Genomic DNA, 144,179 nt, shown 5'->3' on the forward strand with positions numbered 1-144,179 from the left:
GATTACACAATCCCATTCGACAAGTCATGTCTCCAAATTTATGCTTTCTATACCCAAAAAAAAAAAAAATACACACACATGGTATCAATCAAGCATAACTTCAATAATTAAAAAAAAATAAAAATAAAAATTATCATATATGCCTTTTGAAATTTGAATCCATTTAAATATTTGCCTTGTGCTACTATTGAATCCAACAAAATCTCTATACCTACTAAAAGGTATTTGATAACTTGAAACAAAGTGGAAATTAAAGACTAGGAAAAAAAAAGAAAAAGAAACACAGAGAAAATGAAAAGCTAGGGCAAAAGTAGTTTGTCTATTTCTCCATGCTCCTCTTCTTAACCAGTCTCCATTTCCTGATCTAATCCAACAACAAAAAGAAGAGAAGCCAAAAGTGGAGGTGTGGTGGTGACGATCTCAACCCAAAATGTCTCTTTTCTTTTCTTTTCTTTTTTTTCTTTTTTTTCATCTTTGACCATTTGTGCTAGAATTCGGCCTCCTAACAAAGCGCCCCTGCAAAGCCCCAAAACAACATAGATGAGACATTGTTTGACTGCATGAGATGTCCACTTTTCCTAAGAAAATTAGGAAAATATGGAAAACAAAAAGTATAAAAGATTTGATATAATATAAATGGATATAAATTTAATACAAACTGGGTCGTATAAATTTTTCTAACTCGGTCTTTAAAAGTGTCGTGTGTTTTTTGATCTTGTAAAAAGCGCAAACTATTTGAAAAAGCATGTACTTCTTACATGCTAAAAAACATAAGCGTATCAATTTCTTTTTTGGCATGATAGAACCACTAGAGTAAAATGTGTACAAGTTTGTAACATGGTAATTCAAGATTTAGCTTCAATGTTGTAAAAAAAAACAAGACAACATATATATTGTAGTTTTTTCTATAGTTTAAATTTAATTTTATTCTCTTTTTTATGAAAAACTTAGAATTATATCTGACCCATTGAAAAACTACGACAAATGTGCGGTAATTTTTTTATTTATTTTTTAACAACCCCTAAGCCAAATCACTTCATAAAATTTCATAAATGTATCAAACTAACAAATTATCACAGCATATGCCAATCAAAATTGGATTTTAATATTCATGCCCCTAAAATATATAGATTCTTAGGTCCAATCTCATTTGTTTCTTATTTTTGCAGCAACAAAAGTCAGTAAAAGATTTAAACACAAGATTCCTCTCACCTAATCACCACCATGCTTATGCTCAAATTATTTTATAAACCTAAATTATACTGTCGCTGGATTTAACAGCCTTGGGATTGTTTGGACCAGCCCCTATTTACTGATTGGCCACCAAGATTATGCATTGGCAGAGTGACAATTTTAAATTTGGATTGTGGTGACTCGGAAAAATCTATTAAAAAGGAAATTTTACAGCTCAAAACACATAATAAAACAGTTCGAATCGGCTGTAGACCACGCCTAATGAAGCGGAGGTCACTAGTTCGAATCCTCTCCTCTTCTCTTGGGTGGACATGTCAAAAAAAATAAAAAATAAATAAAATAATAATAAATAAAACAGTTTTTTGATGGGTCCATTTAGAATAATCATAAATTAAGTTGTTAAAATATATATGTTGAGAGGCATTTTGTGAGTTGTGTAGTTATGGGAAGCAAAATTGACAGTTTCTTGTTTTACATGTTTCATTATATTGTCATTAAATGTTTCGCTATCCCGGATAGAAAAATCCGTGACGGCTACCGTTCGTTTGTGGAAAAGGATCCTCTCCATTTCAAAATCCCTCCATTTCCTCCATTTAGTGCATTTTGAAGGGTATTGCATTTAATGCACTATCATCATGAAAATTTTTGGACAACATTACCCTTCAAAATGCACTAAATGGAGGAAATTGAGTGATTTTGAAATGGAGAGGATCCGTTTCCTTCGTTTGTATGAATTATAAGCGAATTTTTAATCCCTAATTCTAAGCGGTAAGGGGTGTGTCGGTTACCATTGGGTTTAAGCAGATTTTAACCCATAATTCTAAGTGGTATCCACCATCCACACATATGCAAGCAAAACGTGGAATATGGGTAGGCGAACCTACCCAAATAGTTGTCTTTACAAAAATATGTCATTTCGGGATTTAATCCCAAAAATTGGATTAAACTCATAAAAAGCTTTAATAAAAAAAAACACAGCATGGCCATGTAAACTGCAAAGCGGATGTCACAAGCGATTAGTACAAAACCCGCCTGCCCGCCTGCGATTTTGGGCAAATTCCACTCTCCTTGGCAAGCAGGCAATTACCAAAATGCGCCTTCTATAAAGTGCGGAAGTGGAATAAGGATATTATCCGCCTATATAGTGTAGTCTAAACTCCCAATATCTTATTATTTCTTATTTTACATGTTTCACAAAATTAGTGTGGCTGTCATATATATTTAGCGGCCACGCCACCGCACAACCACCTAAAAAATTGTACATGGACAATCTAAACCCTTAAAAAAATTAATATTAAGATAGTTTTTAAAAACACAAAAAATATTTTGTGTTTTTTTTTTGGAAAGCATTTTGGGTTTTTGAGAAAGAGTTTATAGTTTGTATTAAAAGTGTGTTAGCGGTTTGAGTCTCATCGAAAAATCCATTTCACTAACTATTATATTAAAAAAAAAATTTCTCATTATATATATATATATATATATATACATATCACTATCTGATTAGCTATAATGGCAATTGTCAAGCATAGTTGGCACCAAAAGGTACAGTAATTAATACATAATTAAAGGGACCCACAATTATTAGCCAAGATTCTAGTCAGATTATTATATAAACGTCAGTTTTATTTTTTATTTTTTCTAAAAAAAGAAGATATCATCATTCATTAACATTCTATCAACAATGAGGATTTCGTACCTTCATTCTGGGCCGTCTATCTGCGTTGACTTTTCGAACCTGGTACCTGATCTTCTTAGAGAAGAGACGCGTACGCCGCTTTTCCTTGTAGCGAAGCACGCTAGCTTCTCTCACTCCGTCCGAAAATAAGTCTATTTGCGCGAGCCTGGCCTGCCCCAATGAAAGTTAAGAGGAAATGATTCAGTGCTCTGCATCACAATAAGCCATCATAAAATCACGAATCAAGGACAGTTCCGTCATTTTCATATACATTCTAGTCAATGCCAGCACAGCAATATGGGACTCAGAAAGAGACCAATTTTTTTTTTTTTTTTTTTTAATTTCTTTTTTCTTTTCTTTTTTTCCTTTAACAAAAAAGTTAGATTATTATTATTACTTAAGGCTATAGAATCTGGGCATAATTGGACTACAAAATCCCTTTTGGGTCTATTGGTTGGTATAACCAATAATTACTAAAAATAATTTAAGGTTTGAAACTAAAGAGAAAAAAAGAAAAATAATTTAAGTTTTTATTGCCCATGGAAAAGGAGATTGACAAGTGAAAAACAAAAGAAAGAAAACAAAAACAAGATTGAAAAAAACAAAAAAACAAAAAACAAAAAAGAGTGAGGACTACAGAAGAACAGGTTTGTTTCCAGGTTTCAACAATGTTGCAAGTTCTTGGATTTGTGTTTCCTGGCGGGAGATAAGAAACGTACAGAGACATCATTTCCCGGCAATTCGAAGCCCGGAAAATCGTCGGAAAATGGAGACCCCCGGTCGGACCAAGCGTTCAAAACCTCATCAAAATTCAGTTTCAACAGCAACCCGGAATTGGGTTTGGGAGTTGAATTTTCTTTGGGCAATTCCTTGTTCTTCAACTCCATGGCCGGCGGCTTTTCGACCTTCTTTTTCTTCTTCTCTGCGGAACCTGATGAATGCCTGTGGAATTTGGGAGAGATTTGGCGGACATCCACCACCGGAAAACTCCACCAGTTACCCTCATCAACATGTCTCAGAGCTCTCACTCCTCCACCCCTTCTCATCCCAAAACCCATTTCGAATTTCCCGCCAAAACCCAATCCCATTGGAATTGGATTCCCGTACCAGGAATTCTTTTGGCCACCGCTACAAGAATCATCTACCGCATCGGTACCCACACTCAGATTCCCCATAATACTATCGATTCCCTCCTCGATTTCCTCATCGAGAATCGATTCCGCATCGAAATCCTCCTCGTACCCATCACACAACTCCAAAGAATTCGCCTGGAAATCGACTTCCCCTGGGCTCTGGCATGGCTTTTCGCAGAAATTCGCAACCTTGGATTGGATTTGGAAACTGGGTTTTTCTTGGATTGGTTGGTGGAGCAGGAAACCGGAGCTGTCGATGACCCGAAAGGGCAGAAGCAACTCGGACGACTCGGCCAAGAAAGACTCATGTTGTACGGTGAATTTGCGAGGCTTTGTGAGGTGTTTGGGGGAGAAGATGTTGGGATAGGCCGTGGAGAGGAGCGCTGCGGCTTCGTTGTAGGTCTGGTTGGGCCGCTTTCGAGAGGTTCGGGGTTTTCGGGTGGAGATTGCGAGCGGGTAATTGCTCGATTCCGACAGAGTCGAAGAAGGGGAAGAAGAGTGCGAGGTTCTGGTCGATGTCGACGGGGATTTCACGATGTCGAGGTCGAGAGCATAGGTTCTCCCGCTGCCTCCGCTTAGACACGAAGACATTTGTGGAGAATTTTCCGACAAGAAAGTTGAAATTCAGCTGAAATTGGAGGTCTAAGACCCAAATTCAGATTCAGGATTTGAAGAAATTTCAGTGAGAATTTCGAGGTCTCAAGACAATTCGATAGCTAAAACAGAGCAAACCTGTAAAAAAAACTGAACGAAGAAATCCCATTTCAGGAACAAGCTGAAGTCTGCAGAATCAGATTGTAATTCAGAGCCCCAGTTGAATTTTCTTACACCAGTTTCAAGAAAAGCTCGAAACTTGCTACACTCTTTGCTGAGAACTGGTAAAGCCAAAAAAAAAAAAAAAAAAAAAGGGAAAAAGTACAAAACCCTAAACCCTGGAAGTACAGCCAACAAAAGTTGTTGGCTTAAAAATAGTATGAAGAAAAAGCCAAGAAAAAGAAGATATATATTTATTAGAGGAACAGACTAGAACCCTATTAAAAAAATAAAATCTTGATATATATATATATATATATATATATATATATTTTTTTTTTTTTTAAAAAAAGTATCAAAATCTTCAGCAAAGTCTATGAAAATAAAATAACCAAAACAAAAACAAAAAATAAAAAACTCAATCTTCAGAAACCAAAGGTCTTAAAACTCAATTGTTCCCTGAAAAAAGCAGAGGAAGTTGCATCCTCTGAAAAAACAGGGCATCCCAAAATCCAAGAGAAGATGAAGAAACCGAAACAGTGATGAGAGTGGGTATTGGTCAAAAACGAAAGAGAAATATCTGAGAAGGGAAAGTTACCCAATAAGGCAACCAGATACTCTGAGTATACACAGAAATGGAAGCATGAAAACTGGGATACAGAGAGAGAGAGAGAGAAGGATAGGAAGAATTAAGAGATGATGGTAGGTCACGAGGAGGAGCAGATAAAAGGAAAAGTTCCGTTAGGAGCTCTGAACTTATAAACACGCAGAGGCTCTCTTTGTGGACCGATGGATTGCAGGGTTTTGTGTTGGAGTGACAGAGATGAGACCAGAGGAAGAGACAATGCTCTGTTTCAGCAGTTCTCGCTGTGGGACCACTTTGTGTTTTCCTCCCTTTCTTTTTACCTCTTCAATTATTTTATCTTTCTCATTTTACTATATTGACCTTCCTTTCTGTTTTTCTTTTCTTCTTACTAATTATTTTGCCCCTCTCTCTCTCTCTCTCTCTCTCTCTCTTTTCCCTTTTATGGGTGAATTAAAATCGACCCATTTTGATAAAAGTCTTATTATGTATATTTAATTAATATTATTGCAAAAATCCGGTCGAGTACATTCTTTCTTTTTTTTTTTTCTTATTTAAAACAAATATACATAGCTACTTTATGTAAGCATTATAATTTATGTATTCTTTTTTTAATTTTTTTTTCTCTCTTCCCTCTTGGTAGTTTAAGAAAATAATATAAAAATATTGGAAAAATAAATATTTAAAGAAAATATAAAATCTGTTGAAATTTGTATTAAAAAATTAGTAGATAAATTAGAAAATTATGCTCTTTAATTAACTTATGCCCCCTAGAAGAAAATATTTAAAATATATTGGGTGGATGGGTGGGTGGGGGAAGGCAACCTACTATTTTATTAATTGGTTAAAAATATGCTAAATACTATTTTGGAGTTATTATTAATTAATTTTAGTTTCAGCATACAAATGTATTACGTGTTTTTTTTTTCTTTTTTCGTAAATATAAAATGTATTTTATGTTATATCTTATTCTGTCAAGAGGAATTGCATAAAAATCTATTTGGAATTGCGTTTGAAAAATAGAGTTCTTAAGTCAAAAAGAACTTTTGGACAAAAGCTTCATTTTTAAGTTTTTGTCAAAAGTGCTTTTTTTTTAAAAACCATTTTTAAGCTTTTTAGATCATTAAAAACGCTTTTAATTTTTTTATCAAACAAATACTTTTTTCTTTAAGCTAGCTTTTTTGTGTTAAAAATATTTTTAGATCCCTCAAACGCAATCTCAAACAGACTATAAGGATATTTCAATGCATATTTATCAATTTTTTTTTTAAAACCTCTTCTTTGAAGGAATTCATTTGTCTAAATGTGTTTGTAATAATAAATAAGATTATGCCCTCGTGCTTGTCCGGTGCAAAAAAAATTTGGCTAAATACAAAACCCCGGCTTGATTACCACTTAAAACTTTTTATTTTTTCAAATTGTAATGACGTGGAAAATAAGTTTTATTGGTTAATAAATATACAATATTTTTTTCAGCCGTTCGATTTTAATTTAATTTAATTTTATCTCCTTTTTTTTTATGTAAAACTTAAAATTAAATATGATTGCCTAATATGATGTCATCCATTAGCAATTAACCTTAGCCGACATAATTTATTATTATTTTTTTTAAAGAAAAAGGGGAAATAGTGAAATTTTAGGAAGATGGGTATTTTGGTAATCCTGGTGACGTAATCCTAATCATGGGCAAGCAGGAATGTCCCCGGTAGGATTTGCAAGTATGCCACCCATACCTCCTGCAAGAATTCTCCAGATCTTATTATGGAAAGGGTTTCTTATCTGGTGACATGTCAAGCAGGAATTGGATAGTTGAGATTTTTAGGGCTTCGTAGGATAGTTAAGGGGGGGTTGGCGAGGTTTCACGTGTATCAAGGACGGAGGTGGGCTTTTGGATCCTCTCAAAAGAGCAATGATTTGAACCTTTTTGGTGTCTTTTGCATTCTTATTTGTGGCAGTTGGCACTCATACGTTCGGCTTATTGGGATCAATGGCTTCTCATTACATAATTAATATTTAAAAAATAATAATAATTTAAAAAATAATTTACATCAATATTTATTTTTATAAATTTAATAAATCAATTATTAAATTTAAAGACTCATTAAGATTCCATACAAATTTATTAGGATTACACCCGCTAATGCGGTACGAAATATTTTAAACGTATAATTAGAATTTTCTTATATATATATATATATATGTTATGTTGTAAGTCTGAATCATTAATAGTAAAATATAGCCGTATTTTTGTGGATGCAAACATATTGTTGAACCACGTAAATCTGTGTGTCAATTCTATCTTAATCTCTTTATTTTCAATTTCATATTATTTATCATTGTTGTGTACAGTATCAACTTTTCCTAACGATCATTTTTTTTTAAAAAAAAAATTTCTAACAAAAGATGAAACATAGTAAATTTTAGTAATTCATGAAGTTTACCATAAGAGTAAATGAATAAAGAGAAAAGAGACAAAGGTGTGAAAGTTCCCATTTTTTATAAAAATCAAGACACTAGTTGAATTTATTTAAAAAGTAATAATGAATTCGTTAAAAAAAAAGAAAAAAAAAATTGATTGGGACTAATCGGAGATTAAATTAAAATTTTGCGGGGGAGAATTCAACACGGTAGCAACTACCATGCGTTGTACTCACGGGCCTGGCACAGGTGCACCCACGTAAATAAATAAAATAATATAATATAATATAATATAAAACGACAAACTCCATGAATAAATGTGGTTTCTACCTTCTCCTTGTCTTAGGTTCTTTTTCTAAGATATTTTCCCCACATATCTTCATATTTCACTGCTAAATCTCCAATTGTAGATACTTACTTCTCCTGTAAAAAAAATAAAAATTAAAGATATTATTATTATTATTAACATTATTATTATTATTAATATCTCAAACTATCATTTAGGCTTTGACCCCAAATAAAAATCTTGAAGCTTTTTTTTCCTTTTTTCTATATAAAAACTTTGATTAATTGGTGGGCTATAAAATTTAATTTAATTTAGGAGTACATCAAGCGAAAACTCCCCTTCACAACCACCAGATTAGAGCTGAAAACAACATTCAAATTTTGGAGTTGTGCAAAGCGCACGTTTCATATAGATTAGATAAGACTCCGATTTTGCCAACGGGTGTAACCCTAAGAAAATATTTGCGTCAAAGGGAATAAAAACCTTAGAAGTTATGGAAATGTCACAAAACGCATTTACCACTTAAGCTAATCCCTTGAGTTTATTTTGCTTACCATTTGTCTTCTATAAAATCAGTTTTAGACAACAAATCAAATAAACAGCCAATTATATTATGACAGAAATTTCCTTAGGGTTCTCTACTCAAATTTCATGAAATTCGAGAAGAAAATAAGAAAGGGTCGAGGGGCCTAGGTATCCCGGGCAACCCGGGGTGCGGGGCCCACTTTCTCAGAGCACTCGGGGCCCTCCAAGTCTCCAACCCTCTAGTCTTATTTTTTGCTCGAATTTCATAAAATTTGGACGGATTAGAAGATATTCGAAAGTTAGAGAAGTGAGGGTATAATGGTCATTTCATTATTATGGTTGCTTTTAAGGCACAAAGTTTGAAATTTAAAGTGGGAATTTGACAAGGGCATATCCTTTTCGTTTGGCCAGAGAAGCACATCCCCTGATTGTATTGAATGAATACTTTTTGCCAAATACCTTATCTTTACAAGGGGTGAGTTGGAAATACTACAGCCTCTGAAATGGGATAAACACAAGCATATGAGTTTCTAGGACTGGAAATTTCATGATACACGTCACCCATTCTTTTGAACACCAATTAGCCCTCTTCTTATGTTATCACATTTATCTTCAACATCACATGATAAATATTGCAATAGAAAGAATGGGGTGCTAAATCTTTGCACCTCTCTTTTAGTCTTCATTCTCCTTATCATATCATACAAAAACCCAATTACTTTAAGACATTTGGCTCTCTAAGTATCATTCCACCCTACCTAATATGAAAAATAAAATAAAAAGAAAACAAATTGACTATTAATTGGATTTCAGGCTCTTTTGGTTACCATACACGGGGGCGAAAAGTAAGATACGGTGTTAGAATATTTTCATTTTAAGTCAAAGAGGTGACAATTCGTGCTTATGTGTCAATGTATAGGTATAAAATTATATAAATCAACCATAATCTGACCAATTTAATTAAACATTTAATTCAAACCCACTAATTTCATGTTGGGTTCATATTAGATTCGTAAATCGTGTAAAAAATTGTCAGCTCTTACGTCGTGTGTTGGAGCCGGGTCATGTCAAGGCAATGGTGTAAGACTACATAAGTCAACTTTAACTCGACCCATTTAATTAAATGAGTTATACCCCTCAATCTTAATTTTCTAATTTCGTATTGGGTTCGTATAAAAAATTATTAGCCCTATTAAGCTCTAAACTTTCTTGAATTCCTGTCATCAATTCCCTACCTTCTCTTGTCTACTTCACCTACCACAATCTCCCTATAAATTGATCATGTTACTCAATCATGATATACAATTCAATACAATAAAAATGTAGCCTTTAGCATCTTTAGTAGCCTCACTAAAATAGCTTTTTTAGCCAATTTGCTGAAAATGTAGAAAACGTGTCCAGCAACATAGCTAAAAAGGTGAAGAAGGTTTGGTGAGTGAACAATACTCACAAACAATAATGAGCACTATTAAATCTTCAAAATAATAAACAATAATTTCTCTCTTATGCCTTTACTTTTTTATTTTCTTTCTGTCACAAACACTTCTATCCTTTTTTTTTTTTTTTTTTTTTTTCAACACACTAGAAGAGCACTAGAAGGCGGAAGATCACGCCCGGCACCATGACTTGCTCCAATTGATGTTGATGGCATGGAAAAAAATCTAGTTGCTCCAAAAGCAAGGTTTAGACATCTCGGAGCCTTAGGTCCCGTTTGCCAACAGCGCGGAACGGCATTGTAGCTGGAACGGTATTGTTCCAGCTACAGAGCCATCTCATATGTGCAGGCTGTGTAGTCAAAAATTGCACACAGTTTTCAATAACAAAACTTAAATTATTCATATTTCCCACACCCCAACCAACAAGTAACCGGATAATGACAACTTAAATTATATATATATATTTTAAGTTTTTTAATATTTTTCATTTTCATTTATATATATATATAAAAATGAAAATGAAAAATATTAAAAAACTTAAAAAAAAAAATAAAAAAAAAAAAAAAAAAAAACCCTGGAGAAACAAATCGGGGTGGCTCCTTGGCCAAAATGGGGTGGTCGAACCACCCCATTTTTGGCCAAGGGGGTGGCTAGAGTATGGGGGTGGTTCGACCACCCCCATGGCCAAAGGGGTGGTCCGGCAACCCCCAAAAGACCAAAAAAAAAAAAAAAAAACCGGGAAGGGGGGAGATCAAGTGCATTTGGGGGTGGCCGGACCACCCCCAAGAGGCTGGGGTGGTTTCGGCCACCCCACACCGGCCGAAGGGGTGGCAAGACCACCCCCCTTGGCCATGGGGGTGGTTCTATCTCCACTCGGAAGATCTATCTATCTCCTTCGAGGCCCTATCCATCTCCTTGGAGACCCTATCTCTTTTGAGGCTTAAATTCCCTCAAGTAACACTGCCAACCCCTTTTCCACCACAGATCACTCGGTTCCAGCCTCCATCAACTGCTCTCATCCTTGGATCCGCCCCATTTTTTAAGTTTTTGGTTTTTAATTTTTTTTAATCAGATCTAGAATTTTCAATAAGTTCTACCTTCACATGTGCCATCCCACTGTGATCTTAGGTCTCTCCTCTTCCTTTCGCCACCAACCGTGCCTCCATCTACTCTCCACTCACCGACGCGTGGCTAGCTTTTTGCAGCACGTGCTGCCTGTCACGGCCTTCTACTGCTGTCGTCGGTCTACTGCGGTGGACCCCTGCCATACCCCAGTACTCATTGCTGGCACTTGGTCTTCACGCGCCAACAAGTGGCTTACAAACGTCGGGCCACACTGCCTTCCTCCGCCATGCTCACCACCGGGGTTATTGTGCCGTGTTTGCTTTTTTAATTTTTCTTGTATTTTTATATTCTTGGTATTTCTTTTTTTGCCTAGTTTTTTTTGTACTGGCTTTGTTTTCTCTCTTCGACAGAGTTTTCAATCTTTCTACCGACTACTAATGGTCGTGTTTGGTTGTCTCAACCGATTACTAATGGTCGTGCTCCCGGCTTATATTCCTTGTATGGAATTTTGCATTTAACTGCCCTAGTTGGCAGTATCAGTTATTTTGAAGGGCCGGATTATTTATTTGATCAATTCCCATCTGTTCTCATGAAGGCTCTGACGCCTTTGTTTTTTATTTTCTTGTAATTTTCCTTTTCTCTTCCCTGCATTGAATCGGGCTTATGTGTTGCATGTGAGTCCAAATTTAATAAGTTTCATTATTACTTTAAAAAAGGGAAATGAGTAATTTCTAAACAATGATCAAAAGGAGAATGAGGCAGTGGCAAAAACTGACTATTTTGTGGGGCTGACATAGAAAAAAACATGACAAATAAGAATAGATATACATTCAAAAATACAGATGTTTAAAAAAAAATAATTAAAAAATAATATTTAAATGAAATAGTAAAAGTAAATAATTAAAATGGTAAAGCGGGAACTAAAATAGAGAAAAGTAAGTTTTGACTATTTTAGTTAGTAAAATTTGGTGAGATTACTAAAGATGCTATAAGAATAATAATTAACGATGAATGTAAGTCTCTAAAGCTAAACCACCCAAAATCTATTTGTATTCTCTTCTTTTCTTAGCTTCTGCTTTTATTCTCCTATTTTCTATTTTCCATAATTTCTACAATAAGTTTATACAATAGAGCACATCCAAACCTACAAGCGAAGACTCAAGAATTCAGGCAAATGCCTTGATTGCAACTAGTTGTGGAATTTTCTCCTTAATTACAACTTTATCAAGCAATCATGAGATTCCAAACCATTTTTTGTAATAGTCTACGTATGTTTGTGACTCTCTCTCTCTCAATATATATATTTTTTTATTATTTAGAAGTGGTAATTTGTGTTCGCGTATCGGGTTGGTCGTGTCAAGCAATAGCGGGGCCAGCATTTAGCTTCATGAGGTCAAGATTAAAAAAATAAAATAGAACAAAAATGATTACATAATATAATTAAGAAAATGGTTAAACACCTTTGACCTCCTGTGGTTTAACAACTTTATTTTTTGTCCTCTCAGTTTTGTTTTGTATCATAACTGGTACCTCGATTATGGATAAATACGAAAGTTGTACCTCCATCAAAAAATTAACGAAAATCCATGTCAGCTTCCCTAAAAACTTGACACGTGTCTATATACCTAGTTAAAAATATTTTTTTAAAATTAAAAACAAAAAAAAAAATTAAATTAAATTAATTTTTTATCAAAAAAAATAAAATATATATATATATATATATATATATTTTTTTTGGAAAAGGGGCCGGAAGCCACCCCATTTTGCCTTAAAGGGTGGCCGGCCGCCCTTGTGGGTGGTTCAGCCACCCCCAAGTTGCAAAATGGGGGTGGCTGCCAACCTTTTTTTTTTTTTCATTGGCCTTTTGTGGTGGTTCGGCCACCCTAGATCAGCCGGTCTGGGTGGCCGAAACCAACCCAAGCCAAACGGGGCCACCCCTAATAGCCTTGGGGGGTGGTCGAAACCACCCCCATTTTGCTGAATGGGGTGGCTTTCGCCCACCCCTTTTCCATTTTTTTTTTAAATTTAAATTTAATTAAATTTTTTTAAAGTTTTTAATTAAATTTTTTTAATTAGGTATATGGACACGTGTCGAGTTTTTAGGGGCGCTGACGTGGATTTTCGTCAATTTTTGAACAGAAGTTTGATGGAGGTATCATTTCCGTCTTACCCATAATAGAGGTACCAGCTCTGATACAAAACAAAACCGAAGGGGCAAAGAATAAAGTTGTTAAACTACATAGAGCAAAAAAGTATTTAACCCTTAAGGAAATAAATAAAAAATTCAAAACTATTTAATTATTATTTAAAACATAGAAATATATCTTTTAATTTATTTTGTCATGCTTAACGTTAATTCATTCAATTGGTCTTGACGAATTTTTATATTTTGAAATCGTTGCATGATTTTTATCTATATTTATAAACATATAATTTAAAAGAGTAATCTAAATATAAAATTTTACCTAGACATTTTTATTATTTTAAAAATAAATGATAGTAAAAATGTAATTATATACCTGAAAGTTTTTAAGAATGAAAAATTGTCAAAAAAAAACAAAAAAAAAATTAAAAAGCTATAGAACAATTTCGTTTTGTATTTTTTGCCTCCTCCGCCGTAGGGCTGTATGTATTATTTATAATGATAAATAGATTGTTTTGTTTACAAGATCAATTATTGATAGAAACCAAATTCTATACAAAATTGTTTAGAGAGGTAGTTCACTTCAATTCTTGTTCTTGCAAGAATTTTTGTTTGATCAAAGGTAGGACTTTGTCATTGTCTTTAACACAATCTGTTGTATGTGATTTATCTGATCCAATACGCCCCCTCAAACTCGACGTGGCCATGCTAATGTTGAGGTTGGATTTGAGCAGCATGAACTTCTGTGAAACTAGAGGTTTTGTAAAGATTTCAGCTACTTGGTCTTTCCTTGAGATGAACTGAATATCAAGTTCCTTGCCAGCCACTAAATCACGAACAAAGTGATAGTCGATGGCAATGTGCTTTGTTCGTGCATGGTACATGGGATTTTAGGAGAGAAACGTGGCTCTGATATTGTCACAATGTAAGACAGAAGGACGGTGTATATGGAAACCAAGTTCACATAGAAGAGCTTGAATCCATACCAATTCGGCTGAAGCATTTGCTAAAGCTTTATACTCAGATTCTGTGCTAGATCTTGACACCGTGGGCTACTTTTTTGAACTCCATAAGAGTAGATTTTTGTCGAGGAAGGCTTGAATCCATACCAATTCGGCTGAGGCATTTGCTAAAGCTTTATACTCAGATTCGGTGCTAGATCTTGACACCGTGGGCTACTTTTTCGAACTCCATAAGAGTAGACTTCTATCAAGGAATGTACAATATCTAGATGTTGAGCGTCGGTCATCGGGGCATCCCGCCCAGTCAGAGTCTGAATATGTTGTCAGATAATGCGAGGATGAGTGATATATTGAGAATGTGTAATCACTTATGAACTTTAAATAACGTAGGATGCGTTTGACTGCTATCCAATGGGTGTCATAGGGTTCTTGCATGAATTGTGATACTTTGTTTACTGCAAATGAAAAATATGTCTATGTGATAGATAGATATTGAAGGGATCCCACTGTGCTGTGATTTAATGAAGGATCGGTGATTGTGGAGCTATCAAACTTGCTTAAAGGAGAAGAAGCTAACATTGAAGATGATCTTGGCTTGCCAAATATCATGTTTGTTTTTGTTAGCAGATCATGTATGTACCGTTGTTGAAAGAGATGAAGAGCATCTTTTGTCCAAGCAACGCCTAAGAAGAAGTGCAATGCCCCAAGGTCTTTGATTGCAAAGGAGAGTTGCAGATTAGCAATAAGTCTTGGAATAGCCTCTTGGTGGGAGCTTGTGATGATGATATCATCGACATATATTAAAACAAAGATAGTAACACCATTGCATTTGTAAATAAATAGAGAGGAGTCAGATTTAGAACCTTTGAACTTTTGTTCCTAAAGTCATGAACTCAAGCGATCAAACCAGGCCCTTAGTGCCTGTTTTAAGCAATATAAGGCTTTGTGCAGTTTGCAAACTGCATTGGGGAAGCTAGGATGAGTAAATCCTGGTGGTTGGAGCATATAGACATTTTCCTTAATGACACCGTGTAGGAATGCATTGCTAACATCAATTTGATGAATACCTCAATTTTGAGTGACGACAATAGTAAGGACAATGCGTATAGTGATAGGTAGGGCTGAAATTTAAAACCGCCTAACCGCAACCACTATAATTGCTAACCGCTAGCCGCCTAACCACTTTGAAAGCGGTTAGTAACAACCGCTAACCGCCTAAGCGGTTGCGGTTAGCGGTTAGTGGGTTTTGGAAGCCCGCTAACCACTTTTTTTAAAATATAATATATATTTATATTATATATATAGTTCATATAATAAATTACAATATGTTGTTGTAGCATAGTGGTACATGCGCCAGTTTTTCAACAAGACTTCCGGGGTTTGATTCCCCCTAACCTCAGTTTTATTATTTTTAATTTTTTATTATATAGAAGTGCAAAACAACGTCGTTTTTCACTTCTATATATTCCTCTCTTTTCTAACGCTAAACCTAAATCCGAAGCTCCTTGCATCTACGGCTCTACCTCTCAACTCTCAAGCCTACCTCACTCTCACACACTATGCAGCATCACTGCATTAGAAAAATCCAGATTTCTCTCTCTCTTCCTCCATATTGACACCATCTCTCGTCGCTCCCTCTCTCAACTCGCCGTCTCTCGTCGCCAAGCATGGTAAGTTTAGTAATTTGATTTTGATTTTTACACCATTTACACAAGAAAATGTTTATTGTTTGCAACAACTTAGAAATCGAACAATAAAAATTTGTAAATAAATAATATGATGTCCTCTATTTTATTTTCGTAGTTCACTTGGTTTACAATTCCTTCAAAATTTGTAAGTCCAAATATTTATTTTTTGCTAAATAATAATATGATGTCCTCTATTTTATTTTCGTAGTTCACTTGGTTTGGCTTATTTTTTGACTGGGACTTTGTTATGCAAACGAAATCAGAAGAAAATCAAAATGAAATAGAAAGAGGGAGAGATTTGAGCACTTCTAGGGGTCGTCCTTCACAAATTGCAGAAAGCAATTAACTGAATTATTTCTCGGTGAGTAGCCATATGGCATCTACATTGATTTTATATAGGAAAATCTAGGGTTTCCTGGAGTAATAAGGAATCCTAACGTATTATATTCTGAATATATTCTAACATATAGGAATCCTAACATAGTAAGGAAAGGAAAGTGCTAGTACAAATTATTAAGGAAAATAAATTTGGGTTCCTAATATTATGATTAGGATAACTGATCTTAATGAATCTGGTGGCTATCACCTTTTCTAAGTTGTTGGAATCTCCATCATTTTGCCAAATTTATGATCAACTGGATTCTACAAGAGAACTACTATACCTTTATTTGTGATGCTTGGATTGAAATTTTGGCCTTTATTATTATTATTTTTTTTTTGGGAGGGGGGGGGGGGCAAATATTTATTAGCAAGAACGAGTTTTTAGTTCCATATGGTGTACGCTGTCAAGTGTGGTTTATTCCCTAGATTTTTTTACTTGAAGCTACTATGCCGTGTAAAGTGTGATTTTGATTTTGGTATGCTTACACCATTTACACAATTACCATGTATTAAGCAAATGTTATTGTTGCTCATTATTATCTATATAATAACAGATGGATGATACTTTGAGTGATGTAAGTAAGGCCACGGACACAAGTACCCCTCATCTTCAGATAGATTCTACTGAAAATGTTGAAACCCAATCATCTTCTTCCCTCAACCTTGAACAACAACAAAGAAAAAGACTACCTATAAATCAGTCTATTGTGTGGGAACATTTTAAGAAAGTGGAACCTATTAATAAGGAGAACCCTAAAGCTAGTTGCAATTACTGCCAAGGTTAATAGGGTGTCACTATAGGAGAAATGGAACGTCATCCATGATGACCCATCTTACCTCCGGTTGTCAAAACTTTCCACTTAAAAAATCTAAAGTGACCAAAGGCCAAACTCTATTGCAAATGTCACTTATGAAATAAGCGGAAGGCACTATTAGCAATCAAGTTGGATTCATGAAGTTTGATCAAGAAAGATGTAGGACTTTGTTGACTGAGTATTTCATTGAAAGTGAGAGGCCTTTTAGGCATGTTGAAAGTCCTTCATTTAGAAAGTTGATGAATGAAATTGAACCTAGGTTCAAATTACCATGCCGTATTACTCTACAAAAAGATTGCTTGAAAATGTATGAAAAAGAAAAGCTTGTGTTGAAGGGTTTTTTGAGTGGTAAAAAGGTTTGCTTAACTACCGACACATGGACATCTATTCAAAATTTGAGCTACATATGTGTTACCGCTCACTTGATAGATAGTGATTGGAAAATGCATAAAAAAATAATCAAGTTTTGCCAAATTTCCGATCATAAGGGTGAATCTATTGGAAGAAAGTTGGAGGCTACATTGTTAGAGTGGGGGATTGAGAGTGTTTTCACTATTACAGTTGATAATGCCTCGGCCAATAAGTGGGGGATTGATCATATAAAGGGTAGGATGCAAAAAAAGCCTAAAACTGTTTTAGGAGGCGAATTCATTCACCTGCTATGTGCTGCTCATATTTTAAATATTGTTGTAAGGGAAGGCATAGATGACTTGAAAGATTGTGTTGGTATTATAAGGAATGCGGTGAAATATGTGAGGTCTTCACTGTCAAGGTTCGCCAACTTTAAAAGTTGTATAGTGCTGGAAAATATTAAATGTGGGAAGATGGTGTGCCTTGATGTTGCAACTAGATGGAATTCTACGGTTGAGAAGGCTCTGCTATAAACGGTAGAGTGCTTCGAGATGCAATAAATAGGAGAAACAGATTGATAGTACCTCACAATAAGGAAAATACATTTGCCAATTTCATTATTTTAATAATCATTTGTTATACTAAAGCCATTTTTTTTTTTTTTAAAAAAAAAAACTACTATCTTGTTGCTAATATATAGGTTACTACTATCTTGTTGTTGGCTAGACAAATTGCAAGGGTTTTTTGGTACCATATAGAGGGCAACGATACCACCTAAATGACTAAAGAGTTGGACATCAACCAACTACAACAGAAGAATTCTTTAACATGAAACATTCGTCGGCTATGAATACTATTGAGAGATGTTTTGGGTTGCTTAAATTACGTTGTGCTATTTTAAGGAGTCCATCGTTTTATCCAATTATGATACATAATCAGATTATTACAGCATGTTGTCTTCTGCATAACTACATATGAAGGGTGATGCCTGTGGATCCATTAGAGGAAGAATTGGACCAATAAGAGCACTCATATACCGGAAATAATAATGATCCAATAACACATATCGAGGCTTCAGATGAATGGAGTGCATTGAGAACAACTATGGCAAATGAAATGTTTAATGCGTGAAGGGGAATAAGGTGAGGCAATTGATATGTAATAATTATTTAAATATGTTATGTGTGGATGGCAATTGACCATGTTAAGATGTGCTATGTTATGGGTCAATCTTTTTCTTAATATATTGAAACATTTCTTTGCATGTTGGCAATTGGTCTCTATTATTGATGTTAGCCATATTTGTATGCATATTTTCCTTGATAATTATAGTTTTATTACTTTATGTATCATTGTTCTTCATATTTTTTTTTATATATGAATTCATCCACATTGGATTCTCAAGATTCTATTAAAAGGAAATGGGCTCCTGAAGAAGATATCAAACTTGTTCAAGCTTTGGTTGAGCACTACAATGAAGGAAATGATAGACAAGAGACTATGCTTCAACTATTAACTTGGATGATACTAGTGAAAATATTGTAATATTTTGTGATTGAATTTGAATTAATAGTAATATTTATGATTGAACTTTTATCGGTAGTTTAAATGTATTGTTGAATGTTATTTATGACCCTCTTAAATTGAAATTGTATGATTATTGGTAGTTAATTTGTATATTTTAATTAAATATAATTTTTAGTTTGATTTTTTAAATGATTGTATATTAGTATTTTTATGTTGTGAATAAAAATTACATTTTATAGGTTAATATAATTAAATGAAAAGAATGACTTCTATATGGAGGTGTGCCCACTACTCAGCAAGTAACGCCTCAACATTTTAGAATAAACCTAAGTTTAAAGAAAAAACAATACTACACTAGATTATACCCAATATGCAAAAAAATAAAATAAAATAATAATAATAATAATAATAATAATAAAAATTTAAAAAAGAATTAATTTTTTTTTTTTAAAAAAAAGAAAAACAAACAAAAATTGAAGGGTGGCTGGCTAGCCACCCCATCCCCACTTGGGGTGGCACCCCAGATGGGAGGAGGTGGCCGCCCGGCCACCCCCAGTCCCTTTGGGATGGCTGGAGAGCCACCAAGATTTGCCTAGAGTGGCTGCGCGACCACCCCGGGCAGATTTGGGGTGGCTTCATGTGTTAGGAGTGGTGGCGAGCCACCCTCAGCCCTCCTGCACATTCTTTAAAAAAAAAAAAAACAAAAACAAAATTGAAGAAACTTGATATAATTAGGTGTTCTGGGCTTATATTCCTAATATGCTCTATTTTGAGGTGTCAAATCCTCATTGGTGGGCACATAGAGGTGGCTTTGTGCCACCTCTGTATAGAAGTTATGCTCAATGAAATATATATATATATATATATATATATATATATATATATATATATATTTGTGATTTTCCGATCATGCGCCAAATACCGGAAAATGTTTTTATCATAAAACATTTTCCTGTAAAATGACTTCCATGAAAATATTTGACAATTAAAAAATATTTTACGCTGAAACAAACGGAAGTTTACAATGTAAAAAAGGAAATACCCCATTTTGGACTCAAATAAAAATATTAAAAAATCAAATCCCTTCTAGATCAAAATCTAAAATCCAGTTTTAGTACAAAATACGATTTCCGGCAGTTTTTGAAAAATGTTTCATCAATTTATACTTTATAATAAAATCTCATAAAATCATTTTTGACTATACAATATATAAGAAACAAAAGGCGGTAAAAATTATCTTGAAAATATAAATAAATGAAAAACTCATTTTTCATACTTAGACGAATTTAGAGTGAATAGCTTTATGTGGTCACTTCTATTTGGCCTTCGATATAATATTCATATAATCACATAAATTCTTCAATAATTAATATATGTTGCATTTTCTTTATGTTACTTCGAAAGTTGTTGCGAGCGTTGTTTCTATCTACTATTATCTAAAAATAATGAAGTTATTAATGATTGGACAAAACCAATAAATAACCCCTTACGTGCGAAATTATAGAAGATTCCCTTTAAGTTTAAGATTAAACAATTCCATTGAATTAAGTATGATTGTATGTGTGATAGCATCCACTATACTAGGAATATCAATGAACCTAATTATTGAAATTGCTCAGGATACCCTTTTTTAGCTTCTATAATCTATTTCTTAGTTCAAGATCCCTCTTACTTAACTAAAATTAAAGAATTAGTAGACTTGTTCCGCCCAAAATGGGAATAGTCTAGGGTTATGAACTTATAATCTCTAATCTGATGATCGAGTTGATTCCATGATTATAAGTTCATTCCATACCGGGACAGACCATAATATAGTTAGGTTATATATATTCTAATTATGAGAAGGAATTATTTGAGCGTATCTAATTAATATCATGCCTAATATGAATATTAAAATAATCCTATTAAATAAAGGTTTTAAAATCTTGGACGCTACTGTGTTGATCCATTTTTCTTTTCCAACGTTGATGCTATAAATATTTTATTAAGAATACTCTCCCAACATGGCTCAGCTAAGTTGATAGGGGATGTGGAGCGCATTTTTCAAAGATTCTCGGAGTTGATCATTAAGGCGAACAAGAAAAGTGATCTTGAGTTATTTGTGGTGCGGGTCACACAGTGTGTTTGGCAAAGAGCTTGAAAAAGGTAGTGAACCGGAACTGTAGCAGATTTAATTGATGTGAGAGAAAAAAGTAAGAATGTTATGTATAAAAAAGTGAAAATTTTATTTTGTAGTTGAATAATAATAAAAAGTGATTGATGTGATGTAAAAACTAGGGCTGAAATTTAAAACTGCCTAACCACAACCGCTAACCCCTAGCCGCCTAACCGCTAACCGCCTAGGGGGTTGCGGTTAGCGGTTAGTGGGTTTTGGAAACCCGCTAACCGCTAACCGCTGTTTTTAAATATAATATATATTTATATTATATATATATTTCATATAATAAATTGCAATGAGGCGTTGCAGTGTAGTGGTACATGTGCGAGTTTGTCAACAAATGTACCGGGGTTCGATTCCCCGTAACATCAGTTTTAATGTTTATTGTTATGAATTTTTTATTATATAGAAGTTCCCTCTTTTCTAACCCTAAAATTCGAAGCTCCTTCTCCCTCCCTGCATCTGCGATCGGCTCTGCCTCAGTGCCTCTCATCTCAAGCCTGCCTCACTCTCACAACTTCGTCTCCGTCTCTCGTCGCTCTCTCTCTCTCTCTCAACTCACTATCTCCGACTCTCTGTCGCTCCCTCTCTTAACTCGCTGTCTCCGTCGCTCCGTCTCTCAACTCGCCGTCTCCGTCGCTCCGTCTCTCAACTCCCCGTCTCTCGTCGCCAAGCAAGGTAAGTTATTAACTTGATTTTGATTTTTACACCATTTACACAAGATTATTAAAGGCTTGGGCCCAAGTAGCCAGGGTTTCGGCCAAACATTGTATTTTATTTTTTATTTATTTTTTATTTTTCTGTTAATCGAAAGTTTGTTTATTACAATGTGCAAGCAACATTAGATGTATCAGAATTTTGGGATTATGAGAGTTTCAAGTGTGTGAGCTGAGATCGATCAAGAGTTTAGGTTGAATATACTTATATACCAAAAGATTTGGTTTGGGTTGTGAGAGTTTTATGAGTGTAGTTTTTAAAACCATTCATAATTCATTAATAAGTACTGATTGGGAAAATGCTAGGGCACTTGTGAAATTTTTGAAGGTTTTTTATGATGCCACGTTGAAGTTTTCAGGTAAATGTTGATAAATTAGTTATTTGCAAATTCAAATTACATTACATTATTTATTAATTCATTTTAGTTATTTATTACTTTTTAGGTTCAACTCATGTCACCTCCAACTCATATTTCATACAACTTTGTATCATTCAGCATACATTGAATGTTGGGTGTCTTAGTCTTGATCCTATATTGAGTGGTGTGAGTATGAATATGAAACTTAAGTACGAAAAGTATTGAGAGAATATGGATAACATCAACTTCATGATCTATGTTGCTTTTATTCTTGACCCCCGTTCTAAGATGATGGCATTGGAGTTTTGGTTGGAAAGATGCAATGGGTCTGAGTGGGCTGGAAAGGTAAAGAGAATTGTGAAAGATCTTCTAAAACGTTTGATGGACCAATACAATAAATTTCAAATGGGGTCGTCGTTTGTTGATGTGAATATCACATGTTCAAATGATGGTTATGATAATGTTGCTTGTGATAACTTGGAAGATAGTTAGGTGCAATTTAGAAAGATGTTCTCCCAACATGTTGAGAAAGTGAATGATTTGCAGCGTAGGTCTGAGTTGGATCGGTATTTACATGATGGGCCTGTAGTAGAAACAAAAGAGTTTGATATTTTGGCTTGGTGGAAGATTCATGCATCCAACTACCCTATCCTTGCTGAGATAGCTCGTGATGTATTGGCCATTCCTATTTCCTCTGTTGCATCTGAGTCCGCATTTAGCACCAGTGAACGTGTATTGGATTCCTTTAGGAGTTCATTGTCTCCAATTACTGTTGAGGCCTTGATTTGCACACATAACTGGTTATTGGATCGCATAAGCCATGATGAGTTTGAGGATTTTTTGAAAAGTTGTGATGATATAGGTAAATGTTTTTAAATTAGTGATTTGCAAATTTATTTACTTTTAATTACTTATTAATTCATTTAACTTATTCTATTGTAGATGAGCCTCAAGCTTCAAGTTCAACGACCGAATCATCCTTTGATTGAATAAATATTTAATTGAATTGTTATGGTAATTAAGGTTATTATTTCATTACTTATTAATTTATTTATGCTAGATGCTACTTGCTAATGTTTTCCAATTTCTGCACAGGTGGGGATTGGCATGAATTTTTTTGAAAATGTTGGTTGAAATGGGCTGTCTTGGTTAATTAAATTTTGATGAATTTTTTTTGGTTGATTGAAATGAACCTCAAGCTTAAGTTCAATCATCTTGGTGTTTTTTTTGCTTGTAAGTTTATGAACTTGTTTGTATTTTATTTTAATTCTATGTTGTGTATAAGACTACAAATGAAGTAATGATTTTGTTGTAATTTTATCATTATATTGTATGATGTGTAGATTTGTAGAAGGTGGCCAACAAGATTTTGGTACATAGCAATTTTTAATGCTAAAATGGCCATGAAAAGGGGAAAAAAAAAACAAAAACAAAAAAAAAGGTTCAAAATGATCAAAAAAAATGATTAAAGTGAGCCCAAAATCGGGCCAAAATTGGCACAAAACAGGTCCAAAATTGGCACAAAACCGATCCAAAACCGGTCCCAAAAAAGCCTAAAAAAGCGGTTATCACAAAGCGGTTAACCGCTAACCGGGCGGTTAACCGCTATTCGGTTAGCGGAGGCGGTTAGTAATTTTTACTATCCGCCTAGGCGGTTGCAGTTAGTGGTTTTAGCCACTAACCGCTAACCGCAACCGCTATTTCAGCCCTAGTAAAAAGTAAGAATATTATGATTGATTTTGAGAGAAGTTTTTTGGATTTTTGAGTCCGGTCCGGCTCACTCCTTTGCCAAACACAGCCACAACAATCGACCTAAACCTGGACTTGGCCAAGAGCGTCAAGCAGGCTAAATTGGCCTTTGCTGGACTCAAGACTCAACTGATGAGGAGTAGAGTATGCACTTAAGTATCAATCACAAAGGTCAATTTATACTGATGGCTCAAACTAGCATTGGAGCTTCCATCACCATAGAGGTTGAACCTCCATGATTATAAAACATTATCGCCTTGGTTTGGTCAAGAGAGGAGAGATAAATTAGGAGACTTTAATTAAACATATTATATGATAATTAACGAGAGTGTAAATATTTTCATTTTTTCGTGAGTACGTAAGAAATACATTTTTTTATAATAATTCTATTAAGATAAATTATACATATTACATTTTTATCTGCGAGGGCTTCAACTAATTTTTAGATTTTTTTTTTTTTAAAGTAAAAATTAATTGAGACCGTTATATTAATTTTGTGAGATAATTATAATTTTTTATGAAAAAAAAAAGTTTCTCACGTTATAATTAAAAAAATTATGTGATTTTTCGCATGATAGTTTATAGACGGAATTTGGGAGGAAATTTCGGTCATTTGACTAAAATATCAATAATGGTTTTACTTAGGGAAAAAAACAAAAAAAAAAACCACTGTTGTTAAATATAATTTTCCAAAACGTCAATAAAACCCTCTCCCTCTCCTCCCCTCGCGCGCTCTCTCCCTCTCTCCTTCTCTAAAAGACTAAAACCTAAAATCTAACTCTGTAGAACATTTAACTCCCGCTCTCGCTTTCTCTCTCTCTCTCTCTCTCTCTCTCATGGCGATTCCCGAAGCCGGCGAGAATGGGTCCGGCAACGCCCCGGAATCCGACCCGCAAACTCTCCCATCCGAAGACCCAACCACTACCACAGCAGCCGAACCCTCTTCCACAAGCACCGAAACCCCGGCCACTGCCCCGACAGAGCCCGACCCAACAGCTCATAACCTCGAGTCCGAGTCAGCTCCCGCGTCAGAGCCTCCGGCTTCAGCTTCCCCCGCGGAGAAAAGGTGGCCGGGATGGCCCGGGGACTGCGTGTTCCGGCTCATCGTGCCGGTCCTCAAGGTCGGTAGCATCATCGGTCGTAGGGGAGATCTCATCAAAAAGATGTGCGAGGAGACCCGTGCCCGCATTCGCGTCCTCGACGGCGCCGTCGGCACTCCAGATCGCGTTGTGAGTTCCTATACTCTCTTTCTTTCTCGCTCTAGGGTTTTCTTCAATTCCGTGTTTGGTTGCTCAGAAAATCTACTAAAAGCAGAAATAATTGATTTTTTTACTTGTTTACGTAGTGGAGTAGAGAGAGTGAAAATGAAAAGGATCCAATGGACAAGAAATCCAAAACAACTAAAAATCCTATGAATAGAAGCTTGCTTTTTTATTTTTATTTTTATTTTTTGTATTATTTAAGAAAAGAGTAATATCAACGAGTTCGGCGGAATCGCACCTCGTGAAGGGAGGTCCCTAGTTCAACCCTCCCCTTCGGCCAATTACTTATATATATAAAAAAGGAAATCGCTTACCTCTTCTTGTTATTATCTGAAACTTATGTTATTGCTTGTTCTGGTTTAATAAAAGTGAAATATGAAATAACAAAGCGGGTTGTTGTATCTGGCTCGAATGAGCAAAAATTTACTTTATTTGAGGTAAGTTTATGTTTTCTTGGGTCCTCTTGAAATATAAAAATGATCAGATTTGAGAGTCTATTGTTTCCCTTTACACATTGGTCAATTAGAAGATGTGTAACAAATTATCATGCAGTAAGTGAGATTATATGTGTGCACTGGCATGTCTCGGTTGCAGTAAGTGAGAATATCTAACTGTGCCGTTCTTTCATACAATTCCTTTTGATTTGATTGTTCTTAGGTGCTGATATCGGGAAAGGAAGAACCAGAGGCAGCTCTTTCCCCTGCAATGGATGCTGTCATACGAATTTTCAAACGGATCTCTGGATTATCTGAGAGTGAGGGCGATTCTAAAGCATCTGGAGCTGCTGGTGTTCCATTTGCTTCAATCCGGTTACTGGTGGCATCCACACAAGCTATTAATTTAATTGGTAAACAAGGCTCGTTAATTAAATCTATACAGGAGAGCACTGGCGCTTCTGTCAGAGTATTGTCAGGAGGTAAGCTTTGATGTTCCAAGTGTTTTTTCCTTAACATCGACATTGTGCTTTTGCACAGATTACTAGCTCTTAGTAACCAAATTTCTTCTGTTCGTGCTTTCTTTTCCCTTCCACATGAACTGCCCTATAGTCTGCAAGTCTGGATTTCTGCAATTTATTCAACTAGAATTAAGCTGAGTGGACGTTGGTTATAAATTAGTACAAGATTGAGGTATGGTGATTAGGACATGTGACATCCCACATTGCCTGGGATAAGAGAATGTGTTTATATGGAATATGCTCTCTCTAAATGGTATGAGGCCTTTTGGGGTAAACCCAATAATGAAACCGTGTGGGCTTAGCTTGAAGCGGACAATATCATATCATTTAGGGCGGGGTGTTACAGGACAACCCTTTGATATGGAATTTAGGAGCTTAAAATGAATAATACAGGTAATTGAAGGGATTTGATTTTATTGTTTTTAAATTAATGAGGTTAGTGAGAAAAATGGAATGTTGGGTTTGAAATAGGGTAAGAAAAAATAGGATCATGTGGTGGTGTTCTTGTTTGTGAAAAATACATGGTGTTTTTTAGGTTTTGGAAGCTAATTATTGGTGGGTTTTGGTGGAATAAGGTCCCAATGAGAACAACTTTTTTTGCTTGGTCGGATGCCTTAGGGAAGATCTTCACCATGGATAACCCAACGAAGCTGCATGTTATTGTGGTTGATTGGTGCTGCATGTGCAAGAGGTGTGGGAAGTCTGTGGATCATATTTTCTCCACTTTGAGATTGCTATTGTTTTATGAAGTGCTATTTTTCTGTTGTTGGGCTAACTTGGGTTAATGCCTAGACGAGTGGTAGCCATTTTCTCTTGTTGGAGAGGGTTGAATGGCAGTGCTCAAAGTGCAGTATTGTGGAAGATGGTAGTCATGTCTTTTGTGGTACCTTTGGAGGGAAAGAAATGATAGGAGTTTTGAAGACCGCAAGAGGGCGGTAGTGAAACTAAGGTCTTTCTTCTTCAATACTCTTTACTATTGGGCAACTGCTTTAAACTATCCTAATTTGCTTGGTTTTCATGATTTTCTTAACCTTCTTCCTCTTTCTAGCTAGGTGTATTTATTGTGTACTCGGGTTGCACTTTATGTGTTTTTTAATGATATTTCGATTACTTATAAAAAACAATTATTGGTGAGTTTGTTAAGAGTGATTCCAACTAGGATCAAGCAAGAATAAAATAAGCTAGATAATGATTAAGAACTTCTGGCTTCAGCACCAAAGACCTAAATCTGTAGACTTGGTACCAAATTGCCCTGGATGTAGAATTCCCATATTTTCTTCCTTTTATTTAAAAGAAAAATAAAAAAGAATAGGTAGATATAGAATTTTTTATAAGTAATCAAAATTTTATTAAAAATGAAAGGGCGCAACCCGAGCACACATGAAATATGCAAGAGAAACACCTAATTAGAAAAAAAGAAAAAGATCAAGAAAATCATGTTAACTAGAAATATGAAGACAAACATAGGTGGTTGTCTACTTGTAAAGTGTTTTGAAGAAGAGGCCTTTAAATCCACTATTGATCTCTTGCAATCCTTAAAGCTACGATCATTAATTTCTCTGTAGATACACCTCATCCACTTCAAGCAAGACGAGATCATCTCTCACACGGCTAAAGTAGGTGGATATAGAATTCTCCTCCAATACGTAGGATCTATGTGGAAATCCATCATTGAACTGTGCATTGGCCTTGACAATTTCATGAATTCCAACTCTATTAATGTCCTTATGAAGGTTTGGACTTATGTTGTGATTTGTTCTATCAAATGTTTTTATCTATTAAATACCGATATGGCATACATATACAATATAATATAGACATGTCGACACATGAATTTTGGAAAATCTAAGATACTTCACAACAAGGATATGTTAATTAATTAATTTATACAAAATATTTGTAATTATGCTAGGTTAAAAGATAAATAACAAACACCAAACATCAAAAGGCATGAAATTTACATCAACGATTAAACCATTTTAGAAGCTAGGAATGACAAAAGAACATAGGATTCATGATCCATATTTGATTTTTGTAAAAAACTTAGAACTTTGGAACCTTGTAACTTTTGGAAGACATCTATCTCGTATTTACATTCAAACCCCTTTTTTATTGGAGGCATATCATGCCGTAACCAAGCTGTATCTATGAAAAAAATTGTTTTTTTTGGTTACGGATATGTATCTGTTATGTCTCCTGTTGTATCTCGGCATCTCCATATAGGATATCATCAAATATCATGGAAGCTATTTTGGAAATATCATTGCTTCCTACATTGTATTCGCATTTTTAGATATGATAAAGGATAATGTGCATGTCACATTCTGAGAGCGACTCTAGGGACTGTAATGATCAATCTTTCAAGTTGAATGATTGGTGTAGATACAGAAATCTTTTGGAGAAATATTTTGGTGACTAATAAGATGGCGTAAGGAAAATACTTCTATGTGATATCAAAAGGAATGAACCATATCTATACATCTATGAGCTGGAAACTACCGGATGTGTGTGTCAAACGCTGGAAAACAAGCATTAATCATCATCCAGTCTCTTGACAATCTAGGAGTTCTACTATCTTCCGTAGACATTCCTAGAGTTTATTTGTAACCAGATGCAATTAATGTCTCTAAATTATTTTCTGTTATTTGTTTCTAATTTCTTTATGGCAATAATTATTCTTTCATCTCTAAACAAGGCACATTATACTTTGGCAGATGAGGTGCCACTCTATGTTGCTGCAGATGAGAGGATTGTGGAATTGCAGGGAGAAACTTTAAAGGTTCTCAATGGTCTAGAAGCTGTAGTGGGTCACCTGAGGAAGTTTTTGGTTGATCATAGTGTTCTTCCTCTTTTTGAAAAGAGTGTAAGCTTGTTTCTTATAAAATGTGTAACAATTTATGGTTCTTTGCACTTTGGCATCTGAATTACATTGCTATGTTCATTTTCAGTATGCTGCTCCTGTCTCACAAGATCGCATAGTAGATACCTGGCCTGACAAGTCATCACAGCATACTGCTTCTCAAACTCCAGTTGCTACTGATTATCCTCACTCAGTCTCCACAATGAGGGATTCTCTATACCTTGACCGTGATACTCATTTGGAGTCTCAACTCCTGCCTTCGGGAATTTCACTCTATGGACACGATCCTATGATGTCTGGAATACGTTCATCAGGACTTGGTCGTGCTGGTGCTCCTATTGTTACTCAGGTTGATATGTTAAATATTTACTTATATTATTTGAGTTGAGATTTCATTCTTTGTGATAAGACAGCTCCTTTATGTCCAAACGACTGCTTGGTGTGAACATAATTTTGCTCCCACTTGAAAAAGACAAATCTCACCAGGCCATATCATATTTACATTTATGTTCCGACCAGAATGCCAGACCATTTCACCTTCTTTTTATTTATTTTAGGAGCTGTAGATCGATTAGATCCTGTACCCTTTGAGAATTTATGGTTTACTAATTCTGCTAACATTATTTTGTTGATTGCTTCCTATAATCAGATTACACAAACAATGCAAATCCCACTGTCTTACGCCGACGCTATCCTAGGGCCTAAAGGGTCTAATATTGCACTCATTCGGCGTAGTAGTGGAGCAACGTTAAGTGTGCAAGAGAGCAGGGGACTACCGGATGAAATCACTGTGGAAATTAAAGGGACCTCATCACAGGTTCAGACAGCTCAACATATGATTCAGGTAGGAACTTTTCTTTACATTTCAAGCTTAAAAAAGAATTTATTGCCTGAATTATTAAACCGTGGACGTGGGGAAAGGCTAATTTCAAACACTTGATGCAATTTGTATGTTTGCAGGAAGCAATAAATTCTCACAATGAACCAGTTACAAGCAGCTATGGTGGGATAGATACTGGTTTAAGGTATTCATACTCTCAGTTGGGCAGCACATCTTACCCATCATCGGCGTTTTCATCGCAATCATATGGTGGGTATGGATCTTCCAGTTTAGGAGGCTACAGTACTTTCAGGCTTTGAAGGGGCAAATATCTACATGTGGACTGATTTCTTTGGAATTAATTCTAATTAGAGAAGACTTCATTCCAAATGTAATATGTGTAAAGTCACCAAAAGTTGTTTATGCTTTGAATTATTTGAAATAGTCAGTCATGATCTGGCTAGTAATTTCCTGGTGGCTAAGCTTGGAAAGAGCAAATGTAATGAGATAGTAGTAATTTTCTTTATATTCCTGAGATTGATTTTTGTTTTTGTTTTTTTTTTCTTGTTTTTGCATTCTTTATAAAATAAAAAATAAAAAATAAAATAACAAACACTACAAGCAGAGGTACTCGTAGAGAGAGAGAGAGAGGGAGAGACTGTCTAGGCCAGGTTCAATTTCCTGTTGTTCTAGGGGACCAATCTGCGCTGCCATATGGTAATAACTTAAGCTTGATTAACTAAGATAGCGGATGATAAAATACTGGCAGATTTCGGGTTTTGTTGAAATTCATTGTAGTAAATTTCATAATCAAATCAATCATTTTGTATAAATTTGGTCTATGTTTTTTCTTAAGAAAATTAGAATTCTACTCCATAAAACACTGCGGGCCTAAATTCAAATTCAAGGGTAATTAGGTATAAGACATTGATTTGAGCTTATAAGATCATATTGGGGTGGTGGAACCACCTACTAATTATATTTTCAGCCACCCTCACAACTTTGTGGGAGTGATTCGGCGACCTCTTGTTCTATTTGTTCCATTTTTAAGGATGGTCGAACCACTCTGAAGGCTGTGGGGATTGGTTCAATTACTACCTAAACCATTTTTTTGGGTGGACGGATCACACCTATATCCTATGGGTGGTTATCCCTTACCATTTTTAGGGGTTTTCAATGAGTGGACGAATCACCTCCACATGCTAAGAGACGGTTCAATCATTTTATTTTTTATTTTTTTTTCAATTGTATTTTTCTTTAATAACTTTTAGGAGCAATTTGAACGGTTCAAATAAAAAATTCACGTGCACATTATATGTGATATTTTTCTATCCATTTTAACGCCACATGTTAATAGATGGTATATAACTTGTAACAATGTAATTGTTAAATAAAATTATAAAAAACAAAATGGGGGGTTTGTTAAACACCCTCCCACTCACAAATACTATTCACCTAATTTTTTTCAAAAAAATCAACATCAAAATATTCTTACTTTTTATACCATTTCATTTACTTTTTACTACTATTCAAATAAAAAAAAATAACTACAAAACAAAATTTTTCACTTTTTTATACCAATTATTACTCTTATTTTTTTTACCAACTCATGAACAGTATTTGGACGTAATGTGTTATTTACCACACGCAAAAGTGCAAATTTTTAGAGTTATTAGTCTAAATGCCAAATGAGAACTAATTTGAGGGCCAAGACTATTTTCTCCTTCAAAACCACAATCACTCGGATCAAAACCACATTAATATAAACAAACATGAAGAGAGTCACATAGGTCTAGAATTTCCTTTCTTTTCCCTTCTGAAAAACAGAAAAGAAAAAAAGGAGCCGTTATCTACCTCCTCAGGAAGCCCACGAACATACGATACGTGCGAGCCGTTATCTACAAATCCCTCATTCGAAGCCACCCATACAAATAACATAGCTCAGACTCAGTAGAAAGAAAAAATAAAAATGCCAACCTTGAATCTGTTCACGAACTTTCCAGTGGATGCAGTGGTGGCCTCCGACATTCTCAAGGATGCCACCAAAGCTGTCTCCAAAATCATTGGCAAACCCGAATCTGTTAAGTCTCCTTCTCTCTTCCTATATGTGTGTATTTCTGCTTGTTTAGCCATGGTTGTGTTGGTATTTCTCTAGTTGTTGCATTGACCATGTGTTGTTTGACAAAATTACTCTGTGAACGCTAAGATTCTTCTGTACTAGATATCTTGTTGAGCTATAGTTGACAATTTGACACAGCTTCTCACTTTGTTAGCACTTCTTCCATTATCTGATTTTTTAGAGTTTTTAGTTGTTTATTATGGTATCTTTCTTCTTTTGTGTCGTGTAGAGTGCAGTGGGTGGCATTTGCTTATTTCTTTAATTTGCTCTTCTTTGTTGGTTCTCATAGGGCTAGCATAGGCGTCGTCTTTGGATTTATTTTTTTAGGCTAATGGTGGTAAGTGGGGAACAACTAGGCAATATCATCATGGGATGCCCAGGAGAGACAGCAAGAGGTGTCTTATTGGGAACCTAAACATTTGCTCATATTTTTTGTGGGCTTCTTGCTTGTAAGTACTCCTGCTGGCATTTGACTAATTTGTTAAATTATCATTCATCCTAAAAGCTTCAACGGATAAGAAGTGGTGAATTTAGTCATTTATTTAATATTCTAATACTCCCATTCATGTGTGGGGATAAACTCCTCTTCAATAAATGAGGCTTAACGCGTTGAATATTTAATTGAAATGTAAAGTGAATTATGGAGACAAGGTTCGAACTCATGACCTATGGTTCTGGCTCTGATATCATGATAAATCACCTCTCATTCTAAAAGCTTAAGCTGATAAAAATTGGTGAATTTAATCATTTAATTAATATTATAACATCATTTAAAGTGGTGCTGCCAACAACTAGGTAAATATAATTTAGACTAATGACAATTAACAAATTTGGACGCTGTTAGAATTTTATTTGTTCTGTTCTCATGCTTTTCTTCTAGTGCTAGAGGACATGGAGATCATATGTAAAAATATAATTATATAAAAACTAGAATACATTATTCGACATAGAAACCCTTTTGCACTGACACTTGATTGCTTTTCTTGTACAATTGCCATGATGATTGCTTATTTATTTATCTTTGCTATATTTATCACTCTTCAATACATTTTCTTCTATATCATTCTCTTCAATGTTTGAGTTGTAGACACTCATTTAATATGGTTACATGATACCTTCCATCTTCATGCCTTTTTTTTTTTTTTTTTTTTTGCCCTTTATTCTTCAGTATGTGATGATTTTGTTGAATGGGGGAGTGCCCATCGCATTTGCGGGCACAGAAGAGCCAGCCGCATATGGAGAATTAATCTCTATTGGTGGCCTTGGACCAAGTGTTAATGGAAAATTGAGTTCAACCATTGCAGAGATTCTTCAAACTAAGCTATCTATAGACAGCTCCCGCTTTTATATCAAATTTTATGATGTTGAGGTAAACTTTTTGACTTATTCCATTTCACTTGTTTGGACATTATTTGTTTCTACTTTGTTGTGGAAGCTTTTTGCTGGAAAGAAAGGTTTGATGTGAGAGTACTTTATAATTTGCAGTTATTTCTATAACTGTGTTTCTGTTTACATGGAAAAAAATGGTTTTCTGTTGAACAAGTTGTAGGCAATGAGGAAAATCCTCCAACCAGTGTTTGGCCAAAGTGTTATCCTACGTATACCACTACTGTCATGCTCCAAACTCACAACGGGCATGCTATTGTTTATATTTATAATTATTCCATAAGTACCTGCTGAGAAAATTTCCTCAAGATAACAAGGGCGACTATATTCCTTAATATGTTCCCCAAATCATTAATGCAAGGAAAGGAATATTAGTTCTTCATTGTAAGCCGGTTTAACTCTCTGTAGTCAATACACAATCTTATCGACTCATTCTTTTTCTTTACATAGAACACCGGGTCTCCGCAAGGAAACCCACTAAGCCGAATAAACCCTTTATCCAATAGTTTTTGCAATTGTTCTTTAAGTTCCTTCAACTTAACTGGAACCATCCTGTAAGGTTCCTTATAAATAGGTGTTGTCTCCAGAAGGAGATCGATAGAAAATTCAATTTCTCAATCTTGAGGTAATCTTGGGGTAAAGAGTCTTAAAATTAGGTGACTAAAATCGGTTTATCTTTGGCTTTTATCAATACACCCCCCCACCCCACCAAAAAAGAAAAATAAAAAAATGGTACATGCTTGCAATTCTGTATGCATGCATGTAAGATGGGAGATTTCTTTCTTGGTATGTCTCTTTCTTTTTCCTGCATAATTCCTTTAAATGTTCTTAAGATTGGTGAGATATAATCTTTGTGTGCTTGACTGTGCTTTAGAATTTTCACAACTCAGAAAAGTCATTTTCGTTAAACATGAAAACTGATTGATGATGTCAATGGACATTGGAATCATGATTTAGGTTCTGTTTCTTCATACTTACTTTCTTATTTGTCTTATGTATTTCTTTCCAAAAATAAAAAGAATAACAAAAAAACACACACAAATAAGAGATTACATTGGTGCATATTAGAAAAGAAGATGCTGGTTCAATGAGTTTCTATTGGGAATAATATCCTGCTGAAACAAAAATATGTTACTAATTGTTAGAGTGCTAAAGTGGAACACTTTGAAATATATTCTTCCATGGTATATATACTTGTGAAAATCAACACTTTTGTTGTAATACATTCATTGTTTACTAACTCCTATTATGTGTCCTTCCTTTTCTTGGTCCAGCGATCATTCTTTGGATTTAATGGCTCAACATTTTGAGTAATAGATCCATGGAGATCTCAAAGCTTCAATGCATGGGCCAACGCTTGCTGATAGACTATTCTGTTTCAGCTGTAATCTTTCTGTAGAGAAGAGAAAACCCCATGTATTTGATCATAAATGAAGTAGTAATAATAAATACTCTTGTTATTTAAGCTGGAAAGTGAAATTCTGACCTCCTCTTTCAATCCTGGATGTTTTCAAGTCCCTGGCTTTTTACTGCTACAGGCTAGCAGCTGCGCAGCCATTTTTGTTTAAGGTGGTATCTGCATATGAAGGAAAATATTAGCAAGGCCATGTTTTCATTTGGCTTCCTTTTTATTTTAAGGGAAAACTTTACTTATTCCCCAACGCTTCATCGTTTTTACAATTATTTTCTTAGGTAAAGTCCACATACTCCCCTCAAACTACCACCGAATTGATAATGTCTCCTCCAAACTTTTAATTGTGACAATGTCCCCTCCAAACTATCAAAACATTGTCAATGTCCCCCTAAAGCTAGGAATAAGACAAAAATGCCCTTATAGATTTCTCAATAAGACAAAAATATCCCTATAAATTAATTTTTTTTTTTTTGATTTTTTAAAAAAACGAAAATTTTTAATTTAAAAAAAAAACAAATTTTTTAAACAATTTTTTTTTTTTTTAAAAAAAGGAATTAAAAAAAAAAAACTTTTTTTTATTTAGTTTTAAAAAACAAAAAATTTCATTTTACTCGGCGAAAATTTTATTTTTTTAAACGTAAATTTTTATTTAAATAAAATTATAAAACAAAAATAAAATAAAAAAACGAAAATTTTCAATTTTTATAAAAAAAAAAAATCGAAATTTTTAAAATTTTTTTCTTATAAAATTTATTTTAAAAAAGAAAAAATTGGCCAAGTTTGGATTATTTATTTATTTATTTCGCTAGTTTTAGGCTTTTTCTAGAAGTTTTAGTATTTTTGTTTATATTTTACTAAAGGTAATTTCGTCATTGGGGGGAACATTGACAATTTTTGGTAGTTTGGGGGGGGGGGGACATTGTCATAATTGAAAGTTTAGGGAGGACATTGTCAATTGAGTGATAGTTTGAGGGGGTTATGTGGACTTTTCTCTACTTTCTTTAACTTTAAAACTCTTAATTTTGAGTATTTAAGTTTAAAAAGTTTGTAATGTCACCTCTACCACTAAGGTTTGAGGTTAAATTAAACAATAATGGGGTGAAATGTCTTTTATACTCTTGTAAAAGTTTTACAATTACAAAATTATCCTAATTAAATGATTTTTTATTTATTTTTAATTATTTTTTATTTTTAAATATGGGTATTTTGGGAATTCTTACGTCCTCCACTAGGATTTTTTTTTGTTAAATATTAACGGATGGGTGGCATTACAAATTTTTTAAAATTTGGGTACCAGACATTGAAGGTTCTTGATTTAATTAGCTTAAAATCTGTGTTCATATTGTTAGGTAAGAAGAAATTTTGAATTGCTTGATGATGCTGAATGGGTTGGATTTTAATGGAAAGATTTATTTGTTGCAACCCAAAAATGCAAAAGATAAAATTATTCAAGTAAAAAATGTGAGTATGAAATTCACAGTCATGTTAGAGTAATTCTATAAGTCCCTTTTGTGTCCTTCTAAAAATAAGGTGATTTTTACAATTTAATCAAATCCAATAATAATCAATCACAAACTTAATAATAATTTTTAAAACTATATTATTTTTAGAGGGACACATAAATAACATTAGAGTAACTTGTAACATTACTCATCATGTTAAGGTGTAGAGGTAATATTTGTAAAAATTCTCTAAAATAAAAACAGTACCCTTCTGAAAGTTTTCTCCCTTTTACTCAAAAAAAAAAAAAAAAAAAAAAAATCTGTAAACATGTATATTAAGTTGGAAAAAGAAACAATAGAATACAACAATTAGATGAAACAATATGGTATATATATATATATATATATATATATATATATATATATATATATTTTCCGTTTCCTTTTTTAATTTTGAAAGCGGCAAAGGCACGCATGACTTGACAGACTCTCTCCTTCCTTGGTAAGCTTCCATAGTGCGGTTTCTCCTTCTGCCTGAAAGCACTGGAGAAGTGAAAATGACGGAGACGAAGTTCAGCGTGCTCTGCAGCCTCTTCACGTGGATGCAGCGGAGCAAGTCGTCCGCCAAGAAGAGCTCCAAGTTCCGCAAGTTCCTCGACACCTTTTGCCATTCCGGCCACTATTTCAGCGCCATCCGACTGCTCCTCCCCAGCCTCGATCGCGAGCGCGGCACCTACGGCCTCAAGGAGTCGGTGCTCGCCACCTGCCTCATCGACGCCCTCGGCATGTCCCGCGACTCCCACGACGCCCTCCGCCTCGTCAATTGGCGCAAAGGCGGCGCCCAAACCGGCGCCAATGCCGGAAACTTCTCCCTCGTCGCCGCCGAGGTCTTTTGGGATTTCGTTTCATTTCGTTTCGTTTGGTGCATTTGGTACCGGGTGTTTGAAAATTGTTGTCCGTGAAACAGGTATTGCAGCGCAGGCAAGGGATGGCTTCTGGTGGATTAACAATCAAGGACGTGAACGACTTGCTCGATCGCTTGGCTTCTGCTGAAAACAGGTGTACCATTTGATTCTGTTTCTTCTTTACTAGCTATTCTACAAGTATTCTCAGGAACTTAGAAGAATTTGCAAAAAGAAATAACCTTAGTGAAAAAGTCATCTTGTCAAAGCTAAGTTTGGATTGACGCTTAGAAAGAAAATGTGCGTTTATCATATAGTAAACAAGCTATAGATATATGATTGATGAGATAGGTAAAACGTGCTTTCCTTGATCTTCATAAGGCAAATGCATTCTAAATTTGTTTATGAAGATTAGAGTTGGTCAGAAGAATATTCAATACCTAAAAGATGTGAAGTCCTTGATCTGTATGAGGAAAAATATGTATATATCAGGTGTACAGTGTACTATGTATTCGTCTTTATCTAAAAATGTTTGTGAAAATTCGAGTGATAAGAATATTATTACCTTAACAAATTTCATAAATATAAACAGAAAGAAAAAAATATTTCCCCGCAAGGAATAATATAAATTTTACTGCGAGTACCTGACCCGAGCATGAGAGTGAGATTCTGATCAATAAGTAGCTATGGAATAATTAAGGAAAGAGGAAACTTATTAACAACTGAATTTGGACGTCACAAGGACTAATGCGTAGTTTTCTTGTTGGAAGCCCAACTGAAGTGCTCATTAAGCCAGTACTCACCATTCTCCCAAATCTTGATCTTTTCCTTTCTTGCATCCCAAATGTCTATGTTTACCCTCTACTAATTGCTCACAAAACAAAACTTATATTGGGAAACTAACTGGCTGTAAAATTATGATTGATGTTTTTGACTGGTGAATGCAACTCATGAACCCATATGGGATTGAATGTGGGACACTACCTAGGGGAGGGGGAGTTTCCATGTGGTCCAAAGACCATTCGCATTAATGGGGTTGGCAATATCACCATTAGAGATTCTCCCAAACTAGATTAGAAAGTGCTCACCTTGGCTGTGGATATTATTTACACTGCTATTTTGTTTTTGTTTTTTTTTTTTTTTTTTCATCCTCACTTTTACCTCTTCTATTAGGTCTATAGTTGTAGTTGATCACCTTGTTTTATCTATGTACATTTGGTGTGCATATCATGATATAAGTTCAGAAATATATAAAGAGTGATCTGTATGTTTCCTTTATTTTTATTTCATGTTTATTTAAGCTTAAACTTTTATTTTATTTGTCACTGTACATTATTTGCCTCTAAGCTTCTGCTTGATTATTATGTATTCTTTTTTCTTACATGATATGATAGTGGTCGTTTTGTTTTCATTTTGATATCTACATGGCACAACCGTGGGAACAGGGCAGAGAAGACATCAGTTCTTTCTACTCTGATAAACAAGACAAATGCACAGGAAATGAAGTGGATTATCATGATTATTCTAAAAGGTTTTGTATTGACATCCATAGTTTATGTAATTCTTTTCTTCATCACTGTAGGCTAAACTATGATTGTTATCTTTATTTATTCATTCATTTATTATTTATTTAATTTTTTTTATGCAGATCTTAAGCTGGGAATTAGTGAAAAGAGCATTTTTCATGAATTCCATCCTGATGCTGAAGACCTGTTTAATGTGACTTGTGATCTAAAATTGGTTTGTGAAAAGCTGAGGGATCGAAGTCAACGGCATAAGCGCCAGGTCTAGTACGAATTTTTCAATCAAGTCTTTAAACTTATTTTTCACATTTGATTGTATAGCAACATTAATCCTGTTTAGTTTTGCAAGAGCTTTTTAGGGTATGTTATTTAAGACACTGATTTATACCACATTGTTGAGATGAAAAAAGTTATCAAATGATTCCAGTATTTGCGATTCAACTTTAAGTGCTTAAAAAGACTCTTTTAAGGAGCTCTCTTTACATTTTTGTTCATGTATTCTTGCAGGACATTGAAGTTGGAAAAGCTGTGCGCCCTCAACTAGCTATGAGAGTCGCCAATGCTGCAGGTGCATGGAAAAAGGTGTGGTTTGCAAAGACTTAACTCTCCTGATCACATATGTTTCAAGTGCACTCTACCATCTTCATCCAGAAGGACTGTGATGCTTTAAAATAGTTATTGAGTTATAGTATACCCATTGTAAATATTATTTAGAATTTTATTTCCCAACCCCAAAGGATTTCACATCTCGTTTTCTTCATTAATTCGACGTCTTGCCCTTACACTATAGTTTGACATCCTTTTCTCATCTGTTTAGCTTCATGGGAAGGAAGTGGTTGTTGAATGCAAATTTGATGGTGATCGCATCCAAATTCATAAGAATGGAACTGAGATACACTTCTTCTCAAGGTCTGCGCACAAATATCCCTTATCACAAATTTTTATTAGTTGATTAAATTCATGCTTTTAATCTTTATATTAGGGATTTAATACTTATGTTAATTTTATTTGAACTTCTAAATGTGATTATAGTTGTTTTTTTATCTAAGTTTTAGATTTAGTGAATTGACTGCACAACTAGGATTTTTGGGCTTGTGATTATGTGAGCTTGGGCCATTGTTATCCAAGTGGTTCCATAATTATTAAGTTTCTGAAAGATCCTAAACTATATTTATTAAAGTATTGATTAAATTTATTCCTTCCTATTAGTTTAAGCTTTTAGGATAAGTGGTGATTTAACTTGATATCAGAACTAGAGGTCCTGAGTTTGAACCTTGACTCAGTCAATTCACCCCTATTTAAATATTATTTCACGTGTTGACCTCACCTATTAAAATAAAGTTTGAGCCCACATGTGAGAGGGAGTATTAAAGTATTGATTAAATTTATCTCTTCCTATTAGCTTAAGTTTTTAGGACGAGTGGTGTTTTAACATGGTATCAGAGCCAAATGTCATGAGTTCGAATCTTGTCTTAGTTATTTATCCCCCATTTCAATTAAATATTTCATGTGTTGGACCTCACCTATTAAAAGAGAGTTTGAGCCTACCCGTGAAGGGGAGTATTAGAATATTGGTTAAATAATTAAATTCATTTCTTCCTATTAGTTTAAGCTTTTTGGATAAGTGGTGATTTAACAATATGTTCTTTGGGATGGTATGATTCACAAGTAGTTTTTGTTCTGCAGGAACTTTCTTGATCACTCTGAGTATGGGCATGGGATGTCGGACATTATCATACAAAATGTTCTGGCTGATAGGTATGTATTCATGTGAAGTTGTTATTTTAATCTTCGTGTTATTTTGGGTTGATTTTTCTTGCATTTTCTTGTATTTGCCATCTAAGTCTTACTTAAACTACACTTGTGTGAAGTAGTTAAGTTATTGTGTCGCTTCACTAGTTATGTATGTACTTCAAAAGAGGCACTATCTGTCCAACAGATGGGATAGAGTCTTAACAAAGGCTAACCACCTTGAGAGAAGGAGCAGAGCTGCTTTGTACCTCTAAACTTGTTTGATTTGTGAATGAACCACTTGTAGGGAAATGAAAGAGCCATTCTAAGTATCATGCCTGCTTTGGCCCTTCTCTGGTCATACCTTAATCCGAATGGCCACAGGGCTTCTTGGGTTGAAACATGATGAATTATCACCAGCTTTCATGAAGATTACTCAATGAATGAATTTTGAGAAGACCAACCTTCGTCCACTTAGAAAAAGAAACTTTTCCATGACATGTGTGGTTTCCAATTGTCCAATTAGTAGTATGATTGTATGGAAAATGACTGTAGGTCCTTGTATTTGTCCATTCATATTATTTATTATCCTTATAAATAACACAACAATACGACCAAAGTAATCCAGTTTATATGGTTACCAGGGAGACTTGCAAAGTCTGTGCAAATGTTTCCTAATGACTTGTTGAAGCCCCATATATGTAAATGCTTTTTTTTATCCTCTTGGAAAATTCTCAATAGATGAAGCAAAATGACAATGACCAGAGGTCATTTTAGTTGGTGAGTTCCTATTGTGGTCTCAGAGATGACGCGGTAATCACTTAGTGGCTCCAACAGGCCTAGTATCTTCCTGCCTAGGAGAGAGGGGAGGCTTAATTGATGATTACCAGAAATCATTTTAGTTGGTGTGTTCCCATTGATGTCTGGGAGATAATGCTGTAATCATTTAGTAGCTCTAGCAAGCCGTATAGTATCTTGTTGAACACATGAAAGAGGAGGGAGGGAAGCATAAGTGACGATATTCAGTTTTGATTAATGGAGAACCCTCAGGCTTTTTTAGTAGCTCCTGGGGTATAACACAAGGGGATCCATTATCTCCTTTTCTGTTTGTTATTGTGATGGAGGTGCTAAGTAGAATGATGGAGGCTATTGAAGCTAGTGGTCTTGTGGCTGGTTTTTCAATGGGATCAAGGAACAATCCTGGTCTCAGTGTCTCACATTTGCTGTTTGCTGATGACACATTGATTCTTTGTGGGGCCAATGAGGAACATCTCAGATATCTGCTGTGTCTTTTTCTATGTTTTGAAGCGGTCTCGGGGCTGAAAATTAACTTGTCAAAGTCAGAGATTGTTCCAATTGGTGAGGTAGAGGATATTGATAGGCTGGCAAACATTTTTGGGTGTAGGGTGGCAAGATTACCTATGAAATATTTGGGTCTTCCTCTGGGGGCGCCTCACTGGTCTACCACCATTTGGAATGATATTATCGAGAAGATGGGAAGGAAATTGGCAGGTTGGAAGAAAATGTATCTATCAAAGGGTGGGAGGCTTACACTTATCAAAAGTACTTTGTCCTATCTCCCTACGTATTTCTTGTCTTTATTTCCTATTCCTATGAGTGTGGCGAATAGATTGGAGAAGCTACAAAGAGATTTCCTGTGGGGTGGTCTAAATGAGGAGTCCAAGTTCCATCTAGTGAAATGGGCTCAAATTTGTTTTCCCATGCAAGATGGTGGTTTAGGAATTCAAAACTTGCGCACTTTCAATCTCGCTTTATTGGGTAAATGGTTATGGTGATATGCAACGGAAAGGGAAGCGTATTGGAGGTTGGCAGTAGAAGTTAAGTATGGGTGTATGAACGGTGGATGGTGTACCAAGGTGGTGGAGGGCCCTTATGGAGTTGGGGTGTGGAAACATATTCGGAGAGGGTGGGAAGTTTTCTCAAAATTTATTACCTTTGGAGTAGGAGATGGCTCCCACATTAGATTTTGACACGATATTTGGTGCGGGGATCAGTCCTTAAAGGAAGCATTTCCTGCATTATTTTGAATTGCGAGTAATAAGGAGGAATGGGTTAGGGATCATATGCATCTAGTCAATGGTGGAATGTTCTTTTTTCACGGGCAGTACAGGATTGGGAGGTAGAGGTGGTGATGGCTTTTTTTGGGAAGTTATATGCTTTCCGTAATCACATGGGGGTGTCGGATTGTATGTGGTGGACTCCTTCTAAACGACATATCTTTGAGGTCAGGTCTTTTTTTCGTAAGCTTTCTTCCTTGGGGACATCCTCTTTCCCGTGGAGTATATGGAAAGTTAAAGTTCCATTGAGAGTTGGTTTCTTTGTGTGGACGACGACTCTTGGAAAGATTTTGACCTTGGATAATTTGTGTAAAAGAGGTATTATTGTGGTGGGATGGTGTTATATGTGCAAGCACAGTGGTGAGTCTGTAAACCATCTTCTCCTTCACTGTGAAGTGGCCTGAGCTTTATGGAGTATGGTTTTCTCTCTTTTTGCTGTTACTTGGGTCATGCCTAGAGGAGTGGTAGATTTGTTAGCCTGTTGGCGCGGTTAGCGATGCAATATTTTAGCTAAGGAGGTATGGCGAATTGCACCACTGTGCGTCATGTGGATTATTTGGCGAGAGCGGAATGGAAGATGTTTTGAAGATCAAGAAAGGTCAATGGAAGAGCTCAAAAAGGTGTTGATTCAAACTCTGTTCCATTTGGCCGACGCTTTTAGTGTGCCTCAATTTTCTACTGTGTCTCAATTTTTATCTTTATGTTTTTCTTTCTGCCTTTAGTGGGGCCTTTCTTTTTATACTTCCTGTGTACTAGGGTTGCGCCCCTCTGCGCTTTTCAATGAATTACTTATTTATAAAAAAAAAATGTCTTCAGATGATGCTGTAAGCAACTTAGTAGCTCCTGCTAGCCTAGAGTGTTGAAGATGGAAACTTCCTATTATAATTTGAAGTCGTGTTTAATGTGGGTTTGTTCTAGCGTGCTTTCCACATTGTTCTGTGCCAGTAGCACCCTGTTCCAGTCAAATGGGTCATTGGTGTCTCTGTGAGGATCAACTACCATCCTTCCCAGTGTGGGTGGACATAGCTGATTGTATGAGGGTGCGAAGGCTTGACGGTGATCTAAGGTTTTTTCTAGCAAAATCACGGTGTTTCGATGCAACGACGAAGTCTTACGCAGGCAATGTGCATTGATGGTGGAGGAGAGACTGAATGACATGTTGTTCAATATGAAGACTCATCTTATAGCCATGAACAAAATGACATGTACTACAGAATGGACCTAAACGACAAGTTGTTTAGCTAGAGGAAAAATGGAAGGTAACCTTCATTAAACGACAAGTCGTTTAGAGCAGTTAAAAAAAAAAAAAAAAAAAAAAAGATAAAAAGGGGAATTTGCCTTTGTTTTTTGATGGTTGAATTCTAGTGTTTCATTTTGCTATTCTTTAACCTCTCTTGAACTCAAGATGTCAGAAACGAACCAGACCTCAAAAACTCACAAAAAGGGCATAGAGAGTCAGGTGACCTCCCATAGTGAAAATCCAATTCTCCAAATCACAATGTGAAGTTGGGTGGGCTCAATTACCTTTCTTGGTCATAGTCCGTTATGTTATATATTAAGAGTCGAGGAAAGATGGGATACCTGAATGGGAAAATATATGAACCTAAGTTAGATGATCCTTCTTATGACAAGTGGGAGGCCGAGAATTTGATGATTATGCCATGGTTATTATACTATGCTATCGGAGATTAGTCAGGGATATTTGTTTCTCCTCACATCAAAGAGGTTTGAGATGCAGCAACTTAAACATACTAAAAATGGGGGATGGAACACATAGTTATTAATTGAAGCGACGGATACATGGAACATATGTAACAATCCAAGGTGATTGGTTTGTAGCTAATTACTTTTATGAACTTTGTGGTTTGTGGTAGGAGTTGGATCATTATTAGACCTTGCAGATCGAGTGTGCTGTAGATGCAGTCCAGATTAAGAAGATGAAAATGGGGAACATATTTTATGAGTTCTTAGCTTGTATGAACTCTGAGTACGATCCAATTTGTGTTTAGATTTTAGGCAAGGGTTGGCTGGTATTCTAGGTTGTAGGGTCTCCTCTTTGTTTGTGAAGTATCTTGGCCTACATTTGGGGGCCTCCTACAAGGCTAAACACATTTAGGATGGTGTTATTGAAAAGATAGTGTGATGGTTGGCTAGTTGGAAGAGGATGTACTTGTCTAAGGGTGGTAGGGTTACCTTTATTCAGAGCACACTTTTCAATTTGCCTTCGTATTTGATGTCCCTCTTTCCTCTCCCTACAAGTGTTACAAATCGGATTGAGAAGCTCCAACGTGAGCTAGACAAAGAGTTCAAATATCACCTGGTTAGCTGGTCCAAGGTTTGTTAGCCGCTCTCAAAGGGAGGGTTGGGAATTCGGAACTTGCGGACGTTCAATCATGCTCTCCTAGGTAAATGGCTTTGGCGCTTTGTGTGTGAGAGAAAGGCTTGGTAGAAAGTGGTGACATACTCTAAGTTACTCTTTCAATGATGATATCTCACCCAAGCTAATAGTAGTAAATCAACTGCCACCAACATAAATAATGGGAGATGTGGTTTTGTTACCATGAAATTTCAAGAAAAGACTATCAGCAACTCAATATTGACTTTGTCCTTTCATAGTGAAGGGCCCATCTAACATTTCTTAGTGAAGAGCCCATTTTCAATGAGGTGGTCAGGCTGGCATGAATGAGTCTACCTTTCTTCCTATGTAATGGAGCATGAGTGAGACCCAAAATTACAGAACATATGCATTCTTCAGTCTTATTGATATTAAGTATCCATTTGATGCTTTTATTTGATAAATCCTCAGAGTATATAGTATGTTCTCGGTGTGATAAACAAATGGAGTAGGTTTGTTAGCTTTGAAACTTCTTGTATCTCTTATAATTTCTATTTCCCCCCCTTGTATTTTTTTAGGTGTATACTTGATGGTGAAATGTTGGTCTGGGATACATCTTTGAACCGCTTTGCTGAGTTTGGTTCAAATCAGGAAATAGGTTTTTGTACCTTTTTGACTCAATAGCTTCTTTTTACTGTCTTCATGCCTAGTAGCATATGCATTTTTAAATGATGTTTTCTTGTTAACAGCCAAGGCAGCAAAGGATGGACTAGACAGTGATCGACAGGTTTTCTTTTCGATTTTTTTCCCTGTTTCTATATTGGATCTTTACATGTGGACACTCATTTATTTTTTGTTAAAAACTCTGATGCAGTTGTGTTGTATCCTTTCTGTGCCGGACTTCAAGGTCCAGGTCCAGCCTTTAATTTAGGCACCTTGATTTGATTTTGATGGCAGAAAAAGATTTAGACGAGTGTCCCTGCAAATTGGAAAATGAAACTTGCAAGTAATTAGTTATCATTGCTTGTTGTATCTTGACATGAGATTTGTTAGATATTGCATTTGATATTCTTTATGTTGGGGATACCAGTGTAATTCACCAAAGCTTGAAGGAGCGCCATGAGCTTTTGCGGAAAGTTTTGAAGCCTTTGAAGGGTCGTTTGGAAATCTTAGTACCTAATGGTGACCTTGGTCTAAATAGTCACTGCCCTTCTGGTAAAAATTGATACTTGAGATTATGTATTAATTAAATCTTATGTAGTAGAAACTTTTCTCATGCATGAATATTTATCATCATTGATAATAGTCAGTGGATGCATTCGGGATTTTCTCATACTAACATTTTGAAGCTCTATGCACTTTTATAAGAATTACATCTCTCTCTCTCTCTCTAGGCGGCGCCTGCAGGCGCGTCATGCCATTTCTCGTTACTAGTGTGCTGGTTCTTTCCTTTTTTTGGCTTCATTGGACAGTGGGTGGTTTCATGGTTATATATATATGCTTTATATAAAATCATATATATGCTTTATATAAAATCATCTTTTTTTAGATCTCTCTTCGATTGGGTTGATGTTCATAGAATATTTTAGGGTCAGTTTGGTAAATTTTTGAGAAGTGTTTTGGATTTTGAAAAAGTAAAAGTTGATAATTGATTTGGTTGGGCCACAATTGAAAAAAGTGTTGTATGTGGGGTCCACTAATGAAAATTTGTTTGGTAAGATTTAAGAAGTGTTTTTGAAAATTAAAAAATTGAGGAGTGTTCTCCAAAAAAAAAAAAAAAGAAAAAGAAAAATTATTGCAGTTTACACTCCACAGTGGTGGTCGCCTAGTGGCTGTCACCGCTGAGTCTCTGCTTGACAGACTTGGCGGCCATCGTGAGGTTGCCGAAAGTTCATGGCGGCCACCATGGTGTCATCGGTAGTTCATGACGGCCATTGGAGCTACCATAGGGTCATTGGAAATTCTTGGTGGCCACCACTTGGTTGCCAGAAGCTCCTCGCTGTAGAGCCTTAGGTTGTTCTTGGCGGCCATTGTAGGGCAGCTGGACGTTCATGGTGACCTGCACGGGTTCGCCAGAAGTTCATCCCAGCCACCGTAGGGCCATTAGAAGTTAATGGTAATTATCATGGTGGCCGTCGGAAGTTAATTGTAACTATTTTTTGAAAAGTATTATGTGTTTTAGTTGTTGAAAAATGTTCTGTTTTGAGAAGAGTTTTGTGGTATGTTTTGGAAAGTATATTATTGGTGGGTGCTGCATCTGCAAATTCGTTTGGTTAATTGATGTTTGAGAAGAATTTTCAGCATTTGACAAATGAATAAAGTTTTACAAAACTCTACAGAACATGCCCTTATATAATGTTAACCTTTTAGATTCCAGACATCTTTAGGGTGGTTGTTTTTCTTGTATACTTTTCGTGTACGAGGGCTTTGCCTTCTATTTTTAATGAATTGTTATTCATCAAAAAAATTTGTTGCATTTGGGATTAACCTGCATCAACTGTGGACTGTGACTACTCTGGTCTCTTGATTTCCCAAATTATAATGTGGTGATTTTCTTTCTTGGTTCTTGATGTGGTGATTATCTCAAAGGGTAAGCCTGTCCTCCGCTTCTTGCCAAAGCACTCCATTGAATCTTTATCTTGACATTTCTCTGAATATTTATGGGTTGATTTGCTGTCTTATTTGTGCTGATGCAGGGGAACCTTGTTGGTCACATATTGCTCATAATGTGGATGATGTTGAAAGGTTCTTCAAAGAAACCGTTGAGAATAGGTCAGCTATATCTTTCATGTATTTAGGGGCAAAAGTATATCTTTGGTCATTATTTAGCTACAGGTCCAAATAAGCCTAAGTAGCTAGTTATTAAGCATGGAATATGCTCTGTTTTGCATTTCATATTTGGGCATTATAGGACTCTCGAAGTAGAATTGGCATATCGTCTTCCCTCCCACCCCCTTTGCAAAACCCAACAAGTTTTTTTCCTAATTTTCTTCATGGGCATTTTTAGATTTTCTATTGGGCATAGGGGACTCCAATCTTTCTATTATTGACTTTCAACTTAGGTTTGTATATATTTTTTTTTGATAAGAAATAAGAAGTTTTATTAAAAAGCGTAAAGGCGCCCCAAGGTACACTGGGAGTATACAATAGGATCACCTAACTAGAAGGAGAAAAATGAAAAAGAAAATCATCGTAACTAATTGAAACTGGAAAAACATGCGCAACGGTCCAAAGATACAAAATTTGATAGCAAGAGGCTAGAATGTCTTCCCAAGTCCCCTCCAAATCCTCAAAGCACCTATTATTCCTTTCCCTCTATAGACACCAAAAAAAGCACGTAGGCACCCTTTTCCATACCGCGGCACTCCCCCTCCTCCTCGAAGACCACCAACAAGCGAGCAAATCCTAAACCCTATTCGGCATCACCCAAGACAACCCAAACCGACTGAAAAAGGTGCTCCACAAAGCATAAGCTACCTCGCAATGAAGGAGAAGATGGTTCACCTTCTCCTCGGTCTTCTTGCACATACAACACCTGTTTGTCACAATCACTCGTCGCTTTCTGAGATTGACCAGGGTCAAAATTTTACCCAAAGCCGCCGACCTCACAAAAAAACTCGCCCTCGGAGGAGCTTGGGTACGCCACACACTCTTCCACGGAAATCCTCCCCCAACAGGACTCGCCAAGGCAGCGTAAAGGAGCTTGACCTTGAATCGGCCTCTTTTGGAAGAATTCCACCACAACCTATCTTTATACCCTCGCCTCACTTGAGCAGCATGTAACACCTGGAAAAAAGAAGCCAACACCTCCACCTCCCAATCATGAGCTTCTCTAGAAAAGCTCACATTCCACTGGTTAGAGCCATCCAGCACCTCCAAATGCTCTGCCATTGAAGAGTCCTTAGCGCAGACAATGCTAAATAAACCTGGAAAAGCATGCTTGAGAGCCAAATCACCACGCCACAGATCGTGCCAAAAGCGCACCTTAGACCCCTCCCCTACCTCAAATCGAGTAAACCTTTGGAAAGTGGCCAACCCCTTCCTGATGTTCTTCCACAACCCCACCCCCATAGGACCACCCGGCTCCAAGAAATACCACCCTCCCCAAAGACTACCAAATTTCGCCTCCACCACAGCCCTCCACCAAGAATCTCTCTCTAACCCATAGCGCCACAACCACTTCCTTAGGAGGGCGCGACTGAAAACCCTAAGGTTCCTGATACCCAAACCTCCCTCCTTAATCGGGGTGCAAACCTTCGCCCACTCCACCAGGTGGAACTTGAACTCATTGCCTAGACCTACCCATAAAAAATCCCGTTGCAACTTCTCAATCCTCTTTGCAACACTACCCGGAATGGGGAAGAGCAACAAATAGTACGTCGGCAAGTTGACAAGAGTACTCTTAATAAGCGTGACTCTCCCCTCCTTTGACAGATAAGATCTTTTCCACCCGGCCAACCGACGTTCTATCTTCTCAATAACTCCATCCCAAATATGTTTAGCCTTGCAAGAGGCCCCCAGCGGCAAACCAAGGTACCTAATCGGCAAGGAAGCAACCCCACACCCCAGAATACCAGCTAACCTGGCCACTTGCACCACATCCTCCACTGGAATTATCTTCGACTTGGCCAAATTAACTTTCAACCCGGAAACGGCTTCAAACAACAGAAACACACTCCGCAAATACCGAAGCTGGGTGGGCATAGCATTACAAAAAATCAAAGTATCGTCCGCAAACAAAAGATGGGAAGTAGTAATATTACCGACCTGAAACCCCTCAATAAAACCCCCGTTCACTGCCGCTGAAATCATTCTGCTTAGAGCTTCCATCACAAAAACGAACAACAGAGGAGATAAAGGGTCCCTTTGTCTTAAGCCCTTGGAGCTGTTGAAGAATCCATTAGGCGAACCATTGATCAGAATCGAGAACCGCACCGATGAAATACAATGTTCAATCTAAGAACACCAAATCCCACCAAAACCACTTATCCTAAGCATGTATAACAAGAAACCCCAATTCACATGGTCATAGGCTTTTTCTAGATCCATTTTGCATACAACCCCTGGCTCCCCAGAACGCAGCCGACTGTCTATGCATTCATTAGAAATCAAGACAGGATCGAGAATCTGCCTACCTTTAATAAAGGCACTGTGGGACTGAGAAATGATCTTATCCAGCACAGCCTTCAATCGATTAGCTAATACCTTTGCAATAATCTTGTAGATACCTCCCACAAGGCTAATAGGCCGAAAGTCTCTGAGATTAGTAGCTCCGGGAACCTTCGGAATTAGCGAAATGAAGGAGGCATTAAGGCTCTTCTCAAACCTCTCCCCAGCATGAAAAGCACTGAACACCTTCATGACATCCTCCCTCACCACCTCCCAACAAACTTGGAAGAAAGCCATAAAAAACCCATCAGGACCTGACGCCTTATTGCCATTCATTTTAAACACTACCTTTCTTACCTCTTCCTCTTCGAAGTCTCTCTCCAACTATCTAGCCTCCTCCTCCGAAATGGAATCAAAGGAGATACCATCTACCATAGGCCTCCAGTGACATTGCTCCGAGAAAAGTCTTTGATAGAACTCAACCACATACTTGCTAATCTCGGTCGGATTTGAAGAGATGCTGTCCCCAATCATGAGAGAATCCATAGAATTGTGTCTTCTATTAGAATTAGCTATGGAGTGAAAAAATTTAGTACATTTGTCTCCTTCCTTCAACCACATCACCCTGGACTTCTACCTCCAACTCACCTCCTCCAATAGCGTGCAATTCTCTAGCTCTCGAACCACTTCCGCCTTCCTCCTAACCTCCTCTTCCTCCAAAGCCTTACTTTCTTCATTCGTATCCAACAACCGAAGCTCTTCAAGAAGCGTCCTCTTATTCCTATCAAGGTTACCAAAAACCTCTTCATTCCAAATCTTCAAATTCAGCTTTAAGGCCTTTAACTTCCAAGCAAACACAAAACTTGGCGAACCATGAAACACATAGGAATCCCATCATTGTTTCACTTGGGCCACAAAACCATCTGCTTTAAGCCACATGTTCTCAAACTTAAACGCCTTTTCCCTCTTGACACCTCCCCCATCTCAAGTAAGATTGGGAAATGATCCGAGCACAGGCGGGAGAGCCTCTTTTGCTTAACCCCTGGACACCGGGCCTCCAACTCCGGGGAAATAAGAAACCGATCAATCCTTGACCATAGGGGGGGCTCATTTGAAATTGACCATGTATACAAACTCCCAATCAGGGGAAGGTCCATGAGCCCCTGATCCGAAATGAAATCCGAAAATTCCATCATGGACGAGTCTAAATGAGCATCACCCGATCTTTCGCTGGGAAAGCGAGTGACATTGAAATCACCCCCAATACACCAAGGCATGTCCCACCAACTAATAACACCGGCTAACTCCTCCCAAAGAAGCCCCCTGTCCCTATAGAGATTCGGACCATAAACCCCAGCAAAAGCCCAAACAGAATGGTCTCCACTGTTTCTAAAAGATATTGCCGAAGTGTAAGACCCCACGCAAACATCGACCTTCTCCACCACCCTATTATCCCACATAATTAAAATACCACCCGAAGCCCCGCTAGAATCCAAACAACACCAATCCACATGACTCCTCCCCCATAAGCTACGGACTATACTGTGAGACATCTCCTGAATCTTGGTTTCTTGAAGATAGACAATATCAGCCTTCCAATCCCTGAGCATATTACTCACCCTCAGACGTTTATCCTTCCTATTCAGCCCTCTCACATTCCAAGAAAGTATATTTAACTTCATAATGCCACCACCTGCCCCCTCCCCTTCCTATTGCCGCGACTTGAACTCGCCCCTTTAGTGTCATAGTTCACAGAACACTTCAAATTCCTGATCTCCCTCTTACCCTTAACCCGACTGCTTGTATTCAAGATCATCTCATTATTCCTACGTTCCTCTTCCAAGAAGGTCAAAAGTGCAAGCAATTGTAACTTGTGACCCGTATAAGAGATCCCCATAATCGGATAAATCTCATTAGCACACTGGATTACCCAATCCGAGTAACCCTTCACACCCCCAGCATTAGGCCCGTACGACTTCAAGGGAGAAGGCATACTGACCTCACAAGAATCTGTGCTTGCATCTCGAGCCTTAACCTCCCTGCCCATCTTCCCAGCAGAATAATCAGCTATGTCTCTAGTGTTCTGCAACAAGCCCAGCCCCTCACAAGCCTCCAAACCTACCTGAAACTCATCTCCCTGCGACCACGGCACCAACTCATTAGCCTCGATCGGTGCAGGAACCAGAACTTCCCCCCCACTGACCTGCGACAACAACTCCGGCTGAATAGGAGACTCACTAGGCAGAACACGTATCCCCACACTGCCAGAACCCACTCTCGGCGCTGCCCCCACTGCCTCTACGATTTGCACCATCGGCGAAGACTTCTCTTTCACAAACTGGGCCGGGTGTGCCGAACCTTGGACCAACATACCCATCAACGGCGCACTCTGGGGAGCACTGGCATGCTCTGAAGACTTCTCCCCGTTAGAGTGGACTCCAGCGCGCTCCACGAGATTATCCAAGACTTCGATAGGGCCACTCTGGGCTATCGGCGATAGCCCTGGCGATAGCATAGGAACACTGGCAAAGGCTCGCGTCCCCGCCTCTCCAAAACCCAGAATCGACACTGACCCCACTATCCCAGCAAAGGGTATCCCTGGCGAAACCTTTACCTCTGAAGATTGGGACGAACCTGCCGGACCCAGGGCCAACAGAGACTTTGCCGGTGTACTTTGCATCTCTTCGGTGGTACCCAACACAACCTCCTTGTCGGAATGTTCACAGTGAACCTCCTCCCGGCTACTAGTGTCCTCGTCCGGACCAACCACGGCTACCGGCGACCTCGCCACCAAAGACTCCGATGACGACGCCTCCGGATCTCCGGCATGACCTCCCTTCCGGACCATCGACGACCCACTCGTGGACACCGTGTGGACAGCAAGCTTCTTTTTCTCCTTAAGAGTTCGCTTCCCCTCGGCTATACTGACCCATGCCTGAATCCACACGCATTTTAGACTTAACCGCATAGACCTTCTTATTAGACTTAAAGAGTCTCATGGGCCGTGAGCCTACTTTAACATCCCAGCCCTTCCCCATACCTAAACTACCCGATGGAACCAAAGGAGGGCCACTCTCAAGCCTTGGGCCATTCCCCACCAGCTCCTCCCTCTGCCTGACCTCAAGGACCGGAACTCCATTATTCTCTTCCATCTGTCTTGGCCCACTTGCCTCTGCTCTTAAGAGAGCCATCTCCAGACGTTGCAAACCCACGTGAACTTCTTTTTTCAGCCATTCCAACGTCTCCCTGCAGTTACGGAGCTCAAGGCTTACACCGGTATGGGACTAATTCTGACACTCAACCACTCCTCGTCCCGTCAGCGCTTGCACAGTACGGTTCTTCGTCACAGGCGACCTCTCCCGCGCTTGAATTCCACTCGCCGGTGCCTTGACTGCTGGCTCTTCTATCTCCTTACTGTTCTTCTTGTCCAGCTGACTTCTACCTTTGCTTTGGTACCTCGACGGCTTCTGAGACCTCTCCGGCAACTGAGCTCTCTTTGTCGCAGGCGACTTTGGTCGCATACCTGGTTTCCTCGAGCCTAAAACAAGCTTTTCCTTTGCTAATGAGGAATCCTTCAACCAACTGGGCACTCTCGCCACCGGCTCTGGAAAAGAACCAAAGCACTCCTCCTCCATGTTACCTGACAGCCCTAGGACCTCAGCGTAGCTCCTCCTTTCCTTCCCCTCATGAACTTTCTTTTCTTCCTTGGTATCACAAAGGGACGATCTTGCTATATAAAGCTCCGAAATAAAACGTTCCCATCCTTGCCCATAACGCCCTTCTGGAATGAGGACCAAACCGCTTCTTCGCCTCCCTTCAAATTTCTCCAACGTCAGAAAGTTCCCATGCCTGTTTGATCTACGTTGCGCAATGAACCGTGGATAACCTGCTCTGGACTGATCCTAGAGCACCTCTGAAGTGTCCACAGTCACCAGCACCTCCACGTTTCTGATCAACCACTCTAACTCGTCTGACTTAATGAAGATTGACCTTTGTTTCCCTTTGCTCCTCTCGAAAAGCCTTACCCCTGAAGCCCTTCTCTTCACCAACAGTTCAAACTCCTTCGCCTCCACTGACCACAATCTCCCTCCCGCCATAATGCCACCACTCCAGCCTTTCGCTAGAACTTAGGTTTGTATATGAAGTCATATTTGTAAGTTTGTGGACAAAACATATGCTAGAATAGAATATAATCGGCTGTTTTACTAAGGTTAGCTCGAGGGAGTTTCTTTATTTTAATTTCTTTGCCATTCATTTCTCTCTCTCCCCCCCCAACCCTTTGTAATAGTAAAATTGTGGGCAAAATATCTGATTGCTGCCTACCGACCACCACTGAACTGCTACCGACCGTCTACTGACATCCGGTGGTCGGAATAAAAAAACTGTTTGGACGATTTGGTTTGGTAGGTGGTAGAATTTTTATTTCGTCCGTTAATCGACTTAACCGACCTTGGCCCTCAAAATTATTTTGCATCCATTTAGCCCAAAAAATGTCCAATAAACACTTGGTTAGCCCCAAAAAAACCATTTGTGCCCAAAAACAATCCTGTTTTGCCTTTAAAAATAGGCTTGGCCCAATATAAAAAGCTCATGACTAACCGACTTAGGGTCTGTTTGGGATTGCGGTTTCAGTAAGTGCGATTTTAAAAATTGCGTTTTTGAAATCGCAAAGATGTTTGGTAAACCATGTTAAAAAGTACTTTTTTTTTATCAAATACTTGTTATTCTAAATCGTGATTTTGGTTTAAATTCGTACTTTTTCAAATAAGCACCCCCTAGCTTACTTATTGAAATCGCAAATTTTTTTTCCTATTTTAGATTAAATGCTTTTTAAATCGCAATGTCAAATGTCTTACGTTTTGTGATATATTTTAAAAATGCAGATTATTGTTGCGAAATCGCAATCCCAAATGCAGTCTTAAGTGACCGACATTTAACGAACTTCGACTTAACAGATATAGTCGAAATTTGTTCTTGTCTGTACGAAGTTCGTTAATTAACCGACTTAACCGACTTTTTGGTTTGTTAGGCAAAAATACCTATACCGACACCGATTTGACCGATACCATTCCTAAGTAGAAATGTATTTGACTTGGTAGTAATGGAATCTATCAGGCATTTCTGGAGGAATTTATAACAATTTGTTGCCTTACTAGACTGATAGAGGATCTGCATCATTTATCTGGTTGATTATACATTATCTTTGTTTACATGCACCTGCTACTTTTGGCATGTTTGGAATAGAAGTTGACAAAAGTTTTGTTTGTATCAATAAAAGATAAATTATACTTCATGAATATCTAGAATCAGATCTAAAAATAGCTTAGACCCTGTTAAAGTATAAATTAAATGTTCAAATAAACCTTTTCCTACCGGCTTAAACTTTTGAGACAAGTGGTGATTTAACATGGTATCAGAGTAAAGGTCCTGAGCTCGAACACCGACTTCATCAAATTACCTCCCATTTAAATTAAATATTCCACGCGTTGGGCCCACCTATTAAAAGGGAGTTTGAGCCCACATGTGAGGGAGAGTGTTAAAGTATAAATTAAATGTTCAAATATACCTCTTCCTATCAGCTTAAGCTTTTGAGACAAGTGGTGATTTAACAGAACCCACGCATTGTTTTTGTCTTTAATTTCATAAAAATGTAAGGTAGTTTTGGAATTTTGGTAATGGGCTATATTTCTCTATTTAAAGATGACATGGGCATATTCTTGTATATTCTTTCCAACTTTTAGAAGGTTTAGCTAGCTCATAATGAATTCTAAGCCCTATTTAATTAGATTGAAAGCTTTATCCTTTGTTTAAGGGGTATTCTGCATGGGAAAGTTGCATTAGAGGATTTCACTTCAGACCTCCTATTCCTAGAAGGCTTGTCTGATTCATCCTTTCCTTTGGCTACAAGTGATATGGTTAGTAATTGAGGCTGTTAAGATGTGAACAAGGAAAAAGGAGGGTCCACAAAACTTTATTTGATTTAATCATCAAAATTTGTGAAACAATATTTTGTTGATCTATCAAGTAGGAGATGCCAAGAACTTGCTTAGGTAGCTTGTCGTTGTTCAGTTTCTTCTGATAAGCGAAGAGCATATAGACAAAAAAATTGCTTGAAAAAGAGCCATGCCTTGATAAAATATTACTTGTTTTCAAAGCTTCCTGATATTGTCCTTTATATGAAGGATTTTAGATGGATGCAAGCTCAAGCTAGGTTTATTCATCAAGTCCTGCACAAAATATTAGAATGAGATTCTTGGGGAAACACTCGGTTCCAAGGTTTTGAATTGATAACCAAGACTGCCAAATGGTCTACTTCGTTATTACCTTCCCTTGCTTTATGCCTTGTCCTGTTTTTCATTATACTTACCCATTAAGATGATTTTACAATCAAAATGTCCCAAGCATCTTTATGCCAATTAAAAGGTTTTATTGACGGCAAAAGGATTTCCTTTCATTCTTTATATATGTGTGTGTGTGTGTGTATAAAAAAGATGTTATTGAAAATGCTCAGGCATATTTTGCTAGCTTAGTTTAATTTCCCCTAAAAGAAGTTCATTTGCCGAAAAGGAGCCCAATTGTTAATGTTATTTCATATTTTCTTAATGGGTTCTAAAAGTTCTTTGATGTCTCCTTACTGTAGAGGTAAATTCATCTCATCACATTGATGGGACCAATGACTTTTCCAGGTACCATCTCAAATTCACATCCAAAAGGTATGGCGAAGAGTCCTAACACAATATCAAATAACAAACGATCACACACATGCGGCTTTTTGTGTGTCTGTGCTTGTGTGTGCAGGTTTGAAGATTGCAATGCTTTATCTGCAAGTTGTTCTTTAATGCTATGTGAACTTGGGTTAGGTTAGTTTGGTACTCGAGTGGAGAAGTCTGGATATTGATCAATTGTTGGAGTAAATCAATTTTAACTTTGTTGCTTCCTAGTGTGATGGTGTAGACTTCTCTCAATTTTGGTACAAGCCAAAAGCAACTGGACTCGAGGGCCACCTTTGAGACTGAGACATTGTGTTGTGTCTATGTACCTGATGCTTTGAAATATTCCATTTGCTTCCAGTAAGTGCGGTTTTTTCAAATTTTTATTACTTTACACTAGCAAGGGGAACAACCCTTGAAACCCAAGCATTCCATAATGACTGATAGCATACAAGTACTATAAGGGAAAGGTGAAAACAACCGTATTTAGGGAGTGCAATAGATAACTTGAAATTTGATTCAAACATTTAGTATTCCACTACATTCTGATGCAAGTTACATTCTTATCAGTGTGTGGATGATACTATGATTACTAGGATTTGATTAAGAAAATTTTTGCAGCACCGGTTTCATACCAATGACTAGGGTAAACTAAGATACTTTGTTTATATTGCTAGGAATAGGGTTTTAGTTTATTGTAGAGGTATGTTTTTGATCTATTAGAAGAAGCTAGTTTGTTGGGTTCTCGACCAATTGATTCATATAGATTCAAATCAAAAACTCTCGAAGGATGAAGGAGAATTATTTGGGGATCCTGACAGATGTCTTCAACTAGTTGGAAGCTGAAATTATCTTATCATCCTTAGACTGGATATTCGCTATCTAAAGTGAGTCCTTGGTCTTCAAATATTGTATAGGGCGAATGGGCAAATTAGAGTAAAAGGCTTTATCGAAACTGATTGGATAGATTCTTCCATAGATTTGAAGATCTACTACATGGTACTGTATCTTTTTAGAAGATAATTTGGTATAACAGTAAGAAAGAGACATTGTTAGTATGATCAAATGCAAAAGCTGAGATAGGGCAATGAGTCACACTTCTAGTGAGTTAATTTGTGATAATCAAGCTGTTGTTCATATTTACTCTAATACTATATTTTATGGAAGGAGCAAGCATATTAAGGCTGAATGTTTCTTTATTTGAGATAGAATAATGCTATACACCACACTTTTATCCAACTTTGTTGATGTGGCACTGCTAATCAATCCTTGAATTATTTTTGTTTAATTTAATTTAATTTAATTTAATTTTTTTTTTAACAATGGCTGATTGAGAGTGCTGCATCAACAAAGTAAGATAAAAGTGTAGTTTCTAGCATTTCTAGGCAAGGTATTGAGTGAAGGTATTTCTACACCGCTTGTAAAGTGTTAGAAGAGTTAGGGTTTGAGTCATTAGGGTTTTGGGGGTAGTTTGGTCTATATGGTATTTCCCTAATTCTATATAATAAGATGCTTGTATTAGATTAAAGAGAAGTTGAATAATATAATAGTCTTCGCCTTTTGTGTCTAAACCGTTCATACAAACTTTAACATGGTATCAAAGCCTTAGGGTTTTAAATCCTTGGTTCTTTTGTTTTGTTTGTAGTTTTTTTTTTTTCCGCTCTTTTTGTTTTGGTTGAATCTTGTTCTGTTGTTGGTGAGTGTTTTGCTATTGGCAGCACCGCCCATGTGGGCGTAGTGCCCACACGGGCAGTGCCCTAATAGTTCATTGTTACGAAAAAAAAAAAAAAAATAGTCTTTGTTAGTGACGTCTTCTTGGTGTGTTGGCAACTGACGGCTTCTGGGTTTGTTGGTCGGCATGTTCTGTGGTGGCCGGCGTAGTTTGTAGTGTTTGGTGTAAGGTGGCTAGTGTGGTGCAGTGGACATCAGGAAAAAAAAAAAAAAAAAGGTTGCTGGTGTGGGTGTTTGTGTTGTTGAAACATTGGTCTGTGGTCATCGTTTGATTCTATTGTTGCTGTTTTTGGAGTGGCCGGAATATTTTGTCTTCTCAGCAATTTTTCGACTTGGTTTTTTGTGTCTCTGGCGTGTTTTGCCTCTCTCTGGCATGTTTTGTCTATCTCTAGCGAGTTTCGGCGATTTCCAGCCTGTGTCCGGCAAAGCTCTGACGAAGTTTTTTATTTTATTTTATTTTATTTTTCAGTAGTTGTTTTCTGGCGAAACTCGTTGGTTGATCATGGAATGTGATTGTTGTTGTTAGTGATTGATGTATCCGACTGGCCTTGATATTTTGCGGTGAGACCCGATCACATCTGTTGTCAGTGATCGTTGTATTCGACCGGCCTTGGGGTTTTGCGGCGAGATCCGATCAAATCTTGGTTGTTGGTGATCGATGTTTTTGACCGGCCATGGTGTTTTGCGGCGAGACCCTATCACATCTGTTGTTAGTGATCCATGTATCCGAACGGCCATGGTGTTTTGCGGCGAGACCCAATCACATCTGTTGTTAGTGATTGTTGTATCTGATTGGCCTTGATGTTTTGCGGCGAGATCCGATCAAATCTTAGTTGTTGGTGATCGATGTATCTGATCGGCCATGGTGTTTTGCGGCGAGACCCGATCACATCTGTTGTTAGTGATTGTTGTATCCAACTGACCTTGGTGTTTTGTGGCGAGATCCGATCAAATCTTGGTTGTTGCAGTTTTCGACGAGTTTTCGACCGGCGTTGAAGTTTTATTAAATTATCTTGTTATTTGTATGAGTCTTTGTATTGTGTGCTTCAAGCTGTTCCAGCTTGAGGGGGAGTGTTGGAGTATGTTTTTTTAGTTATTTTCATTTGCTTGTATCTTCCAAGCTGGATTCATATGATGTATATGCTTTGGCTTAAGGGGGAGTGTTAGAAGAGTTAGGGTTTGAGTCATTAGGGTTTTGGGAGTAGTTTGGTCTATATGGTATTTCCCTAATCCTATATAATAGGATGCTTATATTAGATTAAAGAGAAGTTGAATAATATAATAGCCTCCGCCTTTTGTGTCTAAATTGTTCATACAAACTTTAACATAAAGTTTGAAGATAAACTTGCAGAAATTTTTATCAAGTCTTTGGGCCACAATGGGTTGGAGTTTATTTGTGATTAGTTTTTAATATGATATATTAGCTCCAAATTGAGGCAGGGTGTAGAGCTGCATTGGAGTGTATCATAGTAATAAGTATATTACAAAAGGGTTGTGCATATATATATATATATAGTTAGAGGTGGGGTAGATTATTCTCTTCACCAATAATTGTTTCCCAACGTCTTTTTCTCCCTCTTCTTAATAAACCCTAATTTAACAAACGTCATTGTTTCTCGTATTTTGGGAGTATTTAACCTACTGGAAAATAAATTAAGAGAAACATTATCATTTATATCCATTTGTCTTTGGCCATATAGATAGATTTATTGTGCATTGTGTCAAGTTAAAACTTGAGTGACCCAGAGTTATATGTTTGATTTATTCCAATCATTAATTAGTTTTAATTCTTTAGAGATGAAGGGATTGTGTTAAAGGACCTTGGTTCCAAATGGGAACCTAGTGATCGGAGTGGAAAGTGGTTGAAGTTGAAGCCTGACTATATTCGTGCTGGTTCTGATCTGGATGTTCTTATCATAGGTCTGTATTTTAATTTTTTTTCTTCCTCTTTTCATATTTGTTTACTCCAAAGCAATATTGTAGCTACCTTTGCTTGCATGCATTTTTATAGGGGGATACTATGGCTCTGGTCGTCGTGGTGGTGAGGTCAGTTTTCCATCTTTTGTAATGTATAAGAATCCTGTTTTTGCACATAATATGTGTTTCATTAGAAAATCTACGTACCGATGTACTTATTATTGCAGGTAGCTCAATTCCTGGTCGGCCTTGCAGAGCGTCCAGCCCCAAATACATACCCTAGGCGGTAAGAATTTCTCATTAATTAGCTTGGCTCACTATATTTAGTAGCTTTGTACAAGTAAAATGCCACCGAAACAACTTATAATTGTGGTATGATCTTCTATATGTTTCATACTAATTTTTTCATACAGTTCCCTTATCTTCAGGAGCAAATAGCAATCTTCCTGAATAATGCTTCTTTAACACTGCCAATTGTTCATGTTATCTTTGTGTCAAGCACATAATCTATACATCTACCGCCACACTGTTCTCTGGCGGTGCGCTTGATCGCACACTGGCGATCGATCCTGGTGTTGGGCGCTCGAGCCTAGGTTTCCTGTGCTCGATCGCAGTTTTAGCCAATTTACACTTAAGTCCAAAATATCCAAGAATGTCTCATTTTCGTCCATGACCTATAAAAACACAGAAAACACAAAAAAGGGAGTAAAATTGCACAAAGTAACACAACTAAAGAATTAACAAATATAAATTAAGGGGTTAAAATATAGATATTTTAGCACTTAACAATATATACAATATTACTTATCAAAAAAAAAAAAAAAAAAAAAAGCAAACAAAAAACACATAGAAAAACATACTCTAACATGTGACTGAACTTGAATGAACAGTCTCAAACAATATTGTAAAGCATGGTTCGATCAATTCAGTTAGGTAGTAACTACATGTGGTTTGGAAAGAGCAATGATAGGATCAATTCAGTTAGGTAGTAACTACATGTGGTTTGGAAAGAGCAATGATAGGATATTAAGTTTTTATTAGACTAAGCCCTATTGGATATTGTGGTTACTGGCATTGATGTAGATGCTGTTAAGGTCTTCAAGGCTCATTTGAGTATGGCATTTTTACATGAATGATTGGGTGAGTGGCAATACTTTCTTGACATTAAGGTTGCAAGATCAGAGCAGGGTTTTTCCTCTTTTACAAAGGAAGTATGTGCCTGATATTCTTGTGGAGAAAGGCGTGTTGGCTGCCAAACTTGTGGACAACCTGATGGATCCCAATACTAAGTAAGGATAAGGATAAAGACATTTGAGGATCTTGTAAGGTATAAAAGATGCAGGGAAATTGATTTACTTGATTGTGACTCTACCTGCCATCACTTTTTACTGTTGGAATAGTTAGTCAGTTCAGGCAATCACCAAGGCAACATAATTGGAATGCTGTTTGTTGTATCTTGTGGTATCTGAAGGGTGCTTCTGGCAAAGGTTTAGGGTTGAAACCTTGGACAATCTAGATATTGTTGCCTTTTCAGATGCAGATTAGATTGGGTGATCCTCTTGATAAGAGGTCCATGTCTGGGGTTTGCAGTTTCGTAGAAGGTAATCTTGTTACTTGACGAGTAAGGATCAGAATATGGTGGCAGATCTAGTGCAACAGTAGACTATGACGCATCTAGCATGTGAGATGTCGTGGGTGAGAAATCTTTTGGAGGAGATGGACTTTCCTAATAAAGGGTCTTCATGATGTTTTCTGATAACAAAGCTGCAATGTATAAAGCCATTAACCCTTTGCACAGGATAGGTTATGAAATTGCAAATTGTGACATCCTATGTTAGGTCATGTACTAGTTGGAAGATTTTTTACTAAAACATTTAGCAATAATCATTTTTGCACACTTTGTAGCAAGTTGGGCATGATAGACACCTATGCTCCAACTTGGGTGAGTTGTAAGATACTAAGATAACTTTGTTGATTATATCTTTCATATAGTGTACTCTCATACTTCACTAGATGAAGGGGCTGATGGGTTGAGGTAGAGGATAAACAGTAGTGTAGAAGTTCGTTCTCTTTATGAGTTATTAAGAGGTTCAAATGGATTGACGCCTTAGAAGGCTGTTTTGTGCAGCAAGGTTCCATTTTTTTTTTTTTTTGGTTTTTTGGTGGACAATAGCTTTAGGGAAGATTCTAAAAGTTGGTAATCTCATTAAATGAAATATTATTCTAGTGAATTGATATTTTATGTGCAAGTGTAATAGTGAAACTGTGGATCGTTTGTTGATTTGTTGTGTAGTGGCAAGCGAGTTGCCTTTTGTCCTCTCTGTTTGAACTCTTAACTGGTGATGCCTCAGGAGGTGATTGATGTGCACTTTGAGTGGAAAGGTTGGTTTGGAAAGCACAGGATTTCCCTCATTTGGAATGCTGCTCCCGTTTGCTTAATTTGGACAATTTGGAGAGAAAAATAATCATACATTTAGTTCTGTGGAGTTGTCTATTGTTGAGTTGAAATCAGTGTTCTGGAGAGCGTTAATTGAGTGGTCTTGTGTGCTTGGCACCACTTCCATGACTTCTTTTATAGATTTGATTGATTCCCTTCCTTTTCATTGTAATTATTTGCTTAGACATCCTGTATAAATGAGGTTTCCCCCCTTTTGTCTAATAAAATCATATCCATAGAAAAAATATTATGTAAAATAGCTCCAGGAATGATTCTAGTGAAGTTCTGTCTTGCAGATTTCTTTCCTTCTGCAGAGTGGGTACTGGGCTTTCAGATGAAGAGCTGGATGCTGTTGCAACCAAATTGAAGCCTTTTTTTAGGTACTTCTTAGATAACTTGATTAGAGAAATGTGAGTGTTTCACTGTTTCATCATTTAAAATGTACGATGAGCTAGTGGCAAAACAACCAGAATACCCATGGCTGTGAGGTATGCCTTTCTCACCTCTCAGCTTGTGGTCGTTGACCTAAAATTAATCTCATTGGTAATTTGAGTTTGGTTTTGGTTTGGGCAAGATTAGGTCCAATACCTGATTCGTTATTTGATAAATGAGAAAAGTGCCATTGAGTTTGTATTTTATTCTGATATTCAAGGATGTTGTTTAGAGTGGACGCCAGAAGTGGGCAAGATATGCTTGCTTATGTGGGCCCATCAACAAACTACTAGGCATCAAGAATCTTTTAGGTGTCTTAATATACTATCCTCAGGCTATATTTCGTTTTATTGACTGCTTTTTCAGGAAATATGAATACCCAAGGAAGCCACCACCAAGTTTTTATCAAGTAACGAATAACTCGAAAGAAAGACCAGATGTTTGGGTTGACAGCCCTGAGAAGTTAGTAATTTTTTATTTCCTTATTCAAAATTTTTTCATTTTTAACATCAATATTGTCAGTTACCCCCTTTTTATTCTTCCTTGTTGCAGATCAATAATTCTGTCTATTACCAGTGATATCCGAACCATAAGATCTGAGGTGTGTCCCCAAAACTATGAAATATTTCCATTCTATTAACTGAAAAAATTATGACAAATCTGTGCTTGGTAGATTGTCTGCTGTTACTAATGTTATTTGCTTAATGCCTTATTTATGACCTGTCACTATACACAATTGATCTATTCATTCTTGCAGGTATTTGCTGCACCGTATAGCCTGAGATTTCCACGTATTGACCGAGTGAGATATGACAAGCCTTGGCATGAATGCCTCGATGTGCAATGTAAGTGGGTTAATATGTTATGAGGCTTCTGTAGGTTTTCAACTTCACTGAAGGTCACTACTATATCTCTGTTTCGGTTTCCTTCTATATTCTCTTATTTTAGTTTTTGACAGAAGTTAGACATAATGTGTTTTTAAAATTTATTGTTTGATTGCAGCTTTTGTAGAACTTGTACATTCAAGCAATGGTACTACACAAAGGGGCACAGATTATGGTGGCCTTCAGGAAAGTAGACCAAAACGCATGAAATTCTCTAAGGGAGAGAGAAAGAACCTCTCTGTCGTTCCTTCTCATTTAATTCAGACTGATATTTCTGACGTTATGGGGGGCTCCTCAATATTTTCAAATATGATGTTTTGTATCCTATTGAAAGTTCTTCTGAATTACCACTTTCTAACAATCCCTCAAGTGATTGACAGAGCATCTGATCTTTCAAACTGTTTTCTGCATTGAATGCACTATAGTTTGTCGTATGATGTGTAAATGTCGAATTACAACCATTTGTTAGGGGGAAAAGTTGTGTTGGTGGTGGGGGGGGATGCCATATCAAGCATGGGTGGTAAGCAGACCTGTTCTGAAAAAGTTGAGGCATTTTGAATTCCTCGTTAGTAAGCCCCTCTGGATAGTTTTATCATTTGACTTGTTTCCTTAAGCCAAATGATTTATCTGCTGGTGATGTAGTTGAGGCATTTTGAATTCCTCACATGTATTGGTGATATCACGCTCTTTGTTGCATTTTAATCCTACTGTCCATCAAAGTGGAAATACATTTCATTGTCCCAGGAAAAAGGAGAAAGGAAAGAAATGTAGTACTTTTAGGTGATGTGTTGCTTGTCTGGTTATGTCTTATTTTTCTTTAGTTTTTTAATAATGTTTAATTGCGTTTAAAATGAAATGTTCTGTTAATGGTTCTTGGTATCTTACCAGTTGCCAAATCCTTTTGGTGCTGTGCTGAATCTTCCTTGACATCTAGACTTCGTTAATTTTCCACCAACCCTGTCTCTTGATTCCTTGCACAAAATGGTTGCTGAGAATGGAGGGACTTTCTCAATGAATTTGAATAACTCAGTTACTCATTGTGTTGCAGCTGATAGCAAGGGTTTCCTCTCTCCCTCTCTCTGAAATTTTCATGCACACACCACTCACACACAGGCACGCATATGCATACACAAACACACATCTATATCTGGCTGGAATGTATAAAGAAAAATAACGTTTGGCAGGGATCAAGTATCAGGCTGCAAAACTTCATGGAGATATTATTCATTACTCTTGGGTATTGGATTGTTGCTCACAAAAGAAGCTCCTCCATTTACAGCCAAAGTTAGTCATGATTTTTAGTCTATAACTTATTTCTGGAAGCCCTTGTAATATTTCCAATGTTTTAGAGAAGTACAGTTCTTTTGACTGTTTTCTCTTAAAGGTACTTCCTCTTCCTTTCTGGCTCATCAAAGAAGAAGTTACAAGAAGAAATTGATGAATTTTCTGACTCATACTACCAGGATCTTGATCTTGCAGGCATCAAACAGGTATATCTGAATAGGAATTTAAGTTGCTTTCTACCTTAAATTTGTACTATTTTGTGCACAAAATGGCTACACTATGTATAGAAAAAAATGAAAGAAGAATTAAGGTAAAGAGGAGAAGCATTGGTAAAACTTTCAGTACATCCATTTGTTTTTTAAATATGTAGTATTGCTATTAATGAAGAAACATAAAGCAAGCTTTTGACAAAAATGACATGATTTACATAGTTTCATTCTTTCCAGCTCTTAAGTAATGTGGACAGATATGAGGCGACGAAAACTATCGACTATTATAAGAAAAAGTACTGTCCAAAGAAGAAATGGTCCCACTTTTATGGCTGCTGCATTTATTTCCGCCCTTCAATACCATCTTTGTAAGTTTTGTTGACTATACAATTTTACATTTATGGCTTGTCTATCTATCTTAGATTATATGAATTTACTTGGTCTTCTAAATACTTTGTTTTCCCAAATGGTTGTTCAATTGTTTGTAACTTTGTTTGAAGGAAACCAGATTGGGAAGTTTTGTTGGGACTTGCATTGAGGAGGTTGAAGCTTGAAGTTTCCATGGCTGGTGGAAAAGTCAGCCACAGTATTGCTCTTGCTACCCATTTGGTAGTTTTGTCAGTACCAGGTTTTGACGTAGACTTTGAAACTCTATTGAAAAGGTAAGTACATTCAAGATTTTCCGTGTCGATCAGGGATATTTGGTCCATGTTATAGTAGGGTTTGCATGGAAAGAAAAGAGGAGGCTTATGTTCATCTACGGTAGCCTACCTCACACATCTTATTATATAGGTTTTAAAAAATATTACAACTACCAAGATACCCCCAAACCCTAACAAACTCTTCTAGCACTTCCCCTCAAGTTCGAGCATATATATCATATAAACCTAGCTTGGAACAAGTAAACTCTAACCGGTTACAAAATCTTGTAAACATATCAGCTAACTGGTCCCCAAACTTCACGAATGTTGTAAATATACCTCCATTGATTATTTTGTCTCGAATAAAATGATAATCAACCTCAATATGTTTGGTCCTTCCTTGAAATACTCGGTTAGATGCTATATATAAAGCAGCTTGGTTATCACAAAATAATGGGATAGGAGTGGGAGCTGAAAACCCAATCTCCTGAAGAAAATGTTGTAGCCATGTCAACTCACTAGTAGTCTAGTAGTATGAACCATTGCCTTGTACTCTGCTTCAGCACTAGAGTGCGCTATTGCTATCTGTTTCTTACTCTTCCAGCTTACAAGATTACTACTTAAGAGTGTACAATATCCTGTAATAGACCGTCTATTTGAAGGAGAACGTGCCCATTTTGCATTCGTAAAACCTTCTACCTTAAGATGTCCATTCTGTCTATATAGTATCCCAAGATCAGGGGCTCTCTTCATACACCAAATAATGTGAGTAACAGTTTCCCAATGTGAAACCTGAGGAGCCTTCAAGAATTGACTAACAACACTAACTGCATATGAAATATTTAGCTCGGTGATAGTAAGATAGTTCAACTTTCCAACTAGATGATGATAAATGCTAGGATCTTCAAATAATTCCCCTTCATCCTTCTTTATTTATTGATTCCAATCCATTGGAACCTTAACAGGACGAGCACCCAAAAGACTTGTCTCTTCTAACAAATCAAGTACATACTTTTCTTGAGATAAGTTGATACCCGTTCGAGATCTAGCAACTTCAATACCTAGAAACTATTAAAGTTTGCCCAAATCCTTTGAATGAAACCGCTACTGCAAAAATTGTTTCAATCATGCAATGCATCCTAAATCATCTCCGGTAATGACGATGTTATCTACATATACTACAAGGAGAATATTGCCTGCTCTAGTATGTGAGAGAAATACTAAATGATCCGTCTGACATCTTTGGAGACCAAACTCCAATACTGCTTCAGAGAATTTTCCAACCATGCCCTCGGTGATTACTTGAGACCATATAATGTTTTTTTTTAACTTACAGACATGGCTCTGATACTCCCCTTGAGTAACAAACCCAAGTGGTTGCTTCGTATAAACTTCTTCATGTCATTCCCATGTAAAAGGCATTTTTTTTTTTACATCCAATTGAAACAAGGACCAATCGAGATTAGTAGCCAAATAAATAAGAACGCGAACAAATGAAATTTTGGCAACTAGAGAAAAAGTTTCATAGTAGTCAATATTGTACGTCTGTGTATAATCCTTAGCAATCAAACGAGCTTTTAACTGTTCAACCGAACCATCAATATTAAACTTAACAATGTAAACCCATTTGCAGCCAATAGGCTGTTTACCGAGCGGTAACAGATCCAGCTCCCACGTCCTATTTTGATGCAAGGCCTTCATATCCAATTCCATAGCTTGCCTCCAACCAGATTCAAATAACACATCATGCTGTCTTTGAGATGGAAATGGTTGTCTTTTTCTCTATTTTCTGCCTCAATTTTATTCTTATGTTATTGTTATGGAATTATGCTAACTTTTGACACAAGACATGCCTCAACCACCACCCCCACCCACAATACTACCAGTGTGCCATGTGAACCAACGCTCAAGGGGCTTTCTTTTTTTCATTGCAACTGCTGTCTGCATGTGTAAATTAGAGTTTATGATGTATGCCCTTGTTTTCTCCCCTTTTTTTTGACAGTTTCACTTCATCAGAGAAGCATCTTTTATGGAACAAGGGGTTGCATGTTGTGAAATCTCAATGGTTGGAAGACTGCTTGGAGAGGGACCAAAGATTGCAAGAAGGACCATATAGCTTGAAGACCATTGGGGTGCAAGATTTGGAAATTGTAGAGTGGTCAGTTCCAATAAGCTTTTACATTTTTAGAGTTATGCTTGAGCCAGCATATTTTAGATATGGCATCCTGGGAATTGATTTGCCATAGTATTTTCTGACTTCGGAAGATTGATAACTAGTGGAATTGTGAATCTAATCGTCAATGTTCAAGAAATTTTTAAAGTAATAATGGTTGGAAATTTTTGTAATCCTTAATTATGTAAAATGTCTTAAACAACTATGGTTACAAATTTGATTGCACAAATCATCCGTTACAAGTAAGATAGATTTGGTGGAAATATTATGCAGTCTTGTTAAGTGGCATTTATCATAGTATATTGATTTGTACATGAAACAGAAACATTCATTGGTATATATATCATCTGTGTGCGTGCCTGTGCGCATGTGCTATATTCCTTTTCGTCTTCTTTTGTGCGTGTTTTTTTGGGCGGGTGGGCAAGGAGGTTGTGTTACTGATTGTGGTTTTAGGTTACCTTATGTTGTTTTAATATCTGTTCAAAATAAGCCAAAAAGTTGAGATCAGTGAAGTTAAGACTTGTGCAAAATTCCCTCCTAGTCATGATTTATTGCATATTTATAAGCCCTGTTAGCAAATGTTTTCAACATGTAAGATTTTGCTTGAAATTGGAAATCGGGGATCACAAACAGCACCATTGACTTTCACGTTACGTTTGGTTGGAGGAATATAAGAGTTGATTTATGCTCAATAATGTAAAAGTGGAAGGAGAAAACCTAAATTGGGGTTCTCTTTCCACTGATGTATTATTTAATGCTAATTTAGGAATGATACAGTTACAGAAGTGCCCTCCAGCATGATAGAGTCTAATACTAAGGATAAAAAATATACAATCCCTCACCACTCCCCCTCAAGGTGTGGTAAAGATATCATGCATGCCCAGCTCACTTTAGGTTGTGTGAAGAACTTTACAAGACTATTAAAGCTACTGAACAAAAATTCAATAGGTTTCTTTGGAATGGGAAAGGGGAAGGGGCAGCAAAGGCTAAGGTTTCTTGGTGTGATCTTTGTTTTCCTAAGAAGGAGGGAGGTTTGGGGTTGAAGAGGCTAGAAGTTTGGAACCAGACCTCTATGCTTAGGCATATTTGGAGCTTTTTTGGGTAGCGTGGGTGAAAGAGAACCTCTTGAAAAGAAAGAGTTTTTGGAGTGTAGGCATTCCTCAGAATTGTTCTTGGAGTTGGAGAAAATTTTTGAAGCTAAGGGATATTGCCAAAAGATTCTTGAGGTTTGAGGTTGGGAATGGGGAAAGCATCCATCTGTGGTTGGATTGTTGGCATCCTTCAGGGATTTTGATTGAGCAATATGGTTTTAGGACTGTTTATGATGCTCATAGTAATATTGAAGCAAAACTTTCCTCTGTCATATGTAATGGGGATTGGTTTTGGAGTCCAGCCAGGCCAGAAGCTTTAGTTGAGATACAAGCTAGACTTCCTAAAGTTAGCTTGGGTAAACCGGTTTGGACTGCTTCTAAGAAGGGTATCTATGTTAGTTCAGAAACTTGGGAAGCATTTAGAGAGAAGAATGAAGAGTCTATTTGGTGGAAGATGGTCTGGTTTCCTCTTGCTATGAAGGATAGGCTTCTTACAGGGGAGAGGTTACTCAAATGGGGCTATAAGGGTGAAGTTCAGTGCAGTTTCTGCCATAGCCAATTGGAAACTCGTGATCATCTTTTTTTTGAATGCAGTTTTAGCTCCAGAATCTGGATTTTCTGCATGTCTTGTTGCAGAATTGAGCAGCCTCCTGTGATTTGGGATGATCTTGTGCAGCTAGGCTGTAACAATTGGGGGGAAAAATCTCTTCACAGCTTCTTGTGTCGTCAGGTTCTTGGGTCTGTTGTGTACAATCTTTGGCACACCAGAAACAAGCTTCGACATACTGGTACTCTGAGCACTGAAGAGCAGATTTTGAAAAAAAGTCTATGGGAAGTCAGAACTAGACTTGTTGGGAAAGGAAGGTTTCCTAGAACTAGGGAGAATCTTTTGTGCTCTTTGTGGAATTTACCTGCTGATATGCTTTTGTAATGTTGGCTTGTAGGTTTTGTTTTCCCTGTTTTGGTTGGTTTTCTCAGCCTTTGTAAGGGCTTGTAACTGTGTTTGAGGAATTGCTCTTTTTTTGAGCCTAGTTGTTAATGAAATCTCTTATTCATCGGAGGAAAAAAAAAGAAGAAAACTTTACATGACCTGGCCGTTGACAATGGACAGTTTGACCCACAGTATCATCTGAATTTGAAAACAACAGTCCAATTAGATTATGGTCCTATACTCTTACATGTTAGTTCTTTTTGAGTTTGCAGCAGCATTGAATTTTGTTCTGGTTGAAGAAGAAATTGTTCTATGTTTCTATTTCTGAAATACAGGGTTATACCGAAGAAGATTGAAAGTATCTAATTTATTTTTATTTTTTTCTATATATATTTTTAGAATATTAAAAGTTGTCCCATTCAAATTGAATTTTTAAAATGTTGGTCAAAATGTAAAGCGTTACTTACTATTTGCATAATATGAATGCTGTGTGTGATATTTTTCTTTTTGGCTAGATGTTCTGATTGATATAGCTGTTTTGCTGTGTCACGATTTTTCAGCAATCATGATAAACATGACCAGGATCTAGGAGCCCCCGCTGGATTGGACAATGAAGAAAAACAGAATATGTCCCCTTCTCTTGATTTAAGGGAACAGATAACAGACAAAACTGCTTTAGGAAAACCTAAAACTTTGGCCTCATACGAGGGGATCGGGAAAAGGAAAAGAGGAAGACCTGCTGGCACAAGCATGAACAAAGGAAAAACAACTATGACCCAAGCTCGAAGAACACGGGGACGTATTGGACAGAGGCCTGCTAAAATATGTGATAATGAATCAGATGAAAGCTTATCTCATGACGAGAAGACACACAGAGAAGAGAACAACATAAGAGAAGGAAATCATGAAACGGTAGGTACGGGAAGCTCAGAAATCCAAGGGACTGAAATAATAGAAGATTCTGAATCATCAGCTAGAGGCAAGGCAGCGGAGGAGGTTGAAAAAGATATTGGATATGAAGAGTGGCACGATAAAGTTCCAAATGTTGAAATGACTAAAATGCATATTAATAGCAAAGACGGCGAGAGGTTGGAGGAGTTGGAAGTTTTGGCTGATCCGGTTCAAGCCATGTTGTTGGATATGATTCCGAGCCTTGGAGCGAAGGAAGTTGGGACAAGAGAGAGAATTCTCAATGATGAGAAACCACCCTTGGATCCCAATGCAGGGCCTACAAAGAAAAAGAAAGTGAGCTACAAGGATGTTGCTGGTGAGCTGCTAAAGGATTGGTAAAATATGATATGTTTGTTGGTTGTAGGTTTTGTATGAGAATGTGAATGAGGGAAACGAAATGATTTCTCAGTAATACGAGTTTTGTATTATTAGCATAATGCTGGGTCTAGATTGTGATGTGAGCATCTTCAGTAAAAACTGTGAGCTCTCTTCATTGTCTTGTAATATACCAAAGAGATACTATATGCACTATGTTATTGTACTTTTCATATAGACCAAACACTATTGTCATTATATAAATATTGTGATTTTGCCTGAGCATAAACCAGATTGTGATCGACTGATGTGACCAGTTTATTTTTGAGATATCAGGGTGTGCCATGAAACATGAAGTTCGAACGATTGAGGTGGATTGAGGTCTCCTGTAATCTTTTGAAAAAGCAAAGCAGTGAAATCGATATTCACTGAAAATGAACGGCTTAAATTAAATCACGTAAGTATTAAAAAAGTAAGAAAACCAAACACAGTGAAATGGATGATCAGACCAGACCATCCTCTCAGAGTGAGGTGGTCATCACACCAACCACCCCTTGAGGTGACCGGCCATTTCTTTAGAGAATGAAGGGGTGGTTGGAGCATCCCAATTATCATGGATGAGAAGAGGTTGTTTGAGCATTGCCGCCAGTGGCGAAGCCAAGATTTTAGTTGAGGGGGTCAAGGTTATAAAAATAAAATAAAATAATTTAAAAATATAACAAATACAATAAATAAATAATTCAATAAAATTTATTATTGTTCAAAACATATATGTAACTTACAAATTATTGTGTCCTAAGGGGAGTAGCTAAATCGGCTGGGAATCATGTCTCATGAAGCGGAGGTCATTAGTTTGAATCTCCCTCCACCTTTTATGCGGACAAGTCAAAAAAAAAAAAAAAAAACTCACAAATTATTGTTAACAATATAAAAAACATGCAACATCTTTTGAAATGTTGTTTTCCAACCGACCAACATATTTTTTGAACCATGCTCAATTAAAATGAAGCCATGTTTTTTCAAATTATGTTTATGAAAATTTATGATTAACTGATTGACAATATCCTTTTTGTAAATATGTTCTTTGGATTTGGCCTCTATCATTAGGATGGTAAGGATCTCCTGACATAAAAGTTTAATTATGTTCCTGATTTTTTTCAAGTAAAAGTATGAAGAAATAGAAACACACGTTTAAACTTAATCAATTGTTTTTTTAGAAACACCAATAATAGGTTTCTGTTCAAGTGCCGTTGATTTCAAAACAGACTCATCAAATAATTTTGAAGTGGCGCTGATTTCAAGAAAATGAGTTTCAACTTTCAATTTAAAGGGTGTGCGGATGCTTGGGATCAAAAAAGCTCGGCTCGTACTCGACTCGATTGTTAAATGAGTCGTTCGTGGATACGAAACTATACTCGATTATTAAACGATACATACTCGTATAAAACCCGACTCGTTCGTCTAAAGTTCGTGAACATACTAGTATAGGGGCTCGACTTGCTTATTAGCGCAACTCGTATATATATAGTGTAGTTATAGTGTATAACTATTTATAGTTAACTAGTGTATTGTGTGTATTAATCTGAGTTAACTAATTAAAGAGAGCTAATTGGTTAATATATATATAAATTTTTTTTAAAAAAAGTTAGATAATTTGTATATATAATAAACGGTTTTTTTTTTTTTTTTTTTTTTTTTTTTTTTATCAAAGTCAATTTCATATATTAGTAATATTAACCATGTATATTAAACATTTTTTTGCTACTATTAAGTGTTAAGAGTAAACTCCTTTTTGTTTGCTTACAAGTGTCACACACCAATAAAATAAAATCAAGCACTCATCTCTCACAATAATAGTTAGCTTGTCTGTCCCACATGAAAAAAGCAAAAAAACTTTTTCACTTAAGTAATATATAAAAATGATGTAAGCCTCTCTTACTGAGCCAAGGCTGTAGTTGTCCCACATGGATTGGCTCAAAAGGAGAGGCTTGGATTACAAAGTTGCTTTCAATTTGTTGGTTGGGAAGTAAAACATTTTTACTAATATATTATTATTAAATTTAATTTAATTTAATTTGTTTCATTGGTATGATGAGTCATTTAAGTTATTTTTTTTATTTTTTATTTTTTTATTTTAAAAAGTTTGCATTAGCCAAGCCGAGCCGGCTCGGCTCGCCTGCTTGACTCGCCTACTAGACGAGCTCGAGCTCAGCTCGCACAAGGAATTTTCCTTGGTGAGCCGAGCCAAGCTTAAATTTTGGAGCACAACATGAGCTTGGCTCGAGCTCGTGAAATTTTTAAATGAGCCGAGCTTGGACAGCCCTGGCTCGCCCAAGCTCGGCTCATTTACAACCCTATGTGCAGCTAAGCGTTCGTTTGGGATTGCGATTTCAATAAATGCGATTTTAAAAATTGCGTTTTTGAAATCGCTACATTTTAAAATCGCAAAGGCGTTTTAGTAAAATATGTTAAAAAGTACATTTTTATCAAATATTTGTTATGCGAAATCGTGATTTTAGTTTATATTCGCGTTTTTTCAAATAAATACCCATTAACCTGTTTATAGAAATCGCAAATTTTTTTTCCTATTTTAAATTAAGTGTTTTTTAAATTGCAATGGCAAACGTCTTATATTTTACGATATCTTTTAAAAACACAAATTATTCTTGCGAAATCGCAATCCCAAACGCACCCGTTAAACTTCAATGAGCTTTTCATTCCTTAGTTAAACTGTGCGTTTTGAGGGAGAAAAAAAAAAAAAGAAGAAAAAGTAATGATAAATGGCATTTCTCATGTACTGTTGGTCCATTCATCGAGATCAACGTCCTATTAGAATGTTGTTTTATACTGGTTGAACATTCCATCTCCTTTTACATCTGCAACACTTTTATACAATAAAAGATTGACAACTTTTTCTTCAGTTTTTTTTTTTTTCTGAGCCAACGAGCTAGGGTTAAGTGATTTTTCTTTTTTTTTTTTTTTTTTAAAAAAAAAAATTAAAAAAAAAAATTGAAAGAAGTCAAACTACACTACCAACCAAGAAAGAGATGATCAAGCCTTTTCCTAAAAAATGAAATGGGATTTTTCCATACATTCGATAAAAAGTGATTCAAATTTATTTATTTATTTTTTTTTTTCATTTATACGACTATCATTAAAAACATAAAAGAACTTCGTCTGATTCCATTAACAAGGATGAACCAATCCTTAATAGCAGTTACCGTATTTTCTGCTTGTGGGTGTATTTGATTTCTATACCACCTTGTGTTGTTTTAATTTTCCAAACGAAGATAGCCCCCAGAAACAACATACATATAATATTAAATATTCCCATCAAATTAATTAAAACACGAGGTGCTGAAAATCTCTCCCCTCCCAAACATTATAACATATATAGGATCATCAAACGGTGTGGAAAAGATTATAATATATGGCAATGAATAATACACTTGTCAAGAAACAAGGCACAGTAAAAGTACATATCTGGTGTTGTGAAGTAGAGAGTGTGATAAAATACATAGACAAAGACAAAGACATCATCACCATCCATACTTGGCTTGAGTTTCAGCTTTTGTGAGGAACCCTTTTGCACGCCGCTCTGAAAGTTCCATCTCTTTCTGCCTCATATCAAAGTATAAAGAACCAATCTGATGCTTCCTCTTGTGCAGCTTTGAAGGCTTCCCTTTTGTTGAAACGGCCTACACCAGAAATGTATACATATATAATAAATACACCCAATGAAATATAGAATATACTTTTAATACACAAAATGATCCTGTAAGGGAAAAAAAAATTCAATAATCTAATATTGATCAATTTTCAACAAACCTCCTCCATGTCATAACTCAGCAACAAGACATTTTTAAAGAACCAAAAAAAAAAAAAAAAGAAAAAAAAAAAGAAAAAGAAAAAAGATCAGCTCCATAGAATACGTATTTAGAAAAAGCTTCATTTTTAAGCTTTTCTAAAAGTGCGTTTTAAACCCATTCAGGCTCTTAAAATAGGCAAATTGCCACAATTATTCATCAAAGCAAGCATTACTCAACATTTTGTACCTATGTACATTGAAAAGTAGAACAAGATGTAGAGTATAAAAAAATAAAACATAATTAGCTCATTTCGCAGAGATGATGTATCTATTGTCAAGATCTTGTTCAACACAGACCAAAATGGGTAATACTTTCAAAAGGAATCAAGAATTTCCAAGGTAATCTAACTTAGGAAGGGGTCTCCCACATGATTCAACAATGAAGTTAAAAGAGACTCAACAGTGAACATGGCAGAGATGTCTCGACCCCTTCTTTTCTGATTCCCATCCAAAGGCCCCAAGTCTTGTACACCACAAGGTTAGAGCATCATATCTACATTATAGCTGCCTCCCAAACTAGAAGATTTCTGTAAAAGCAGCATGCTCCTCCCAAATGATATTGTCCGGAGATAATTCTTTGGTCCAAGCTTTCTTGTTCATGGTTAAACCAAAGAGATCCGGAAATTAAACATGAAGCAGACTTAAACCATCAAGCATGAATCTGAAAAATTCGTCACACACACCACTGGAATCCTTTCATGAAAGAAGAACCAACTTTAACATTTTCCTTCCCAAGTTCATAACCATATGACCAACCTCCAGCACACAAATTGCAGAATAGACCTTATTTCCTATCCTCTCTAGTATTATGCTTTAGAAACATATGCCTACTTTCCTCACGTACATACCAGGAAACTTTGAAGCACTTGACATTTACACTAGACATTGTTCATTCAATATCGGGCCTCAAAACTTGGAAAGTAAAAGAAAAAGAGCTTATCACATGTTGATACGGTGAAACAGATGCCTAAATAGGCAAATAATATGGTGAGTATTATAAATCAATACTTGCAACGAAAAATTGTCAATGGTACGAACTCCACTATGTCATGTGGGGCCTGCCACGCAAAAATAGGAATCCTTCCCCTAATAAATTGAATTATGGGTAAAAAATCCATTTATAACTATTGACAATCGGGTTCCATCCCTAAATAGTGGTTTCTAAATATTTTATAAAGATGGCATGATTTCCTTATAGTATCATAACATCACAAAATACCATGTATAAAATTGTACAAAAACCTAGAACTCCTAAAAGTTTGAAGCACTCACATCTCCACATGAATGGCTGAAATGTTATAGTTTCAGAACGACTTTACTTCAAGCTCACTCATGGCTAAGCCCCTCCAAGGCTGCTCTAAATCTACTTCAGAAAGTGTGATTCATGAAGCAACTAGGACAAGCACGAAGCTTTATTATTCAGCATTTTTTAGTTTAGCAAGTAAGTAGGGCTGTAAACAAACTGAGCTATTCATGAACAACTTAAGCTTGACTTATATAACTTGACTCGAATTCGATTCATTTACTAAACGAACTAAGGTTGAATGGAAATTTATGCTCATTTATTAAACGTGTCAAACTCATATAAACTCATCAACCTTCATTTTAATTTTTATATTATTGTTTTTCATTTGTAAAAAAAGATTAAGAATTTAAAATATCAAAGACAATTCTCTTCCTAATGTAATGTACTAGACATGACTTAAATCTTTGTGATGAAGAATCTTGATATAGAAATGTGTATACGTATGTGTATGTATATCAATGTATGTATTATATATATTATATAACATATACTAGTATACACTTAAGTTTGTAGATACAGTTATAATAAAATATAAACAGTCCATTTCACGTTAAAAAGTTATACTCGATTTATTATATATACAAGTTAGGTTAATTTTTTTTTGCTAAGTAATATTATATATCAAAAAAAGTGCAAAGCGCCTCTAAATACACAAGAAAGTATACATAGGTAGTCCAATTTAAACCCAAAGACAAAACCAAAGAAGACCCAACCCAAAAAACCCAACTAATAACCACAGCCAAACGGCAAACCAAAGGAAGAACCCAAAGACTAAAGCCCACAATAGCCCACCACCAGCCCTAAAAAACCCAAATCCCCTAATGCATCTCTAGAGGAAAGGAAAATGCATTTTTGGTCCCTACACAACCCCGTTGGCGATGACACCTCTCCGGAGAAGGTCTCCCTCTAGCCTTATAATTGATGGAGCATTCTAAATTCTTGAGTTCTCTCTTCCTTTTTACCTTTGAGGTATAGGGCTCCCGCTCCTCTTCAATATTCGAAAAGAGATTCAAAAGACTTTTCTCGTCACCTCCTTCACCATTAGATTAGGTTAATTTTTATAAGGTCATAACTAAAATTAATTTACCTAATTAACTCAAATGATATTGTCTTAACAATAATTAAGTAATTAATGACTACTAATGATTTATGAAAAGTTATAAACAATGACAATATCTACTTTAAACTTTTCATAAACAATGACAATATCAACTTTAAATAAGGATAAATAAGTTAATGAAAAAATACACTTTGGCCCCCAGAACTACTTCCACTTTTTCACTTGCACCATCAAACTTAAAAAAGTGACATCTGGGTGCCTCAAATTATCACTCCGTTACAAAAAGACCACACTGTTAGCAAGAATCGTCAAAATGAACGGAAAAGTAGTCACGTGCGGTTGCACCACAGGAACAACACCTTTGAACTTGAATTTTCCCCTTTGGTTCGTATTCAAACTAAATCCCATTCCTTGCACTAATTGAAAACCTCAATTCCTAATATTTTCTAGCCTTTTTTTTAATACAAACCCCACAAAATCCTACTTTCCCACTAAAATTCTAGCCATAGATTGTCCTAAACCCTAAAACAAGTTGCTGTCCAGATTCTTCTACATCAAATTTGGCATCAAAACTTTTATCCCACATCAACCATGTTACAAGAAACATTACCACCTATCTCCAAACCTAAATGTTTCACATGATTGCTAGGCACTCCTCCTCAGCAGCAGTTAGCATGTTTAGTAGCTGCTGAAATATCTCCATGTACTGGCTTCCAAGACTCGTCTGAGCATTTTAAATACAGACTGCCTTATTAAATCTTAAAATGCACAGGGGTATGAAGGTCTGCCTTTGGTTAATGAACTTATTTCCAAGAACTAATACTTCAGGCATTTTGATCCAGGATCATACAAATTTGAACATCCGACATGTATTCAAGCCTAACAAAAATTCGAACCCGCATTTAAGTCAAGATAAATCTTCTTAAAGGTTAACCCCCAAGGGGTTGGATCAAGTGGTAAGGGGCCTTGGTCTGGATGGCATTCCATCATGTTTAAGGTTCGAATCCCTTTGGGTGCAAACAATTCCTTGGGACCAGCCCACCAGGGAAGCCAGAGTATTACTCGATCCGTGTAGAGAAAGCGCTTCACACGGGTTTGAGGTTAAAAAGTGGCCCTGCCTTGGAGGGATTCCTCGTCATCAAAAAAAAATCTTAAAGGTTTAAGAATGAAACTTAACATTCTTTTTCAAAATTATCATCTTTTACCGGTGGATTATAAACAAGTCTCATCTTAGGGCTAGAGATCAAGTCCAAACCTGAACCCTTGAAGCTAGTTGACGACTAGTGCTTCATTGGTACCCAATATTGCCAAATGAAAAGAGGAAACTACTAGTTTTACTGCTAGGATGTATCCAATTTTTCTTTATTTTTTTAATAAATCTGGCATGACAACTAAAAGGATTTTGTATAATTTAACATAAACTATCACACACGACGGCAGCAATTAATTTTTTTTTTTTTCTTGTTTTGAAAAGTAAATCATTCTCAACAAAAAGCACAAGGGAATGCAACCTAAATACACTGAAAGTGTACAAGAGAGAACCCCGATTTGGGAGAGGAACAACATAAATACAAAAATTCTAAAAAATTATAGAAGCAAGAACTATCATAAGTCACCATCCAAACATATAAAGATTTGAACATAATAACTTTTTTTTTTATAAGTAAGATCCCATCTTATTAAAAACGTAAGGCGCGATTTGAACTAATAACTTTTAACTCTAAAACCATTCTCTCACAATTTTCGATGTTTTGAGCATTTTGCTCCCTCCAGATGCACCACATTATGCACAAAAAAACCAACCTCCAGCTTTTGATCTACATCGGCTTCCCAACTTACCTCTACAGCACACCGACAACTCAACCACCCTTTGAGCATAACCCACTTGAAACCAAAAAGACGGAAGATCAAAACCCATAAATTTCTAGCCACCTCGTAGTGGAGAAGATCTATCGTCTCTCTGCTCTTCTTGCACATGCTACACCAATCCCTTATTATGATGTGCCTCTCTCTTAGGTTTTTCAAAGTTAAAATCTTTCCTAACGTTGCGGTCCACACAAAAAACGCCACTATCGAATGAGTCTTAATATCCTGTTGTCTTGGTTAGCCCAAAGAATATATTGATTGGAGAAAAGACCCTAAACAATCTATAGACTCAATTGTTTCACTAATATCTAAATAAAAATAAAGATGCAAAAGAGTTATGATGTTAAGCAAAAGAAGTTCTGCAAGGAATATATTGAGTTTTTGCATTTACCACAGCAATGCATGATAATGCCTTTGATATTATCAATGAACAAGCACATGTGCAGAAGAAATATCAGACTTATCAATTACAATGAAGAGCTAAAGCTAAATGACCACACCAAAAAATCAAAGAATACCCAAAAAACAGTAAAGCTACTAATGAAATTACCTGGTAAGCAGGCCCAAACGCTATTCCGGTTAACTTGGCCTGGTCCTCCCTCGGCCGATTCTTCATCAACTCATCCTGCTTCACCTCAACTACTTCCAGGGGAACCTCATTTCTACCTCTCTTCCCAGGCAGTCTAACCCCAGTTGCACCCGTCCCCGACATCTCCTGCACCGACCCAGCAGCCCAATTATTCCCATTCTGCCCATAACTACCATAACTCAAATAATCTCCATGGTTCAAACTATCTCCACCACTCGTAACATATTGTGATTGACCGTCCACATTCACATTTTGATCAACACCCGATTGATAATTCGCATAAGTATCATAATTCACATCATCATTCACTACGTTCTGATCGATGCCCGAATCATAATTCCCATAACTATCATAACTATAGTTCCCTAAATTTGGATCAGTACCCGAATCTTCCTCCGCTCTAATGCCGCCGGAACTGGACGTGAGTGCATCCGTTTCCACAATGGCTCTTCGCCCGGTACCGGAGCTCGGAAGAGCGCCCAATGTGGCAGATTTCTTGGCAGCCGGAAGAATGCTCGACAAGAACGCCTTCACTGACGGGGTTTGCGCCGGCACGGACTCCGATTCTTTTCGCCGGCTTCGTTCTTTTTCTTCGTCTTCATAATCATCGTCGTTGAGGACGGTGGATTTTATCGAAGACGGAGCTATAGGAGGCTTGAATAGGACGACCCTTTTGGTCTTGGGGCCTGAGGATGAGGGATTTGAAATGGGTTGGTGTGGATCTTGCGATTTGGGGCGAGAAAGAGGGATGGGGAGCGATGGGGTTTCTTTGGATTTGGGTTGGGGGAGGGATTGGAAGAGAGAGGAAGATTTGGGTTGGGGAAGAGAGGAGAAAAGAAACGGGGAGGTTGGTTTGGAGGGCAAGGCTGTAGATTTTGGCTCTTGTTGTTGTCGTTGATCTTCTCCTTCTTCGTCTGAAGAGGCGTAGTTGGCTAGCAAAGAGTCCATACCAGCGCCAGAAAGAACAACTCAAAACCCAGTTGAAATTTTGGAGGTCGGATTTTCATTTCAACACCGAGGGAAAGAAAACCGGGTTTTGTCAGTAACGGGTTAGGCAATCGACCGACTACGACATTGGTTGTTCTTTTTTCCTGTTGTTTAAAATAATTAGGGCTAATGCCGTGCGGATTCGGGTAGACTCACTTGAGGCTTCAACCTGTTAAGAGTAAACCCTAACACAATCCGTTTATCTAAATTGTCGTATCTTGAAATCTTAATACAACTTATAAGCGGATGGAACAATACAACTTGATTAAAAAATGGGTCATGTTGGGTTGACTGAATACAAATCGACTTGACCCGCATAATCTATTTAATAAATAAATTATGTTAGGTTGACCCAAACATAACCCATTTAAATTGTTTGACCAATTTATCAATTAGGTAGGGGTGTCAATACGGGTGGCCCACTAACCATTAACCGCTGTAACCACATAGCGGTTATTAGGTTTACTAACCGTAACTGCTAACCGTCTTTCTATATAATATATTTTTATAATTATAATTATAATAATATTTATACATATAACATAATCAATTGATCATTGAATCACAAATTTTTTTTGAGATAATTAAATCACAATTTGAGTATTAATATATTATCACTATAATATATATGATTATATCACATGATCAATTAAATAATTCCTACATATAGCATGAGTATTTTTCTCCTCCCAAAAGAGATTTGTAAGGAGATAAACAAGATGATGCAAAGGTTTTGGTGGGGACATAAGGAGAATGAGAGGAAAATCCACTGGATGAGCTGGGAAAAAATGGGGCTAGCTAAATCAAGAGGAGGAATGGGGTTTAGAGATCTCACTTGTTTCAATAAAGCCCTCCTTGCAAAACAGTGTTGGGGACTGTTGAAAAATCCGGACAGTTTGGCTGCCAGTATCATTAAGGATAAATACTATCACCGGGGGTCATTTTTGGAAGCTAAACTAGGTGGTAGGCCATCTTATGCTTGGAGGAGTCTTCTGTCAGCAAAGGATCTGTTACAAGCTGGTTTACTATGGAGAATTGGTGATGGGAAGGAGGTGTCTGTATGGAGGGATAAGTGGATCCCATGCCCAAGTTCGTTCAAAGTCCAATCCCAATGCCGTATATTACCAGAAGATGCTAAGGTAAGAATTTTAATAGATTCTAACTCAGGTACATGGGACTTGAGACTTATTAATAGAGTATTTGAGAAGGAGGAAGCAGCAATTATCAGTGGTCTACCTCTTAGTCATTATCAAAGACAAGACAAATTAATTTGGCAAGCAACAACAACAGGGGAATTTACTGTGAAGTCTGCTTACCACTTGGAGAAGGGGAGACAACTTTCAGTGAAGGGGGAGAGTTCGAATATGTCTGGTTGTGGTTCTGTTTGGAAGATAATCTGGAGTTTAGGGATACCAAACAATGCAAAAGTTTTCTTGTGGCGGGCATGTAATGAGATTCTTCCTACAAAGGCAAATCTAAAAAAACGAGGTGTCCTTTTGGAAGATGTGTGCGAGTTCTGCAAACAAGAGGTAGAAACTGTGACTCATGCTTTATGGGACTGCCCAGCTGCGCAGGATGTATGGGGTGCTGGGGACAGGAAAATACAAAAGAGCCAATGTGTGGGCGAAAATTTTATGGCTGTGATGGAATACTTAATGGAACGGTGTGAAGAAGAGAATCTGGAGGTGTTTGCTTTAATAGCAAAGGGTATATGGCAAAGGAGGAATGATGTGCTATATGGGAAGGAGTTTTCACACCCAAATAAAATTGTTTATGCAGCTGGAGATTTACTCCAACAATATCAACTGGCAAATAAGAAGTCCCAATCTGATGAGGTGATATGTGAAGTATCTAGGCAATGGTGGAGACCACCAATGTTGGGAGCTTACAAGGTGAATTGGGATGCAGGGATTAATCCTAGACTACCATGTATGGGAGTTGGTGTGGTTATCAGGGATCATTTAGGACAGGTGTGTGCAGCGCAAAGCAAAAGTATTAAAGGGGCCTTTGAACCTACTACAGCAGAAGCTATTGCGGCCTGTCATGCAGTGGACTTATGTAAAGATCTTGGGCTACCTTCAGTAGAGTTGGAGGGTGACTCAATGATAATTGTTAAGGCCATTACAAGTATGGAGTTGAATGGAGCGAGTTATGGGCATATAGTGGAAGATATAAAAGAAGTTCTGAGAACTTTGAGGAGTTGGACTATCCACCATGTTCCAAGAGAAGCAAACCGTGCAGCTCATGGGCTTGCAAAAGCTGCTACCAAAAAGAAGGAAGATAAAATCTGGTTTGAGGAAGTCCCAGATAGTATTTCTAATGTAATTACTTTAGAGCTTAGTGCTCTATGTTTGTAGAGCTTCGGCTCTGTCAATTTATTGACATGTTCCATTTGAATGAAGATGAATTTGTTGGTTCAAAAAAAAAAAAAATTGATTATTAAATCATTTGATTATATAATAACAAATTATACATATATAATATGACATAAATCATAAGTATACAAATTCATGCTAATATAACAATTAAGTACTTAGATACTTAGTTCCAATGTATGTTATAAACTTATAAGTCTATATATGTTATAAATTATAATTATACATATATGCATATAAATAATATAAATGTATAAGATCAATACTTAATCATATGATTCAATGACAATTCAAATACTTTATTCAAGTTAATCATATTAAATTTTAATAGGTTATGATTTATATTTTAGGATTTTTTTTTTAAAGTGCAAGTAAATGTAAATTTGGGGTCAAATATTTTTGGATTTTTCAATATGAGCTCTTTTTATAGCAATTTGGCCCAAGAAGACACTAAAAATGCAAAAAACAAATGAGGTAAAAATGCTACTGTGATCCAAAAAAAAGAAAAGCCCAAAATTGAAAATTGGTTATATATTTATCTTAAGAAAGCTCAAAAAGCCCAAAAAAACCGAAAAAAAACCCCCCAAAAAAAGCTTAAAACGCCTAATTTTGAAAAAGCGGTTATAGCGAGAGGTTACATGTTTTACTAACTGTTAACCGGCGGTTAGTAGCTAACCGCTAACCACTAGGCGGTTACTATTGCGGTTAGTGAAATTTAACAACCGCTAAGGCGGTTACGGTTAGCGATTTTTGACAATAACCTCTAACCGTGACTGCATTGACACCCCTACAATTAGGTCACCTATGGGTTAAATGGGTTGACTCGAGATTGACCATTTTATTAAATGAGTTAGACGGGCCAGCTTGGTAGTGACCTAAACCCAATTATCCAAGCTCTAACTCATTGATTTTGTGTCGGTTTTATGGGTCGTGACAAAAATTGTCAATTTAAAAAAAAAAAAAAGTCACTATTGTTTTTTATTTCACTTATTTCTTCTCATCGGCCAACTCTAAAAACTCTCTCTCTCTCTCTCTCTGTATATATATAACCAAACTCTAACCCAATAGTTTTGTCATTCCCTTGGGTTACCCTACCATTTTCTCAATATTTGTTCTCTTCCCAAGATCTCTCCAGGACTCCTGGACAGTTAGCCTTCAATTATTTCCCTGCTCATTTTCATTGGATTCCTGAGCATCCTTTGAAGGATTTATCTTTTTTCACTGATATTCTTATCAAAACCAAATCTATCAAATTTAGGAATATTCCCAAGAAAGATAACCCTTTAACGGCTATCGGGACTGTTGCCTATATTGTCAAATTCATCTCTGTAGAAGAGTGGGGTTCTCACCCATCTCAGCTACTCCCATCTTCTAATTCTCCAGTTTGCTTTTCATATTATGACTATGTCAATGCCTGGTTTCGCTTTATGCTTTACCAGAATTCCGAATCCAAACACTTTTGGTTCATAACTTTCATTGAAGATTTCAATTGCCAGCTTCCCTCTTGGTTCAAACATTGGTGGGATTATTTTGGCCTAACAATTGATGTTCTTCTTGGTCCTCTGGTTTATGCTTTTCATCTTTTCTCCTCCCATGTTGGCTGTAAAGGCTTTATTGCCCATTACAACCCTATTTTTTCTCCCATGCTTTATTTTGCCAGAGAATTCAGAATCCCTTGGTTTCTCAAATGGAAATATACCAGAAATCAAGAGAAGATTGAAAGGCGATGGTTTATGTGCAAAACTTGGACAATGTCTCCAAAAATTGGTCCCATTGTTAAAAAAGTTGAGCTTATGACAAGCAGATATGATGCCATTGTGCCATACTCTGCACCTACTCCTCCTGTCCCCAAATATTGTTCTAAAAAGAAGCAATGGATTCAAAGATATCTTGATTCTGTTGGCCCTCTTGACAATGAAGAATAATTCGGGGTTGAAGACATGTGAAGAATTGGGCCCCTAACGGTCCTCAATGTTCAGCATCATCTAGCCCCACAAACGGCTAGTTTTCTCAGGTTTTCCCAAAGACTGGCTCCATGACGGCCAGTATAATTCAGTTCGACAGAACTAACCCGGACGGCTGGTTTCGGATTATTTGGTTCTCCTTGATCTCAGACGGATCACTGTTCATTTATACTTGGAGTTACTGTGCAAAATCACTGTTCACTTTTACTGTTCATGTCCGGACGACACGCGCAGGATTACTGTTCAGATGCACTGTTCACTCACTGTTCAAGATTTGTCCGCCGACACTACAGTGCCGACAATCTACTGTTCCAAATTAGTGCTTTCACCTTAGTATTGTTTTGTTCCTCTTGATTGGTTAGAACAGAACAGGTACTAATACAATTGTAGTTGATTCTATTAAGAAGAGCAAACCCAAAATCTTTCGTAGGATTGATAGATCCGTTCCAGATCTTTTGGAGGTTTAATTCCGTTTCAATCTTACAAAAGTTTTGTTCAAGAATTCTGATGTTAGAATCAGTTGGTTCTTGAGGGAGTTTTTCAAAATTGGTGCTAATGCCTTGTTCATAGGAACTAGCATTATTTTCTGAAAATTCATCAAGAAATTTGTCAATCTTCTCAAGGTCAGTTTGAGAAGTCTTTTGATATGAAAGTTTTGACAAATCAGAGAGAGATTGGGAAGCAAAATTGTTTTGCTCAATGATTCTCCTATCGTTCGTGATAGGGTCCTTATCATGAGTTTTGAAAGGGGAGCACTTGATAACCATGTTGTCGACATTAAGAAGAGTGGTCTCAGTGGGAGGATGGGAAGATCTGATTTCAGATTTATCCTCTCTGACAAACTTCTTTTTGACAACGTTCAAATCATTTTCGTCCGGAAAATGTTTTTGGAGAAAGTCAAAAAACAAAATGTGAGTCTGGGACTCGATCATAGCTTCGGCCCATTGGACCTTGATACGATCTCGTTCCTTTTGGGAAAACTTGGCACGGTAAGAATGCCGCAACTCACGATTTTCTTTTGAAGAAAAATCTTTGTTCAAAGCTTTCCAATCAATAACAGAGAAGAAATCTTTGATATGGGCAGTGATAACATTACACTGATGGGGAAAATCAGAAGGAATAGGAGCAACAAAATCAGAAGCAGAGGGAGAAAGAGATCCGCGATCGTCATCCGTCAGTGGATGATTTTTCGTGGAATAAAAAGCAGATGAAACTTGGGAATCAGTGGAAATTCCTTTGAGTTTCAAACCAGGACTAACTGTGGGATGAAGATGAGGAGAATCGTTAAGGGATTCGTCGACATCTTTATCTCTACGACGGAGTCCTTCTGAGGTCGTTGAACCAGCAAAAGAGTTCCTTCGTTCGTTAATCAACAGGGGACGTTCAATTCTGTTTGAATATCCCAAATCAGCAAAATTGATTTTAACAGATCCATCCATGTATTGTTGGATGTAATCAAGATTAGAGGCATCGTTAACTACTCGAGAAGGTTTTGCAACATTCTCCAAAAGCCACTCGTTGGGGAGTTCAATCTCCGACCACCGAATCATTTTTGGAGTTTTAATATGAGCATTCTGAGTAGAGCTCTGAATCAACAGAGTCGATTCGCCAGTATTCTTAATCACAGCACGTGGATCAAGATTTGTTTTCATCAACTTGTAATAAATACGGTAGATGATAGCAACAGGATGGCTACCTTCTTCCATATTATAACCAGATGTGAGAATATTCAGCGTCAGTGCTTTCAGAATATAAACATCGGTTAAACTCAAAGTCATGTTGGGGAAAACATCAAAGTGGACAGGGCCACCAAATAATGAAGACTGAATTAAACCAATAATGCTTGTTTTAAAATCAAGAAAACGAGCATCACGCAAACAAAGCAAGACAGATGCATTAATACCGAGTCGAGTCAAGGATTTGACAGCAACTTGGACAGAACCAATATGCAAAAATGTAAACTTTTTAGCAAGAGCATTGTTAACAAAACGCTTGCTGAACAAGGTAATAGTCTGATTATTACCAGTGACCGGAAAGGTCTGTTCAACAGTTTTGACAGAATACTGAATCTTAAAAGAAGATTGAAACCAAGTAGTATTGTAGACATCCCTAGCGTCCAGCTTGGGAATGTTCCACTTACTGAAATCATTATCACCATCAACCAAAATATTTTCATAGTTAACCACGTCCGGTGGCAAACTTGAACCAGAACTAACAGAAGATGTAGATCTCCACATTATGACACACAAACTAGACTCATAATCACTCACTGGGTGAAGTCTTCAAGGATCTCATCCTAGGTACTCACTCACTGTGTAACCAGTCTCTATGTGTAGGCTTCTTCCTAAGACACCAGACTATCTGCACATACCCTTGGCCTAGCCCTCTGGTGAAACTATCCACACATACCCTTGGCCTAGCCCTAAGCTGAAACCAGAACTATTCGCACATACCCTTGGCCTAACCCACAGCTCTTCTTCATGCCCTGACACCAACTCCAGGCTTAAGCGGGACTTACAGATACCTCAACACTGTAGTGACGGGGTGGCGAACTACCGTTCCTTACAACAGAGGTGACGGGGTGGTGGACTACCGTTCCAACAAAAGTGACGGGGTGGCAGACTACCGTCTAACAACCTAGGATCTCAACACAGAGAAAGGTTAACAGGGGGTAAATAAAGAGGAGGAGGCAAAGACTGGGTATGTAAAAACCTTTGCTAAAGTAAGCGTTCGAACTTACTGAAGTAAGGACAATAAGAAGGAGAAGAAGAAGAAGAATGGCTGGAGGATAGAGTGTCTCAAGGAACCGCTCAAAAACCTCTGCCTTACAATGGGGGAGGGGAGCCCGTTATATAGGCTTGAGAAAAGTAAAAACAGAAAATTACAATCATGAGCCGCGTCCATGCGGTCAAAAGCAAATAGTAAAAGTAAACAGTCATGGCACGTCTGGCACCAGTCTGAACAGTGAAAGCATCAATCTGGAACAGTAGATTGTCGGCACTGTAGTGTCGGCGGACAAATCTTGAACAGTGAGTGAACAGTGCATCTGAACAGTAATCCTGCGCGTGTCGTCCGGACATGAACAGTAAAAGTGAACAGTGATTTTGCACAGTAACTCCAAGTATAAATGAACAGAGATCCGTCTGAGATCAAGGAGAACCAAATAAACCGAAACCAGCCGTCCGGGCTAGTTCTGTCGAACTGAACAATACTGGCCGTTATGGAGCCAGCCTTTGGGAAAACCTGGGAAAACTAGCCGTTTGAGGGGCTAGATAAGACTGAACTTTGAGGGCCGTTAGGGGCCCAATTTCTTCACATGTCTTCAGCCCCTGGGTAGGGGTAGTAGTCTTGTGAGTCTTCAAAATATGGTGGAACCTGGATGGTCTTCTCAGCAGATGGTTTGGACGTCTCGTCTTCGTCATCTTCTAAAGTATCCAGGGCAGCAAGCAAGGCTTCAATCATTTCTTTCTTCTTGGAAGAATTCTTCTTTGAAGAGCTTGAAGAAGCCGAATGGGGGGAAGCAGGGAAACTTTCTTTCTCTCGTTTTGGAGATGAGAAAGCACTGGGAGGAATCAACAAATTAGACAGGGCAGACGCTTTTGGGGCAGGAAGGGCCTTGGGAGCGCGAGCCATGTTTTTAACTTCAAGGACAATGGAATCATTTTGTGAGTATTTATCCCACCATTTGATATACCAATGCCTTTGGATTTTGTCTTCCGAGAGGTGGTATTGCCATCTCAGAATCCAAGGAATCTTGAATTTTTTAACAAAATGAAGCACAGTTGGAAACTTTGCTCCATAGGAATCAACCTTGTAATGGCCTTTGAAAATTTGAAAGGCATCAACAAGTTGGAGGGGGAGAATATCAGGGAGACAACCAAATTGGTTCCACCACCTGGAGAACCAGAGAGGGAGAATACCAGAAAATTCTTTATCAAAACTGACAAACCAAGAATGTTCAAATTTCGAGGTTTGATGAAGCAGGAATTTGAAAAAGGCATCCACGTAATCATAATAATTACAGGGGATGTTAAACCCGTTAAGGGACTTGGAATCAGAAGGGTGATTACCCCATTCTTTTTCCGAAATAATTCTCTTGAAATAAACACTGTGGTAAATTGTTTTCTGGAGGTTAATCTTATCAGGGATGACCTTGAAGAAAACAGAACCTGTTTGTTTCAGGATAGCAGAATAATAAGCCAAGTTTTTCGAAGGATGTTCAGGAATCCAATGAAAATTTGGAGGAAAATAGGAGACGGCAATATCTCCGGGGGTAAGGGAAGGGGAAACCCGATTTAACTCAACAAAAAATAAATTTTGGGAGTAGGGGAGGGTCATGTATTTTGACGACGTCCGGTCGTACTTGACTGAAGGTTTTTGGGAAGGATCCGCAAAGGGATCAAAGGGGGCAGCAAGAGTGCTGGAATAAGAAACCTGGGAACCAGGACAAAAGGGGGTGAATCTGTTGGTTAGGGCAACAGATGAAAACGGCAAAGGGGAAGCATTGGGAACAATGGAAGACTCTGACTTGATGGTCAGAGCCTTGGAAGTAACTTTCTCTTTTTCTTTTTTGCCTGCCATGGTGGCACTGCAAAATTTCAAAAGGAAAGAAATCAGAAATAAAGATGTAAAAATCTTTAAAATATCACAAAATAATTTTAAAATTATTTTGATGCAAAGTAAAACAGTTATAATAATATGCGCCATGTGATGGGTGCAGGTATGATCAGTAGGTAAAACACGACCGTCAGGGGGAGTGTTTAAACAAGATAAAGTCCTAATGGGAGTAGGGTACTCATCAGACTCTAGTCCTGAAAACCTATTAATCAACCTATTAATATCAATCTCAAATTTGGAAACGAACTCAAACTGAATTTTAGTACCAAATTTGACAGCAGAAACACCAATCTCATCAACAGAAAATGGATAAAGCAAAGAAAGAAAAGGCATGCCAAGAATAACTTTTTCTTTCATGTTTTTGACAAGAACAGCAGAAGTATGAAAGCGAACATTCTTTTGACAAACATGAATGTTACCGAGCTCATACTTGATATGCAATTTGTTTCCACTAGCAGAATTTAATCTTTGAGTGGAAGGTTCAAAGTATTTTTTGGGAACAAAATCTTCTTGAATGCAATTCAAGTCAGAACCAGAATCAATTAAAGCAATAGCATCAAAAGCATATTCATCAGAAATACGGATATGAATTTTTGAATACCATTTGGGAGGAACAACTTTAGAAATCATACTGACAACCTTAACCTCATCAGAAAGAGGTTTATGGGTGGATTCAGCCTCATCCTCATGCTCAGAAATTTTTGTGTCTTCGTTACTGGAAGCACTTTCTGGAAAACATTTGTTAAGATTTAACAGTAGGAGCTGTTGTTGCAAATCTTTGTTTTCCGTTTTCACAGCTTGCAGGTCAGCCTGCAATTTCACAATATCTTTCTTGATGTTACTGATCTCATGCTGCAATTCTGAGACAGTAAGCACTTTGTTTTTCGGGTTTGAAAAACGTTTCAAAGTGTCTTCAAGAGAGATCTTGGAAGTAGCTGGTTTTTCAAAATCTTTTAACATGAGTTTCTTAAGTTTTTTAAGATACTCTTCTTTTAACTCAGGATTATCAATTTTTGAAATCAAAGTTAAAAGCAAATCTTCTTGTTCTTCTGACTTAGACATCATTGAACAAGTTTTTGTGTTGCAGCAAGAACCGGCACAGTTCTCAAATTTGTAACAATTTTCATAAACAGAAGAATCAGAATGATAATCAGAATCCGAAGAGGATGGAAGATCATCATTAGAAGAATAATCAGAAAACCCATTGTTTTGGAAAATTCTGAAAATCTTTTGCTTTTCATCGTCCTTGATGTTTAAAGCATTGATCTCTTGTTTAATCTTTTTGGGAGGCTTAGGGCACTTGTCAGCATAGTGTCCAATTTCTCCACAGTTGAAACATTTATCTTTTGAAAAATATTTTTCAAATTTAGAATTCTTGCTCCTTTTGGGAGACTTAGACTTTGAAAATTTAGTTTTGTTAAATTTTCTTGTCTTTGATCTGTTGTAATATGGAGGGGAGGATTTCACGAAATCTTTTCTGGTTTTCTTCTTATGCTTCTTTGAAGGAGCAATAGGAGGCAAACCGAATTGTCATTCCCTTGGGTTACCCTACCATTTTCTCAATATTTGTTCTCTTCCCAAGATCTCTCCAGGACTCCTGGACAGTTAGCCTTCAATTATTTTCCTGCTCATTTTCATTGGATTCCTGAGCATCCTTTGAAGGATTTATCTTTTTTCACTGATATTCTTATCAAAACCAAATCCATCAAATTTAGGAATATTCCCAAGAAAGATAACCCTTTAACGGCTATCGGGACTGTTGCCTATATTGTCAAATTCATCTCTGTAGAAGAGTGGGGTTCTCACCCATCTCAGCTACTCCCATCTTCTAATTCTCCAGTTTGCTTTTCATATTATGACTATGTCAATGCCTGGTTTCGCTTTATGCTTTACCAGAATTCCGAATCCAAACACTTTTGGTTCATAACTTTCATTGAAGATTTCAATTGCCAGCTTCCCTCTTGGTTCAAACATTGGTGGGATTATTTTGGCCTAACAATTGATGTTCTTCCTGGTCCTCTGGTTTATGCTTTTCATCTTTTCTCCTCCCATGTTGGCTGTAAAGGCTTTATTGCCCATTACAACCCTATTTTTTCTCCCATGCTTTATTTTGCCAGAGAATTCAGAATCCCTTGGTTTCTCAAATGGAAATATACCAGAAATCAAGAGAAGATTGAAAGGCGATGGTTTCTGTGCAAAACTTGGACAATGTCTCCAAAAATTGGTCCCATTGTTAAAAAAGTTGAGCTTATGACAAGCAGATATGATGCCATTGTGCCATACTCTGCACCTACTCCTCCTGTCCCCAAATATTGTTCTAAAAAGAAGCAATGGATTCAAAGATATCTTGATTCTGTTGGCCCTCTTGACAATGAAGAATAATTCGGGGTTGAAGACATGTGAAGAATTGGGCCCCTAACGGTCCTCAATGTTCAGCATCATCTAGCCCCACAAACGGCTAGTTTTCTCAGGTTTTCCCAAAGACTGGCTCCATGACGGCCAGTATAATTCAGTTCGACAGAACTAGCCCGAACGGCTGGTTTCGGATTATTTGGTTCTCCTTGATCTCAGACGGATCACTGTTCATTTATACTTGGAGTTACTGTGCAAAATCACTGTTCACTTTTACTGTTCATGTCCGGACGACACGCGCAGGATTACTGTTCAGATGCACTGTTCACTCACTGTTCAAGATTTGTCCGCCGACACTACAGTGCCGACAATCTACTGTTCCAAATTAGTGCTTTCACTGTTCAGACTGGCGCCAGACGTGCCATGACTGTTTACTTTTTACTGTTTGCTTTTGACCGCATGGACGCGGCTCATGATTGTAATTTACTGTTTTTACTTTTCTCAAGCCTATATAACGGGCTCCCCTCCCCCATTGTAAGGCAGAGGTTTTTTGAGCGGTTCCTTGAGACACTCTATCCTCCAGCCATTCTTCTTCTTCTTCTCCTTCTTATTGTCCTTACTTCAGTAAGTTCGAACGCTTACTTTAGCAAAGGTTTTTATCTGTATAATCTATAACGATTATCTGTTTTATCAACTGTTTTAATTTTCAGTTGTTTATTTTGATTATCAATTGTCATACCGCCATACTGGTCGGTTCTATTGCTTTGATTTTCAAACTGCTTATGTTCTGCATCTATTATCACCTCCCCCTCATCCCCTGCATCTCTATGCATACTGCGCTTCCACCCCTCCCCCTCCCCATCCTGTTGCATCAGGAATTGAATTGTTGGAGCCTTTGATGTATTCAATATCGAAATCAAAAACACTCAAAATAGCTTGCCATCTGGCAAAAATCTGTTTTGATGCAATATTTTCAACATCTTTTTTCAAAATATACTTGGCAGATTTACAATCGATTCGCAAAAGAAATTTTTGGTTGAGCAAATCAGACTGAAATTTGGTAATGCACAAAACAACAGAAAGTATTTCTTTCTTAATAGTACTATAATTAATCTGCGCAGAATTCCAGGATCCAGAATGGAATCGAACAATTTGTTCAGAGGTTTCTGGGTTGGATTCTGATAAGACAACCTGTTTAAGGATACCTCCAAAGCCAATATCGGAGGCGTCAATATCAACAATCTTGAAAGAATTATCAGAAGGGATGCCAAGGCAAGGGAGAGTCTTGACATGGAGTTTGATTTCTTTGACAAGAGAAGTATGGATATCAGTCCAAGGGGGAGGATTGCCTTGCAACCTTTCAAATAAAGGTTTACAATGTTTTCGCAAATCCTTGTAGAAATCAGCAATATAATTCAGAGAACCAAGAAATCTTTGAAGCTGTGATATATATATATATATATATATATGATTGATAATTTTTAACAGAATTTTGAAACTTGATACAAACATGATATAAAATTAGTGAGCTAGGGTTTAGTGTAATAAGATTCGGGTCAAACCGGGTCAACCCAGTTAGATACGATTAATAAACAGGTCAATCTTGGGTCAACCTACAAAAAAATGCAATATTAGTAACGTATGTTCATTATTTTTTGTCATGTCACCATTTAGTAACGTGTTACTTTACCCACGTCACTATTTGGTAACGTGTCAAATTTGATACGTTACCAATTGGTAATATGTCAAACTGGCACGTTACTAAATGATAATGTGTCAAATTTGACACGTTACTAAATGGTGACATGTCAAATTTGACACGTCACCATTTTGAAAACTGAAAAAAAAAAAAAAAAAAAAAAAAAATCAAAATCAAAAACTTTAGTAATGTGTCAAAGTTGACATGTTACTAAATAGTAACGTGTCAAAGTTGACACGTTACTAAATGGTAACGTGTCAAATTTGACACGTTACTAAATGGGAAAAAATATAAAATTAAAAAATAAAATGTCGAAAATTTTAGTAACGTGTCAACTAAATGGTAACGTGTCAAATTTGACACATTACTAAATGGTAATGTGTCAAATTTGATACGTTACTATTTCAAAAACTGAAAAAAAAAAAAATAAAAAAATAAAAAAAAATAAAAAAAATAAAAATAAAAATAAAAAATTCGAACATTTTAGTAACGTGTCAAAGTTGACACGTTACTAAATGGTGACGTGTCAACTTTGACACGTTACTAAATGGTGACATGTCAACTTTGACACGTTGCCAATGGGCATTGGAAACATGCGCTAGCTGCTTCCCTCTTTTTCTCTTTTTCTTTCTTCTTCCCTCATTTTTCTTCCTCCCAGCCGCGCTTTTTCTTTCTTCTTTCTTCTTCTCTTTTTCTCTCTTTTGCTCTCACGCCCAGTATACCCCAGTGGCAGCTCCCTCTTCTCTCAAATGGGAAGAAGAAAAAGAAAAGGAGAAGAGAAAAAGAAGAGAAGATAAGAAGAAAGTGAAAAAGAAAAGAGAAATTTTGCTGTTGGGTTTGGGTTTGGGTGTTTTAAATTTTTCTGCTGGGTTTGGGTGTTTGAAATTTTTCTTGGTCTGATTTTCTGGTTGGTTTGGTTTGATTTTCCAGGTTGAATCCACTTGGGGAACGAACATCGTATACTCTAATGGGTAATTTTTTTGATTTTTCTAGTTAATTTTTCTGATTTTTCTAGTTGAATTTTATGATCTTTTTATCTCTTTCAAATTAATTAATTATTTGCAACTTGTTTAGTTTCTTGTCTTAATTACATGAGTACTGTGGACCCAAGACACTATAGAGGAGTAAGGCAGAGACTGTGGGGGAAATGGGCAGCCGAGATTCGAGACCCACAGAAAGCAGCAAGAGTTTGGCTTGGGACTTGCTTACGATGAAGCAGCTCTGAGGTTCAAGGGAAGCAAAGCTAAGCTTAACTTCCCTGAAAGAATTCAAGGGAGAAACGAAATAGGTTACCTCACTACTAGTCGAAATTCCGGAAATAAATTTGAAAAAAAGAATTATTATTTTTTATTAATTTTTTAAACTTTAGTAACGTGTCAAAATGATGGCACGTTACTAAATATTTAGTAACGTCTCAATTTCTGACACGTTACTAGTTAGAATTTAGTAACATCCAAATTAGTAACACGCCGCACACGTTACTAACCACACGTTACTAACCTTTAGTAATGTGTCAAGCTTATTGACACGTTACTAATGTGTCGTTACTAATTAGAAGGTATTTTGTAGTGATATAGCTCGTATAAAGTTAAAATTACATTTCAACTGCATCTACTTCCCATTCTTTTAATAATTATCGTTGATGCTTAGTGAGGAGGCTATCATGGTATTTGTTGTAAAGTAATTTTATTTTCTTTATTTCTATGTGTTTATTTATGTAGATGAACTTTATTGGACTGTAATATTATTTTAATTGGATATTAGATAAGAAGTTAGGCTATGTTAATTATAGTTAAAGATAATTGGATATAAATTAATAAATTGATTGTCATGAATCTAGTTGTGAATATGTATAATTTATATAATTTATGCTTATAAGGTAGGAAATTGTGTTGATCAGGTCATATCAAGTATTTGACTCAATTTAACCCATTTATATTAAATAGGTATAAAATGGCTAAAATAGGTCATGTTCGGTTAACCCAACATGATCTATTTATTAAATAGGGTTATGCGGGTCATGTTGTGTCACCTATTTATTTAAGAGTAATGGTAGAGACCATCTTTTTATCTTCTTAAAGCTGGTGGTGTGGCTTTCAAAATCACAATTAGATTAAAATTCAAGTATGATTCATCTAAAATTTAATGGTGCTTTTGAAAGCCACATCAACTTTAGGAGGATAAAAAGAAGATAAAAAGATGGTCCCTATCATTACTCTTTATTTAAATGGGCCATGTCAAAGTTGAGCAATTTGACCCGCTAACTAAAGAGGTTAAGTTAAGGTTGATCTATATAGTCGTGTACCTATCTTTCTTTCGAACTTTCACAGTTTGGAGCCTAAAGTTCAACTAAAATCCTAGGTTGGAATGCTAGATTGTAACCCTAGACCCAAGCGTTCAACATCATATCGCCGAACGTTCGCTTAAGACCCTAGCTTTGAACGTTTGACATAGTACAACCGAACATTCACTTAAGACCCTAAGACCATTGGTCCGATAGTACACCGAACATTCAATAGTACACCCTAAATGTTCAACAGCTGGCAATACTGATAAAATAACACCTCATCCTTATCCACCCCTTCAACCCATTCTGCTCCTTCCAATCAGATTGCTTCTAGAGTGAGTGTGACAGAGTGTCTGCTCCTTCCAATCAAATTGCTTCTAGAGTGAGTGTGACAAAGTGCCTTGGAGAAGGAGAAGCATTCTTGGTCTTTTGTGATTCAAAGGAGGTAACTTTCCTAACCTAAATTTTTCTTTAGCTGTTGTTTTACTGTTTGGTTTCTTTTTCATAGCATAGATTGTAGGTTCGAGCTTCTAGATGTTTTACGTGTTTTATTCTGCATGAGTGCATTATTGTGGTTTAAGACTTTATTAAGGATCATGTTAAGACATTAGGACATGCCTAAAGGAGATTTTGTGTATGATGTAGAAGCATGACGCCCCAATAGATTTGCCATGAAACCCATAACCAAAACCAAAACCTTATACCACTCCTCTCATGTCCTAATGTCCTAAAGGAGACATTAGGACATTAGGACATGCCTCTCTCTCTCTCTCTCTCTCCCCCCGTCTTATTTCTCTCTCAAACCACATCTCTCTCCCTGACTTACTCACTTTCACTTTTCTCATCCTATTTCTCCCTCTAATAAAACTTCTTTATTTCTTAGTTTTTTTTGGGTATGATGTAGAAGCATGATGCCCCAATAGATTTGCCACGAAACCCTTAACCGTAACCAAAACCTTATACCACTCCTCTCATTCCTCACAGTGGAATTTAACACCACTAACCCCAATAGCGCTACAATTCTCAACAAGTTCAAGCAAGGGTTGAACCCAGAACTCCTCAAATAGCTAGAGAATGATGGTGACACGTGTGGGTCTAAGTGGTGGCCATATGTGTTTTGCTTTGCCAAAATGTGATTTATTGCAATACATTGGTGTTCTTTGTTTGATTTGTGTTCTAATGTGTTCTAATTTCATTTCAATTTCAGAATGAGAACCTCTTAATCATATTGGGCAAGCGCTAAAAGAATGGATATTTAGTTCGGCTAACCCTAATACTTGGAAACTTTCTTGGGAACGCTTTCCTCTCTGTCAAACTTGAAACTTTTTGGGAACAATTTTATTGGAAGAGACCATATAATCAGAATTTGGAGAAGAATGCTTAGATTACTTCAACGAAGGGGAAGGGGAGTTTCCTTCAATGAAAAAAAAAAAAATGGAGGAGGGACAAGCTTGCGTGCATAGAGACGGGTGAGAGGAGAGAGAGAGAGAGAGAGAGAGAGAGAGAGAGTTTTTTTCTTTTTTTTAAAATTTTTTTTTTTTTTATGGTTATAATAAGTAGTGGGAATGCTATAGTGCAGCGATCCTAAGGTTTAGGAAAAATATAGGAGATATGCTGTGGGTGACTTTTTGTGACTTTTTTAAAAATTTTCCTTAATATAGGAAAGACAACCATTTATAGGGAATCTGCTCGGAATGCTCAAAGGGTAAGCCCTATAGTCAAAAGAGATTACTTTTATGTTTGGCTATCCAATGGTTGTTTTGTAACTGACACAACCATGTTTGATTGATGGGACACTATAGACAAACGTTATTAGTGGAGTGGGCCACCCAAGATAAACTCAGTTGGGCTGCTAGTGATGGACAATATGCATCGGTATTGTACTACAGGTCTCTTGGGACAACGCCAATCCTATTGGGAGGAGAGTGTTAAACTATGACATGTTTCTCTTAATTATCATGTATTATATATATATATATATATTCTCTTGTAGTATAGGGTTTCTTTCCATTACTGGCTTCAGACTAGAAACTGAAGATCTAGTAAAGTGCGAGTCCGCCGAGTTGGGTTCTAATAATTCATGAAAGAGATTATCATATTCCCACAATTCAATTAGATGCGAAATCTAGAAAGCCCCTTTTCATGGTTGTAGAAAAGGAATTATTATCGCTTAGTGCTTGTGCTAAGGTATTTTTGTCCGAATCCTTTCATTTTAAGGAATTATATATATATATATATATTGGCACATCATATGATCTTTAAATTGGATAATCTTAACTTACATTACTGCATGTGATTTATAAATAACTGAGTTTCCTATATAATAACTTGTACACTATGTGTACTATTACTCACTAAAAGTCGTGGACTTACACTTGTATCTTTTCCACATATGAAACATGTGTTGTTTTATAGTTGGACTACCTTTAGATGTTGGATTTAACATAGACCTTGAGGCAGACGCGACCGTTTGGCATAATAACATCGATCCTGTTGACACTTGAGGACTTATTGCGAGATTAATTTGGATGCTTATAGTAATTAGTACTTTTGTGTGATGTTGTAGACATAGAGTTTTGATGCATGCTTGTATAAAGGTTGATTTTGTATCTTTTGTAATGATGATGTATGACCTAGAGTCATATATCCTCCTAGGAAATTATCCTCTCACAGGTTTGTCCCTACTTGTCATCATTGTGAAAAAGTTGGTCATATTCGACCTAACTGTTTTGAATTGAAACCTCATGTGCATAGAAGTGAAAAGTCTTTTTTTAAGGAAGATTGCGAAGGGCTGTTCATGATGATGATGAAGGAAGGGCAATCTAGGTTAGATAAGTTTGACAAGAGTCATAAGCCTGAACCTAAGATCACTCACTCAAGTATGAGTTAGAGCATTCCCAGCAGTTACCCTAAATGGGGTTCCCTTCCCTAAGTTTAGAAAAAATGTCAAAAAAATTGCAAAAAAAAAAAAAAAAACTCACAGCAGACTCTTTAAATGAGCCTTAAACATGAGGATTGCTACAATGGAACCCAAAGTATTATGTCTGTAGCAATCTTTGTGATTATTAAAATAGAAAAAAAAAAAAAAACGATTCTCTCTCTCCTCTCATGTCTCATGTCTTAGGTCTCTCTCTCACCTCTCTTTCTCTCTCTTGCACCTCACCAAATGAACAGCAAAAATACTCACCACTAACATTCATTGCCTTTTTTAATGATATAGGGAAGCAAAAGAAGGAAACAAAGAGTGAGAGAGGGAGATGTGACCAAGATGAGGAAAATGAGAGTGAAGAAGTCAGGGAGAGAAGGAAGACAGAGGTGAGAGAGAGATGGAAAGAATAGAAAAATGTTTTTAGAATAAAGAAAAAATATTATTTTAATGATATAGGGAAAGATTAAGGGAATCTATTGTGGTGTATATTTGTATAGGGAAACAAAAAGTAGTTTGGATCTTTAAACTTATGAATAATACTTGGGTAGCTGCTGGGAATGCTCTTAGGAAGGATGTAACCATGCACCCATTGAGCGGGAGTGGTAGTGATCTCACCTTAAGATAGGCGAGTCAATAACATGCCTAGGACTGGTTGCCTTGCATACTTTTGCATATCCTAGAGCATGTTATTTCTCTTTTGCTTTGTAGTGATTTTGTTTTTGTTCATGCATTGCCTTTTTTTTTTGTGCATTTTTGTTTTTTTTTAAAAAAAAATTCAAAAAGACAAATATTTTGAACTGTTTCCTCCTTCATACTTTTGTCTTATGCACCTTGATAGTCTATTAATTTCTCATTGTAATACCCCGATAAAAACGATTGTTTTTATTAAAAGATTTTCTACAAAGAATGGTTAAAGGATTTATGAAAAACCCAGTTTTATAACAACAAACCTAAGCCCATACTTATAGCCTAAAAAGATCCTAAAACGTTTGAAGCATAAACCCAAGCTTAACCTTTTCTGTCTAGACGTATGCTAGGGTTGCCACACGTACGCTCTTGTCTGTAGTAGAGGGGACTACCATACGTAGGCCTGTAATAGTACACGAATGTACGTTGGGGACCACCGTATGTACGCCTGCAATAGTACACAGACGTACGTTGGGGACCACACGGACGTACGCTACTTTTGGAATATCTCTAGGATAATACCTGGATGTATGCTACAACCTTTGAACCGCTGTGTAAATAGTACCGGATGTACGCCCCCTATAGTACCGGACGTACGCTGCTTTTCAGAGGAGTTGGTGGTTCTCTCAACTTTTCTGGCCTATAAATACCACCCCCTCACCATCCTTTGAAGCCAACATATCCGCCCCAGGCTCTCTGTAACCACCCTATATGAGTGCTTTGTGAGTTGCGAGGTTTGAGAGAGAAAAGAAGGAAGCTTGTGTTCTTGCCATTTTTCCCAAGGTAAGCCTGCCCACTTCTATGTTTTTAATGTTGTTCTTGCTATATTATGAGTTTCAAAGGCACTGTGTTAAGCTCTTGCATTCATTTCCTTACAAAACCAAAAAACGTTTTCAAAAGAGCTTAAATCTACTATATTCCTTATGTCACATGATCGATGTGTTTTTCCTTACATTGTATATGTCTATTTTACAACCTAGAAGGAGTTATGATAGCCTATAGAATTTATAGAGGCCTTAAAACCCCGCTAGGAGCTTCTGGCTGAAATGCCTACCCACTGACCTGACTTACGCTCTTGGGCACGGATGTACGGTTAGGAGGTCAGACATCTGCCTTAGCTCCATTTGTGAAACTTAGGCCCTAGCAACCCTTTTATATTAGGTTAACCCAGTATTTTACTCGTAAGGGCCCTCTAGTACTATGTATAACGGTATGTTATATTCCATTATAGCAGGATTTAGTGATGTCGGAGGATTCAAGCGAGCATGCGAGGTAAGTAAACACTTACGAACATTTTTCCTTAAAAACGTGGGATATGTCAGTTGACTGACCATGAGTATGATATGAACATGTCTACATTTTGTAATTACTTGGTAACTGCATTATAAACTAATTAATAAGATGCGTCGTATGACATGGTGCACCGGTATGTGCAGTATAATGGCCATGGGCTTACTATATAGACATCATCCCATGGTCAAATGTTTGTGTTATATGAGCCTTGTATCCAATGGTTGTTTCGTGTCCGTATGGGCGGGACGGACATTATTAGCGGTGTGAGCCACCCGAGGTTGGACTCGGTCGTGCTGCTAGTGTTATGTACGGTAGCGTACAATGGTCGGGGCTCCGGCATTGTATTATAGGTCTATCGGTATAGCGCCAACCCTATTGAGAAAGGGTAATATCTCGGGTAGATCACACATGAGAGTTATGACCTATAAAAGCATTATTCTTTCTGCATTAAAATACTTAGGCGATTGCCGTTGGTAGTACACAACACTTTGAAAACAAAAATACTATTTTATGGTGTATTAACGAAGACAACACCTCTTTTTGAATGGTTATTAAAACTGCACATTTATTTATGCTTAATTGGACTCATATCATGCCTAATTGTGATGTTTACTTACTAAGTCGTTAGACTTACACTGCTATTACCCTTTTAGGAAGTTTGTCACTAGAACCCAGGAGTGGCACAGTTGCTACTATGGACCTTGCTTTAGAATCTTCATGTTGCCATTAGGTTTGTTTTACATTATTATTAGTTGCTCCATGTCGTTAACTTCGAGAAATATACTTGTCCATTTGATGATCTAATAGTTTCTCAGATTTATTTCACATTGCTATGCATGAACTTTGATAATGCTTAGAGGGGCAATTCCTCATTTAGCCACAAGTTGGTTAAACTTGTGGTGATTGCCAATAACCCTGTTAGGTTAGCCAAGGCTAATTTTGGGGGCGTTACAGTATGGTATCAGAGCATACGGTCTTGTCGACCGGAGTTGTTAATATGAGAATAGGTCGTATCACCTTAGGAATGATTTTAAAATACTTGAGCATAGGATAGATTTAGTTTCCTTATTTGTTTTCTGTTTGATGGTGCGGGCTATGGTAACGGCCTTCTTGATTATTTAGTTTGGAGTTGAATGGGATCCGCTGGCTCGCGTTACAGGCACTTGATCTTGCTTCACACTTAGATCCGCGATGGGTGTCGATGCTGGGCGACTGTTCGGGAATGGCCAACTGAGTTTAGGCCTTATGCGCCTGGATACAAGCCTCTCCTTGGTAAGCGCAGGGTTTCGACCTGGCCCTTTTAGAGACCGAAACCCCTACCATCCCCTGAATCGATCCAAGAAGAGAAAGCGCCAGTAGATTCCAAGAAGGACCAAGCAACTATGAAGTGCAAGCATCGCAACATCTCAACAGTATGAGATTTCCCACCTATTCCCGAGAGGTTTAACCTCTACCTTCACATAGAGAAGAGGCGAGATCTGCACACTCAACTAACTCAGATTACGGACGAGTATGCCCAGATAGAACAGGAAGAGATCCGACTACTAAAGGCGGGAGCTTTGCTAGAAGGATCCGACCGACAGAGAACCGCTTTTCTTTCTAGTATCGATAAGGATTACGAGGTACTAGTTAAGGACAAAGAAGACCCGTTTGAAGAATCGATCGGGGAGTGCTAGGCCTTGGGGTAGCATTTTGATAGATAATACAGTTGTGAAAAAATCTACCTAAATTAATAGGTAAATAATTGTACGTTTTACCTGCAAGTGCACAAGGTCAACATGGTAGTATAGGGTGCAAGTACAGGATCATTCCCACGAGGATTGCTGAATTTATGTTTAAAAATAGATTCCTTAAGCAAAAGCAAAATAAAGATTGATTGTTGAAGTGATGATAACAAAGGGTAGGGCTTTGATATCCACCACTAATTATATTAAGCTAATATATCAATATGCCAATGCTTTGATCAAGTTATGCATATTTAATGTTTGCCAACCTAAGGGCATGGGTGTATACTCCTTAAGCTATTGATTTCCCTAAGCAACGAGTTAGGCATGAGTGTATACTCCCGGTTCCCCATGTTGATTAACCCAAGAATCGCGGTGTGGATTCTTTTGTTACTTAAGTTAAACCCAGGACTTGGTCATCCAAATTGATCTAACTAACAAGTCCATACCATATGCACATATTGATCAGGCATACACATATGAGGAATTCATGCAAGCAGGTATTAATCAAGTTAAATAGCGCAACATGATCATCACAAGGCGCCAATATTGAAATATTAATTTAACATAACTAGGGCTTCAATCTAGCCCTACTAAGTAAATTAGCTACACATAGAGTTGATGTTAAACATCTTCATAAAATAAAAGAAATGAAAGGAAAGAGTAAACCCGAGACTTGACTTGAGAGCTCCTATTCTTCTCCCTTCTCCAAGCCTGTCTATTCTAAAGGCTTAGGATTCTATTTATAGGCTTTAGAAGTCCATCGAAAAGTAGTAAACCCTAGGGATTTCGTAGGGTTTCAATCCTATTACAATTTGGAGTTTGAAAAACCCTAATATGGAAATAGGGACATTCTAGCCGCCACTTAAGATGCCTCCTGCGCACGGGTGCGATCGATCGCAACTCGTGTGCTCTCGATCGCAGGTCTGCGATTGATCCTTCTTTTGGCCTGCGCTCGATCGCTCCTGGCCTGGTTCATGTAGTGTCTTCTCTGGAATTGTGCTCGATCGCAGTATCAGGGAGCTCCAATTTTTCCCATTTTCTCTTTTTGAGCCCAAATCACCCAGTTTTACTTCACTTTCTTCCAAAAGCATGTAAAAACATCAAAAATACAAAAATGAATTAAAATAGCCTAATTAACTACAACCAAAGGATTAAAACATGTAAGATAAGGGCTGAAAATATGAATATTTTAGCACTTATCAAATACGTTGAGTAACTGGCTTTCGTGTTGTAGTACATTTTGTACTTAGGTATCTCCAAATGAATTTCGAAGCAAAAAGGAATTTTCACTCATACCTCGAGTTTTGTGAAAGCAGTTTACACACCGAAACCTACTTAGCCCTTTTGTCTCTTTGTTGATTAAAAAAAAAAAAATTATTTTAAGCAGACGTACGCCCCGTGATTGGACGTACGCTCTGAAACCCAGCGCCTCCTCTTTAAAAACGGTCGAACGTACTCTAACCCTATTCTTCTCCATTTTCTCACAAACCAAACACCCTCAAACCCATTTTCAACCAAGTCTCCCAAGGAATTTGAAGATTTTCACCCCTCTGCCTGAGAAAACGAGGTATGAAGATTTTTCAAGGTTTTAAAATTTTTTGGAACTTTAGGGTTTTGATTTAAATCTTCGAATTTCTTGCATTTCTTGACATCTAGCTAGTTGGTTGTGAACTAGGATCATGTAATAAGGTAGTTATGATTGCATTTTTGCATCATTTTCTTTTAAAACATTACCCATTCGGATTTGGGGGTTTTTGCCCTAAATCCGAATCCTTGTTATTTATTGACCCCACCGTGTAGTTGATGCATAGGTTGTGACCCAAATGCCTCTATGATAACCTAGGAACAAGACCCACTTGCCCCTTTGACCAATTGTAATCAATCCAAACCCTAGTCTTTGAATTTAGGGTTTTTTGCCTAAATTCGAATTTCATTGATTTTATGACCTCCATTGTGTCGTATGGACCAATTGAAACCAAAAGCCTATGATTGGGGACCCGATCTATATTTTGACCAATTGGATTTGGAAGTTTTCACCCAAATCCAAAAATTACAAAAATACCCCTACCTTTGAAATCTGGCATTTTCACCTAACTTGAAAAGCGACTCAATTTTATTAAAAGGGTTGGACCTACCCATTGAACCTTTTTGATTGGAAACTTAACCCACAGACCTAACTATTTGATTTTGATATTTTGTCTAGACCACCAAAATTACCAAAATACCTTAGCCCCGGAATTCTTACCTTGGTAACCTCGCATTTTGAGGTCACCACTATGAGGTTTTGACCTTACTGCAGTACCAAACATCTTGAGCTATGCACCTTAGTCCGATTAGACCTCAGTGTCTTATATGAATTCGACCATTTACCCACGAATACCCTTGAATCCAAGCATCCCATTTCTTCCGGCATTACCAACTCTCGATTCTAGCTTGGTCATAACGTCGGAGTTCTCCAATAGACACTCTTTCATGCCTTGCTTTATCTCCTGCATTTTCATTAAAGAACTTCGTTTTAGGAATAGGACGCTTGCACTTAGTGGGGGGTAGGATGTTGCATGGGTATATGTGAGCATAGCATTAATAGCAACTCTTGGTGCAGGACGTTGGAGCGGACAAAATCCAGCGCAACGGTTTCTTCCTCTACACGGCGATCCAACCGGATTCAAACCTTGATGCAGGATGCTTAGAGCCCTGAGTCTGAGCCTAAGATCGAGATGGAGGACATCATGTTCGAGGACTCCCTAGTCAGCAGTCCGAACCCTGAAGGGCTGATCAGGGAGATCAGCAGTTACATTGATCGCAGCGATGACGACCATGTTTACGACCGTACCCGTTTCAAAGTTGACAAGGTTCGGCGCTGGTATCAGGCCTACTACCATAACCGCACGATCAAAGTAAAGAGGGGTGTAGACATGGCAGATTTTGACGAGTGTGCCCTGAGGACACGGGTAGTGCTGGATGCCTAGGGGTGGACGGATATGGTGGAGGACCATCGTCCCACGGTCTTGGAGTTGGTCCGCGAGTTTTACGCCAATCTGCACTAGGGGTAGTTATCGGTCCGGTTTTTGGGGTTTTCGGTTACCGACCGATAAGCTATCGGTTAATTGGTAATCGGTTAAACCGGTTTTCGTAATATATATATATAATAGAGAAGTCTAGCTAATGCAATTACAAACTTATTTCCATTAGTTCTTTGCAATAATCAATGTGAGTAGTATTTCAATTGATATTTCAAGCAATCAATCTGAAAGTAAAACTCCATCCAGCCACACATTAACCTGAAACATACTAAAGAATGTCAATAAAATTGTATCCCAAAAAATAAAACTAAGAATCCCAAGAGATTAATTGTCACAAAAGCATCTAAATGGCATACATTTGAATGATGCTGACGAAAATTCAAGAACCAGATTTTAGTAAGCAGAAGATGAAGTTGAAAGAAGTAGAAAAAAACAACCTAGGCTTACACCTATGTCTTCCTAATGCAATCACACTTAGGAAGTAAAAGGCGATCAAGCCCTCAAAGCTTTGATAAAAGCTGCTGGAATTTTAATGAGTTACCTACGAGGCCACGAGTCTGCGACGCTGCGACTCTGCAAGAGAGGGAGAGAGAGGGGTGTGTGAGAGAGTGAGAGAGGAGACTTGAGAGAGCAGGGGCGGCAAACTTGCGATAGATTTAGGTTAGGGTTTGGGGAAAGAGGTATATTGAAACCAAAACAACGTCGTTTTGGTTTCAATAGGCAAAACCCTTATCGGTTAATTATCGGTCATATCGGTTTTCGATAAAAAAAAATTAACCAATCGATAATTATCGGTTGCGGTTAATATCGGTTCTGTTAAATTCGGTAATCGGTAATCGGTTAATCTACCTTCCCCTAATCTGCACAATAGGTGCGGCAACTCCTTCTAGACCTAGCTTAGAGGATGGGAGATTGTTGTGACTCCCACTCTCATCGGCACATCACGAGAGCATTGCGAGTGCGCAAACCAGGGTACCCTTACCTAGTTGACAGCCTTCCCACTCGCGCGCAGTTGGTCAAGCTCTTCGCCAATGGACGACCCCATCGGATGGAAATGGAGGGAGAAGAAAGTTTCCAGCTAAGCGACCTCAACAACAAAGTCCGATGCATCTACCGCATTCTGATCAGTCAGGTACTTCTAGTAGTGAGCCTCACGATCATCACCATGGAGAGAGCTCACTGTCTTTAAGCCCTTCTGATCGAGACCCCCATTGACTATAGCTCCTTGGTCACATCGACGATGATGGCGGTATGACGTGCAGAACTAAACACCGCCTTGGCTTATGGAGCTTTGATCACCCGAATTGCTGAGTACGCCGAGGTGTCCACTAGAGGTTTGATGGAGGTGCCGCCAGCCAAGGGACCCATCAACTCGCATTTCCTTAATGCAAGTGACGCTCATCTACGGGAGGCAGAGTAGGAATGGAGACCCCGACAACCACCAAGGGCGGCTAGAGTGGATGGAGCATCCTCGTCTACTAGTCAAGGCGAGCATATGGGGCCGTATGGAGACTATACTTTGAGAGGTGCATTAGTCCCTTCAGGAGTTGCACACGGCATGAGCGGAGGACCACGCTATTCTTGTATAGCTGCGGAACCACTTGATGGGATCACTTGATGTTAGGGATTACGGCATTCACCGCCCAAGCATCAACCAGGGGAGAGGGAGCCCGAGTACGAGAGGCACACCTGGCTGAGGATTTGCAGAGCCTAGCTCTAGGAGACGATCCTGCTCATAGGATGTCTTTGTTTGATTGCTTTTTGGTTATCTTGGCAAGTCCATCACAGTGGTGGCAATTTTGTATGTCCGGCTACATTATAAGTCCACCTTGGAGGTGGCAATTTTGGTGTGTGATGTATGATGGTTTTGTTATATATACGACTATTTCTTTGCATCTTTGGATTTAATTATGCAAGCCTAAATCTTAACAATCTTTTCAAAACCATATGTTTCTTTTCAACCATTTTCATTTTTATTGTTTTTGAAAACCCTCTCTACTAGGAGGATCTTTTTTATTACAAAAACTAAATTTCGAGGACGAAATTCTTATAAGGAGGGGAGAGTGTAATACTCCGATAAAAATGATTATTTTTATTAAAATATTTTCTACAAAGAACAATTAAAGGATTTATGGAAAAACCCAGTTTTATAACAACGAACCTAAGCCCATACTTATAGCCTAGAAAGCTCCTAAAACATTTGAAGCATAAACCCAAGCTTAACCTTTTCTATATGGACATACGCTAGGGTTGCCAAACGTATGCTCTTGTTTGTAGTAGAGGACTTACACGGGGTGACCACCGTACGTACGCTTCCAATAGTACACAGACGTACACTGGGGACCACACGGACATACACTACTTTTGGAATACCTCTTGGATAATACCTAGACGTATGCTATAGCCTTTGTACCGCTGTGTAAATAGTACCGGACGCACGCCCCGATAGTACTGGACGTACGCTACATTTCGAAGGAGTTGGTGGCGCCCTCAGCTTTTCTAGCCTATAAATACCACCCCCTCACCACCCTTTGAAGCCAACATTTCCATTGCCTCACTCTCTGTAACCGCCCTATATGAGTGCTTTGTGAGTTGTGAGGTTTGAGAGAGAAAAGAAGGAAGCTTGCATGCTTGCCATTTTTCCCAAGGTAACCCCTGCCCACTTCTTTTTTTTTTAATGTTGTTCTTGCTATGTTATGAGTTTCAAATGCACTGTGTTAAGCTGTTGCTTTCATTTCCTTACAAAACCAAGAAACGGTTTCAAAAGAGCTTAAATCTCCTCTTTTCCTTGTGTCGCATGATCGATGTGCTTTTCCTTACGGTGAATGTGTCTATTTTACAGCCTAGAAGGAGTTATGATAGCCTATAGAATTTATAGAGGCCTTAAAACCACACTAGGAGCTTCTGGCCGAAATGCCTACCCACTGACCAAACGTATGCACTCGGGCACGAACGTACGGTCAGGAGGTCAGACATGCGCCTTAGCCCCATTTGTGCAACTTAGGCCCTAGCAACCCTTTATATTAGGTTAACCTAGTATTTTACTCGTAAGGGTCCTTTAGTACTACGCATAACAGTGTGTTATATTCCGTTATGGCAGGGTATAGCGATGTCGAAGGATTCAAGCGAGTGTGCGAGGTAAGTAAACACTTGCGAACCTTTTTCCTTAAAAACATGGGATATGTCGGTTGACTGACCACGAGTATGATATGAACATGTCTACATTTTGTAATTACTTGGTAGCTGCATTATAAACTGTTTAATAAGATGCATCGTATGACATGGTATACCGGTACATGCGGTATAATGGCCATGAGCTTACTATATAGACTTCATTTTATGGTCAAATGCGTGTGTTATATGGGTCTTGGATATAATGGTTGTTTCGTGGCCTGTGCAGCCTTAATGTGCGGTCACTACAGGATGAACATCATTAGCAGTGTGGGCCACTCGAGGTCGGACTCGGTCGTGCCGCTAGTGTTATGTACGATAGCGTATAATGTTCGAGGCACCGGCATTGTATTATAGGTGCCTCAGAACAGCGTCAACCCTGCTGAAAAGGGATAATATCTCAGGTAGACCATACATGAGAGTTATGACCTATAAAAGCATTATTCTTTCTGCATTAAAATACTTAGGCGATTGCCGCCGGTAGTACACTACACTTTGAAAACCAAAATACTATTTTATGGTGTATTAACGGAGACAACACCTCCTTTGAATGGTTACTAAAACTGCGTGTTTGTTTATGCTTAACTGGACTCATTTCATGCCTAATTTTGAGGTTTACTTACTACATCGTTAGACTTACGCTGTTATTACCCTTTTAGGAAGTTTGTCACTAGAACCCAGTAGTGGCATGGTTGCCACTACGAACCTTGCTTTAGAATCTTCATGCTGCTATCAGGTTTGTTTTACATTATTATTAGTTGCTCCATGTCGTTAACTTCAAGGAATATACTTGTCCATTTGATGATCTAATAGTTTCTCAGATTTATTTCACCTTCCTATGCATTAACTCTGATAGAGGGACGATTACTCATTTAGCCACAAGTTGGTTAAATCGGGGTAATTGCTAGTAACCCTGCCAGGTTAGCCAAGGCTAATTTTGGGGGGGGGTTACACTTAGGTACTGTTCATGGATTTAATTCCTTATGTTTTAGACTATTCCTAATATGCATGAGATGAAGAAGTGTTTTAATGGACTTGTTTTGTGGTTACCTAAAGCCTAAGCTTATGTGTAACGTTTTACCTATGGTTAAACTTTTGCGCACATGTAAGCTTAAATTGAGTTTATTCTTAACTTTATATGTGAGTTCTGTTTGGTAACTATATTAGGAGGTTTGACTTGTGGTATCTATCAAGTTGACCATATGCTACTTGAACATAGGGCTTAAAAAATTACAACATTCCTCAAAGAGATATTAGACACTTTCTCAAAGAGAAAAATAATGAACCAAAAATCAAAAGATAATATTCCAAAAGGAACATGTTTCACTGTGTCAAGCTTGTCCTATTGTTCTAAAGAGGAATGTATTGGATGAGAGTGGTTAGGCCCTAGTATGATATGGTTTGACTTTTGATATGATATACTTGTAACAACCTCCACTTGGTGACACTTACTCCTCATCTTGTAAGTTGTTAATTCTACTCAATGGATGGCTTACACACACTACACACAAGCATGGGTCGAATGGGACATTTTTTTTTTTTTTTTTTGGCTTATGCTAAACAAGACAATGTTTGTATCATTTCAAATCTCATATATTGTTTTTGAACATTTGTAGATATTATGGGATTGTCAATACTTAAAAACACGAGTCTTTGATGTATGTATCATGTGTGTATACTTGACCTTTGAAGGGGAGAAACTGACTTATTTCCAAAGTTCTTGTTTTTCTTGAGTCATACATTGAGTTGGAGTTTGTTGTTTGTGTTATTCATGATCTTGCATTTTATCCTTCATGCATTTTAAACCTTTTTGATCATGAGTTTTTTTTTTTTTTTTTTAATCATTATATTTTCTCTTGTTTCCTCTGTGAATATTTTGAAATTTATTTTTCTCACCAATAAAGTTCACTTTAGAGTTACTTGGGGGAAAATAGATTCTTATTACGAATTTGAGTTTCCTTTTCAATTCGTAAATGTTTTTGAATTTGCTCTATAATGTGAAATCTTCTTTTATATGCACAGTTTCTTTTTATAATCATTCCAACTTGGAGGAAGTTTAGCAATTATGGCCCCAACTGGCAAAGGTTCTGAAACTTCAACCTTAAGGTCCCAAATTTTATTTACTAGAACATATAATTTACAGACTTGGTCCATCACAAAAATATTTTCAAGCATTGTAAATTCAAAATACTTCATAATAAGAAATTTATTTGTACCTTGTCTTTCAGTTTTTAATTTGAATTTTAGAGCCTCCCAAATTTCTCTTGGTGACTTGATTGAAGTGAATAGGTCATAAAAACGATCAGAGATTGTGTTCAAAATGTATTCCTTGTAAACCACTTCATATTCTTCACATTTCTTACGTTCTGCCTTTATCTGAGCATCTTTATCAGACTCGGGTTCTTGAAGTTTTGGCAAATTTGGATTCAAAATGCATGAAATCTTCAACATTGTGAGCAAGAACATCAACTTGTCTTTCCAACGAGTAAATTTGTCCCATCAAATCTATCTAATTTCACGAAAGTCTCGATTCATTATTTTGAAAGTCGTCATATCATATTCTGATCCCATTGCAATTATCACCTTAAAATTGTTGAGGAAAAAATTGAACAGAAACAATAGTCAGAAAAACCAATGTGACTTTGAGGCGTGTATAAACACTATCTTTAAGGTGATAATTGCCCCCACTTAAAAGAATTTGTTGCTGGTTTACAAGCAATTCACTTATAGGATATTGTTATGCTAAAAAGATTGCAAACTTAAGTGCAGACTATTGCAAGTAATAAATTCTTGGTAAGTACGAGGTCGATATTCAAGCAATAGTAAAACACTAAAGTAAAATTTATATTATTGTGAGAAAAAACTAAAAAGATTTGATTTTTGTTTTTCACTAAAAAGTGGAGCAATGAAGTGATTAAATTAACTAAACTAACTTACATAAAATAAAGCCATGTGAAAATTAATGAGAAAAGCACTAGGGTTTCAAGGATCCACCTAACATTCTATTACGTATTCCCGAGACATATATTTATAACTCAACTAGGTAGAAAATCAATTCTCCTAATCAGAAGATAAAAAAATTAAGCATCAATGAAAGATAAAATAGATTGAACATGTATTTATTGAGAATTTGATTTTTATAACAATGTTACAGTAAATTAAGCATTCAATATATTTTTGAATCATAATAAAACAAACCAAGTAAGCATTTGATTGAAACATAAATCATAATGAATCAAAATAATTTTGTCACATGAAATTATTCTCAAATTAAAAAGCATCCATAAAATTCAATCATTAATCTACGAAGAACAACAAATAGTTTCAAGAACAGATAATAAAAATAATAGGTTTCACCCCTAACCCTAACTAGAGATTTAGCCATTAATAAATACGAAAAATAAATTTCATAATCAAAATACTAAACATTAAACTTTCACCAAAAACAATAAAGAACTAAAATCAGTCGAGCCCTGAACTGCTCTAGAAACAACCCTATATAAGAGGTATAAGGTAAGAAAACCCTATACCTCTTACCCTTTACAAGAGGGAGCCGTGCAGCACAGAAGAAACTTAAATAGAAGCATTTAAGTTCCTTTGATAATATGACAAGCCTTAATAATGTTTTGCTCCTTTAATTCCTACAAATATCATTATTTGCATTAATATTCTATTTAAATTAAAGTTTAGTAAATAAATAATATTTTACAATTAAATATAAAATGCAAGAATTTAAATAAAACAAAGTATGATAATTCATTAATGCTTATTTTAATAAAGAAAATAGACACTTTTAAGAGCATTCCCAATGGAGGAGTCATATTTTTATGTAAAATGGCTCCTTATAACTCACTTTTATCTAGTTTAGCTAAGCCATTTTTAAATGTCTCTACATCCGATTAGCTATATTTCAATCTATTCTATTAAAATATTATTAAAAGTAAGAAAAGTTTTGGGAAGAAGAGAACATGTGAGAGGAAAAATGGAAAAAAAAAAATTGAGAAAAAGTAGGAAAAGATTTGAGAAAAAGAGAAAACAGGTGAGAAACAATGAAAAATAAAATAGCTCTTTTAAAAAGTGCTGCTACATTTAGCTTTTCTTTTACCTCTTCCAATCAAATATCTATTTTACATTTTCTTTTAGCTAATCCAATGTAGGAGATTTTTTAAACATTTGAAGAGTTATTTTAGATAAAAGTAACATTTAGCTCTTCCATTGTGAATGCTTTAAGCTATTATCAAACACAAGAAAGTTACCAACTGCAGACAACAATTTTGAAGTTTGTTCTTAAGAGTTTCTCTACAAAATTGTATATTTGATTTGAGAGAATGACAAAAATCAGTTCTGAAATTCGTAGGATAAATGCCCTATTTATAGATTTTGAGAGAGAACTTATTGAAAAGTTATAACTTTTCAATTTGCAATCGCAAATGGTTAAATATAAATAACATATTTGGTTACAACTAATAATATGTTCGTAGTTGGCCTAATGGTTCAAAGGCACATTTTACAAGGAAAGTGGCAAACTCCCCACTGCTACACCCATGCGGTTATTTTTTTATAACCGCCTGGGTCGCGTGTTGGGCGAGCGTCCAAGCTCGCGTGCCCAAGCCCAGCTTGTTGAAGAAGCCTTTACCATTAAATCGCTTAGCCACATTTTTACATTAGTCATTAAATAATTAAATTTACTTTTTAAATTTTGCTAATTTTTTTACCTTTAAAATTATTTCACATGAGTTTATGAAGAAATTATGATAAAAACTATAGTATTCAAGCATTTTCCAGTTAAGAGGTGGAGACAAACGAAACTTCACCATATTTGTTTAACATAAACGGCAAAAAAATCATTATGCAACTCAAATTCCATAACTATAACAACCACTTTTTACAAATAAAAGTTAGAGTACTGCTAAAAACTATATTTTTATCTTATTATCTGTAATGTCTCAGTGAAATCAATTAACTGGTAATTGATTCTATGGTTCGCCTCCAAGTCTTATTTCACGAGGAACAAAACTCAGCGATCTCATTATCTTTGAAGAGAGTCTGCAGTGGAAGACTTTTTACTAAAGGATAGAGATAGCTATAATTTAAACTTTCAATAACAAATAAGCAAAGTGAAACTTAATAGCATTATAACATAGATAAACCTCCAAATGTTGAGGTCAAAGACCAATCATCAAAATATGTTACAAACGACATCCAATTGTTCTGAGCATAATTAAAGCCTACATTTAACGAGGTACAACATAAAAATTATCTCAATCATATCCTTGCAAGTAGCTCCATCAGCGTCCCACATGAACTTGAGCCATACGAGATCTAGGTCCTAAAAAATTATCTGTATCAAGTCCTTCACAATAACTAGATGCCTCCTGGATATCCTTGCAAGTAGCTCCATCAGTGTCTCACATGAACTTGAGCCATACGAGATCTAGGTCCTAAAAAATTATCTGTATCAAGTCCTTCACAATAACTAGATGCCTCCTGGATCCATCTTCTACAACTATTTATAACAACGTAAGTATAGATATAGGGGAAAGAGATACAAGAATAAGCCTAATAACTTAATGAGTATAAATGCATATGACGTACACGTCATTATATGGTGAACTTAGTTGTTTATAAATCTCATATAGCATTATGAGGTCACAGTTTATCATATGATTATGGATGCAATATAGATATAGTACATGCCGTAATATAAGAATCATGTCATAATTCAACTTCATATAGTCTATCCGAGATATTACCACTTTTTTGGCAAGATTCGTGCTGTTCCGAGGGACATGTAATACAATACCAGTGCCCTAAATATTGCATGCTACCATCCATAACACTAGTAGCCCAACTGAGTCTAACCTTGGGTGACCCATGCTACTAATGATATATGTCCTATAGTGACCCGCCAATCAAACATAACTGCTCTGGTCACAAACAACCAATGGATTCAAGTCCCATATAAACACAAACATCTTTTGACCATAGGATTAACTTTTATAGTAAGCCTATGGCCATTATCACGCACGTACCGGTGTTCCATGTCATACGGAGCAATTAAATCTTTTTTGTCTTTTACATACATGCTCTTACAAATCTTGTCATTTTCGTTATCTTTGCTTAATTAGCATATGTTTTCACAAAATAGAATTTCAGCAATCCAAAATGTATTTCATGGGAGTAGTAAAGATGCATGTTTGGTACACATAAAATAATCATACTATGTGGAAAAAAATAACAAAAATATCCATGTAAGTTTGTACTCAATTAGGTCGTATAGCTCATTCACAAACTCTTCCAAAGATTCTAGGGTTACAGGTTGAACGTTTAGTAGGTCCAGGTTCAAATGTTCGGCCAAAATCGAAAGTCAAAATTTCTTATTCCCAATGAACTCTAATGAACTTGGTAGATCCGTTAACCCTCCCACTTATGCCAACCACAACCAAGTAATTACTTGGGGGGTACCTACATCATCATTTTATTATTTGACGTGGTAATGTCAATCAATCCCTGAATAGAGATGAGATAAAATTAAGTTCGGTTTCTAACATGTATCTAAAATTTACACAATAAAGACAATATTTTATTTAATTCACATGTTCATTTTCCACTATCCTTCTCGAGGTTTTTCATTTATAAACATTGGCCCATCATCAAAATTTCAATTTTGATAAATTTAATGATCAAGATTTTATTCCAACTTTACCTTAAATAACTAGCTAGCTCCTTCTCTCTTAAGCATAGGATATAATAAGGTGGTTGTATTTGAGGGTGGCAAACTAGTGAATTCATTTGTGTGCTTAAAGAAAGCAAGATATTGTGTCTCAACCAAGTCATACGTCGGTGATACATACATACATATATATAATCTTATGATTATAAAATTTTTTATTCTACATATCATTGTGTCACGTATTATTATTCATATATATGAAAGAATAATTTAAAAATTCATATATTTGTTGTGGGTGGGTTTGTTAAATGAATAATTGAACTATATATTTAATTATGTTTTAAACTGCTGATCCACCATACTATAATATTATATATCTTCACATCATTTGATATAAAATATTTCTTTCGAGAAAGAAAAGGAGCTCATCATTCTGAAGCTACAAACATGAACAGATGACAGAACTGAACCTCCAAAAGCAACCTTTTATTAGACAACTAGTTTACAACATAAGATTATTGCATTTGGTTGTTAATAAAAACTATGCAGCTTAATTTCCCCCTAAAAAAAACAAAACACCAAGGACTCTTCATAAAGGAAACATTGATTAAAAACCGAACAAAGAGTGAAAACATGTTTTCATAGAGACTTGAAAGCCATAGTTACCAAACATCCCACCCTTCCTTGGAGGACTCAAACTTTTGATCCATCTGGTGTTGTTAAATGCTCATAGGGCTTTGTGGATCATTGAGAGCTGCAATGGCTGTTTCAATCTGTATCTTCAGGTGTTCTTTTTCCTCTTCACCTGCCTGCAAAACAAAAAATAGATTGACTTAGAAGAAAGCTCTACTCCATTTAACTCAGATTTTTTTCTTCTTCTTTGGGTTGTAGGTGTCATCATATAAACCCTTACTCCTCTTTCTTAGATGCAATTTCACAAATAAAAAGTGTCATTCTAAAATCTAAACTAAATTTTAGAAAATGTATCGTTTTAGGGTACAGTTTTAAAAATTTACGATTCGAAAACGTAGAAAAATTTTCATTTTCGAATTACAGACAAGTGGGTGTGTGGGAATGTTTTTAAAGAGTAATACTATAAGTAGGACTTTTATCTTCAATGGTGATGTGAATTTTATCCCTAAGAGCCCTACTTATAGTATTATTCGTTTTTAAGAACGCACAATTCTGATCAAGCTTGAACAATTTCTAGGTTTTACTCTAATCACCAATTTAATTCTAAATCACCACACTTAACAATTTTTCAATTCAAAAGGAAATAAATTATGCCCAATTTAGAGAATCATAAAGGACAAACAGAGCAAATTAAAGCTTAAATTTCAATCAATGTTTAATTGATAGTTGGTGAACCCTTTGAATATATATAGATTAGGACGTAGAGTTTGGAAGATGTGTGTTGTATAATTTAGACTTAAAAAATTTACTCGTGGAACAATGCTCTATTTATAATATTTTTTAAAAGTAAAGTTGGCTTTAGAAGGAAAAGATTTGGAGAAAACAAGAAGATGATATGATCGAAGCCCCATTAGAAAAATATAAAACTTGTACCAATTATATTTGGGCCCTCCCAACAAAAACTATTTTATTTCAATTGGACCCCCATTATAAAATTTATTTTTCTTTGAAGCCCCCCATTAGAAAAATGGTTGGATCTTTCTTGTAAACAACTGCAATATGATATGAAGTTTTAGAGAATTATAAATTGAGGATTTGGGCAATTGATTGATTCGCATAGGCAGACCTCACCTGAAGTTGACCCATGTGCTAGTTTTTTAGCTTATACTCTATAATCATTTTGCCTTACCACCTAATAATTATACAAAAAATTGTATAATTATATCTAATAAAACCTATTCTAATGAGAAATGGTAGGGTTCTTAATTTTTTTTTTTTTTTTTTCAAAATTTGATTTTCAAGTGATGTGTCACCATCCTATCCTCTTATACTTTTTAAGTTTTATTTATTAACTAGAAATTATACGAGATTGTGACACATTATTTAAAAATCAAGTTTTGAAAAAAAAAAATTAATAAAAACCTTTCATTTCTCTATTCTAATTGGCAATCACTAAGATTAAGACTCTAAATTGACCCTTCCAAGACAAACAAGGGCTATCATTTCGTTTACCACTAAAGTGCTGGGACGACTTTGTTAACTAACACCAATTTAATTAATCTTTATTTAGAGTGTGTTTCACACCGTGATTTATATATATATATATATATATAAGCGCACGATTTAAGATGTCAAACAATGATTTTATCAAATACTTAACTTAATTTTAAAAAATTATTTTCTAAAAAAAAATTATTTTAAAATCGTAAATTTAAATGAACCCTTAGCGGTTAGTTGCATAGGCTCCAAAGGCAAGTAAGCCATAAATAAACGCCATTTAGAAAAAGAAACATGATGAAAACGCGTGGGAATTGAATATGAAAGACATGAAATAAAATCAGAAAATTTGAAGCACGTTTCCAATACCATTTTTTTATTTCCCCACGTTTGAGGGGGAAAAAATGGCATTCCTGTAATTCTCCAGAAAACTTTGACCCACATGGAAAACATCTTTCTTACTGCTCATAAATAATAATCTTGAAAAATTAGGTTCTAGAATTTGAGTGGATGAGAAAGAGATATTATTATCCTCACCACAACCACCAAAAAAAAAAAGCATATTGTGCGGTTGCTTTCAAAAGGAGAATTACCAACTTCTTCCAATATTGCTCCACTTTAATTCACCTAATTGGAGGGTTTTTGATATTTTTCATAACCTATTTTAGGATTTAACGTCAAATTCTAACCAATCGAGAGGTAGATTGTATTAAATTAAAAGTTTGAGAGGGTGAAATTGAGAGTTTTTGAATTGTGATAAGATCTTCTCAAAACGCGTGAAAGTTTATTAGTCCTTTATGAAATTTTTCCTTAAAAATATCAGAAAACGACAAGTAATTGTTAAGCTATCAAAAGAAATGTGAAAAACATGTACTATTAGAAAAACATGTGTCCGAAATCCATCTGGTTAAGCTTTGTCTTTTTCTATAGCCTAATAATTAGATCAGGGAAATTATATGGACCACCTTAATCAACTCATTAGATCAGGGAAATAATTAGATCATGACAAATTTATTCAGCAGTGGAAATTAATTATAATAAACATAATCAGAATTTTATCCTTTGATCAATTGTTTCACCAAGTGGACAGACATATGAGATTCTTTTATTTTCTTATTTTTTAAACAAGACTGTCTTTTGTCGCACATTGGAAAACAATGTATGATGATTTTGATAGCTCCCAGAATCCTACCCAATTAGGAAAAAGAATAAAAGCAGTCAACCAGTCCCATAGGCTCTATCCCACCTTAATTTTGCACGCCTTCAATTCAGGAAAAATTCATTCAAGCACGATTTTGTTCAAAATTCTCACACGCACGTTTAAATTTTGTTTCAATTTTTTTAACCACGTGTGTCCCATGTCATGATTTTGTTTTCAATTCATGTTTTCCAAACATGATTAGATACGGGAACGGGAACGGTTTTTGACATAACCTAACGACCAAACACAAAATTAGTAAATTAGAATTAAATGGTCTATTCTATTTAATTAAATATATAATTAGGATTAAAATTGAAGTATATAATTTTATATTCATGACTCGATACGACTTGAACCTCCTGACATACGACGTAAGGGTATACTAACAATTTTTTACATGATTCACGAACCTAACACCAAAACATACTCCGATATGTGAACACGGATTATCGTCCCTTATTAAACCTAGAATCGGCCTCTTGTCCCACCCCTACTCTCCCAAATTAATGCTGATTTGAGATATTTAGAGGATCGAATAAGAAGCAAGTTGCAAAGTAGGTCGTCAGATTGAAGGGAGCCAAGCCAATAATTACTTGAACAAAACTGTAATAACTTGAAAAGGGAAGAAAAAACCAAAAAAAAAAAAAAGGGTGAGATCCATCCTGTTCAAAGTGGACATCTAATGGGGTCCTCTCCACACTTTTGCTCATCGACTGGTTTTATTCGCACTCTCTGGATGACACCACAAATCATCATATCCCCTTAAAATACAATATAACAACCACATAATTGACGATCCACTTTATTAAAGTTTCTTCAATCAGTTTTCAATCCTAAAGACCCCACAATTCCAGCTGTTTATCTTTTCTTTTTCTTTTCCTCTCTAGATCTCTCTTTGTGTGCGTGTCATATTTTTAACCATATGATTCCATGATCAAACAAATCACAAGACACCCCAACCGTTGATGTGTACAATTTGTGATTAGTTAATCGTGAAACGTGTGGAATATTATATATGGAAGAGAGAGTATATTAAAGGAGGGAAAAGGGAGTGACCTCAACGAAGACGGTTTTCACAAGCCTCCCAGAAAAAGCAGTGATGTTTGCTGTGATGATCTTCAGTTTCAAAGATTCGAAGACCTCACAAAGCTTCACCATTGTGTCTGTCCTTTTACTGCATGTTAGGCTCACCACCACTGTTTTCTCCCCCATGTATGTTGCCCTAAGCTGCACCCATTTCATTATTTGACCCAAAAATATTAATATATGTATAATAAAACATAACCAAATCAATTTCAGTAGAATTATAATGACATGATAATGAAAATCAGTCTTTCGATCAATAATAATTAATTTTTACTATCACGTCATCTCAGTCGTATAATATTATTATTGGTCTATTTTTTTTTTGTCTATATTTGCGATTGAGAAGGGGGGGAGGGGGGAGGAGAGGGCTCAAGAGAGAGAGGGGGGAAAAGAGGGCTCACTTCAAGGACTTCAATAGGGGAAGTTCTTGGACCCCCAGAATCATAAAATTGGTCAGTTTTCTTTTTCTTTGATCTCAACAAGATGGGAAGCTCTTGCTCAAAGCCATAACCAGAATTTTTCTTGGATTTTCCTGATTCAAGCTCCATTATCTCAGCTTGGATTCTTCTTTCTTGTTCATGCAGCTCTTGAATATATTCAATAGCATCTTTGATTATTGAAGCCTTATCCATCTGGAAGTCAACAAAAGGGGTGGAACTAATTAAATTCATTAATTCAACCAAAAAAAAAAAAAAAAAAAGATAGGAACAAAATGGTGCACAATAGCAAGGTGGTAATCATAGAAGGTGCACAATAGCACAATTATTGGATTATAGTGCGGCATGTTTGTAATTTTAATGGGCCACCTTGCTGATGTTCGGGACCACTGCTCTGAGTGCAAACAGCCTTTCGTTCAGCTTCCTCCTCCTATTCCTCTCCGACACAATGTTCTTCGACGCCGCCGACGACGCCGCTCCGTCCGGCGAGCTCGAATCATAGTACCCAGAAAACGCCTCGTCCAATCCCCAGCTGCCACGTCACAGAATATTTGTAATTACCACCACAGTAGACACAGAGACCGAGAGAGACAGAGAGAGACAGAGAAAAAGGTATACCTATCAAGCTCTTCAGTTTGAAGGAACATTTTGGTCTCCCAATAGTGTTTGTACTCTTCAATATTGTTGTATTCTTCACTAATGTTGTCCATGGCTTTAGTTTTTGTTGTTGTGGGGAAGAGAGAGAATTAAAGAGAGAGAAAGAGAGAGAGAGAGAGAGAAGGATCTTTCTCTTTCTTTTTATTTCTTTTGCTCTAATGGGGCTAGAGGGGATTTTATAGGCAGGCTGAAAATTTGAGAGAATTTTGTAGTGGTAGACTCTAAGGGGGATTGGATTTAATCCACGTGGGAATCCCATCTTCTTATGTAGTTACTTCCCAGAAACATCATTACCGTCCAAACAGATGTAAAATGTGGTCTACAAGGCCGCGTAATGGCAACCAAGTCTGGCGCGTATCATTTTGGGATTTTGTCCTTTTCCTGGCGTCATCATTTCCTTCCCTCGTGACATCATTAGCCTACGTGTATTATTATTATTATTTAATAGCAGTGAGAATCTGATGAGCAAAATGTATTTTATGCGGCGCGGACTTATGGGTCTATCCGTCCACACTAGGTGTAAGACTGCCACGTGGAAAACGTTTACAAGACTTGTATTGACTATGATTAAGGGATTTCCATTCAATTGACTCTGCTAGGCGGGGCTTGTTGATTTTCTTTGTTTTTCTTTTTTCGGTGGAAGACTGAAGACTTTCTTGGCACCCACACTTTCGTATCCGGATTTAGTAGCTGATTTTTTTAAAAAAAAAAATTTATGATCATGATGTTAGGTAGGGGTGGCAAAATTGGTACCTGATACGATCCGATTACGACTCGCGAGTACCCATTACATGATTAGCCTATACACAAACACGACCCGTTTAGCTAAATGGGCCGGTAATCGGGTCTGACACGATTATGACACGAAAATAGTCAGGTAGACACGACCTGTTAAAACCCTAAACTAAAAAATCAAAAAAATCAAAAAAAAAAAAAAAATCAAAATTGTAATAATAATATATCAATACACTGTCAATGCAAAAAAATTGAGTTCCAAGATATTAAAGGCTTTAATAAATGATAAGAAGAAAAAAAATGGAAGTGACCGTAATTGTACTCCAAAAGAAATTACTAAACTCATGATTTTACCTAAACTTAAAACAAGCAAGTATATTGACTAAGTTCATTTATTAAAATAATTTTTAGTATAAAGAAATTTAATTTTGCTCAAATTACATTCCACTAAAAAAGAATTATGTATATTTCAACACAAAATATGATATCTGCAATCTGTTGAAATTAAATGTCTCATAACAGAGATGAATTTTGCAAATCATTTGAAAAAAAAAAAAAAAAAAATTAAGGGCAAAAAGCAAGAATAATGTTTTTAAATTAAAATCATTTAATTAAATATTTAAATATAAAAAATGCCTTACCTAAATTTGTTGTCTTATGCCTCAAAATCTATTAAATCGGACCTACTTGAGGGGTTGAGTTGGACGCTTGGTTACTAGTAAGCCACTTGGCCATCATCGATACCTCATAAAGCATAACGTCTAAGTAAGAACAAAACTAAAATTTTTATTTCAAAATGATCAAAATATGAGTGAGATTGAGGGGTAAAATGTGTCAACATTTCCATCATAGCAATAAAAAAAAGTTAACAAAAACAAAATAATAATTAAAAAAAAAAGAAACAAAACTCAAAACTACATCAACATTAAATTCATAATTCATTACAAAATACTTGTCCACTTGAAGGTCTTGAAGGATCCATGATCCATCCCATGTAATCAAAGATATGAATTATGAAACACTATAAATATGCTCATTTTTTGACTTTTTTTTAACCGGGTCTGGTGGGTACCCGTTAGACCCAGACAGTAACCGGGTCTAGCGGGTACCTGCCAGACTTGAACAGTAACCGTGTCTGGTGGGTCGACCCGCCAGGTAGACCCGCCAGACACAAATTAATCGGGTCTTAAACGGGTAGACCCGATTAAGACCAGAACCCGATAAGGCCAAACCCAATACCTGTTTTTTCGCGTCGGGTTCACAAGTCGTGTCAAAATTGCTAGCCCTAATGTTAGGTTTGTATTTATGTTGGCCAATGTATTATAATGTGTTAAAATATATATGGTTTTTGGGTTGATTTAAGGATTAAGTTAGTGTAAAAGCGGGTTTAAGCTAGACTTGAGAAATACAACTTTATGAACGTTGTTCGACAAAGACTTAGTTAGAGTCAAACGGCCATGTCTTTTGATTTAGACATAGACGGAGATAGTCTTGGTGGTGTTGGAAAATAGATTCAAAGAAAGACAACTTTGAACTTCGTATTTCTCGAAAGTTTTTCAATTCGAATGATGACTTAATAGAAGTTTGATTTAAGGATTAAGTTTGTGTAAAAGTTGAAAAACGGTCATGTCAAAACAAACTATCAATAGAAGTTTAAAAATCTGTACATAATTATTCAAACCTAATCTCAATCGAAAGAGATTTGTACATAATGTCTCGATTGCAATCTCTAGTGATAAGTTGTTTTTTCAATAGCTTACATGCCTTTTAAAACTTAGGTTTCATTCTATAGGATCTCAATCCATTAATTTGAACCTCTTTGAGCCTAATTTGAACTTTCTCTTTTGAAGAGAATTTTGTAGTGGTAGACTGGAAGGGGGATTGGATTTAATCCAAGTGGGGATCTCATGTTCTTATGTAGTTGCTTCCCAGAAACATCGTTACCGTCCAAACAGAACAAGGCCGCGTACTGACAACCTAGTATGGCGCGTGTCTTCTACGCTTCTCACTATTGGTAGCCCGCTCTTCAAAGTTCATGGTCTTCGCTTTGGTTGTTACACTAATTGCTACCAATTTTTTAATTGCATCTCCGGTTAAAGTCGTGTTCTATTAAGGTATAAAATTATGAACACAAATTTCTTTCAAAATTTTCTTTAATCTATTTTAATAATTGATAAGTGTTATTCAATATTTTTGGGTTTCTTAAAAATTAATGTTCGAGTTTATAGGTTAGTAGAATGACAATAAATAACTGTTAAGATATAAGAATATTAAAATATATATATATATATATATATATATATATGAGAGATGACACTTAACACTTATTGATTGAAGAAAATTTTCTTCAAACTGGTATCGAGGAAATTTTTGTTCTAAAATTATAATCTACTAATTTTATGTTGGGTTCATGTTAGGTAATTTGCAAGTTATGTAAAAAAATTGTCCATCTTTATGTTTCGTGTCGAATTCAAGTTATGTCGAGACATAAATAACCTTAATTCGGCCTATTTAATTATACAAATCAAACCCATCAACCTTAACCCACTAATTTTGCATTCAATTTCATATAAAATTTATAAATTATATCAAAAATTGCGTGCACTAACCGCTAGTATGGCTTTTTCTCTTTGTAGCTAGTGTATGGAATTTAATGGATATAGGGTTCAGTCATTTTTTAGGGAGAGACACAAAATTGAATGAATTTTCTTTTACTTCATTTTCTAAGCTTACCTATATTTTATAATAGTATTAGCTAATCCATATAAGTCTAAAAATCTTTCTTTATAATATAATTGTACACACATGAGATCATATCATTTTTATTTGGCAGTGATATAATATAATTTGTTCTCATTTCTGCTCAACAACCAGATAAAGACATGAACATTTTCTCTCTCTCCCTATTATTTATTAAAAATTTCAAATAAAAAAGAATAGCCCATTCCTTATCCTCTCCTTATTTTTCCTCTTTTTACCCTCATCACCTCTTTACTTGGCTTCAAAGTTCCAAAAACATGGTAGAATATATTAGGTGTAACATCACTTTAAACCTCTGAATTACTACGCAATTTGATAAATCCCTCAAACTTCAAAATTTTTCAATTTGAACCCCTCAATTTTCAATTGCATCAATTTGAACCATTTTGTCAGATATAGCTGTTAACTTCTAACGTCAATACCTAAAAAGATCAAAATATTATTGATTTTCTTTTTTTATTACTTTTTTTTTTTAATTTAGAATTAAGGGTAAATTTAAAATTTTATAAAAAAAAAAAATCAGGGGTATAGAAGTCATTATCTCACTTTGAACGCTTACAATCTGAGAGAGAGGTTCAAATTGACTGCAATTAAAAGTTCAGGAGTTCAAATTGAGAGATTTTGAAGTTTGAGAGCTTGTCAAATCGCGTAGTAATTCAAGGGTTTAAACTGAAATTACCCCAATATATTATGAATAATATATTCCAAAAATTAAAGATTAAGTCAAAATTTGAAATAGAATAAAAAAAATTAATAATATTTTTCAAAATTTGCCCCTACGTCAAATCTTAAAAAATTTGCAACATCATTGTTCGTCTTATATTTTTTAAAATCATTGCATGTGGGCAATTAATCTCTCTTAAGTTTTAAATAAAACGAACAACTTCTAGTCCATTTGGTTGTTGAAAAACCCCATCGTAAGCCCACAAAACCACCAATTTAAACATTAAAAGATAAAGGGTTAAATACTAAAAGCCCTCCTTAGAGTTTGAACGCTTTATTTTTTGTCCTCTAGGTTTTCATTTTTATTAGATGAGGTACTTATGATTTTCATAAAGACGAAAATAGTATTTCTATTAAAATTTCGTCCAAACCTTAACGGATCGCCACATCAGCACCAATCACTAGCCGCCACGTGTCATATAATTATTTTTTTGATTTTTATAAAAATTAGGGAAAATTACAGTTTATCCCCCCAAAGTTGTCAGCGATTTACAATTCCGCCTTCAAAGTTTCAATTTTTGCAATCCACCCTCCTAAAGTTTCAATTTTTTGCAATTCAGGCAATCCGTCAGTCAAAGCCGCTTTGACTGACGGAACAGTGATCATGTGGGCCACACGTGATCACTGTTGGCGTTTTTGTACCCAAAATGCCCTCACCCACACCTTACTCACAGCAAACGGCGTCGTTTGGTGCTGGTCCTTCTCTAGAGTTCGTTGATGGGTCATTGCTCGAAAATTTGCCTTTACCTGCAACAGATCATAATCTCCTCCTCTGCCCCCTTTGGCGTTCAAAGACAAAGTCCCCTTTAACAATAAATTAATTCAAACTTTGAATGTCATTTTCTACAAAATTAATTCAAATTTTAATTATTCATTTTGTTGACAGTCTTCCTAAAGGGATCGCACAAGTCAATTTGTTGCTTGTATGTTTTGTTTGTTGGTGGCATACAGATCTTCAGGAAAACCATGTGCTTTATTTGGATTGGTTAGGTCTAAGCTCAAAGAAAGATGTTGGGAGATGAGAGCATCCCAGAAAGCTAACGCGTAGCCCCATGCCTTGTCCTCTTCCATGTGCTTGCCCCACACCTTGTTCTCTTCCCACCGATGAGCCAGATCTAAGCAAAGCCAACCAAGTTCGAAGCCAAGTTTTAGGGATTCAACGAACTCCGGCTAAGGAAAAGCACCAAACTGTGATTAATGAAAATCGTGGCTCTATGAAACTTGTAAGAATTAGAAAGCACTGAACCTGAGAATGAGATATTTGAGAGAAACTTGTTAGAAACTTAGACCGTTAATCGTGTTACTTGTTAGAGAGAGAGAGGGAAATAGAGAGACAAACCTGAGAACTAAATGGAAAGCTGGAGCGGTGGTCCGGTGTAGATCGGAGCAGCGTGGGTCACATGGGTTGGGCGTGCGTGCGTGATGGAAAAGCATGGGGTATTTTGGGTACAAAAAGGCCAACAGTGATCATGTGTGGCGCACATGATCACTGTTCCGTCAGTCAAAGCGGCTTTGACTGACGGATTGCCTGAATTGCAAAAAATTGAAACTTTAGGGGGGTGGATTGCAAAAATTGAAACTTTGGAGGCGGAATTGCAAATCACTGACAACTTTGAGGGGGTAAAGTGTAATTTTCCCTAAAAATTAAAAATATTAAAATATTATATTTAAAAAAAAAAAAATTAAAAATTTTACGGTGGCTGCCATTTTGATGGGGGTGGCGGCCACCCCTTCTGGTCCAATCAGGGCCTTACTCCCCGGTGGCTCTCATGGGAGCTCAAGGTCTACTACAACCAACACAGAAAAGGACTGGGATGCCGTGCCAACAGCGGAGGATATAAACGCTTTGAAAGGGGCACTTACTACTCTGAGATTAGGGGGTGGTGGCAGTAATAGAGATTTAAATGATGGTGCTAAAAATAATGCAGAGAAAGTTGGTGCCAATAAGATGAAAGGTTTGCTCATGTCAAAGCTCTGGTCAAGCAAAGAAAGAAGTGGTGAAATTAGCAGCTCTGATACATCAGAAAGCCCTGCTTCCACCAATGCAGATGAAACAAAATCAACCCCTTCCAGAAGTAGGAGGCATTCAGTATCTTAGTGGCAGCCATTCTTTGCAGTTTGTAAAAATTGCCTCACTCAGTTGACATCAAGAAATTAGAGCTCAGTTTTGTCTTCCAGCTGATTTTCTAGTGGGAATTTTAGGCAAAAGGTGGAATTTTGGGCTCCTTGGCCACCCCCTCCCGGCGTGGGGTGGCTCCCCACCCCTAAACTGGCCAGATGGGGGTGGTCCGGCCACCCCATGGCCAAAGGAGGTGGCCAGCCACCCCCAAATGTCCAAACCACACCCAAATTTTTTTTTTTTTTTTTTTGAAAAATTATAGTTTTTTAATTTAAAAAAATAATTATATGACACGTGGTAGCTAGTGATTGGTGCTGGCGTTCCATTAAGTTTTGGACGGAATTTTAAGGGAGGTACTATTTCCGTCTTTATGAAAATCGCAGTTATGATAAAAATAAAAACCTAAGGAGCAAAAAATAAAGTGTTCAAATTCTAGAGAGTTTTTAGTATTTAACTCTATTATAATTTATATTTTATGGAGACACAAAAAGAATTGTGTTGCAACATAAATATGAAACAAATGTCATTTATCAAGACAAACACATCGATGAACACCAGCTTATATGATTTCTCCTGATGTAATGACAAGAAGAAAGAGTTGTAAGACATCAAATGACATCCAAAAGTTCGAATCTTGTTAAGGACTTTTTCTATTCTATAGTTAAAAACAAAAAATAAAATAAAAAATAAAAAATAACCGTCGATCCAAAAGTTAGAATCTTGTTTGAAAAGAAAAGAAAAGCCAACATATTGATGCTCAAGTCAAGCATCTAAAATTAGAACCCGAAGTTTTCTATCGGTTGAAAAAAAAAATGAAATAAAAGAGAATAAATCAACCGCTTCAAGGTGATCATCCTTCCAATTGATTACGAAGCCACCCCATGGCCCAATGGGGGTGGTCCGGCCACTCCCAAGGGCCAAACAATTTTTATTTTATTTTTTCGTTTGGTCCTTAGGGGTGGCCGGACCACCTCCATTGGGTATGGGGGTGGCTTCGGCCACCCTAGACGGCCGGTCTGGAGTGGCCGAAGCCACCCCTAGCCCCAGTTGGGGTGGTCCGACCATCCCCAATGGATGGCCAGCCACCCCTTAGTTTTTTATAATTTTATTTTTTAATTATTTTTAAAATATATATAATATTTTATTATTATTTTTATTAATTAGACAAATATCCTATTTATGTCTTCCGGATATTTTTAGAGAGATACTGACCATTAATCAAATATTTTTTAGTCTAATATGAACTAGAAATGATCATATTCCTAGATGTTGGGTTGGTAGTGGCCATTTAAAAAACATAAACATGCAACAATAAATAAGATGGTTCACTAACACCAAGATGTTTCTGGACCGTTCCACAAACATAAACATGCAACATCAATTGCAATAAGATGTTTTCAGTACTCCCGCCAAGATCCTTCAATTACGTGCTACCACTCAATCTGTATCTCTAATTAGCCCATAGAAAAGAAGAGATGATTATTACCATTAATACTTCTAATATGGTCCATTCCACAAACATAAACATGCAACATCAATTGCAATAAGATGTTTCCAGTACTCCCACCAAGACCCTTCAATTACGTGCTGCCACTCAATCTGTATTTCTAATTAGCCCACAGAAAAGAAGAGATAATTATTACCATTAATATTTCTTTTATATATATATATATATATATATATATATATTGCCTTTTGTGGGGAGAGTGCTTCTAGTTGAGTGGACCATCATAATTTAATTGCCCAATTCCACCACAATCACAATCATTTCAAGGAGAACAATTATGATGCTAAATTAGCACATGGCAAATTTAACTCCTCCGTGAACTCATCATAATGCAATATGTCTACATCCACACATTAAAGTTCTATAGGTTACATTTAACTTTTATTGAATGACATGATTGTACATAAGAGCTTTATTATATAGAAGTTAAAAAGGAGAGAAACTTCTTGTATCTTAGCAATGTGGGACAAGAGGATGGGATTTGGATCCTTGGAATTCTTAGGGGAATTCCAGTTTTTAAAATTTCAAATTCAAACCATTTATTTTCAACTAAGAGCCATTATCCTGCCACGTGTTTCACTACTAATAAAATAATAAAATAATGATGATTATTAATATCATCAAAATTTATTATTATTTTATTATAATGACTCTTAAATGAAAATGAATAGCTTAGATCTGAAATTTCAGAAACTAGAATTTCCCTAGGAATTCCAGGGGATCCGGATCCGGTGGAGGCTTTTATACAAGCTAATGGCCAAAACCTCTCTTCACTTGGGCAATGTAGGACAATCCACATATCATCTCTAACATTCCCCCTCAAACTTAATGTAAAAACTTGTGAAATCTTGAGTTTGCTTCTTGATCGGTGACGGTGGAGACTAAAGATGATGGCACCAGAATTTGAAGCGTCAGCAGTTCTTGAATATCGGCAACATTTGGTCAGAATGGGCCAACTATATGCCTTACATGGAAGCCAAATATGGGCTGAAATGAGCATTGGCTTAAAATAATACCACAAATGCCAAATTACAAATAATGGGCCAAGGGCCAAATATGAAAGTCATCAATGGGCTGAAACGGGCCTGGGTTTGAAACAATACCACTAAAGCCGGGCTTAGGTTTTAAACAATACCACAAAGGCCAAAATATATGAGGCCAACTATAGGCGAACAAACCAACTATGAGCTAAAATGAGCATAGGTTTGAAACAATACTACAAATGCCAAATAATGGGCCAACAAAAGACCAAGGGAGAAAGAAAATAGGCAACTTGGGCCTCTTTTGTTTTGTTTTATGTATTGTGTTTTGTGTTTTGTGTTTTTTTTTTTTTTGAATAATATCATATTCTCAGATTACATAAATTGGAACTTAAGCTAGAATATCCCCTAACCAAACAAAACCAAATTGGAACTTAAGCTAAAATATCCTATTCCTAAACCTGAATAGGAATATATGCCGAATAAAAAGTAAACCTATTGCCAAACACATTGATGTTTTCTTCTTCAAAACTGTTGGTGCCGGCGATGGACGTGGGCAGTGGCGGAGCCACGTTGGTCTTTGGGGTGCCACGGCACCCCCAAAGATTTAAATTTTTTTTTTTTTTTTTTTTTCTTTTTTCCTACCCATGTTACCCACGGCACCCCCAACGGCACATTGCACTGTGTAGTAGTAGTCCTAGTTGGAGTTTCATGTTTGATTGTTCATTTGTTTGAACTTTGAAGGCTTAGTCTTGAGATGGGAAGAGAAGGGGTGAGTCCGGCGAGGAGTGAGGAGGTGAAGAGTGAGGAGTCTTATCTCGTGAAAGGTGGAAAATTGGAAATAGAAGATAAGAAATGAGTGGTTAAAAACTTAAAAGATAAGAATGAAATTTTTTAAGGAAAAAAAAAAAAAAAAAACCTGCAAGGAGTAGGCTGTAGGCTTGCGCGAGTTTATTTTTTATTTTATTTTTTTCTGAGCAGTAGGCTTGAGCGTGAGTTGAAGATTGAAGTTTAAGGAATAAAAAAATCATAATAATAAATTAAAGAAATAATTGTAGACAGTAGAAGGGTGAGTTTTACGGTAGAAAAAATATATATTAAAGAGAATAGGTGAGGAGAACAAAGACAAAAAGACGAAGATAGGCGTTAGTGGAATTTGAAGGAAGAAAAATAAATAAATGATGAGAGTAAATGTAAGCATTAAATTCTAGAAGGTTTGAAGTGGAATTTTAAGGAAGAAAAAAATAAAATAAAAAATAGAGGAGTAGGTGTGAGGATGTGAATTTTTTTTTTTTTTTTTTTTTTTTTTTTTTAATTCTGGTGAGAAATTTTAGAATACAATTTAAACTAAAATAGAAGTACTAAAATTAATTAGTGTGGGAGGAAGTTTATAAGACAATTTAGAAGATAACTTTTTTTTTTTGGTTCAATTATTTCTTTTTCTAATTCATTATTTGTTTTTATTGGTTTACAGCATTCGGCTAGACCTTATTGTGTTTGGTTCGTTTTCAAGAAATCCCTTAAGATACCTCTAATTTTACTATTAATTGCGCTCAAGTTTATTTCATAATTAATAAGTAGTTTGTATTATTATGTCTTTGTGATAGGTAGATAATATTTTGAATGGTTACTTTGTTTGTTGAAGTTATTGTTTAGCTTTTTGTTGTTGTTGCTCAATCATGTCTATAGCAAACTAAACACTTTTGTATTGGGAATGAAAGTTTTTTTTTTCTTCATATAGTGCCAACATATTACATTTTTAATATATCAATTTGAATACGAATTTTTATAGATATTTTGTTGTAATGCATATATTATGAGAATTACCAAATTTTTAGGGTGTAGAAAATTCTTAGGACGCAAAAAAAATTTTAGCAGCACCCCCAATATAAGTTGTTTGGATCCGCCACTAGACGTAGGTGACGGCGTTGCTGAGTTCTGGACGGTGGGTTGACGCTAGCTAGCATGTGGCGGCGTCATGGTGCCTGGCTAGCAGTGGATTGTTGGAGATCCGACTGGTGAGAAACTTGCGGCGGCGCATCTAGGACGCAAGATGTGATGGCGTAGATGGGGCGCCGCTGGTCTTAGCCGGCTAGTGGTTGGGCTGCTAGGAAAGGTGCCGGAGGAGGAGGATTAAAGATGATGACAGAGCGACTGAGAATAAGATGGTGGAGAAGTTTACAAATATGGACCCAAAAAACAAAAAAAAAATTGTGAGGCAAGATTTAGTGGAAATTCAAGGTTCAGAACTCTGTTGGGGTTTCTCAAACTAGAGTTGAAGGAATGCTCAGACCATTTGAGAAAAAGGTGGAAGTGAAGGAAAAGACCAAAGAAAAGGAAGGTGCTTCGACGAGAAGACTTATTTGTGGAACGAAAAAGGAGAGGGTGTTTTGTTGGGAATCAGATGTGTTAAAGATGTTGTGGGATGGTGGAGTTGGTGTTTGTGAAAAAGCCTGAAAGAGAATCAGTGTTGCAGCAAAATGAAGTTCATCCTCGGATGAATCTTTAAAAGCAGCAAAATCCAAAACTACGAAAGTGATTGTAAAAACAATCCAAAATAGAGAAGTTACAGGGAAATTGACGGAAAATAAACTTGCAAAATAAATTTTTTGTGATTGTATAAACAATCCAAAACACAGAAAATGAAATTACAGAGAAATAAAAGAAATTACAGGAAAATAAAAACAAGACTTGAGAAATTAAAAATTTAAAACAAATAAAACAAAAGAATTAAACTGAAATCTAATAATTGACGTTAGCCTATTAACTTTAATACCATGAAAGAAATCATAATGCGGCATAATAAACAAGGAGAGACAAAATTAAGGTTATTCGGCAATATGCCTACATCCATACACTAAAGCCCTATATATTACATTTGGCTTTTATTGACTGATTTGATTGTACATAAGAGCTTCATTATATAGAAGTTAAAAGGAGGGAAGCTCCTTGTATCTTAGCAATGTGGAATAAAAGGATGAGACTTTTATATAAGCTAATGGCCAAAGCCTCATCCCACTTTGGGCAACGTGGGAAATTCCACGTATTGTTACATTTTGGGATTTTGTCCTTTTCCTAGCGTCATCATTTCCTTCCCTCGTGACGTCATTAAGTCTTCCGTCATGCGTGTCGTAGCCTACGTGTATTATTAATTAATAATAGTGAGAATCTGATGAGCAAATGTGTTTTATGCGGTGTAGACTTAGAGCATTCCCAATGGAAGAGCCAAATGTTACTTTTATCTAGAATAGCTCTTCAAATGTTCAAAAAACCTTCCACATTGGATGAGCCAAAAATATATGTAAAATAGATATTTGATTAGAAGAGCTAAAAAAAAAGTTAAATGTAGCAGCACTTTTTAAGGGAGCCATTTTATTTTTTAGTGTTTCTCTCTCCTGCTTTATCTTTTTCTCAAATCTTTTCCCACCTATTTTTTAGAAATATAACTAATCGGATGTGTAGACACTTAAAAATGACTTAGCTAAACTAGATAAAAGTGAGTTTTGAAGAGTCATTTTACATAAAAATATGACTCTTCCATTGAGAATGCTCTTACGGGTTTATCTGTCCACACTAGGCATAAGAGTGCCACGTGAAAAATGTTTGCAAGACTTGTACGACTACGATTAAGGGATTTCCATTTAATTGGCTATGAAAGGACGGTGTGTTGACTTTCTTCGTTTTTGGGTCGAAGACTAAGACTTTCTTGGCACCCACACTTTCGTATTTGGATTTAGTAGCTGAATTTTTTTTTTTTTGATGATGATGTTAGGTTTTGTATTTATGTTGGCCAATGTATTATAATGTGTTAAAATATAATATGGTTTTTGGGTTGTAGGGGTACTATGTATTGATTTAAGGATTAAGTTGGTGTTAAGCTAGACATGAGAATACGGCTTTTTGAATGTTGTTCATCAAAGACTTAGTCAGAGTCAAACGGCCATGTCGTTTGATTTAGACATAGATGGAGATAGTCTTGGTGGCATTGGAAAATGGATTCAAAGAAATACAACTCTGAATTTTTCGAAAGTTTTTCAATTCAAATGATGGCTTACGACTTGTTTGAGATTGCGTTTGAGGAGCCTAAATGTGATTTTAATACTTAAAAAATCTATTTGAAGAAAAGTATTCGTTTGTTAAAAAAATTAAAAGCGCTTTTAAGGATCCAAAAATCTTAAAAATGATTAAAACGTACTTTTGGTAAAAATTTAAAAATGAAACTTTTGCCAAAAAAATTTTTTTGACTTAAAAACTTTATTTTTCAAACACAATCCCAAACATACTCTTAATATAAGTTTGATTTAAGGATTAAGTTTATGTAAAAGTTGAAAAATGGTCATGTCAAAACAAGCTGTCAATAAAAGTTTAAAATTCTGGACAGAATTATTCAAACTTAATCTCCATCGAAAGAGATTTGTACATAATGGATGGATTGCAATCTCTAGTGATAAGTTGTTTTTTCAATAGCTTACCTACCTTTTAAAACCTAGGTTTCATTCCATCTATTTAGCCCTGAGGCAGGGAGAGGGACAACTTTTCAGAATATTTTGAAGAGAGATCTTAAACCTCTTTGAGCCTAATTTGAACTCTCTTTTTGTTTTTTTTTTTTTTTTTCGCCATTAAACCATAGAAATAATATAGACAACACAATCTTTTAAAAAAACATATATAGACTACACAAAGAATATAGACAAGTCCTCAAAACACTTACAGCACACAACCAACCTAACAGCAACCAAAAAAAAAAAAAAAATCAGATTCTCAATCTTCTGAGAATTGGACAGAAACCCTCCTAGGAAAATCAAAACATCTACAAACAAACGAAAACGAACCCTAGGCTTTGTTTGGTAAACCTCTTGTCCCTGGATACTGTAGCTGAGTGGATTGATGTGAAAGTAAGAATGTTTGGTATTAAAAAAGTAAAAAAAAAAATGATATGGAAAAATAAAAAAGTTATGTTTTGTAGTAATTTTTTTATTTAAATATTAGTTAAAAGTAATGGATATGATATATAAAGTAAATGATGAGATATAAAAAGTGAGAATGTTTTCATGTTTTTTTTTTTTTATTATTATTTATTATTTATTTATTTTTAATAAAGTGAATAGTATTAAGGGGAGAGGAAGAGTTTACCAAATGAGGCCTAGACAACACCTAAGCTCCCAACAAATCTTTTGTAAGTGTATTTCCTCTTAATATAATTGATTTCCAAACTTAACATCATTTCCATACTCCCACAAAATTATAGACAATGGATCTCCAAGCTAAATTGCAGATGGTAGCTTTAAAACTTTTCCTCTTTCCAATCACTTAACCCTTTAGTACTCATCAAAACTCCACCCAATAGGAACATTAGGTTGAAAACACATTTGCATAGCTGCCTTCAACAATCTTTTGCTGAAAGTACGTTAACAAATAAATGATCTCTAGTCTCAATAACGCTCCTACAAAACACACACGTCACCTCACCACTCACTCCCCATTTCAACACTCTATCCTTGATTGATAGGGTTGTAAATAAACAGATCCGCTCATGAACATGTTCGTGCTCGGGCTTGGCTTGAATTAGCTTAGCTCGGGCTTAGTTCATTTATTATCTATGAAATTACGTTATTACTCTCAGGCTTATTTATTTATTTATTTTATTTATAAATTTTCATCAAATTTAATTAATGAAAATTAGTAACGGAGGGTTTAAATTGAAATTTTTTAAAACATTAGCGATGTATATTGCCAATTTTTAAACTTTGGCGTTCAAATTGAAAAACACCTAAAACTTCAAGGGTAAAGTGGATTTTTCCCTTATTTTTAAATTTGTAATGAGAACATGTTAAGTATTTTTTTTTTTTTTTTTTTTTTTTTTTTTTTTTTAAAAAAAAAAAGAGGTTTCTTCTTAATGTAATATATATATATATATATATATATATATATATATATATATATATACTATGAGATAAACATATAAAATTTAGATTATATTATTTAATTACCCAAACGATAAATTTTAACTATGATTAAACAATCACGGCATTTACTTTATATAAGGAATGGCTAAATTAATTGAGTAACTCGTGAACAAGTTCAAGTTTAACCTCATTTGAAAAATAGATGAATAGAACTTGAACATATTATTTAGTCTGATAATAAGCTCGAACTCGGCTCATTTTCGAAAAAAAAAAAAAAAAAAAAAAAAAAAAATTATACAAATCAAACTTAAAACATTAAATAGCAAAAAATTATCTAATCGCCTTCTTGCGTAAGATATATATATATATATATATATATATGTATGAAGATGTTATGTAACATAATCCAGCTTTGGGTGTTATTCACAAGAGATATATTTTTGATCCCTTGTATCAAAAACTGAATAAAATATTAAAATGTATTATATATATATATATATATATAAAAGCATCAGACGTGCATCTCGTATTCTTGGGCATCTTTTCGAGCCGTTTGAGGAGGACAAAACATAGATGCACGAGTAATGCTTGGGAGAAGCATTTTATCAGCAAACCATCCGCATGGTGCTGAGCTGTCCTGGTTAAGTGAACCATGGTTATCAGCTTTTTTTATAAAAAATAAAATAAAATTACGCCCTGAAGAGTAAAAGTGTGATAGCGTTTCGAAAATTTTTTTTTTCCCCCCAAAACCTTTCCCCATCCTCCTCTCCCACACTTCTCCCTCCCGCCTTCTCCCATCACCAAGCACTGCCGCCACCCAACAGACTGCCACCCATGGCACCAACTCAAAATCCGGAGACGCCACCCAGCCACCACCGGCGACGCCCGGTGAGTTAGAGAAGGTATGTATAGATGATTTCATTGTTTTGTTGGTTAGAGCTTCTTTCATTTTGAGAAAAAAAACAAGTCAGTTCGTGGGTTTTGGGTTGTTTGTGAGTTTTGGGTTATTTTTTCATGTTCTTCGATTCTATACAGCTTCCTGAAAGAATGGGTTTCGATTTTGCCGAATCATCATCGATTTTTCCGTGTCATTCGATTCTGTATAAGTCTCTGCACGAATGGGTTCCGATTTCGTCGATCTGCATGAATGGGTTCCGATTTCGTCGATCTCCATCTATCCAAGCTCTCTCTCTCTCTCTCTCTCTTCTGGCCATTGTATCGTTTTCATCTGCATCTGCAAGCTGATTTTGTCTTTGGAAGCAACTAATGAACATGAAAAATATTATTGAAGATCTTTTGTCTTGGATGCAAAAGAAAGTTTTGATTCCTTTGTGTGTGTGGCTGGTTTTGATTGTTAACATTCTCTAATTTGTTTGTGTTTTCTTTTAGTTGTAGCTAGTTGTGAATGTCAAGCTACACATGTGTTTGATGAAATGTTTGTGAGAAAATTTATTGCCTTTAGAAAGAGCTTTATTTATACAAAAAAAAAAAAAAAAAAATTCCTTTCATTTGTGTTACTGCTGCTATTCACAACTAGCTGCAGATAAATTTCCTTTCATTTTATTTCCTTTCATTTGAAATAACTTGAAGCTAATGTTCTGTTTCTTATTTTCAGATGTAAGATTTTGGGCGGGATCAAGGAGAAGCAGAGCTACTTGCTCTTTAGAGGGATTTTCAAGAAATTCAAAAGAACCCGGGTGTAAAGGATGATAAACAATGGGATTTGATTTGATTTTCAAGTACTACACGTTGTCATGTATTAGCCATTTTTCTGATTTGATTTGAGTTTTAATAAGAGAATGTGTTGTTTGAAGTTGCAAATTATTTTGTATGGGGACCACTGTGCTTGTGAAATTGGTTAAGAAAGGTTGTGTAGATGAGTCATTTTTTTTGATGAATGTGACTCGAGTATTGATTCGGTTATCACTGTCCAACAACCTCGTTTTTTGATTGATGCCTTGTATGTATTACTGGTTAAAGCTTCTATAAATTTTGGGTCCGTAGAAACTGAAGATAAAATAGAAGCACCATGAACTCTTGTTGTACGTTGCAAGTTATTTCCAAATCATGTAATGCCTTTACCCTTGTGGATAAGATTAAAGAAGCAACCAAAATCATTTGTTCATTTTTAACAAACTCTATAATTTCAAGTATTACATAAAGTCAACTTAAAGAAATATAAATAATTTGTTTTTTTTCATCATCCTCAAAGAGGTACAAACAACCAAAAAGGTTACAATCCGAGAGTTTCTCAACGCAACTTCAAGCGTTTCTCATTTTCATTCATCTTATCATCATTGATAATAACTCTCTCTGCGGCAACAAACCATGTCTCTGCAAAATAAGCAGAACACTAAGAACTATGAGTAGCAAAAACAGTAGTAGTATCAAAATGAAAAGAGAAACCCAGGTAAAAAAAATTACCAAAACAAAAATTAGAAATCTCATTTTCATTCTTCTTGTTGGTGAGTGGTAAAACCAGAAAATAAAAAAACTAGACAAAAACAGAGAAACCCACGAAGACCAAATATCCAAGAATTGTTTTCAAGAAATATACCCATTCTCAACCAACCTCCGAAAATCAAAGGGATTAAAATCTTCAAAACTATTGAGTGAAGCAAAACCGAAGCAGGGAGCAAAAGAAATCCCCCCACCTAGCCCATTCGGCCATGGCAGAAAGAAGACCCATGACCAATCGGCTCTCAACCGAAAAGCAAAGGAAAAATCGTACTAGAACTAACTAAAATTCCATTTCTTGTGTTTTTTTTTCTTCTCAAAATGAAAGATTTATCTAGCTACAACTAAAAGAAAACACAAACAAATTCGAGAATGTTAACAATCAAAACCAGCCATACACACAAAGGAATCAAAACTTTCTTTTGCGTCCAAGACAAAAGAGCTTCAATAATATTTTTCATGTTCATTAGTTGCTTCCAAAGACAAAATCAGCTTGCAGATGCAGATGAAAACCATACAATGGGCAGAAGAGATAGAGTAAGAGAGAGAGAGAGAGCTTGGATAGATGGAGATCGACGAAATCGGAACCCATTCGTGCAGATAATTATACAGAATCGAAGGACACAGAAAAATCGATGATGATTCGGCAAAATCGAAACCCATTCTTTCAGGGAGTTGTATAGAATCGAAGAACATGAAAAAATAACCCAAAACTCACAAACAACCCAAAACCCACGAACTGACTTGTTTTTTTTGTTTTTCTCAAAATGCAAGAAGCTCTAACCAACAAAACAATGAAATCATCTATACATACCTTCTCCAACTCACCGGGCGTCGCCGGTGGTGGCTGGGTGGCGTCTTCGGATTTTGAGTTGGTGCCATGGGTGGCAGTCTGTTGGGTGGCGGCAGTGCTTGGTGATGGGAGAAGGCGGGAGGGAGAAGTGTGGGAGAGGAGGACAGGGAAAGGTTTTGGGGGGAAAAAATAAAAATTTCGAAACCCTATCACACTTTTGCTCTTCAGAGCGTGATTTTATTTTTTTAATTTTTATAAAAAATGCTGATAACCATGGTTCACTTAACCAGGACAGCTCAGCACCATGCGGATGGTTTGCTGATAAAATGCTTCTCCCTAGCATTACTCTGCATGCACACACGCCAAACACGTGAAGCACAAGTGATTGAAGTGATTGAGGTTTAGCCGCAGGATGGTTTCGAGAGACATCCAGCGTCAGAGGATACGTCAAGTCACACACATGGTCTAAGGCATCAAACGTGTTACGTGGTTGTCGCCTGCCAGGCAGGCAGCCCCACATGCATGCGCATGGGAAGTTGATTGTCAGTTGTCACACTGTAGTAGTGGAGGCTAGGTGACCACTGACCAGCACGTGATCACGTCCCACATTTTAATTGGTTTCTCTTTTCTTCTTTCTTTCTTTCTTTCTTCTTCTATTTTCTAAAAATCTTTAATTTTCTTCATGACTTAACCAAGTCCACTATTCCACTTCTATTGTACACCAATCTTTGAATCAAAACTTGATTATGTATTACTAATTGGCTTCCTCTTTCCATCTCAACAAGTTCATGCTTGAAGGTGACTCTGCGGTTGAAAATTTTGGCTCTACAACATCCTTCCTCTCCTTCCCCTCAGTGGCGGAGCCAGACGTTTCAGAATGTAGGGGCCGTAAAAAAAAAATTCCGCATTCTAAAAATTTTTTTCACACTAAAAATTTTTTGCATCACAAAAAATTTGGTAATTCACACAATATATGCATCACAAAAAAAATATCTATAAAAATTTATAAATATGTGCTCAAATTGATATATTAGAAATATCACATGTCGGCACTACATAAAAAAGACAGAAATACAAAAAAGTGTCTAGAACTGCACTTTACGGTCTTTTAGAAGTACAAAATCATCAAGTATTGAATCTAAATCGAAGCTCTCAGCAATTTCTCTTTCAATATAAAGAACTAAGCTATTTGCAAGAAAATCATCCTCCATTTTGTTGCGTAGTCGTGTTTTAACAATTTTCATTGCTGAAAATGCTCGTTCGGTAGTTGCTGTAGACACTGGAAGAGTCAAAATAAGACGAATCAATCTACCAATGAGATAGTATGTCTTTGATTTTTCTGTCTTTGCCAATCCTTGGCATAATTCTGCAATAGAAGACAAATTTTGTAATGTTGGATCAGTATGGACATCAGATTCAAAATACCTCAACTGATATCTCAAATTAATTTTCTCCTGCTCAGAAAAATCAAGAGGATAATACTTCTCCACAAGGATACATATATCATCAATTTTGAAGGATTTATAAGCATCTTTTGGATCCAAAGCAGAGATAAGTGTCAAAAGTTCCATCGCTTTTTCACCAAACCTACTATCAAGCTCTTGCAATTGAAAGTCGATAGCAGTATTGAATATGTCAAAATGATAATGATGCTCCACCGTAATGTAATTCTTTTGATTACGACCTCGACCTTCAATATAACGAGCACTCAAATCCGGAATGTCAATTTCAGATTTCTTGCAAAAAGAGACAATGTTCTCAAGCAAATTATCCCAACCATCATCTCTCAACTTTTGGATAAGTTTCTTCGCAATAGAAACTGTATGAGTAGCATTCAAAATGTCTAGAGATTTTTGCTGCAAAACTTGACAAAGAACATCAGTAATGCCCATGAGTTCCTTCATTAAATGTAAAATAAATATGAACTCGAAGGATGTAAGCATTTTATAAGCAGCCTTAGCATCTCCTCGTTGAGAGTAAGTACCTCCTTCTCTTTGAACATCTTCAAGCACTGTACAAGTAGCATCAAACATCCTTATCATGCTACAAATAGAATTAAAATGAGAACCCCAACGAGAATCACCAACTCGCTTCAAAGTGCCAATTTGGTTAGCCCCTTTTCCAGTTTCAAGCTCACCAATAGCTTGCATATGTGCAATTTGTGTTGCATGAACAGCTTGTAGTAGATCATGACGTTTACATGAAGCACTGGCCACATTGATAATAAAATTCAAATTTGTGAACACATGAACAAAATCCACCTCTCTAGGTGCAGCAACTAATGTTAATTGTAATCGATGAGCAAAACAATGAATATAGTATGCACAAGGACAATCATTAAGAAATAATGCTTGCAATCCTTTCCATTCACCACGCATGTTACTGGCACCATCATATCCTTGTCCACGGATATTTTGAATATCAAGGAGATAACGAGAGAGAACATCAGATATTCCATTCTTTAGAGTTAATGCCGATGTATCTTTAACATGAACTATATCAAAGAAACGTTCTTGTATAAAACCATCTTTGTCAACAAATCTCAAAACAATAGCCATTTGCTCTCTCTTAGACTCATCTCGTGCTTCATCAACAATAATGCAAAATTTAGAGTCTCCAATATCTTCACGAATTTTATTTCGCACTTTACTTGCAATGACATGCAAAATCTCCTTTTGAATTGTATGTGAAGTGTACTTTGCAGATTGTGGAGCATTTTCCAAAACAATACTTGCAACTTTCTCATTATATGATGCCAAAATTTGAATCATCTCAAGAAAATTACCTCGATTTTTTGAATTAAGAGTCTCATCATGACCTCCTAAAGCACATCCTTGAAATGTAAGCCACCGAGCAACATCAATAGAAGTTTTCACACGAAGTCGATTATTTAGAATTTGTTCGGTACTTTGTGCATTCAATACTTTATCAATATGTTGTGCTTGATTTCGCAAATCCTCACAATATTTCACAGCATTATTGTGAGGTGAACAAGGATCTTCCCCAATATGAGTCAAAAAGGCACAATTTTTTCCATCATGAACCTTTTTCCAACTTCTAAATCCCTTTATAGTAAATACATCACATCCAGGACGTCCAAGTGCTTTCGTAGAAAAAAGATAACATGGTAGACAATATGCAGCATCCGTAGAACGAGAATACTCAAGCCAAGTTGAAAATTGTGTGAACCAAGAAGCTTGAAAGCGACGAGGGTGCTTTTCTGGTCCAGAAAGTGGATATTGTTCCTTTCGAAGAATAAGTTGATGTGGACCATAGTTCAAATAAGCTCGCCTTATTTCATCCCGTTGATTGACTGGATAGTCCCACATCGGAGGACGTAATCCTGGATCACGTTCTATAGAAGAAATATCAACTTCATCAACATTATGTGTGGATAATGCAAAATGAACCTCTTGTGTCTCCGTAATTAGAGCTTCTCCGCAAGGATGTTCTTCATCTTCAACCCTTGAAGATTTAAGATGACGCTCATCGGGATTTGAAGTTCCAGTATTAAGATCAAACGGTGTATTACTTTTCGAAATGTCGGCTTCTTTCCTTTTAAAGAACATATCAAGAGTTTTAAACTTTGACATGATGCATGAACCTAAAATTTTCAAGTTAAATCACAACCCCGTAAGATAGACGATCGAATTACCAATATACATTACCGATATAGAACAAATGCAACTATTTATGATGAGTAGTACCACTAACATGTATTATTCTCTTAATTTGATCAAAGCCTAAAGAGGCTAAACAGTAACACAACAACAATTTTCGCTCGGTTTCAAGCTTTCAGACTTTTAGTTATGCTACAATTTTTGCCGTATTGTTTAATTGTTCTACATCAAATTGATGTCTATTTATAATGATTAATGGGTACCACTAACATGTATTATTCAATTTTTTCTCTTAATTTGATCAAAGCCTAAAGAGCCAAAAAGGCTAAACAATATCATAAAACAGCAGCAATATAACAATTTTAGGAATTAGAATAAAAAAAAAATTAAGCAGATTCTTGGGATACCTATCTCAGTGTTTCCGGTAAAAATCTAATCTCCCAATGGACCCAATCCAATTTGTCAATCTGACTAGTGATCACCTATTTTCTGCCCTGAAAATACATGACATCCATTAAACAATATCATATCACTTTCAGTCTTTTAGGAATCAGAATAAAAAAAAAAAAAAAAAAAATTAAGCAAATTCTTAGAATACCTATGGCCTACCTCTGTTTCTTGTAAAAATTCAAGCTCCCAATGAACCCAATCCAATCTGACCAATGGCCACCTATTTTGAGTATTTTCTGCCCTGAAAATACATGACACCCATAACCCATTAAGCCTTAAGGAGAAAAAAAAAAAATCAAGGTTAAATATATAAAATTAACCCTAAATAAATTTTAAGGAACAAAAAATGCAAAACCCACCTAATCTCCAAAGTGTTACTGCCTGTGACTGTGATTGTGAGATAGAGCGATTGAGACCTGCAAGCTTGAAAAATGAGAGGGACTGTCGGTCTGAGGGCAGTGAGGTGAGATGGAGAGCCAGAGAGAGGGAGAAGAGGAAGGTGCGTGTGAAATTGAGATTTGAGAAAAGGGGAAACAAAATTTTTTTTAATATATAATATGGGACCCTGCAGCCGCCAAAGGCCCAA

At 36.4% G+C, this 144,179-nt stretch overlaps 7 protein-coding genes and 1 long non-coding RNA gene across 22 annotated transcripts; 3 read left to right on the forward strand and 5 right to left on the reverse strand.

The window, feature by feature from the left end:
- Positions 1 to 113: 113 nt before the first annotated feature.
- On the reverse strand, positions 114 to 5,053 carry CIA2 (chloroplast import apparatus 2). Of its 4 annotated transcripts, XM_059604060.2 has the most exons (3): positions 3,589 to 5,051; positions 2,891 to 3,040; positions 114 to 516 (listed from the first exon to the last, which is right to left on the reverse strand). In XM_059604060.2, the coding sequence occupies exons 1-3, from the start codon at positions 4,591 to 4,593 to the stop codon at positions 469 to 471; spliced, it is 1,203 nt and encodes a 400-aa protein (XP_059460043.2). In that variant the 5' UTR covers positions 4,594 to 5,051; the 3' UTR covers positions 114 to 468. The 4 variants fall into 4 exon arrangements, with proteins under 4 accessions (XP_059460043.2, XP_059460047.2, XP_059460046.2 ...); XM_059604064.2 differs by lacking the exon at positions 114 to 516 and having other exon boundaries at positions 2,899 to 3,035; positions 3,589 to 5,052; XM_059604063.2 differs by lacking the exon at positions 114 to 516 and having other exon boundaries at positions 2,938 to 3,078; positions 3,589 to 5,053.
- A 19,576-nt stretch (positions 5,054 to 24,629) lies between these two features.
- PEP (RNA-binding KH domain-containing protein) lies at positions 24,630 to 30,366 on the forward strand. The gene is made up of 6 exons (XM_059604221.2): positions 24,630 to 25,146; positions 25,837 to 26,095; positions 28,849 to 28,997; positions 29,083 to 29,343; positions 29,644 to 29,838; positions 29,955 to 30,366. The coding sequence occupies exons 1-6, from the start codon at positions 24,754 to 24,756 to the stop codon at positions 30,132 to 30,134; spliced, it is 1,437 nt and encodes a 478-aa protein (XP_059460204.1). The 5' UTR covers positions 24,630 to 24,753; the 3' UTR covers positions 30,135 to 30,366.
- A 1,198-nt stretch (positions 30,367 to 31,564) lies between these two features.
- LOC132189945 (Tautomerase/MIF superfamily protein) lies at positions 31,565 to 34,784 on the forward strand. The gene is made up of 3 exons (XM_059604801.2): positions 31,565 to 31,894; positions 33,102 to 33,302; positions 34,594 to 34,784. The coding sequence occupies exons 1-3, from the start codon at positions 31,784 to 31,786 to the stop codon at positions 34,627 to 34,629; spliced, it is 348 nt and encodes a 115-aa protein (XP_059460784.1). The 5' UTR covers positions 31,565 to 31,783; the 3' UTR covers positions 34,630 to 34,784.
- A 1,860-nt stretch (positions 34,785 to 36,644) lies between these two features.
- Positions 36,645 to 71,842, forward strand: ATLIG4 (DNA ligase IV). Its single transcript, XM_059605412.2, has 27 exons — positions 36,645 to 37,062; positions 37,143 to 37,234; positions 38,523 to 38,608; positions 38,726 to 38,862; positions 39,108 to 39,182; positions 39,418 to 39,509; positions 40,287 to 40,358; positions 45,323 to 45,402; positions 45,494 to 45,531; positions 45,619 to 45,625; positions 45,798 to 45,959; positions 47,441 to 47,516; positions 60,090 to 60,214; positions 60,306 to 60,340; positions 60,439 to 60,497; positions 62,945 to 63,028; positions 63,447 to 63,542; positions 63,633 to 63,681; positions 63,838 to 63,925; positions 64,083 to 64,283; positions 64,899 to 65,024; positions 65,149 to 65,248; positions 65,349 to 65,454; positions 65,695 to 65,825; positions 65,958 to 66,119; positions 68,101 to 68,256; positions 70,854 to 71,842. Exons 1-27 carry the CDS (start codon positions 36,733 to 36,735, stop codon positions 71,581 to 71,583), a joined length of 3,495 nt encoding a protein of 1,164 aa, XP_059461395.2. The 5' UTR covers positions 36,645 to 36,732; the 3' UTR covers positions 71,584 to 71,842.
- Positions 71,843 to 74,955: 3,113 nt separating this feature from the next.
- Positions 74,956 to 81,327, reverse strand: LOC132190531 (mitotic checkpoint protein PRCC-carboxy-term protein). Its single transcript, XM_059605550.2, has 2 exons — positions 80,210 to 81,327; positions 74,956 to 75,257 (listed from the first exon to the last, which is right to left on the reverse strand). Exons 1-2 carry the CDS (start codon positions 81,194 to 81,196, stop codon positions 75,099 to 75,101), a joined length of 1,146 nt encoding a protein of 381 aa, XP_059461533.2. The 5' UTR covers positions 81,197 to 81,327; the 3' UTR covers positions 74,956 to 75,098.
- Positions 81,328 to 114,477: 33,150 nt separating this feature from the next.
- On the reverse strand, positions 114,478 to 121,733 carry LOC132190304 (basic helix-loop-helix (bHLH) DNA-binding superfamily protein). 11 transcript variants are annotated; one of them, XR_009441116.2, is made up of 6 exons: positions 121,505 to 121,733; positions 121,256 to 121,418; positions 120,851 to 121,081; positions 120,420 to 120,590; positions 116,699 to 116,841; positions 114,478 to 114,681 (listed from the first exon to the last, which is right to left on the reverse strand). XR_009441116.2 is itself a non-coding variant. In XM_059605256.2 (6 exons), exons 1-5 carry the CDS (start codon positions 121,594 to 121,596, stop codon positions 116,752 to 116,754), a joined length of 747 nt encoding a protein of 248 aa, XP_059461239.1. In that variant the 5' UTR covers positions 121,597 to 121,733; the 3' UTR covers positions 114,478 to 114,681; positions 116,711 to 116,751. The 11 variants fall into 11 exon arrangements, 6 of the variants coding, with proteins under 6 accessions (XP_059461239.1, XP_059461238.1, XP_059461235.1 ...); XR_009441115.2 differs by having other exon boundaries at positions 114,478 to 114,688; XR_009441114.2 differs by having other exon boundaries at positions 114,478 to 114,793.
- Positions 121,734 to 129,707: 7,974 nt separating this feature from the next.
- LOC132179583 (uncharacterized) lies at positions 129,708 to 144,093 on the reverse strand. 2 transcript variants are annotated; one of them, XR_015909127.1, is made up of 4 exons: positions 143,953 to 144,093; positions 143,753 to 143,834; positions 143,551 to 143,637; positions 129,708 to 130,351 (listed from the first exon to the last, which is right to left on the reverse strand). It is a non-coding gene; the product is annotated as an uncharacterized LOC132179583 (long non-coding RNA). The 2 variants fall into 2 exon arrangements; XR_015909128.1 differs by having other exon boundaries at positions 129,708 to 130,374.
- LOC132189419 (uncharacterized) lies at positions 140,579 to 143,114 on the reverse strand. The gene has a single exon (XM_088510601.1). It carries the CDS (start codon positions 143,090 to 143,092, stop codon positions 140,609 to 140,611), a length of 2,484 nt encoding a protein of 827 aa, XP_088366727.1. The 5' UTR covers positions 143,093 to 143,114; the 3' UTR covers positions 140,579 to 140,608.
- Positions 144,094 to 144,179: the final 86 nt, after the last annotated feature.

The sequence above is a fragment of the Corylus avellana genome, chromosome 9, assembly GCF_965113065.1.
Source record: "Corylus avellana chromosome 9, dhCorAvel1.hap1.2, whole genome shotgun sequence".
In the NCBI taxonomy this organism is placed as follows: domain Eukaryota; kingdom Viridiplantae; phylum Streptophyta; class Magnoliopsida; order Fagales; family Betulaceae; genus Corylus; species Corylus avellana.

Coding starts and splice junctions, on each gene's coding strand:
- CIA2 (XM_059604060.2), bottom strand. CDS start 4,593: ATGTCTTCGTGTCTAAGCGGAGGCAGCGGGAGAACCTATGCTCTCGAC. Junction 3,041..3,588: donor TGCCGGGAAATGATGTCTCT/GTACGTTTCTTA, acceptor TCATTGGGGCAG/GCCAGGCTCGCGCAAATAGA. Junction 517..2,890: donor ATAGACGGCCCAGAATGAAG/GTACGAAATCCT, acceptor GGGGCTTTGCAG/GGGCGCTTTGTTAGGAGGCC.
- PEP (XM_059604221.2), top strand. CDS start 24,754: ATGGCGATTCCCGAAGCCGGCGAGAATGGGTCCGGCAACGCCCCGGAA. Junction 26,096..28,848: donor TGTCAGAGTATTGTCAGGAG/GTAAGCTTTGAT, acceptor ATACTTTGGCAG/ATGAGGTGCCACTCTATGTT. Junction 29,839..29,954: donor CAGCTCAACATATGATTCAG/GTAGGAACTTTT, acceptor GTATGTTTGCAG/GAAGCAATAAATTCTCACAA.
- LOC132189945 (XM_059604801.2), top strand. CDS start 31,784: ATGCCAACCTTGAATCTGTTCACGAACTTTCCAGTGGATGCAGTGGTG. Junction 31,895..33,101: donor TCATTGGCAAACCCGAATCT/GTTAAGTCTCCT, acceptor TTTATTCTTCAG/TATGTGATGATTTTGTTGAA. Junction 33,303..34,593: donor TCAAATTTTATGATGTTGAG/GTAAACTTTTTG, acceptor TTCTTGGTCCAG/CGATCATTCTTTGGATTTAA.
- ATLIG4 (XM_059605412.2), top strand. CDS start 36,733: ATGACGGAGACGAAGTTCAGCGTGCTCTGCAGCCTCTTCACGTGGATG. Junction 65,455..65,694: donor ATCTTGCAGGCATCAAACAG/GTATATCTGAAT, acceptor CATTCTTTCCAG/CTCTTAAGTAATGTGGACAG. Junction 66,120..68,100: donor TTTGAAACTCTATTGAAAAG/GTAAGTACATTC, acceptor TTTTTTTGACAG/TTTCACTTCATCAGAGAAGC.
- LOC132190531 (XM_059605550.2), bottom strand. CDS start 81,196: ATGGACTCTTTGCTAGCCAACTACGCCTCTTCAGACGAAGAAGGAGAA. Junction 75,258..80,209: donor CGTTTGGGCCTGCTTACCAG/GTAATTTCATTA, acceptor TTTCTGGTGTAG/GCCGTTTCAACAAAAGGGAA.
- LOC132190304 (XM_059605256.2), bottom strand. CDS start 121,596: ATGGACAACATTAGTGAAGAATACAACAATATTGAAGAGTACAAACAC. Junction 121,082..121,255: donor TGGTCCCGAACATCAGCAAG/GTGGCCCATTAA, acceptor GTTGACTTCCAG/ATGGATAAGGCTTCAATAAT. Junction 120,591..120,850: donor CCCCTATTGAAGTCCTTGAA/GTGAGCCCTCTT, acceptor AAATGGGTGCAG/CTTAGGGCAACATACATGGG.
- LOC132189419 (XM_088510601.1), bottom strand. CDS start 143,092: ATGTTCTTTAAAAGGAAAGAAGCCGACATTTCGAAAAGTAATACACCG.